Raw genomic sequence first — 144,179 nt, 5'->3', positions numbered from 1 at the left:
GATGAGGGTGAGGGGAATGACTATAAGTAATGTGTGTGTGTGTGTGTGTGCATGCTAAGCCGCTTCAGTTATGTTCAACTCTTTGTGACGCTATGGACTGTTGCCTGCCAAGCTCCTCTGTCCATGGGATTCTCCAGGCAAGAATACTGGAATGGGTTGCCATGCCCTCCTCCAGGAGATCTTTCTGACCTAGGGATCAAACCCAGATCTCTTACATATCCTGCACTGGGCGGTGGGTTCTTTACCACTAGTGCTACCTGGGAAGGTGGTTATTGTTAACATTAAGCTTTTGTTTTGCATGGTAGGTTCATGGATATTTACTACTTTATAAAATTATAATAATAAACAAGTAAACAATAAAAGCACAACCAATGATAAGAATGTGTCAGAAACAAAAAATTATCAACCCATTTCTACATACCTGAAGCCCAGTGGAAATAAAAACATACTAGCCCAGAATCCTGTTTAACTGATTATATAATAAATAGCACATTTACCCATATAATCAGCAATTACATGCAATAAATATTTATTAAACATATCCTCAGGAGGTAACACACTGTGCAAGTCCTATGGTTACGGTAATCAGAGAGACACAGCCCCAGGCTTGGGGGTGTTTAAGAATCACTTTTATCTTTATAATTCAGAATTAAATACAAATATATGGATCATTTAAAATGTCTTTAAAACATACACATAGCAATTCCCTTATGCATTCCATGACTAATAATCAAAAAAAAGGAACACAACAGTGAAATACATTAGGAAGAGTATATTGATTTTATCTTGATTGTTGGGACTATGAAAGCAGATTTGATGAGGAATATGGAGAGTTACAAGGATGTCCAAGTGGGCTCTGAAGAGATACAAGGGCCCTTCTGAGGATAGTAGTTGCTGACAATGCTGGCCCTGCCCTCTCCCATTGACATGTGTGTCCCTGAGAGCTGTTTTACGCTTATCAGTCAAGATTAGGGCCCCATTTAGCTGTAGTAAGTACATGTTAATACCATCAAAGTAACTAAGGTCTCTGAATTCTCACCAAAAAAGCAAATTTTCCCATTATTTCTTGATTCCACCTCTCCTTTACACGCATTCTTTTCCAGGGTTTCACTCTAGTTCTCTTGAGTTGTTATTTCTCATTCTAAAAAATCTCTGTGAGAGTCTTGAGTACAAATAGGCTTTAGCCCATAGAGATTCTGGTTTGACACTATATCCCACACACCTCACAGACCACACACACACCCTTAGTTTTGCACACCACACACACTCACCCACATGTACCTGACTGCTTCACAGCCAGCAGGACCCTGAAGTTCATTCCGAACATCAGGGCCAAGGCTTCACATGGGCGCCTTCAGAGAAGATGCACTAACTCTGCAGCCACACCTTTGCCAGGAAATGGGCCTGCAGACAGGTAGTATCTGGTTCCTGGTCCCCAAACACACAGCCTTGTCTGCCTGCCACCCAGAAGAACAAAGTTATAGGCAAGGTAGTTAGCACAAAGGCTGAGGAGGAAAAAAATCCTCATGATCTGAGTAACACTTCCGCAGCATTTACCTTTGCCAGCTCTGCTCTGCCGACAAAGGTCAATCTAGTCAAAGCTGTGGTTTTTCCACTAGTCATGTGTGGATGTGAGAGTTGGATCATAAACAAAGCTGAGTGATAAATTGATGCTTTTGAACTGTGGTGTTGAAGAAGACTCCTGAGAATCCCTTGAACTGCAAGGAGATCCAACCAGTCCATCCTAAAGGAAATCAGTCCTAAATATCCATTGAAAGGACTAATGCTGAAGCTGAAACTCCAATACTTTCGCCACCTGATGTGAAGAATTGACTCCCTTGAAAAGACCCTGATGCTGGGAAAGATTGAAGGCAGGAGGAAAAGGGGACGACAGAGGATAAGATGGTTGGATGGCATCACCAAATCAATGGACATGAGTTTGAGCAAGCTCTGGGAGTTTGTGATAGACAGGGAAGTCTGGCGTGCTGCTCAGACTCGACTGAGCAACTGAACTGCACTGAACTGAGGTCTAAATGCTTTAAGAATACTATTAATCTGTGAGGCAGATACTGCTATATGCATTAAAAGATGGAGGCCAGATAAATTAAATTATTTGTCTAAAGTCACACAGCTACAAAGAGACAGATTTGATCCAAGCAGGCTGCCTCCAGAATCTGTGCTGTTAATTATGACGCTGTGCGACCTCCTTCGAACTTCCCAGGTAGCATGGTGGTAAAGAGTCTGCCTGCCAATGCAGAAGTCACAGGAGACGGGGGTTTGATCCCTGGGTCAGGAAGATACCCTTGAGTAGGAAATGGCAACCTGTACTCCAGTATTCTTACCTGGAAAATTCCATGGACAGAAGAGCCTGGCAGACTATGACCCCACTCCCTGTGGTCATAAAGAGTTGGACACAACTGAGTATGCACGCACACATGTGCAGCCTCCTTCATCCTGAGCTAGGAAGCCTCCTCTCTGTCCAGTTCCTGGGATCACTAATGAGCTATTTTTTTCTATCAGAAGGAATAGTGTGTGTGTGGGAACTGCTCAGGATAAATCCAGAAGCTGCCTTCCCAGCCACCCAGAGGGTCAGAAGCTACAGTGTGGAGTCGGAAGGAGGGCTGGGGACTGGAGCTTTAGGCAATGAAAATCATGTTTCCCTGACCAGACATACATGGAATGGATAACACTGGTGGCCAAGGAAAGGAGAGGTGATGCCAGGGCTGGAGGCCACTTGTAAACAGAAAACAAATCAAAGTCTGTCTGAACTAAGAGGACACTCCGAATCTCTGTGGATGAAGCACACTGGAAAATAAAGCCAAACCATTCTCATCAGAGAAGCGTATGAATAGCATTCAGAGAATCTGGCTTCTGTGCCCACTCAACTCTGTGAGCACTCGAGAAAGTCCAGCTGAGAGGAAAACGTGACATGGGACAGAATGGAATACGGAACACGGCCCCGATTTTTCTCATCTCAGTGGAGTCTTGATTCTGGTCTCACTATGTGTGAGGGGGACCTCAGCCGCCCAGGGCACCTGAGAACATCTGACAGCAAGGTCTGCAGGGCTGAGAGCAGACGGGCTTCTCGGAAGCACCACCCGTTGGAGGGAAAATGAATAAATAAATGAGGGAAAAAACAGAAGAGCCGAGGTTAGTCAAGATAAAAGAGATCCACAATAGGAAGGTCAGCCACTCTAAGAATAACTGTCCTGCAAAAACAAAACCAGGCCAAATATAACGTCCCCTACCTCAGCCCAAATCATCTGCCTTTTGAAGTCAGTGTTATGCTGCTTTATTTTTTTTCTCCCTTATTCCCTATGGGCTCTTCTAAGGTAGGCCATTCTCTGTGAGAAGATATATGTGAGCAAGGTTTCATTTGACATCCGTTTTGAGCTATTAAATTTGCAGTGGTTATTTTTAGAACAAAAGATAGTTTAAGAAATAATTAGGTGCCCGTATGTGATACAGACCAGATAGCGGCAAATGTTTTTAGGATTATGTCCAAAAAAATTCAAACTGACTGAAGAGTAGGAAAAAATAATGTGGATTTGAAGTTTATTAAAATGATTAATTTTTTTAAATGTAGCAATATAACGTAGCCGTACCTCAATTTCCTCATTGGCATGCTTCATTGTTGTTTGCATAAAACAGCTGCCCTGACCCCTCCCAGCCCCCAATCTGTGAGGCCAGCGTGATCAGTTGGGTTTCCAGCAGTGGTGATGGATTTGCTGTGATCGACCCTCACCCTCTCCTGTTTCCGCCCATGATGAATGGACACCATTACAAGATGGCGTCTGGGGTTAGGAGTGCAGCCTAGGGGAGCGCACCCCCACAGAGGAATCAAACACCGGACCTTGGCCTCTTTTGTGTGATGCCTTAACCTACTGAACTAATCAGCCACAGAGAAATAAGGATGCTTATCACTGACTTGCCAAACAGAAGTGCTATGAGAAAATATCTTTTAAAAAAAAGAAAGGTGATCTTAGAAGCTTTGCTTCCACAGTAAAACATCTATTTAAATATTATCTTAAGTCAGGAACAAAGGCAGTGGCAACAAATGTGGTCTCTCAAGTCAACAACTGGCTAGCTACTACATGCATCTACAAAATCGGTTTCATAAGATCATGCTTATTTTAGAAACATCAATACTAAAACAACAGTAAGGGTTTTTCTCCTTAGTTTCAGCACTGCTTGGATATGCGTTATCTCCAGCCAAGCAATAACCAAACAAATTCCTCTCTTACATTTCCCCAAGTTCAAGTACAAGGCTTTGAGCACACCACAAGCTTTATAAAACAGCCCAGCTTTAAGTATGCAATAATCGCTCATTTCCTGGCCATTAATTCAGACATCATGCAATCACTCAAAGGCATCCATTTTCCTTGGCTGCTATTTTGGGGACTGCCGCCCTATTGTCATCCCTGCCTTAGACCCCTGACTTCACCGTCTTTTAATTAGAGCAGCAAGAACGACAGGCGGAGTCAGCCTGCTGAGGGTGATCCATCACAGGGCTCACTTTGCTCCCTGGCCCCTTGGATGACAGTTTATAAACAGGACATTTTGGATATCAAGATAGCTGCTTAAGGAAACAGAAAAACAAATGGTGACCATCTTGTAAGCTACTCACCGAAGACTATAAACTCTAGACTAGGGCTGTATTTACTGACATTGTGTTTTGATTAAATATCCAAATAGACTATACCAACGGTGATACTTTGGAAGATGTTTTGTCTGAGCCTGCCCTCAAATAAACTGATGTCATAGCCTAAGAGAGGCCCAAGGTGTGAACTCATATTCTTACAACTGAGGAATTGCACCTATTTTTAGTCGATCTGCTTTGTAGCTAAATATTCCATGAAAGATTTTAAAACCTCAATAAAAATTATTAAAATTCAATAGTTTAGGAGGTAATTAATCCATAATTTTTTCATTCTTCCTTGACCCATGCTCTACTCTGTTTTTTTAAAACAATGCAGACTTTACAAGTACTGTACAATAGAAAATAAATTTGATATTGAACAACTGATTGACTTCCTAGGCTATTTCCAGGCATTGATTTAAGTGCTGAAGATACAGCAGTGAACAAAACACACCCACTTCCACCTTTATGGAGTTTATATGCCAGCAGATGAGACAGAAAAACAAAACACAGAAATAAACATAAAGTATTTACAACAGAAGGTGATGGTACTCAAGAAAAAGCCCGAGAGGGACCCAAGTAGTACCTGACAAGATGGGGGAAGCGCATTTTTCTGAAGAGCCAAGGAATAATTCAGTAAGAAAAAGAAAAAGCAATGCAAAAAAGCAAAATGGCTGTCTGAGGAGGCTTTACAAATAGCTGTGAAAAGAAGAGAAGCAAAAAGCAAAGGAGAAAAGGAAAGATATACCCATTTGAATGCAGAGTTTCAAAGAACAGCAAGAAGAGATAAGAAAGCCTTCCTCAGCAATCAGTGCAAAGAAATAGAGGAAAAAAATAGAATAGGAAAGACTAGAGATCTCTTCAAGAAAACTAAAGATACCAAGGGAACATTTTATGCAAAGATGGGCTCAATAAAGGACAGAAATTGTATGGACCTAACAGAAGCAGAAGGTATTAAGAAGAGATGGCAAGAATACACAGAAGAACTATACAAAAAAGATCTTCATGACCCAGATAATAATGATGGGGTGATCACTCACCTAGAGCCAGACATCCTGGAATGTGAAGGCAAGTGGGCCTTAGGAAGCATCACTACAAAGAAAGCTAGTGGAGCTGATGGAATTACAGTTGAGCTATTTCAAATCCTAAAAGATGATGCTGTGAAAGTGCTGCACTTAATATGTAAGCAAATTTGGAAAACTCAGCAGTGGCCACAGGACTGGAAAAGGTCAGTTTTCATTCCAATCCCAAAGAAAGGCAATGCCAAAGAATGCTCAAACTACAGCACAATTGCACTCATCTCACACGCTAGTAAAGTAATGCTCAAAATTCTCCAAGCCAGGCTTCAGCAATACATGAACCATGAACTTCCAGGTGTTCAAGCTGGTTTTAGAACAGGCAGAGGAACCAGAGATCAAGTTGCCAACATTCACCGGATCATCGAAAAAGCAAGAGAGTTCCAGAAAAACATCTATTTCTGCTTTACTGATTATGTCAAAACCTTTGACTGTGTGGATCACAATAAACTGTGGAAAATTCTTCAAGAGATGGGAATACCAGACCACCTGACCTGCCTCTTGAGAAATCTGTATGCAGGTCAGGAAGCAACAGTTAGAACTGGACATGGAACAACAGACTGCTTCCAAATAGGAAAAGGAGTATGTCAAGGCTGTATATTGTCACCCTGCTTATTTAACTTATATGCAGAGTACATTATGAGAAACACTGGGCTGGATGAAGCACAAGCTGGAATCAAGATTGCCAGGAGAAATATCAATAACCTCCAATATGCAGATGACACCACCCTTATGGCAGAAAGTGAAGAAGAACTAAAGAGCCCCTTGATGCATGTGAAAGAGGAGAGTGAAAAAGTTGGCTTAAAGCTCAACATCAGAAAACTAAGATCATGGCATTCGGTCCCATCACTTCATGGCAAATAGATGGGGAAACAGTGGAAACAGTGGCTGACTTTATTTTGGAGGGGCTCCAAAATCACTGCAGATGGTGATTACAGCCATGAAATAAAAGACACTTACTCCTTGGAAGGAAAGTTATGACCAACCAAGACAGCATATTAAAAAGCAGAGACATTACTTTGTCAAAAAAGATCCATCTAGTCAGGGCTATGGTTTTTCCTGTGGTCATGTATGGATGTGAGAGTTGGACTATAAAGAAAGCTGAGCACAGAAGAATTAATGCTTCTGAACTGTGGTGTTGGAGAAGACTTGAGCATCCCTTGGACTACAAAGAGATCCAACCAGTCCATCCTAAAAGAGATCAGTTCTGGGTGTTCATTGGAAGGACTGATGTTGAAGCTGAAACTCCAATATTTTGGCCACCTAATACAAAGAACTGACTCATTTGAAAAGACCCTGATGTTGGGAAAGATTGAAGGCAGGCAGAGAAAGGGATGACAGAAGATGAGATGGTTAGATGGCATCATTGACTCAATGGACATGAGTTTGGGTAAACTCCAGGAGTTGGTGATGGACAGGGAGCCCTGGCGTGCTGCAGTTCATGGGGTCGCAAAGAGTCTGACATGACTGAGCGACTAAACTGAACTGAATTCAGTAAGAAGGTGATATTTGCCAAGAGATTGAAGGAAGAGAGGTGAGAAAGTGGTCCAGGCTGAGTGAACAAGAAACAGCATTAAGGTCCATTTGGCTGGAACCTGGTAGATGAAGGAGGACATGATAAAAGGTGTGTTCAGAAAAGTAGCAGGGATCAGATCTTGTCGGGCTTATTACACCTTCATAAGGACTTTGAGTTGAGTTGGTAGAAATGAGTTCTTAACAGATGCTTGCATTCACATTCTGAAAGTATCCACTTCTTTCTAAGGTCCTATACTCCATAACATTATTTGGTATGGATTCTCACTGATGCATTTTTATATACCTTCTTCCCATTCTAATCACTTAATTATAAGTCTGATTAGAATCATTCTTATCCAAATGGCTATCCATGAGTTTAACAGCTCTGTCCTTAAAAGCTCTGTCATTTTGTCAAGGATAGAGAAGTATAAAAGCTAAAAACAAAAAAGCAAGTAGAAGTCAATATTCTCCTGGACACAAAAATGAGTTTCCACAGAGATCAGAATTGGGACCATATAGATGTCCTGCAAGAGAGCACAAGAAAAAGCTCCTGGACTATAGATGATGTAAGATAGCCAACGTGTGATGGCCATAGAAACAAAATACCAGAAGAATCTCTCAAAACTCTGTGATTTCATATAGCATTGAGAGATGGGTATCAGCATTTAGAAGTCACAAAAATGTACCTATGAAACTGCAGGATTTGCGCTTTTGGTTTTGCCAAAGAGTTCAAGGGCTTTCTCTATAGACAAGGTCCCCTGCCATGGGGGCAAAGAAGTGAATAAATGTGGGATGGCATCAGAAAATGCAATAAACATTCTTTCAAATAGATATGTACTGAACACAGACTACACACATGCCAGGTATTATGCTTGCTGCTGGAAATACACAGTCTTGCAGCATGACAAACTGATGTAATATGATGAATTCTCTCCTAGATGGCAGCTCATGATGCTATATGGAAAAAGCAGCAGCCTAGATGGTTGGGGGCAAGGAAGATAGAAGAAGTGGTGAGAATTAGCTGGATACAGATGGGCTGAAAGGATTCAATGTCCCAGAAAGAAAAAAACTAAAGCAAAAGGCCCACAGGGAGCCTGGGAGGTGTTGATAAAGCTGTTCTGAATGACCTGAAGAGAGCTAAAGAGATGGGGTCTGGGAGTGATGAAGGCTGAGAGGTAAATACTTGTTCTGACCCTCCCAGTTACAATGGCACATTCATATCTGGAAAAATGCATGTGATTCTGGTCCTTGTACCTAACATTTACACATGGCCAGAAGCTTAGATGAAAGGCAAGCAAAATGGTCATGTGCATGAAGAAGTTTTCATAAAAAGGAAGACTTTAAAACATTTAGATTCCCTAATAAAACCTAAAGGGGCAAATGTACCAAAGTCTATGAAACCGAAATAAATAATGAGTAGGATAACATGCCGTACCCTTTGCTCATCAAATCCCACAGATCAAATTCTAGACAATCTCCAAGCAACCAGGGTACTTGATATATTAACCCTCTCTAAATCAATGTCTTCTAGACTTGCAGAATCTCCCGAAAAAGGCCTTGGAATTTATATTTTAACAAATGTTTCAGATGCTTCTTAGACTTAGGCAATCCACATACAGCTTAATGATTATGGTATGTAGGTACTTCAAAAACATACTTAGATTTCAATAGTTTGTAATAAATGAATATGTTCTAAGTAAGAGCTCAACTAACTAGAATCATAAATACAACTGTTTCACAGCCCAAATCCCAAACTCTGAAGGCCTGGAACAAGGAAAAGATCTTCATTAGTCTGAGTCAAATGCAGTCCGTTGTTTTTTGGTCATTTCACTGCTTGCTAACACCTTCAACAAATGGCAGAGGAAACATCACAAATCAATCAAAAACAGATGCTATCTAGCCAACAGGAATTTGCTGTATGGCTCAGGAAACTCAAACATGGGCTCTGTATCAACCTAGAGGTGTGGGATGGGAAGGGAGATGGGAGGGAGGTTCAGAAGGGAGGGGATATATGTATACGTATGGCTGATTCATGTTGAGGTTTGACAGAACACAACAAAATTCTGTAAAGCAATTATTCTTCAATTAAAAAATAAATTAATTAATTTTTTAAAATGTAAAAAAAAAAAAAAAGAAAGAAACAGATCCTGATTCTCTATACAGGGACACCTAAGTCTGAAAACTCTGGAAAGACTTTTTCTTGGATAATATCGAAGACCAAGAGAAGTTTCTTCTGGGCAAAATTCTCATAGGCTAGGAAAGTGCAACAACTGTATAAACTACCCTTACAACTTAATAAAGGTTAGCAGCCAAGATCAGGATCACCCCACTACAGCCAAGTAAATTCTTAAGAGAATTACGTGAATTTCTTATATAATAGGGAAAAGACAACACTGCCAAAAGGAGGTACTCCCATGCTCAACCTCTTGTTTTCTAATTGCCCTCAGGTGACAGTGTTGTAGGCCATTTGATAATAGTAACTCACCTTCAGATGCTTTCCCAGAACCCTGTCTCTTCTGTTTCTCCATATAATTAAAGACTGGCCACTGGTGATATGCACCCTTATTTGGAAAAGGGGATAGTTCTCTAAAAATGGTAGCCCTAGTCACAGGTATCTATCAACCATCTTTCATTATTCAACACTTTATGTTAATTTTGAGCCAATATATTAGTTCATCTGGTATATTTGTGGACCATAGACACACATCAATGTTATTTTCTTACTTCCCCTTCAATTCACTGGATGACAGCTCTTAGGGCTGAAATGCTTCTTTCAGTTAAGCTTGTAGTGGATCTAAAGATTCAGGATTATAAACTCATTACACTGGGGTAACACAGGAGAACAGTACCATCGCTGGTGTTCCTGCATATCCAGATGTAAAGAGGTGGGGGTTTCTTAAAACAAGTTTCAAACTGAATCTTTGTGTGAGTGGTTTCAATGCCTATGGAGACAGAATCAGACATCAAAACCCAATAAAAAGAACTCCAGACATGCAAACTGCACTTAACAAAAGTCAAGTAGCGAACTTGGACTAAGGGAAGAAGACTTTGTACCTATTGTGACCTGTTGGAGGTGAAATGGAAACATCCAGGCTCACATCGAGCCAGACAGCAGAAAGTGGCTGTGTGATTTAGCTCAGAGAGATTCTTAACTCCCTATGGACTGGGGGTGTTTTCATTCTCAGACATTGTACTTTACTATTTAATCATTCTAAAGGTTCTAAAACGCTGAATAGGTAAGTTGTACCAGGACTTCTGGACAGGGTTTACAGACAGATGTCTATATTAAAAAAAATAAAAATAAACCAAAATAAAAAATAAACCGAAACCCACATAGGTTTGGGCTTATTTTAGCCACACTTCCATGTTAAATTTCATAGATATATAAACATGAATATAGTAAGAAAGGTCTCTTGCCAAGAAGTCCAACAACCAGGGTTGCCAAATTTAGCAAAGAAAAATAAATTTGAATTTCAGAGAAACAATAAATATTTAGTGTTTAAATACGTCCCAATCAATACTTGGAACATACAAAAATATATACATTCTTAACCTGAAATTCAAATTTAACTAGGCATCATATATTTTATCTGGTAACTCTACCAGCTTACTGCCACTAAAGATCACACGAGTCTATTATAAGAAACTAAATTTGAACTAATTTGCCTGGCTCATTATTAGCTGAAGACCATGAGTGCTTAGGCCAAGAGCAGTAGATCTGATACAAAGGAAAACCTCAGTGATATTGTCCTTTCCTAAAGAAGAAGGACACTGCATACTATGATAATGCCTTAATTTTTGTTAAATTCCCTTGAATTGTTGTTGTTGTTGTCGTGTCCATCTCATTGTGGCCCCATGGACTGCAGCATGTCAGACTTCCCTGTGCTTCAATATTTCCAGGAGTTTGCTCAAACTTATGTCCATTGAGTCGATGATACCATTCAACCATCTCACCCTCTGTCGCCCCCTTCTCCTGCCTTCAATCTTCCTTAGCATCCGGGTCTTTTCCATTAAGTCAGCTCTTCACATCAGGTGGCCAAAGTATTGGAGCTTCAGCTCCCTTGAGTGAACATAATACAAAAATGTAAATCTTTGTATTTTATGGTAGCCTGTGTGAAAGCAGAGGAAGGTCGTCTCTACACAGTCTATGTGCATTTCTAATAAGACTATAATGACAAGGGACATGCAAATATATACCTCAATTATATTTAACATAGGGAAGGAAGGGGCTGTTGATATGGCCCTTATACTTACAAATGGGCAAATCTGGAGTGGGTTGACTTGTTTGAGGTTTAAGGTTTAAGGTGTACATATGTGCGTCTCAGGGTTCCCTCCTGCAATAGGATAAATCTCAGAAAAGCTCTGACTATTGCACTGATATAAAAAAAAATATGTAAGTCTGCAATAAAAATACAAAATTATAAATATTTTGGGTACTGCAGAGTATGTTTTTCTTTTCTTATAAATAGATAACTGTAAAGGGTACAAAGAGATGGGAATACCAGACTACATGACCTGCCTCTTGAGAAATCTGTATGTGGGTCAGGAAGCAACAGTTAGAAGTGGACATGGAACAACAGACTGGTTCCAAATCGGGAAAACAGTACGTCAAGGTTGTATATTGTCACCCTGCTTATTTAACTTCTATGCAGAGTACACCATGAGAAACGCTGGGCTGAATGAAGCATGAGCTGGAATCAAGATTGCCAGGAGAAATATCAATAACCTCAGATATGCAGATGACATAACCCTTATGGCAGAAAGCAAGGAAGAATTAAAGAGCCTCTTGATGAAAGTGAAACAGGAGAGTGAAAAAGTTGGCTTAAAATTCAACATTCAAAAAACTAAGATCATGGCATCCAGTCCCATCACTTCATGGCAAATAGACGGGGAAACAGTGGAAATTGTGACAGACTTTGTATTTTTGGGCTCCAAAATCACTGCAGATGGTGACTACAGCCATGAAGTTAAAAGACGCATGCTCTTTGGAAGAAAAGCTATGACCAACCTAGACAGCATATTAAAAAGCAAAGACATTACTTTGCCAACGAAGGTCTGTCTAGTCAAAGCTATGGTTTTTCCAGTAGTCATGTATGGATGTGAGAGTTGGACTGTAAAGAAAGCTGAGCACCGAAGAATTGATGCTTTCCAACTGTGGTGTTGGAGAAGACTCTTGAGAGTCCCTTGGACTACATGGAGATCCAACCAGTCGATCCTAAAGGAAATCAGTCCTGAGTATTCATTGGAAGGGCTGATGCTGAAACTGAAACTCCAATATTTGGCCACCTGATGTGAAGAACTGACTTATTTGAAAAGACCCTGATGCTGGGAAAGATTGAAGGCAGGAAAAGGGGACGACAAATGATGGGATGGCTGGATGGCATCACCGACTCAGTGGACATGGGTTTGAGTAGACTCCACGAGTTGGTGTTGGACAGGGAGGCCAGGCATACTGCAGTCCATGGGGTCACAAAAAGTCAGACATGACTGAGCGGCTGACCTGAACTGAAAGGGCACAAAATACCTCTAATTAAACATTTATTTGATTTAAGACATTAATTTGTAGTAAAAATACCAAGGTGACTCAAGATCAAAGATTATCATATATCATTCATTTCCAATTACATGGGATATCTTTAAGACTGAAGTAATCATCCAACTATCTACTATACTTCTTGGGTATTTGGGTTTTTTTCAGTATACATAGAATCCTGTTATTTCCCACTCTGCACCTAGAAATCAGAAAACTGATTTCAAAATACTGAAATTGAACTTCTTTATTACACACATTAGTTTCCCTCTTTTTATTCAGAAATCACTTAAGCAAAAGAATTTCACCTTAACTGTTTTTTATGTCCCTGCAACCTGGCAGTGTCTTACTCACCATAGGAGCTCAGTAATTTGTGTCAAATGACTGAATCAATGATTCTAGCAAGATTTGGAAAATCATTCAGATATTATATACAAGATTGAAAAGTGTCTAACTGAATCTGCCATTTAGCATAGATTTCATCAGTTAAGACTTGAAATGAGAGTTTTTTTAATTGATAGAGAGTCTAGAAACACTGAAGTCATGCTTGAGCTCTAAGCCAAAATGGTGTTTTGGCGTTCTCTTCATCTGAGAAGGATTCTGTCTGCATCTGTGGAGGAGAACAGCAGACATTCCTGGATCTGTTCACATCTTCAAGGAGATTCCCCGCGAAAGGAGGAGGCTTACCTACCACTTTCTTCTTTGCCAGCTCTTGTTTCAAATACCATTCTAGCAAAAAGACAACCATGTTCTGTTTTTCAATAACATTCTAACTCCAAACAAAATGAAATAAAAGTTAAATGTGAGTTTCTTCACCACCACAGTGATCATAAAGCCAAGATCATTGCTTTAATTCCTGGATGTGCCCACTGGCCTAACACAGAGAAAGAGCAGGGCATGAAAATAAACCCTAGCCTTCTTGAGTCACAGCTGATTAATGATGCCTTTATAAAAGACAAGAGAAAAAACTACTATACACCTAAGGTAAGCATTATATATTTTACCAGTGAAGACATTGACTTCCCAAGGTTATAACTAGGAAGCAGAGACGCTAAGATTTGAACCTGGATCTGATTGATTCCAAAAGCAGTGCTTTTGCTGAAGCAAAAGAATGCCCCCCATTACACCAAGGGCAGATGGCTTACAGTAGGCCATCTTTGCTAGTGGCTAGTTAATTCAGTACACACATCTGATTAAGACTAGATCAGTGGTGTCTTCTGTCTGGAAGGAATCTCTTTTATGGGATGAGAAATGCCAAAGTTAGGACAAATCAGCTCTTACTAAAAACTTCAAAGGGACACATAAAATCAGATTAGTACAAAAAGAATAAGATACATCGTTATCTCTTTCACTGTTATTTTTGGATTTGTGTTCTCAGTGTTTTTCATACTAACTTCCTGAAACATCAAGGTTAATGTCTCAGTCAGGTTCCAACTTCCCAAATGACCTTTATCCCAATTACCCTTTGATGCAACACCTGCTTCAAAAAAATTAACCTTCAAAATACTCTTGAAATGGAACTTTCTCTATAGATCTGTATCCCCTAAAAAATAAGCACCTCCCCCTCAATCTTCCACTCACTTTTGGAGTTAAACAAGTTGCTTATAAAGTTCATTTGAGAGAACAAACAAATAATAGCCTGGAAAACAAAGAGCAATGGTGAGGAAGCTGGTCCTACTGAGTAGAATATATACTATAAAGGCTCAAATATTAAAACAGTATCATTTTGGTGCACTGATAGGCAGAACAGTGAAACAATGAAAATCCAGAAGTAGATCCAGCTGCACATGGAAATTCAGTATATGATAAAGGCAGTATCTCAAATTGGTGGGGGAAATGGACTTTTTAATAAGTAGCATTGGGTGAACTTGAGAGCTATATATAAATTTTCCAAACCTGAGAATGATATAAATCCAGATTCCAGAAGTTCAATAAACCCCAATAAAAAAAATGTATACACACACACACACACACACACACACACACACACACACACACACCACAAACCACACCACGATATCAAAGTTCAGAAAACTAGGAAAAATTAGAAAATCTTAAATACAGACAGAGGAAAAGATATGGTACATACAGAGATGGGCTTCCCAGGTGGTTCAGTGGTAAAGAATCCTCCTGCTAGTGCAGGAGACATGGGTTTGATCCCTGTGTTGGGAATTTCCCCTAGAGAAGGGAACAGCAACCCACTCTAGCATTCTTACCTGGAAAATCCCATGGACAGAGGAACCTCAGTTGGACATGACTGAGCAACTGAGCAAGCACATACACAAAGAGGAACAAAAAAAGAATTATCACAGATTTCACACCCAAAAGAATATAACAAGAAGACAGTATCTTTAAAGAAATTATTGCCAACTTAAAATTCTATGCCTAAAAAATATCCTTCAAAATGAAGGCAAACAGACACTCTTAGAAACAAAAGCAGAGAGAATCTATCCCCAGGAGACATGCACTGCAGGGAAGGTTCTCAGACTAAAAGCACAAAAGAGAATGGAAAACAACTGGCAGTGGCAAATATGAGGATTCACGTGAAAGACTCTTTCACTCATTCGTTAATTTCATTAAGCGACAACTGACTAAGAGCAAAAATGATGACAAGATATTGTGGAGTTTATAACATATGTATTGATAAATGACAATAATAATCACAGGATAAGAGGGGGAAATGGAGGTATATCAACTGTAAAATCCTTACATTATACAGGAAATGGTACCTTATTATTTGGATCTAGACTGTAACAAGTTAAAGATGCTTATTCCAAAGCCTACAGCAACCTCTAAAAAAAAAAATTAATGAGAAAGAGGGAGCAATAAGAAGCCAATAGTAAAATTCAAATGGAAGACAAAAAAATATTCAATCTCAAATAAGGAAGGAGAAGAGGGAAAAAGAAGGAATGAAAAACAGACAGCATAAATATAAAACAAAGAGGACTATCGTAAACTTAAAGACAAATACATTGATGATTACATTAAACATTACTGAAATAAATACTCTAAAAGTCAGAGACTGTCACACTGGAGGTTTTTCAAAGTTCTGTCCAACTGTGTGCTGTCTAAACAATGTGCTTTATAAGCTAAAGAGTAAAGTGTGGGGAAAATACACCATGCAAACACTAATCATAAGAAAACAAAACAGCTACATTAACACCAGAGATAATAGATATCAAAACAAGGAACAAGAGGAATACTTTATAATGAAAAGAGAGTAAATGCATCAAGAAGATGTAACAATATTAAATGTGAATTCACTTAATAAAAAAGCTTCAAAGTAGAGAAAAGCAAGAACTACAGATTTGAATGGAGAATATACAATCCACGAGCATAAGTTGAAGACTTCAATATTTGTCTTCCAGTAACTGATAGAACAAGTATACATAAATTCAGTAAGAACACAAAGACAAACAACACTATAACCAGTTTGGTCAAATTGACGTTTACAGAACACTATAGGCAAAAACAACAAACAAAATTTTTTCAACTGCATATGGAACAGTCACCAAGATAGACCTTATGCTGGACCATAAAACATGTCTCAGTAAATGTAAAAGGACTGAAATCACATGGAGCACATTTTCTGACCATAACAGAATTACGTTCAGTTCAGTTCAGTTCATTTCAGTTCAGTCGCTCAGTTGTGTCCGACTCTTTGCGACCCCATGAACTGCAGCACGCCAGGCCTCCCTGTCCATCAACAACTCTGGGAGTTCACTCAGACTCACGTCCATCGAGTCAGTGATGCCATCCAGCCATCTCATCCTCTGTCGTCCCCTTCTCCTCCTGTCCCCAGTCCCTCCCAGCATCAGAGTCTTTTCCAATGAGTCAACTCTTTACGTGAGGTCCCCAAAGTACTGGAGTTTCAGCTTTAGCATCATTCCCTCCAAAGAAATCCCAGGGCTGATCTCCTTTAGAATGGACTGGCTGGATCTCCTTGTAGTCCAAGGGACTCTCAAGAGTCTTCTCCAACACCACAGTTCAAAAGCATCAATTCTTTGGCGCTAATTTCTAATTACAGTAGAAATCAATAATAAAAAGATAGTTGGAAAATCCTCATATATTTGTAAAAAACACGTATATGAATTGAAGAAGAAATCTCAAGAAAAATAATATGGTATCTTGAACTGAAGGGTTAGGGTTATGGAATATGGTATATTCAGGACAGAGATAGAAATTCATATTCTCTGAATATGCCATGGGTATTGTTTACATATATGAATATACTTATATTTCCTAGTTCTGTTCACTGAAAATGCCTAAAATAATGATCAGCCCCAATAGCAACAAACATCTAATCTGTGTTGTCTAAATACCATTAACCACCAAAAAGAGCCAGAATTTTTAAGAGATAGTTGATCCCCATGTCTGAGAAAGAAAATGTATAAATGGATCACAATAAAAACCAAAGGAAGCTACCGAATACTACCCCAGTCAAAAGCACTCAGATGTCAAACTGAAGAACCTACCACTGGCCTAAGATGGGACCATTTGAGCATCAGTGAGATGCTAAGTGTGTGGACTGAACAAATAAACTTTTAAAGATAGATTTGTCCATAATGATTCTAAAACAACAGCAACAAATCCACTCATTGGTCATTGAGGGATATTAGGGAACAAATTCATTTATTTGAAAACTGGTAAAAAAAAACAAATTGGGGGTGAGGAGGAGATGCCATCTGCAAATCCAGACTGCAGGAAAATATACACTAAACGCTTAGTTTTTTCCACAACTACATGCCAAGAAAAAATACAGATGAAGGAGTTCTCTATAGCTTAATCAAGAGTAAGTGATGCATCAACCTGACAGCAATGTGTGGACTTTATTTAGATCTTTATTCAAAGAAACATACTTTTCAAAATACCTTTGTGAGACAACCAAGGAATATGAACATTGACTGCATATTAGATGATAGTGAGAAGTCACTGTTAATTTTGCTGTGTTATAATGGTACTTATTAAGGTTTTAAGAGAGTCTTCATTATTTAGAAATATATACTATGTTTAAAGATGATATATATAATCTAGAATCTGATTCAGTAAAATAACACACAGAAACAATAGTCCATGAGTTCATTACTGTAGAAGCTGGGCAATGGGTACAGGGGTGTGATTACATTTAGTCTCTCTAGATTTTTGTATGTTTAAAATTTTTTGTAAGTTTTTTAAGTACCATATGTTAACAGTTGAAAGCAAAAGGGAAACCAGGAAATGGACTTGTGAGCTAAAAATAGATGTTACATACAAGAGAGATCAGAGTTGGTGAAAGTTATAATAAAATGTAAAGAATTGATTCCCAAATTCAATAAATGCAAAAAATTAACAATAAGATAATAGTTGATAAACAGCCTCTTGATAAGAGTGAAAGAGGAGAGGGAAAAAGCTGGCTTGAAACTCAACATTCAAAAAACTAAGACCATGGCATCTGGTCTTATCACTTCTTGGCAAATAGAAAGGGGGAAAGTGAAAACAGTGACAGATTTTATTTTCTTGGGCTCCAAAATCACTGTGGACAGTGACTACAGGCATGAAATTGCTTGTTCCTTGGAAGGAAAACTATGACAATCCGAGACAGAGTATTAAAAAGCTGAGACATAACTTTGCCAACAAAGGTCCGCATAGTCAAAGCTATGGTTTTTCCAGTAGTCATGCATGGATGTGAGAGGTGGACCATAGAGATGGCTAAGCACTGAAGAATTGATGCTTTTGAACTGTGGTGCTGCAGAAGACTCTTGAGAATCCCTTGGACCGTAAGAAGATCAAATCAGTTGATCCTAAAAGAAATCAACCCTGAATATTCATTGGAAGGACTGTTGCTGAAACTGAAATTCCAATACTTTGGCCACCTGATGTGAAGAGCTGACTCACTGGAAGAGACCCTGATTATGGCAAAGATTGAAGGCAAAAGGAGAAGAGGCAAAGGAGGAAGAGATGGTTAGACAGCATCACCAGTTCCATGGACATGAATGTGAGCAAACTCTGGGAGATAGTGGAAGACAGAGGAGCCTGGCATGTTGCAGTTCATGGGGTCGCGAAGACTTGGACACCACTTAGCAACTGAACAGCAGCAGCAAAAAAAACTGATAAGTCGTATTTGATCAATTAATTATGGCCATGAGGTGCCTGGTACAGGAAGAGATAAGCAACACATGGAAGAGATAAGAGGACACATGCACCCAACTAGAGAAGAGGCAGAAACGGAAGACCTCAGTCTGGAGGGAATAGTCAGCCAAAAGTAAGAACAGTCAGGATCCGAAACCAGCGACAAAACAGTGGGATGAAGATAATGGGATAAATTCTAGAGACTATTCACAAGAACAACCGACAGTAGTTAATATTGAAACAAGGAAAAGAGGGGAGCCAAAGCTGATTCAATTTGACTCAACAAGTATTTACCAAGCATCGGTGTTGGTAAATACTTGTTGAGACCTTTTGAGACCTTTCATGGTCTCAAAGACCTGACAGTTTTCTTGAAGAGTTAATAAACTATAACATACACAAATATTTTGTAACAGAAATTAGCGTGAAAGTAAAAGAAGAGAGATGAAGGAGCAACTGAACAAATGGAGATACTAAGCAAAGCGGGGAAAATATCGACAGAACAGTGGTTTAGAAAGGACTTTATTTTGTGAGGTGCTTATGGAACATTCTGTTGAATAGGTTTGATGGGAGATTAGACCAGTTCATATATCAGCATATAGGTAACAAATTCCAAAATAAATAGATGAGTTAAGTTTGTTGGAAAACATTGTCATCTTTAACACTTTGGTCCTATGAGTACAGTATTTGCTATTATCAGAATCTTCATCAAGTTTAATTAATTATTTATTTAAATCTTTTCTGAATGCTAAGTAAAGAATATTCTGATTTAATGTTACTATAAAAACTTCCTGAAATCATATAAATCTAATGTCAAATTCCCTGATGCGCCATTTAAATGCATCATTTAAGATAGATTAAAATAATTTATTTACAAATACTTGCCTCACTACACTTATCAGTACAGATACAAAATAGCATAGTGATAACAGGTAACTTCCTAAAAAAAATGTTATTTCAAAGATGGAAATGTAATAAATCTTTGTTTTAAAGATTATATAATGAAAAAAAGGCAGATGCAGCTCTCCTAAGATAACTGAATGGAAGTAACTTTTCCAAATAAAAAAGTCATATTTCTCTTTAGAAATTTTCATATTCAATTTCTGAATGCCCTGTCTTAGAATTTATAGTCTTTTGGAACCTGGGGGAAATTGAGAAACTGTCTCTAAAGTTCATTTATCAGTTAATTTATCCAAACATGTGCAATAGACCAATGACACAGGAGTATTTATAACATTTGCCGTGTATGTTTACACCAAAAAACATCGTTTTCAACATCATTTGGCATCAGGAACTTAATAAGCAAAAAGTGCCATATGGCATTAAGTTTGCAGGGTAGAAACAGGGACAACACAATCTCATTTTAATGATCATTTACAGTCAATTTCATGGGTTGAGTAAGAAATCCAGTAATACTATACATAAAGCTAAAGGTGGCTGTGAGATAGCATTGACTATTTGCATATTAACTTTTAAATTTATTAGAAAGCATAAGAAAAATCCTTATCATGGGTCATTTTCATCTTATCCACATCCTATACATCTTTATAGTAAGAAACAAAGTCAATACTCTAAAAAATCGCCTCACCAACTTGAAAAATGAAGTAAAGTTGACTAATGGTGTGGATGGAAAGGTTTATTTAACTACCGCCTCACTGAGAGATGGAATGGAAGACTGCCTCCAGATCCCCATCCCATAGAAAGCACATTTTTATTTTTATCTAAGCAGTGTGCACGATACAGTCCATGACTAAACACAGTCCAATTTGATTTGTGTTGCCGTGGTTCTCCAAAGAACAGATCTGTAAAATTACAACATGTGAAAGCTTAACACAGTGACATAAAACGGCAGTGGCACGGCTCATATCTTAAACTGACAGACTGATGGTGATTATTGCAAGGACAATGCCCTGCATATGTCAAACGATTTGCAAATAATTTATGTCACCTTCCCCTCCATTATTGTTTTTGCAGAGGACATAAACTGTGTCACCAATATTAAACTGTCTGCAAAAAGAGCCGAGCTCAGCTCTCCACTCTGAGAATGCAGAGCCATCTGCACCCAGACAAACATGCATATGGCCATCATTTGTCCAACATCTTACACAGTGTGAAGGTTTTTTACTTGAAATGCCAACCTGGGTGGCAGATGATGTATGTGTTTCCTCAGTCCTGTGATTACCGGGCCCGCGCCTCTGTGCCGCGCTCTCACCTCATCAGTTCCACAAGCTGCGCTCCAAGGTGGGTGAGGCATTTGCCGCAATATGGCTTCTGACACGCGCGCGCCGGAGGCGCTCTGGTGTGAATATCCGACTCCGGGTTTTGTTCTAATCAGGGTCAAAGTCTGACCCGCAGAAATTAGTGTGGGTAGGGATTTAGGACTCAAAAACGGCAATTTGAAAACTGGAATGAATGTATTTTGATAAAGGGAAAAGTAAAGGGCACTTTGCCATCCTCTGGTTAACTGCTGTGCCAAATGCCTGGGAAACGGCCTGTGTTTTGTTCCTTTGGAGGAGAACGCGGTGTAAGGCATACTTGAAATCACTAGTGGTTCCGAACCAGCTCCACCTACAGCCAGAAGGTGTTGTATTTGTCATTACTATAGACAGAAAGGAGAGGGAAGTATCATCCCTGCAAAATCACACACACACACATACACACACGCTCACGATAAGAATGAGGTCATAAAACATAATTTCTGAACTATTAAGATATCTTTTCTTTTAAGAGCTCTCCAGAATCCAGACACTCGATTCAAGGTAGAATACAGCATTTTCCTCTGCTTTTATCAGGGAGGAAGAGGGAGCCATAGAGAACTGAGAAGTTTAAAGATTGTCCCAAAGGGATCTGTTTGGACATCAAATAGCTTTTACAAAACCACACATTTTGATGAGTTAACTGTAAGTTCATCAGAAACACATGGGTTTATTTTCCTATAAAATTCACATGGACATGAAATATCTCCCCAACCTCCCTCTTTCAGTGAAGGGTGGGCAGCCGGGAGTGGGAGGGGTACTAAAAAAGAGGGAACATTTAATTCTCCTCCTTTACCATTTTTCAGGCTTGGACATAAACAAACAAAGTCTGTGAACATGGACTTTGAAAATTCAACCAAAATACCTTTTCATTTTAAAAAACAATCTCTCAAAATTAATTTATAAAACAAAAAAAAATCTATGTACTTGCCAAAATGAAACATCCCCCTTAAGACCAGCTATGCTTATGGGAGTTCATGAAAGCGAAGCCGTCAAGGCCATCTTCATAGTGACACAAATGATATGATTTCCAGAAACTGAATACTGTCTATTGAAAACAACAGGCAGTTAACAGAATTTCCATCAATATTTGCCACTTCTGATTACCTATAATTCTTTCAATTAATGACGAAAGGGAAGAAAATGGAAACATACATATGTTAATAATAAACAAGCATGATGGAGTTTGTGAATTTACATTTGGGGAGTTTTTAAGATGTGGCCAGCAGCTCCTCAGGTTATTCTGACAAGTTTAATTTGCATGTTTTAAAATGAGCATTGTCAAGGTTGGCAGAGCTAAATCATACCCAATTTACCCCTTCCCCAGCCCCAGGCTGTTTGTTCTCCTATACCCTAAAAATACCAAGGAAATAGTTATTAAATTTTTCTCTACATACAGAAGATTCTTCGAGAGATCCATTAAATTTGAATTGTAAAAACTAACATCTTTGTAAACTGCCAAGTGGACACTTTCGTCTGGATGTTCAGAGTAGCAGACCTAAACTGACCTCCAAACTGTCAACAACTCGTGAGACTGCTTTTCTAGAAACTATAACTTTTCTGCTATTGAAATGAAAAACCTTTGATGCTTTTTTTTTTCTCCACATCTGATTAGCTATCAGCCCTGTTAGCTTTTCCTTCTACATTTTTCCTCAGATCTGCCCTCTATTTCCTTTTACTTGGCGACCTTCCTAATCCAGGTCTCATTACCTCACTTTAAATTAATGAAACAGCCTTTCATTTTTGTCTCCTAGCTGCAGGAAGCATCTGACACCTCACTTCCTGATCAAACTTGCTCAACAGCCAATTTAATCATATTTTATTCTTCTCTCCAATAAAAATAACACTTCAGATTTGTGGAGTGCTTCATAACCCACAAAGCATTTTCACATTAATTAATTTGTTTGATCTTCATACCAAGGCTGGAGGTTGGCAGAAAAGGTATTCACATTTCCATTTTGTAAACCAGGAAACTAAAATTTGAAGAGGGAGTGACTTGCCTGAAACCATGTGCATAGCTACTACCCAGGGCCAAGAATCTAAATCAAGTCTTTTGATTCAAAGCCTGGAGCAATTTCCATTACATTCTGTGTAGGATCAGTGCCAGTTGTCTCAATGTTGAAATTTCTGAAGTGTACTCAAGACCTTTTATAATTTAATCTAAATTTACATTTATTACTTCATTTTTCCTGACTATCCGATAGAAATCTTCTGATCCAACCACGTTTATTTACCTATTGTCCAAGAACTTGCTGGGTACTTTTGACTAATACTGTGACCTTCTAATGAAAGTTTCCACTCATTCAAAGTTTAGCATAATTTAGTTGACTTTATCCATGAATATTTCTACAACCAATCCATTAAATGCCTATAACTTTTCACGTTTAAACTATGTCATTTTAAAAATACTTAACTATATACAACCATGTCCCTTCTTAAATTGCTGCTTTTTTGTACTCTTATTTAACTTTTCACACATCTTTGAGAGATCTACCCATATAGATTACAATCTTCTTGACAGCAGAAGCTATGTCTACCTTTGCATCTCCTTAAGAACTTAATAAATGCAATATTAAAATGTTCAACAAGTATGTCTAACTGAATTCATTTTGATTGAGTTTTGTTAGTAGATGGTTTTTAAATTTGGAATTTCCATTCTGGCATTAAAATAGGTCTCCATATTCAGATATCCTAACAACCCTCTCTTAAATGCTTTCTATTTGACATGTTCTTTTACATTTTATTTTAAATACTATATATATTATTAATCACCATTACATGAGGAGTTTAAAATAAAGTAACTTATTTCTTGGTCTCTTTTAGAAACCAAATTTTCTTGTGACGTTATGTTCTAATTAGGTTTTACAGAGATGGTGTTCACTGACTCCTGTTAGAAAACCACTTGAAACAACTTCTATAGGGGAAATGTGTCACTAATCAAAAGTAATTATTAAATATACTATAAAGTTTTGATGGTACACCAAATGAAGAGGACATAAGCCTACATTTTTATCTCTTTGTATATTTTTAATCACTTAACACTAGCATAAAGTTCAGCATTTCAATTTACTATTCAGGATAATTTTCCTCTCCTATTGTTTAAAAATACAAATAACAAATTTTTCAAGGCTTTCTCTACTTATTAAAATGCATCTTCTGAAAAGTTAATCATATTTATCCTGCTTATTTGCACCGATTCAGTCCTTAGCACCTTTTCAAAGCTCCGCTATCAATTGTCAACCTAAAATAACACTTATTTTACATAACATTCTCTCATCTACCTTCTTGTATATAGGGAGTATAGGGATTATGTTTATAATAACTATAACATCCTTGCGCACTAATACTGACATCTGTGTCATTTCTGGGTCTATTTCTACTAATATTTCTCACATTTCTTTGCATGCCTGGTAATTTTTTTTTCTTGCATGCCAGACATTGTGAATTTTACATTATTGGGTGGTGGAGATATTTATGTTCCTTTAATATTTTAAGGTTTTGTTCTGGGATGCAGTTATTTGAAATTTGGTTCTTTTGAGGCTTGAAGTTGTATTAGGCAGGTCCACACAGCTTGGTCTGACTTTTCCACCCTCATCTGGTGGGAACACAAACTCTTCCTAATCCTCCATGTGCTCCAAAGATTGCTCTGCTTGTTCTTTTCCATGTTTTTGTATTTTTTTTCTCCCTGAGTCTTGGTAGTTTCTTCATATACATGTGGTGATCAACACTCAATTGAACACGAGAAGTGGAACCATCTACAGCTCTCTAGAGTTCTCTTTCTGTGTGCAGTTGGTTTATCTCCAGCACTCTACTTTTGAATTCTAGCCACCTTGGCCTTCCTGAACTCTCAGCTCTTACCTTCTCAGTTCTGCTTGGCTCTGTTTAGATTCCTCTTTCCTTCATTGCAGCATGGAGATGTTTTCTAGGCAGACACTGAGGCAACTGAGGGTCTCACCTGTGTTTCCCTTCATTCAAGGATCACTGTCCTAAACTATTGTTTCATGTCTGAAAGCCATCGTTTCATCTATTTTGTCTGCTTTCTTTAGTTGTTTAAGGTGGGAGAATAAACCCAATCTCTCTTAGTCCCATTATGACTAGAAGCAATAGCTCGTTGGTGGCATTAATGAAAGTTAAAGATTGCTCTAGAAGTCAGAGTCCAGGTGAGTTTTTCTTCTCTGGAATATATATTTTTTAAAAGAAACCTAACCAATAGAGATGAAAATTTACTGTTTCTAAAATAAGCCCTTCAGAAATGGTATTTAGTTCAAAGTAGAAAAACTAAAATATGTCTCGTCTTCTACATATAAATTAAAAACCTTTAATTTATACATGTATGAGGAGATAATTCAACATTGAAAATGGAATTTACCTAACCCCTTTCAAAGTCACTTTAATTTCTTAAAGGTCACAAAAAATACTGCTGCAATAGCCAGAAATATTTTCTGATGTGCTAGTCAAATATAAAGTATTTGTCCATTTGTGTTATTTGGTAGCAAAAATAAACAAAAGATAATGTGATTGGCTACACAAGTCTGTTCATAGAAAAAAAAAGAGAGAGAGAGAGAGAATGGGGAAAGAACAAGAAAGGAATGAAATAAACAGACAAACTGGCCTGAGCAAGCTGGTATATTTTTTCTTACATGCCCCACTTTGTATTGGTAAGACCAGATAATGAGCAGTGCTTTTTCTTTGTAACAATTCATTAATCAGAGAAATGATCCTTGCTAGTGTTTAGATGTTTTACTTAATTTGGTACCTCTGGCCTGCTGCCCCACTAGTGCCAAAATTATTATTTCTCACCCAGCAGGTGATAAATAACAACTTCAGTCGTGATTAATACCATGAATCCTTCAACCTGACTAATGCAAAAAACTTGAGACCTACAGAACAAGTGGGTGATAATTGTTGTGAGAACTGTTGAAGCTCTGCTCAGCTTGTGAGGAAAGAAATCCATAGGAAATGATGCGTTTGCTAGCAGTCCAGCTGATCCTAAGAGGCTTCATTAAACCCATCTCAGCAACATTCGCCATTTGAATACCAGTGCTAGATTTTCTCCCACCCGACACTGAGTTTTAAGTATCTTCAGAGAAAAGAAGCGACTAACTCATTTTTGCATACATTTAAATATTTATTGAATAAATGGATAAATGAATAATAAATGAGAAAATAGAATTCTTGCCCGAGTACTCAACATAGTAATACAAGTCATTTGAGAGCTGCATATGGTTATCTCTTGTCATTTCTCTAATAATGCAATTGTGCCCAATGTAGTTTTGCTAAAACCCATAGCAAAATTAACATTCTCTGCTGGCAAAAGGAAAACTGTTAGTAATGGCCAGTAACTAAAGCCACATCGTGCCATCAACTTGATTATTATCATTTAGCACTGAATACCAAGGTAGTCTACTAGTCACCCTCAATTAAGCAGATAGTAAGGGGAATACGTATTGTTTGAAAAGCTTTCCAGGATATTCCTTGTCTCCAAATTGAGAAACTTCTTTAAATGAAACCATATATTTGGGCTTCCCTGGTGGCTCAGATGGTAAAGTGTCTGCCTGCAATGCAGGAGACATGGGTTCGATCCCCAGGTCGGGAAGATCCCCTGGAGAAGGAAATGGCAACCCACTCCAGTACTTTTGCCTGGAAAACTCCATGGATGGAGGAGCCTGGTAGGCTACAGTCCATGGGATCGCAAAGAGTCAGACACTACTGAGCAACTTCACTGGTTCACTGATATATCTTAAGTCACAAGTCAATGGATTCATAATGGTGTCGATCTGTTGAACGTGGTCTAAAAATATATTTGTTTGGCGGGCGTGTTGTTTTAATTTTTTATGTTATTTAAAGGCCTTGAGTAGAAGGATGCATTCTCCAGTTTGGCACAGCCCCCACCATTCCCTATTGTCTTAATATCCTGTCTCTCTTTATTCTAACTTCTGAATTGAGTTTGTGATCCCTAGCTAAATGGAGAGATATAAATAATAACCAGGAAAAAAAAAAACTAAGAAAATGACTTGGATGAAAATATGTGGCTAAATATATCCATAGAGTTTTCAAGAATCACAAATTATCTTAGCATCAATTTCTTCAGTTAAGAAATATTTTATCTCTGTCATATCTAAATAAGCAATGCCTGGCATGGTATCAAGATCTCTTGAAAACTGCACAGTATTACAAGTGATATGGAAACACAGAAGAAGGGAATGTAACCCACCCTAGATCTCAGGATAACTCTTAAGAACAGTTTTAGCCAAGATTTGAAATAAATAGAGAAAAACTGAATGAAACAAGAACCCTCTTCACTCAGTAACCAAATATCTCACAATTTTTAATAAAAAGTGAAGAAAAGTACCTGAAATTGAAATTCTAGACTATTGATTTACCACTGATTTGCTGTTTGAGAGAAAAATCTAAATAAATTAATGACAAAAAATGTAAGTTGAATTGGTAGTCAAAAATCTACTCCACTCCCAAGTCTAATAAACTTAAAGAATAACAATCACTATATCATGTAAGTTTCAGAGAACAGAGTGTTATCTAATCCACCGTTGTTGTTGTTTAGTCACTAAGTTGTGTCCAACTCTTGTGACCCCATGGACTGTAGCCCACCAGACTCTTCTGTCCATGGGACTTTCCCAGCAAGAATACTGGAGTAGGTTGTCATTTTCTTCTCCAGAGGATCCTCCTGACCCAGGGATCGAATCTGTGCCTCTTACATTGGCAGGCTGATTCTTTACCACTGAGCCACCAGGGAAGCCCCCATCTAATTCATTACTTTATATCAACTTTATCCAGGTATAATTTGCATAGGAAAAAAATACAGTTTGGTGAGGTTTGACAAATTCATACAATTTGTAAACAACATCACAATAAAGAATTTTTTCATCCCTCCCAGAAGTTCCCTTGTGCCCCTCTATATTCAGTAAAAAAGAAAAACAAATACCCCTCAAAACCAAATTATTTCACCCCAGGTAACCATTGATCTGTTGTCACTATAGGTTAACTTTTCATGTTCTAGAATTTCATACATCCATACATAGAGTATGTATTTTCACTTCTGGCCTCTTACCTTCAGCATAGGTAATGATACTGAGATTCATCAAGAGTGCTGCAAGTCATAGTAGCTTGTCTGTTTTATTCTGAGTTGTATTCCATTGTTTGAATAAACCATAATTTTTATCTATTCATCTGTAGATGGAATTTTGATATTTTTTTTTCAAATTCCATGCTATTATGAATTAAACTGCTGTGAACATTCACATACAAATCTTCAAATGGACATGGTTTCATTCCTCTAGGGCATACACTTAGAAGTGGATTTGCTTAGTCATATAGTAAATGTATAGTTAAGAAACTTAGTTTTCCAAAATGCTTGCACCAATTTATATTCCCAAGGCAACGCACTCCAGTATTCTTGCCTGGAGAATCCCCATGGATATAGGAGCCTGGAGGGCTACAGCCCACGGGTTGCAAAGAGTTGGACACGACTGAGCAACTGAGCACAGCACATCAGTGTATGAGAATTCCAATTGTTCCACATCTATTTATGTCTTTATTTTTAGCCACACTGTGGAGCAAGTGGGACCCTAGTTCCTTGGCCAGGAATCAAACCCATGCCCTCCACACTGGGAGGGCAGAGTCCCAACCACTGGACCACCAGCAAAGTGCCCTATTCCACCCACATCTTTGTCAACACTTGATAATGTAAAACTTTCCAATTTTAGCCATTTTAATAGGTGTATAGTGGTATCTCATGGATTAATTTACTTTTACCTGATAACTAATGACATTAAGCTTGTTTTATGTATTTATTAGCCATTTATATCCTCTCTTTTGTATAATGTCTGTGTATGTATTTTGTTCACTTTTTAATCTGGGTTGTCTTTCTATTAAATTCTAAGAGTTCTTTATCTGTTTTGGATATAAGACTTTTAATAGATACATTATTACAAAATGTTTTCTCCATCTGTTGCAAGCCTTTTCATTTTACAAAGTCTCTTTAGAAGAGCAGAATTTTAAATGAAGTTCAATTTTTCAATATTTTCTTTTTTCATAAGTGCTTTCTCTGTCTTATCTATAAAACTGTTGCCTACCCAAGGACACAAAGATCCCTTCCTTCTAGAAGTGTTTTCTTCCAGTTTTAAAATTTTACATTTAGATCTATAATACATTTTGGGTTAATTTTTATGAATGATCAAAGTAATACTGAGTTTTTTTTTCCATATGATACTGAGTTATTCCAGAATCATCTGTCTAAAACATTATCCATTCTCCCCTTTGGAAATGTCTAGGGTTTTACTGATTTTCTCCATTTCATCTGTTTTCTGGACTTACCTGGTAGCTCAGCTGGTAAAGAATCCACCTGCAATATAGGAGATCCTGGTTTGATTCCTGGGTCAGGAAGATCCCCTGCAGAAGGCATAGGCTTAGATGGTAAAGAAACTGCCTTATATGTGGGAAAATTGGGTTTGACCCCTGTGTTGGGAAGATCTCCTGGAGGAGGGCATGAATACCCATTCCAGTATTCGAACTGTCTATAGAGTTTTATGATTTTCTCTATTTTGCCTCTGCTTTCTATGTCATTTTGGGTTTATTTTCTCTATTGTTTGCCCACTTCCTATTTTATTGATTTTCATTGTTATTTCCTTCATTGTATTTATTGGGTGGGGGTTAAATGTTCTTTTTTTCTGGATTCTAAAGGTGGAAGCTTAGATAACTGACTGAAAACTTTTTCCTTTTCTAATGTGAGAATGTAAAACTATAGTTTTCCCTCTAGGCATTGCTTAAATTAAATGCCACAAGCTTGGGTATATTTGCATAATTCCTAAATTCAAAATATTTTGTAATATTCTTTGGATTTCTTCTTTGGCATGGATTATTTCAAAGTGCCCTGGTTAATTTCCAAGCATCAGGAGATCATCCATGACCTAAATTTACTCAGTTACCTATTTGCTGAGCACCTGCCATATATGCTCCACAAGTGAGTAAGTGTCGGGAGGCAACAGGACAGGAAAACAGCAGATCTCTATCTAGACTACTTAACCTTGCACAGTATCTGGCAAATTAAAGGTATCTACTGAATGAATGAATATAGCACTTTGGGGGATATGAAAATGAAATTTAATTAGAACTTAACTCTCAAGAGTTTTCAGTTCAGTTCAGCTCAGTTGCTCAGTCGTGTCCAACTCTTTGCGACCCCATGAATCACAGTCCGCCAGGCCTCCCTGTCCATCAACAACTGCCGGAGTTCACCCAAACTCATGTCCATCGAGTCGGTGATGCCATCCAGCCATCTCATCCTCTGTCATCCCCTTCTCCTCCTGCCCCCAATCTCTCCCAGCATCAGGGTCTTTTCCAATGAGTCAGCTCTTCACATGAGGTGGCCAAAGTATTGGAGTTTCAGCTTCAGCATCAGTCCTTCCAATGAACCCCCAGGACTGATCTTTAGGATGGACTGGCTGGATCTCCTTGCAGTTCAAGGGACTCTCAAGAGTCTTCTCCAACACCACAGTTCAAAATCATCAATTCTTTGGCGCTCAGCTTTCTTCACAGTCCAACTCTCACATCCATACATGACCACTGGAAAAACCATAGCCTTGACTAGATGGACCTTTGTTGGCAAAGTATTATCTCTACTTTTGAATATGCTAACTAGGTTGGTCATAATTTTCCTTCCATGGAGTAAGCGTCTTTTAATTTCATGGCTTCAATCACCATCTGCAGTGATTTTGGAGCCCACAAAGATAAAGTCTGACACTGTTTCCACTGTTTCCCCATCTATTTGCCATGAAGTGATGGGACCAGATGCCATGATCTTCGTTTTCTGAATGTTGAGCTTTAAGCCAACTTTTTCACTCTCCTCTTTCACTTTCATCAAGAGGCTTTTGAGTTCCTCTTCACTTTCTGCCTTAAGAGTGGTGTCATTTGCATATCTGAGGTTATTGCTATTTCTCCCAGCAATCTTGATTCCAGCTTGTGCTTCTTTCAGCCCAGCGTTTCTCATGATGTATTCTGCATATATGTTAAATAAGCAGGGTGACAATATACAGCCTTGACGTACTCCTTTTCCTATTTGGAACCAGTCTGTTGTTCCATGTCCAGTTCTAACTGTTGCTTCCTGACCTGCATACAGATTTCTCAAGAGGCAGGTCAGGTGGTCTGGTATTCCCATCTCTTGAAGAATTTTCCACAGTTTATTATGATCCACACAGTCAAAGGCTTTGGCATAGTCAATAAAGCAGAAATAGATGTTTTTCTGGAACTCTCTTGCTTTCTTGATGATCCAGTGGATGTTGGCAATTTAATCTCTGGTTCCTCTGCCTTTTCTAAAACCAGCTTCAACATCTGGAAGTTCACAGTTCGCATACTGCTGAAGCCTGGCTTGGAGAATTTTGAGCATTACTTTACTAGCATGTGAGATGAGTACAATTGTGTGGTAGTTTGAGGATTCTTTAGTCTAGTGATAAACAATATGATTGATACCAAGGGATAAAGACTAAAATAATGCTTCCTGTGCTGAGAAATTCAGCACTTCTAAATTCTCCAAAAGAACAGATAAAAGACACCTAATCTGTTATTGTCACCCTGCTTATTTAACTTATATGCAGAGTATGTCATGAGAAATGCTGGACTAGATGAAGCACAAGCTGGAATCAAGATTGCCGGGAGAAATATCAATAACCTCAGATATGCAGATGACACCACCCTTATGGCAGAAAGTGAAGAACTAAAGAGCCTCTTGATGAAAGTGAAAGAGGAGAGTGAAAAAGTTGGTTTAAAGCTCAACATTCAGAAAACTAAGATCATGGCATCCGGCCCCATCACTTCATGACAAATAGGTGAGGAAACAGGGGAAACAGTGGCTGACTGTATTTTGGGGGGCTCCAAAATCGCTGCAGATGGTGACTGCAACCATGAAATTAAAAGATGCTTACTCCTTGGAAGGAAAGTTATGACTAACCTAGACAGCATATTAGAAAGCAGAGACATTACTTTGCCAACAAAGGTCCATCTAGTCAAGGCTATGGTTTTTCCAGTAGTCATGTATGGATGTAAGAGTTGGACTATAATGAAAGCTGAGCACAGGAGAATTGATGCTTCTGAACTGTGGTGCTGGAGAAGACTCTTGAGAGTCCCTTGGACTGCAAGGAGATCCAACCAGTCCACCCTAGAGGAGATCAGTCCTGGGGGTTCATTGGAAGCACTGATGTTGAAGCTGAAACTCCAATACTTTGGCCACCTCATGTGAAGAGCTGACTCATTGGAAAAGACCCTGATGCTGGGAAAGATTGAGGGCAGGAGGAGAAGGGGATGACAGAGGATGAGATGGTTGGATGGCATCACCGACTCAATGGATATGAGTTTGGGTAAACTCCAGGAGTTGGTGATGGACAGGGAGGCCTGGCATGCTGCGGTTCATGGGGTTGCAAAGAGTTGGACACGACTAAGCAACTGAACTGAACTGAATCTGTTATTGTTTTTAGTTAGAAAAAGCTTGTAACATTACATAGTCAAATGACTGTCAATAAATAATACCGTGGATCTACCCAATATCGCTAGTGGGTTAAATTACTGTTTACATAATTTTAGGTTTATATGCAAGAACATATCATAGATTGTTAACTAATTTTCCAGTCTATTTAAAAAATCAACTATCATAATATACAACTAGCTAAAGAATTATCTTTCCTACTTTTTAAATAGACCCTTTAAAAATTCATTAATTTACTTAATTTCATTCATTAGCTTTGTCTTTTCAAAAAGACAAAAGAGTGTCTTTTGAAACTCCATATATGGTCAGTAATGAGACTGTCATATGTTTTTCCTCATGGCTCATTCTACTTCTCTTTCAGTTTCCCTGTTTGTGATAAAAATTCTCAGTAATATCCTTAAGTACATATCTTATTTAGTCCAACAGAAAAAAGTAAATACAACTGGGAATTCAAACTAAATATGTACAACAAAAAGCTAAAAATAGCAATATCTTTATTGTTTTTTCATTTCTCTCTGATTTTATAGGAATGAAACATTACATTGATGAAGTATATTGTATTAAACTCAGTGATCCAATGTTTCTGATTTAAAGGAAAAAAAATCACCATAAAAGTAATCATTTTTCTGATCTAAGCTATACTATAGTCTTTCATATATTAGCTTTAAAATAACTTTAGTTTTAAAACCTAGGCAATGAAAAACAAGGAGCTAAACCTGAAAAACAACTTTGTACCTATGAATGGTATCTCTTTTAAATGTATGATTAAACCAAAATTAAATAATTACATGTTCAAAATGAACAAAATGCACATGTTATGTGGAGGCAGAGAGATTTAAGTATGCTCTCCCCTCCAGAGTACAATTTCAACCCAGTAGTTATTGAAAGTGCATACATTACATATTTGCATGTGAAACCCACATACTGAATAACATCTAACGCATCAAACTTAAGACATTGATCAGATAATCAGCATAGATCAACATCACCTAAGATATTAGGTAATATGTTAATTTGACATACTTTGTAAAAATTTTAAAAATACCTAGTAAATAAAAGGGTTTGTTTTTTAACGTAAAGCCTTTTCTATCACTTATTAATGGGGGAAATTAGGAATCAAGAAGGAGAAACACTGTTTTTCAAATGAGAATCAATGTTTTATCCTCTTATATAATCTCATCAAGTAGGCAGGTGAGGATAAAATGAATACTATATACCTTTTGAGTTTAAATAGAATGTGAGCAAATCAAATAAGCCGTGTTTCAGAACTTCATAAAGATTAGTAATTATGATATAAACAAGTATATCTATCATTCAAGCAATAAATGTATCAATTGGCACTAAAATTCTTCATCCTAACTAATCTTAACAAAAACCACCTGAAGCATTACAATACCCTAAAATACTTTCTAATTCATTCTGAGTAATTAAAGTTATGTCTGATGCTATTTCACTATTAATTACAATCTACGGCATTTTAATTATTTGAAAGCTGAAAACATATCAGAATAATTTTAACTTACTTCTGGAAAAAATGAAAGTGAAAGTCGCTCAGCCATGTCCAACTCTTTGTGAACCCATGGACTGTAGCCTGTCAGGCTCCTCTGTCCATGGGAATTTCCAGGCAAGAATACTGGAGTGGATAGCTTATCCCTCCTCCAGGGGGTCTTCCCAACTCAGGGATCGAACCTAGGTCTCTCACATTGCAGGAAAAATGAAGTCAAAAGTGAATGGCAAGCTGAGGACAAAGATTCACAGTCCCTATGAACACAGTGGGTTAATTTATGCATGATACAAAGATCACATGTAAATCAATAAGGGAAAGAAACAATCCAATTGGCTACAAATAAAATCCAAGATTACAAATAACTAACAAAGATATGAAAATGTTTAATCTCACTTATATAAAGACACAAAGTCAAAAAGTAATGAAATGTTACTTTTCACTTAGATTGGCAAATATTTAAATGTTTCATGGTGAAACACAGTTTTGTGGGATGTAAACTGACTTAATTTAGCTATATAACCTTGAACAAATTTCTTAATTTCTCTGTAAGCCCTTAGTTTTCTCATCTCTAATATGGGGATAATATTACATCATAGAGTTATTGTGAAGAAGATATTTTTAATATCTGTAAAGAGCTTAGAATAATGTCTCAGAACTGCAAGTACTGTAAGTCTTTACTCAATAAATACACTATTAAAAAATTAAAATAATTTTTTAGAGCAGTTTTAGGTTCACAGCAAAACTGAAGAGAAAGTACAAAGACTTCTCATATACTCCCTGCCCCGACATGTGCATAGCTTCTCCCCCATTATCAACATCCCTCAACACAGTGTGGTACAATTGTTACAACTAATGAACCCGCAATGATACCTCATAGTCAAAGTCCACTGTTTGCAGTTCATTCTTGGTATTATATATTCTATGGGTTTGGACAAGTATACATTTTTTAGGGGGATAATTTGACAATATAAACTCTTAAAAGTTACCAAAAGCAAGAACAACAAATTTCCACCATTAAAAATTAACACTTAAGAAATATTTACATATTTAAAGATATATGTTCAAGAATGTTTATTATACTATAACATATACACTGTAAACCATCTAAATCCCTTATTAATGAGGGTGATAAGCATTTACTATACGCCTTGATATAATAAACATGTAACTAATAACCATATGTCCATAATATTCTACCCCAAAGACCATAAACTATCAGAATATATATGTATTTTAAAAGAATATATCTATAGCAACAGTGGAAAACACACACACACAAAAGGGCTACTAAGGGGCACAAATTCTGAAGAACTTCTGATTTAAAAAATTATGCATATGGCATAACATTTATACAGAAATAAGTTTGGAGGAAACCAAAGCTCCAAGTAGAAGCAGAAAGTTATCTCAGAAAAATGGCAGGAGTCTAAGGAAACTCCACTGGTAGGTGGCACCTTATACAAAGTGCAGGGAGGATTTTAGGTATTCAAGCGGTTAATTAGGAAAATGAATTCAGAGCAGTTGGGCTAGTGGGGCTCTCCTTCAACTCTGGCTAAGAAGCAAGTGCTCAACAGCAGTAGAGTATTTGCTCTCAGAATGATGTAGCGAGCACAGATCTGAGGTTAGAGAGACAGTGAGGCACACAGACAGCTAATCCCAAGGAGGAGAAACAACACACTCACAAACTGCCACCACACTCTATTTAGAAGCATATCGTGGAAATGAAAAGAACCAGATAAAGTAACGTAACGAGCATCCACAAAGAAATGTATAGCAATACTCAAAGGCAGATGAGCAGACGACCAAGAGCTGGCAAACACACAGAGAAAACCAATTCCATGGGAGAAAGACTCCAAGATTTCAACAGAAAACTGCATCCCAGAACAGTGCTCACAACTATTCACAGAAATAAATAACCCAGACCCTCAAAAGACAAAATTAACATTATCCAATGTCAAAAAGTTACCAGATATGCAAAGAAGCAGGAAAATACAACCTGTAGTAAGGGGGAAAATCAGTTTATATGCAGCAAGATATAAAACTTTTCAAAAGAAAATTATCAATGAATGGAGATATTTACCATGTTTTAAGAGCAGAAATAATATGTTTAAGCTTGTCAACTCCCATCTAATTAATTTACAAAAAAAAGGATATTCCATTTTTATTTAACATTAATGTAAGGTACAGGTTACCACAATCTGACAAGTAAAAAACAAAAGTTTGAAAGAAACACAACTCCCATTATCTAGGAATTATATTATCTACAGAAAACCAAAAAGGATCCTTAGAAAGACCATTAGAATAAAAACATTCAACAAGATGACTGGATAGATTACATGCAAAAATCATGATTTTTTTATATCAACAATTTGCATTTGTAATTATTTATAATGGCTAAAAATAGAAAGAGGGAGAACACAAACAAAATCAACAAAAGATTTTCAAAACCTCTATGAAGAAAAACCTTATTGAAGGACATTAAAGAGATATGTGGCAACATGACACATTCATGAATATAAAAATTGAATTTCGTGATTCTTCCCAAAATAATTCAGAGATTCAATGTAAATGCAATCAAAATTCCACTTTTTGTTTTTTACAGAATTTTAAAAATTGATTCTAAAACCTACACTGAAGTGCAAAGCTCCAATTTCAATTTATGAAGGTGAAGAAGAAAATGGGGGATTTGCCTTATCACATATCAAAATTTGACATAAAATACAGTAACTAAGAGAATTTGACTTTGTTGCCAAATAGGATAGCCATACATGGACTAGACCAATGTAACAGAACAACCAAGAAACAATCCTATGTGCAAACTGATAATACAATTGGGATTGTGGACCAGTAGGAAAAAGTCAAACCAGATAATAAAATCAGTAAGTGATGCTGGGAAAATTAGTTACCCATTTGAGACAAGAAAGAAATTAAACAGCCACCTCAAACAATTAAAAAAGAATATTCCAGATACATTAAGAAATTTAGTATGAGAGGCAAAACTTGTATAGGAATATGCTGGGGAGTTTTATAAACTCAAGGGTGATGAATACAGTGTGGATTGGTGTTCAACATTCATGGTATCACCCTTTCTTACAGAAGCTAGAAAGTTAAAACCTACATCTTCCAGAAGCTTTACAAGTAGGGTTTTGGATATTATTTAGAGTAAGGCAATCAGATGTATTTGTGAAAGATTTGAAAAGCAAAAGTGAGGTGAGAGGTACAGTTCTACTCTCTCCGGTAGCATTATCATCTAGGCTCTGTTTCTTTGGTAGTAGCATCAGCAGGGACTTCCCTTGTGGCTCAGCTGGGAAAGAATCCACCTGAAGTTCAGGAGACGTGGGTTCAATCCCTGGGTTGGGAAGATCCCCTGGAGATGGGAATGGCTACCTACTCGAGTATTCTGGCCTGGAGAATTCCATGGACTGTATAGCCCATGGGGTCACAGAGTCAGACACGACCGAGCATCAGTAGATGCCCTGGTATCTAGCCTCTAGCTTTGTGAAGTAAAGAGGAAGCGTGTTAAGAGGCATCTGTTTTTGCTAACGCTTTCTACAGCAAGCATTATCTGATTCTTGCTCAGAATGCTGCAACAGTGACCAAAGCATTCCAATCACGGTAGCTTCTTGGTCAGAACAGTGAGAAATGGCTGTGGAGCCCGTGGCTTCCTGATCATAGAAGAGGCAAGAGCTTCACTGATGACCCAGTCCTGTGGACTCATTACTGCAAGTACAGCCTAGTGTACAATAAATGCTCTCCTGCTTGAACACTCTAAAGTGAATTCTGTTGGGATTTTTGTTTTTTAATGTTTCAGATTTATTAATGGAGTCATCATAAATTATGCCGAAAAACTCTACAGAACACAGAAGCCAGGTAGGCAGAGTTTAGCTGGGCTTTTGTAGAACAGTTCTTCAAGCTAACCAATCCTTGAGGAACTTAACTGTTTTTTTTCAAGTTGTATATAGGAGTGCTATGCAGTTGAGATATACTTTCCTCAACATGTCTGCCGTCAGTTTCACATTGTCTTTCTCTACAAATTTTTACAAAAACTAAACTGAATGTGCTTAGGAATTTCACAAAGTGTTCTTTTGGTGTTACTTTCACATATTGTTTTCTAAGGTCTCCCCCTCTGTTGATATAAGTAGGCAAGAACTTACAAGAGGAACACTAAAGTAAGTTCACAGAAATATTTTGCTTAACATCAGACAATGGGTGGGTATAGTTTTCGGTTACCTGCTCCGTGACACTGAGATATACCATAACCACACTGGTTCCCAAGACTGTGTCCACTGGATTGATTAAAACACAGAAAACAAACCCAGCACAGGTACTTAGGAGTCACTTCCCATGGAAAGGAAATAAGGCCGTATTTTGGAGTCCCATGAATGACAGGACTGTAACACTGAAGCCTGACTCATATATAATGATTGGGAAGGATGTTCTGCATAAACACAGGACAAAAAGCTCAAATCATGAAGGTAAAGATTGATCATCACTGACTATATAAAAATTAAGAACTTCTGTACATTAAAATACATCATAAAGGGAGTGAAAAGACAACAAACTAGGAGATATCTGTAACATTTATAATCAAGTAGACATTAATATCAATGATACAAATAGGATTCTGATAAGTCTTAAGAGTAGCAAACAACCCAATAGAAAAAGTCTCCAAAACTTTGGCTCCCTGATGCAAAGAGCCAACTCACTGGAAAAGACCCTGATGCTGGGAAGGATGGAGAGCAGAAGAAGGGGATGACAGAGGATGAGCTGGTTGCATGGCATCACCGACTTGATGGGCATGAATCTGAGCAACCCTCAGAGAGATGGTGAAGGACAGGGAAGCCTGGCATGCTCCAGTCCATGGGGTCACAAAGAGTCAGACACGACTGGGTGGCTGAACAGCAAGTAGTCACTTCAAAAAAAAAAAAGAAGAAGAAAATGGCCAATAAACATAAATGTAGGGGCTTCACTGCTGGCTCAGGGGCAAAGAATCCACCTGCCAATGCAGGAGACACAGGTTCGTTCCCTGATCCAGGAAGATTCCACATGCCTTGGAACAACTAAGCCTGTGCACAACTACTGAGCCTGTGCTCTAAAGCCTGGGAGCGGCAACTACTGAGCCCACGTGCCAAAACGACTGCCGTCCGTGAGCCCTAGAGCCTGTGCTCCACAAAAGAGAAGCCACAGCAACAAGAAGCCCACACGCTGCAACTAGAGAGGAGCCCTCACGGCCAGGAAGACCCAGAACAGCTAAGAACAGATCAACAAACATAAACGTTTCAACTCATTGACGTCACCTGGAAAATACTAATTAAAAACCAATTAGCGAAAAAAACTAATCATTCCAAATGTTTGCAAAGTAGCTAAGTGTAAGAGTGTAAACTGGCACAAATATTTAGGAAGACCATCTGGAATTACCTAGAGAAGTTAAACAGACACATACCTGACAACCCAGTGATTATACGCCGAAGTATATACCCTGGAAAACTTCATACATATTTATATCAGGACATACGTACAGAATTGTTTATAAGCAGCATTTTTTATATCAGCAAATTTCTGTAACAACCAAAATGTCTGACAAGAGTACAGAGAAAAGAAGTGCTATGTTTGCATATAAAAGAATACTATGTAAAAAAGTTGGCTTAAAGCTCAACATTCAGAAAACTAGGATCATGGCATCCAGCCCCATCACTTCAAGGCAAATAGGTGGGGAAACAGTGGAAACAGTGGCTGACTTTATTTTTGGAGGCTCCAAAATCACTGCAGATCGTGATTGCAGCCATGAAATTAAAAGACACTCCTTGGAAGGAAAGTTACGACTAACCTAGAAAGCATATTAGAAAGCAGAGACATTACTTTGCCAACAAAGGTTTGTCTAGTCAAGGCTATGGTTTTTCCAGTGGTCATGTATGGATGTGAGAGTTGAACTATAAAGAAAGCTGAGCGCAGAAGAATGGATGCTTTTGAACTGTGGTGTTGGAGAAGACTCTTGAGAGTCCCTTGGACAGCAAGGAGATCCAACCAGTCCACCCTAAAGGAGATCAGCCCCGGGTGTTCTTTGGAAGGAATGATGCTAAAGCTGAAACTCCAGTACTTTGGCCACCTCATGAGAAGAGCTGACTCATCTGACAAGACCCTGATGCTGGGAAAGATTGAGGGCAGTAGGAGAAGGGGACAACAGAGGTTGAGATGGTTGGATGGCATCATCAACTCAATGGACATGGGTTTGGGTAGACTCCGGCAGTTGGTGATGGACAGGGAGGCCTGGTGTGCTGTGCTTCATGGGGTCACAGAGTCGGACATGACTGAGCAACTGAACTGAACTGAACTGAACCACTGCTAGGTACAACAAAATGAATGAAATTTTTAAATGTAATATTGTGTGAAAGAAACAAAACAGAAGATGCACAGATTGTGATTCCATTTATATAAACATCAAAAGCAAAAATGTAAATCATGGGAATGGTTAACACAAAATTCACTCTAATGGCAACTCCCAGTGGTAGAAAGGGACTGGGATTAGATGAAAATAGTGTGAAATAACAAGAAAATATTTTTAAGAATATGTTTCTATATTACATCTTCAAAAGCAGACTTATATGAACTTTTATGCAACATATATTATAAAGCATATTGAAAAAAGGGGGGGAGGGACAGACCTCCCTGAGTTGCTAACTGTTGAAATGAGGTAGGTTCATAGGTACATGGGAATTCTTTTTCTCTTCTTGTTTGAAATTTTTCATAAAGCCACTTTAAAAATTCAGCACTTTTAATTCTTAGTGAGCATTTCTTTACCTCAAGAATAAAAAGCAACCCAGATTCCCTGATTCCCCATTTCAGAATGTAAAGAAAAGCATTGCTCCCTATCTTGTAATAATGATAAACACCATACAAAATTCATTCTGGTTCTTGAAACCAGCTGAAAGCTGAGGTTGCAGGCCAAATCTAAGGAGAGAAGGGACATGAGCACCAGCTTACCTGAAAAAGATACTACTGGACAATAGTAAGAACTTAGCTAATACTTTAATGACTAAAGGTGGAGTGTGAGCTAACAAAAGACCATCAAAACCTTGGAGGCCACAAACCAAGAGGAATTCACATTTACTCACAGGATTTTCTCGAAGGACCTCACAGGAAGTTCACCAAAAAAAAGGAAAAAGAAAACAAAAAACAGGGGACATGGGAGGAAACTTAGAAACTGTCCCTTATGGTTCCTTGAAGAGAACAGCAGAATTTACAAGAATGTATTAATTTCCTTTAATAATGGTATTATTAAAAGAAAATAATCTTATTCAGTATTTAAAAAAATACAAAAATACAGAGCCAAAAAAACCTGTCATAAAAATTATACAAAAGCATACGTAAATTGGAATTTTTAAAAATAATACAAATTACAAAATTAGTTCAGGAAAGCTATAATAAATAATACTACAGTCAAAAGGAAGAACCCAATGTTTATGTGGGACTTGGGTTAAGGAGAACCTAATACATTCCTTAAAAAGTATAAATCTATCATCTTAAAAAAAATTATAGTGTTCTTTAAAAAAGCCAAACAGATGCCAAGACCGCCTGGGTTTGAATTCCAATTCTACCACTTACTAACTCCATGACTTTATTATTCTTTTTGTGTCTCTATTTCCTCTTGTGTGAACTGGGAATAATAACCTTCATGGTTTTTGTAAGGATTAAACGAGTTAATATGTCTGGTACATAAATAAACATAAAAGTACTACTATTCTAGACTATTTTAAGAAATTATTTTTACATCTGATTCTTACAGCATCCCTGGTTTTCCATAAAATATTCAAAAAACTGAAAGAAAGACAGCATATAATCCTAGTGTCTAGGTATAAATAAATACTTCTGTGAAAACTATCCTCAGAAAATAAAAGTGTAAACAAAGTGTTAGTCTCTCAGTTGCGTCCAATTCTTTCCAACCAGATGGACTGCAGCCACCGGGCCCCTCTGTTCATGGAATTCTCCAGACAAGAATACTGAAGTGGGTTGCCACTTCCCACTGCAGGGGATCTTCCCAACCCAGAGATCAAATCTGGGTCTCCCGCATTGCAGGCAGACTCTTTACCATCTAAGCCTACAGGGAAGCCTCAACTTCCCCACAAAAGGAATAAAACAGCAATATTCTATTCCAAAAGAAGTTTTAAAAAAGTTAAGTTCTTAAAACTATCTTTTTATCAATGTAAATTATAGCAGCTCTGATGAAATGTTTTTAAGTTCAATAAAGTTGAGATAAGAAAAATGCTCTTAAATCTGTTCCAGGTTTTAAATGCTTTGTAATTATTTGCATTTTCTAAGTACACTGTTAAGAATGTATTTCCCATGACCAGGTTCATCATGTATCTAGTAATCTTGGGAGTATGGGACACAAATTACTGCCTTAGAGAAAACACTGCCTATTACACGTATAAAGCTCAAAGAGCAGCTTTCAGAAAGATGGAAAGTATTAATAAATACACCAGCCATTTAGTTGTTTGAGCTTTATTTTTATATGCATACATGTGCCAAAAAAACAAAAATTTCAAAGATATGGGGTACAACATACCAAATGAAATCATTTAAAATTATTTTAACGTATACACAAGTAACAGTATAAAGTACATGTATATGATACATTATATAATTTGTTCTGAGGTTTTGAAAAGCAGTATTTTGAGCTTTGAATTCTGATACTATTATCTATTACATCATTTAAGTAACACATATTTCAAAAGTTTAAATTTTTTAATAATAACTAAATTAACACATAATTCTAAGACAATCTGATAGATGAGCTGCCTTTGCCAAAATAGTGTTGTTCAATTCTTCTGCAGAAAGCAAGGAGGTTGCTGTAGTTTTTCACCTTCTCAGAAAGTTCATCATTGGTCATTTGTGTAGTAAGAATGGTATATAGATGGCCAAATACCAGTGCATCTAGTTCAGTAGGCCTAAGACAAAAGCAGAAACGAGAGCAACATGAACAGCATTTAACTTACAAGGTAGACTAAACACAATTTAAAAAAAAAACACTTTATTATTCTATTTAAAAGAAAAAACTAACTTAAGACATAAATCCTACCCCAATCTGATAGAATTTATTCTATTTTACTGGAGTTTCTGTTAAAAAATATGAAAACTTTTGAACCATGATTTGCTAGTTATGTGACTTGCTTTCTTAAATAGTGTGTGTGCGTGCGTGTGTTAGTCGCTCAGTTGTGTCCAACTCTGCGATCCCATGGACTGTAGCCCACCAGACTCCTCTGTCCATGAAATTCTCCAGGCAAGAACACTGCAGTGGGTTGCCATTCCCTTCTCCAGGAGATCTTCCCAACCCAGTGATTGAACCCAGGTCTCCCATATTGTGGGAAGATTCTTTACCGTCTGAGCCACCAGGGAAGCCCAAAGTCACTCAGTCGTGTTCAACTCTTTACAACTCCATAGACTACACAATCCATGGAATTCTCTAGGCCAGAATACTGGAGTGGGTAGCCTTTTCCTTCTCCAGGGGATCTTCCCAACCGAAGGATCAAATCCAGGTCTCCCACACTGCAGGGGGTTCTTTACCAGCTGAGCCACAAGGGAAACCCAAGAATAATGGAGTGGGTAGCCTATCCCTTCTCCAGTGGATCTTCCTGACCCAGGAATCAAACTGGGGTCTCCCGCATTACAGGCAGATTCTTTACCAACCGAGCTATCAGGGAAGCCCTTCTTAAATAGTAGTATCATTTAAATGTGTTAAAATAATATTAGTGTAAATAATCACGTTCATTTTATTAAGTTATTTACTAAATATACAACAGGTCTCCAATGAGCCAGTAACTGTGCCAGATGCTAAAGATATAAAAGTAAGAAAGCAAGTTTACTTACCCTTTTTAAAGTAAACTTAGCTTTCTGAAGGATATACAAGAATGGCTTCAAGAAAAATTTTTGTAGAGTTTTTTTTTCCCCTTTAATTAAATATCACTAACAAAAAGATGAAATTTATCTACCTTGCTACCAATGGTCTATATATGGGATATCACAAATTTACATTATATTAAAATAATTACAATAGACCTGTGAACAACACTGGCTGGAATTGTTGTTAAGGTCCACTTATATGCCAAGTTTTTTTTCAATAAACAGATACTACATTACTACACAATCCATGGTTGATTTAATCTGTTTGTGGATGCAGAGCCACAGACACAAAGGTCTGACTAAAGTTATACATGGATTTTCAACTGTAGCTAAGGGTCAGCACCCTGAACCCTCTCATTATACTGCATTAGCACAATATTGGGCTTCCCTGGTGGCTCAGATGGTAAAGAATCTGCCTGCAATGGGGAAAACATGGGTACAATCCCTGGATCAGGAAGATTTCCTGGAGGAGGGCGTGGCAACCCACTCCAGTATTCTTGCCTGGAGAATCCCCATGGACAGAGGAGCCTGGAGGGCTACAGTCCATGGGGTTGCACAGAGTCGAACACAGCTGAGTGACTAAGCACAGCACAATATTACTAAAAGGAAAAAATACATCATTATATGCCATCAGTAATTACTGCTGTCAATCCTACAGTGGTAGTCCTAAATTATAGAGAAAACATCTTAATCCACCTGAAATGTAAAAATATGTTGCAGTAACCTGGTTTGGCAAAATAGACCTTTTCAGTTCAGTCGCTCAGTCATGTCCGACTCTTTGAGACCCAATGGACTGCAGCACACTGGCCCTCCCCGTCCACCACCAACTCCTAGAGTTTACTCAAACTCATGTCCATTGAGTTGGCGATCCCAACTCTGTCGTCACCTTCTATCTTTTCGATCTTTCCCAGCATTAGGGTCGTTTTAAATGAGTCAATTCTTCACATCAGGTGGCCAAAGTATTGGAGTTTCAACTTCAGTATTAGTCTTTCCAGTGAATATTCAGGACTGATCTCCTTTAGGATGGATTAGTTGGATCTCCTTGCTGTCCAAGGGACTCTCAAGAGTCTTCTCCAACACCACAGTTCAAAAGCATCAACTCTTCAGTGCTCAGCTTTCTTTCTAGTCCAACTCTCACATCCATACATGACCACAGGAAAAACCGTAGCTTTGACTAGACGGACCTTTGCTGGCAAAGTAACATCTCTGCTTTGTAATATGCTGTCTAGGTTGGTCATAACTTTTCTTCCAAGGAGCAAGCGTCTTTTAATTTCATGGCTGCAGTCACCATCTGTAGTGATTTTGGAGTCCAAAAAAATAAAGTCTGTCACTGTCTCCACTGTTTTCCCGTCTATTTACCATAAAGTGATGGCACCAGGTGCCATGATCTTCGTTTTCTGAATGTTGAGTTTTAAGCCAACTTCTTCACTCTCCTCTTTCACTTTCATCAAGAGGCTCTTTAGTTCTTCGCTTTCTGCCATAAGGGTTATGTCATCTGCATATCTGAGGTTATTGATATTTCTCCCGGCAATGGGGTTCTGTCAAATCCTAATTCTGCCACTAACTTACTAGCTATGTAGCCTTGATCGCCACTCATGAATGACCTCTTGTGGTTGCATGGCCTTATATGTCTTCATGTCACTAATTCCTAAGTATTTATCTCCAGCCTGAGTCTCTCCCCTGAAGTCCAGAATAATACGTTCAAATATCTCCACATGAATGTTCAATAAGGATCTCAAATCAGCTTGTCTCCTCATCTTCTCAAAATAAAAGTCTATATGCACCTATATGCACCACCTGTTCAAGCCAAAAATGTGAGTTCCGCTTGAGTCTTCTCTTATCCTCTCACATCTATTAGAAAGCCGGGTGAGACATAACCACCAAAATATGTCCTGAATACCACCACTTATCTGTTATTACCTCCTCATCTGAGCCACCATCATCTCACCAAGACCACTGTACTACCTTCCTACTGTATCTCCCTGCTTCTACTTAACTGCTCTGCTACTTTTTAAAAAATATCACCAGCTCACACCACGCCAAGCATAAAACATTCCAATGAATTTCCATTCTACTTACACTAACACGCAAACTCCTTACCCAAAGCATACAAGTCTCAGATGATCTGGCTCTGGCTTACCTCTTCAGCCGTACCGCCTACCATTTTCAACACACAACCATAGATGGCTTTGCTTCTTCCATCTGAACATAAACTAGCCAATCTTAGGGACTTGACCCAACTATTCCTGCTACCTGGAACACTCTTCCCTTGATTTCACATTGCTGGCTCCTCCTTGTCTTTCAGAATACAGCTTAAACGTCACATCTGAAAGTCTCCCCTGACCATGCCAACTAAAGTGGGCATATAGTTACTTATTGTGATGTGATCCTATTTTAATTCTCTATATGGCACTTTAAACTTTCTCATATTTATTTTTAATCGTCTGTCTCCTTCCACCAGGTCACTGTCTACTTGTTTCCTGTTATGTCCCCATTATCTAGAACAACACCTGGCCCAAAGTAAGTTCTCAATAAGTATGTGTTTAAATGAATCAATAAAAAGGTGAAGTACTTTTCATACCACATTATAACTATTTACTTAATGTTTCCCTCTTATACTCTAAGTTCTCTAAAGGTAACAAAGCATATATCTTTATATCCCCAGTTCTTAGCAAGGAATCTAAGGAACTGAATGGTTATATGTTGAATCAATAATGCAACAAAAAAGAAAGCATCCTAAGCTGTACAGGATATTTAATTTTTCAACAGTAGTTATTCACATTCTTCCAAAGCCTTCCCTCTTTTGACACATTCATGAACTATTAATCAAAGTCAAATGTGCAATTTATGGTCATGTTTAAGAAGGTAGTCAACAGGATAGTTTAAAAAAAAAAATCACAAGTGTCCTGGGACTTAATAGCACTATGATCCTAGCATCACAGATTAAGAATTAATAACAAATGAACACCTGGAAAAAACCAAAGATGCAGAAGGTAGATAAACGTAGAGCTGAGGCACTCTATGAGAAGTAATACGAACATCAATCCTTCCAGATCCCTAAACATATTTCTTAAAACGTGTATCTTATCAATTTAGGATTTATTTTTCTAATCTTTACTTAGGATTAACTACCCTCTGTTTCTTGTACTAGAGCCTAAAAGAGGTGAATATATTCTGTGATGCAACTTCTAGTAGCAGGGCATCTTTTGTCAACAAATGAAGGCTCTGAATGAGCTTGGGTATGAAGGCATGTTTAAACCAGAGTTGTGTAGTAGTACCCCTGAAGTGGTCAAAATGTTATCTGCTGCAAATGTCATCTATATAACTCAAAAGGTGCTGAATTATATACAGGTAACAAGCATATAAAAATCGATCTGATGTTTCCTAAAGACAGCAACTTCATGACCAATTACTTTTAGAACATCTAACAGGAAGTAGGATACACTATACTAAAGCAAAACACACACATAACTTCCAATGCATATTTTTTGCAATCCTTCCGCAACTGCTTACATTAGGTGACTCTGACATATAAGTTATCAATTCCCACAGTACTCTTTTTAAAAAGTATATTGTGTATGTGCTGTTACTCTTCTCTATTGTTTCTATTTCTCTTTCCTTTTATGACTGTATAATTGAAATATTGATATTGTTAAAAAATAAATAAAGAGTACACTGTGGTAGTGGGACACAACTATATACCACTGTTATAACTCACAAAACTGTATACACATAAAAGCGCCAATTTTACTTTTTGTAAATTATACCACAAACTTGACTTTTTTAAAAAAAGCAAGATACTCAGAAAAATGTTTGCAACTCCTATAAAGAGACCCAGTATTTTTATTGAATCATGTAATCAAGCCAAGATTTCATGTACCTCCAGCTTTAATTACCTTTTCTATATAATATGGAGAGAAAACCACCCTTCTGCCCACTAAGTAGTTTGCGGATTATAATTTAGATATAAATAGCAACTCCCCTCCTAAGACCTTTAACATCTTTCATAATGTTGCCTTCTCATCTTGCATTATCATTCTTTCTACTTTTCTGTTGGTTATCCACTATTCTTTTTTTTCCAGTTTTACTGAAAAATAATTAACATACATCGCTGTGTAAGTTTAAAGTTTACAGCATGATAGCTTGATTTACATATATTATAAAACTGCTATCAATAGGTTCAGCTAACATCCATCAGTTACCTACTAGTCTTTCATTTGCATATAAAAACAGTACCATAAAACATGAATGTTTTCCTAACCTTTCCCATTAAAAATTTTTGCACTCATCCTTTTCATTTTCAACTGTTATGGTTCCACATTTCTTTCTTTCTGATACCTTTCATAGCCTAGTTTCAAAAACATTAATTTTGTCTGAGTGTTCTCGAATTTTTCTTTCCAAAAACATTAATTTTGTCTGAGTATTCCCTTATTTTTCTTTCCTGTTATACTATTAATTTGTCATTTCTCATACTAACAGAAATAATTTACATATCCTTTCTTTATATCAACCACTGATCTTTAGGACTATCACTCAAATTTGTAAATCAAGCTTCTTGCCATTAACTTTGCTATATTTTGCCTTTGGGTATTTTGCCTGTGGGTATTTTTGAGCAATTTCTCCTTAATTTTCTTAACTGGTGATTTCTTAATTTAAAAAAGCTCAATGAAATTCTACTCCCCCCTGAAATTTTTCTTAAGGTTCCCAAGTATAATTTTTGCATTTCCAATCTGTATATGAAGGTATAATTTTCAAATTTTACCATTTACTTAAAGGTTAACAGCAGTATTTTTTCCTTTTTCAAATCTAACTCTTTTTCAATTTATCATTCAATTTAATCTAGTTTTAACCAACATCTACTGAGCTTCCTCTAACAGATTTTATTTGGAAACACTTAGACCTGCAAGGAGCTCATAAATGCTTTAGAGTAGTATAATTCTTACTATCCTGATTACATTTCTAAGAACTACTTTTTTTCTACTTCTTCCTCTTTATTAAAAAGTAACAGGAAAATATCACTTTAAGAAAACATTTAGGTTTTTATTTCAAATCCACTCACCAGGTGAAAGGGAACAAATGACTCAGTCTTTGTATAGGTGTCTTAACAAGTATCACATCAGCAAGGTTATGTGTACACAACAGATAGCACAGATTTTGACTTTCATTTTAGAAATATGAATTTCCCTGGTGGCTCAGATGGTAAAGAATCTGCCTGCAATGTAGGAGACCTGGGTTCGATCTCTGGGTTGGGAAGATCCCCTGGAGGAGGGCAAGGCAACCCATTCTAGTTTTCTTGCCTAGAGAATCGCCATGGACAAAGGGGCCTGCCGGGCTACAGTCCATGGGGTCCAAAGAGTCGGACACACCAACACTATGCATCATGAAGGATAAAAAGGCCAACAATCATTAGTATCTACTTTGTATTATTTCTCATTTGTTTTCAAGTTCACTTTCCTTTTTCCTTTCCACCACTGAGCTTCTTTGTCTCCTTTTTCCCAATTACTATTCTTGCTGCAGGGCTTCCCTGGTAGGTCCATGGTTAAGAATCCGTCTGCAATGCATGAGACGCAGGTTTAGTCCCTGGGTCAGGAAGATCCCCTGGAGAAGGAAATGGCAACCCAGTCCAGTATTCTTGCCTGGAGAATCCCATGAACCAGAGGAGCCTGACGGGCTACAGTCCATGGGGTCTCAAGAATCAGATACAACCTAGCACTAAACAGCAACAACAAATTCTCGCAAGAACTCCCTCAACCCTCTTTCTCTTTCTTCTCAGGAGTGACTAAGTTTCTTTCATGAGGCCTCTCAACATGTCTAGTAAGTAAGCTAGAAGAAAAGCTGATTCTAAGTTTAGAGGGTAAGCAGAGGATTCACAGGGAAATAAATTTTAATATTATTAAACAACTGCATAAAATTAAATTAAACCTATTCTATACTTCAAAAACAAAAATGTTTAAGTCTCATATAAGATAAAATTATTTCAAAAACCTACATCTTAATACCAGTTAAACAGTTTCTCAGTTACAAACCTCATTTTTACACCTATTCTAAACTTTGAATTTTCAATTACAAGTTTAAAAATAACTACACACAAGTAACGCTCAAAATTCTCCAAGCCAGGATTCAACATTACGTGAACTATGAACTTCCAGATGTTCAAGCTGGATTAATTAAATATACCCTTTTTGAGCTTTTCCGCTCCTATGAATTCCTATATCAGAAAGAAAAGGAACTACACAACAGAAACATTTTGATACATTTCTTTTGTATTAGAGACTAAACAACTAGCATCAGTATAGCAAACATCACTAAAAGTAAGAACATATAGCTATAGAAGCTTCACCTACCAGGATTTCATGGTTTGAACTCTATGACATTTTCTGCTTCAAAGATCAACAGACTCCAATTTTATTTGAATATCAACTGTATAGCACATACATTAATATAACTTACATATTTCCAAGCTATCATCATTGTCATTTTTGCTACAAATATTAATATCTCTACCAAAAGATGTTTGATATAGCTACAGATGAATGCCTCTGAAGATATAATAAATAATAGCAAATAAATCTTTTTAAAAATTATCAATCTAAAAGTCAAGGGATTTTTATTAAAGCTAAAAAAAGATTCGATTCCAAGCAAACCACTGAGGCTAAAATGCTTATTTAAACCCATCTTAAACTAGATCACAGGATAATTGATTCTGATATAGTAAAATAGTAACTTCAAAACAAAAAAAGGAAAAATTCATTCTTTGCCTACATTAGATATTATTTTCCAAATTACAAAAAATTCTATCTTAATGAAACATGAAATACTTAATTCACATATATACATACATATTTTGAATCTATATCCTTTACAATCATTTCTATGCTTTACAAATATTTTCATTAAATTTTAAAAAGAAAAGTTTCTAATAGTACTTGTCCATCCAACAATATTTTTTACTGTTTAGTTTTATTCACTTTTCTAGTCCTCAGGGAATTAGCCTATACAGACAATGGCTACACTTCATGTTTTAATAGTACTTTGCAAGCTCAGAATTTTAAGATGTCATAGTTCCATATAAAGCATCTTGACGTATTTCTAGTAGAACCTCTATATCATAGTATAATGATGGGTTTACATGTCTGCCTTCAGGAGAAAATTCTTAATGGCTACCACCAAATTTTAGAAATCTTAGTCTCCCAGAAGCTAGTGCTGTGCCTGATAACCAAGAAATTAAATGTTTAATGAATGCAAAAATAAATTTTAATGTAACTGTTTTCATAAATACTTCTTGATAAAACAATTCCTCTATGACAAAATGATATTATATACATGATAAAATAACAATATAGAAAAGAAACTAATTCACTAAAAAGAATAAAATCCTTACTGTTTATTGAAGAAATATGGTTGTGTTCCCAGTCTTTGAGAAAGAGCTTGACAGCACTGGTCTACATCTTCTAAGACCTAACACAAGCAACAGACCCCAAAGAAAAACATTTAAATTAGCAAGCAATACAATGTGTCTAAAACTTCATTTGTAACATAGCTTACAATAAATTTAGGTAACCTTTTAGAGTATATTTAAATCAGACAAGAGACCACAGAGACAGCATAAGTAATACTTTCTATATAAGAAATACGAAAATTTGAGAACAAATTTCCTTTAAACGCAAGTACATTTAAGTTACTCATAAGGATTCTGATCAAGAAAGTTTTTATCTCAATACTCTACTCCCTATAAAAGTTTTCCTGAATCCATATAATCAAATGATTGCACATATATTAAAAAATCCGCTTCATAAAGATGACACTACTGATCTACCATGAATAAGCAGCATTTGGATTGTTTTCCACTAGTGGAAACATTTTATTTACTCTGCTCCTTTCAATTACCCAATCCTCCTCGTGGCCAGTGGCACAAATCAATGGTTGGCTTGCTAGGACTAGGGGTATCCTGCTTAATGATACTCAAACTCATATTTTTATAATTTTTCTACTTCAGTAATGCAAGACCAAAGAAAAGTAGGAATTTTAAGCACTGCATTTAACAGGGTTTTGTTTTTTTTTAAAGCCCTGATGCTGCAGATCTATATTTACTGGCATAAAAAATGCCCACAATGTATTGTTGAATGGAAAAAATATTAGGTTAGAGAGTGGCAAGTATAATATGATTCCACTTTTTAAAAATATTAAGAGACATCTAGAAGAATGTTCTTCACATAGTTAACAGTGGCAATTTCTAGGTGGCAGGATCCAAGGCAATTTTTATTCCCTTTTTGAAGTTTTCTGTATTACATAATTTGTCTTATAATAAGCATGTGTGATTTTTATAAAACAATAAACTACTTCATGTCAGAGAAAATAAGAACAAATGTTTTGTTAATTTTTTTTATTATGTTGGGATTTTTTTTTTAAAGGACTATGAATTTTAAAAATTCTTTTTCTTTATGCATTAAAGTTGAGGGTTTTATCAACTTCAACCTGAACTGACCTGGTCCAGAGTCTTGTTACCCCATCCAATAGCTTTCATCTTACGTTTGACTTCCCACTGTTTCTGATAGGCCAAAATATGATTCAGAGGCCAAGGGTAGGGAGATCCATACCTAGCATGAGTGATCTAAAGCAAAAAGATTATGTTAAAATTGAGATCCTAAAAATAAAGTATTTTCACAAATAGATTTCTAAAGGAAATATATTTTCAGAGAAACAAAAACATAGTATGCAATCTTAAAATTAAAATTTTAAGTGATTCCCTTTATAAATATATAAACTTTTATGCACTTTGCAACCAGTTATATCAAACAACATATAGCTTCCCTAAAATGTATGTGCAAGCAAAATTAAAGTTAAGTGAAAAACTATATCACTAATGGTACAAACCACAATGTTTCATTTATGAGCAGGGACTTATGATTCTGAGCAAAAGTGTTTTTTCATTAAATTTTAATTAAGATAAATGCTGCAGAACCACTCACCTCTCCTACAGTAGCATCATCACACCACTGAAGATACAGCTAGGAAAAAAAAAAAACAATCACCAAAACTTCAGCATATCAAAGAGAAAATGGATAAAGTAAGTTATTTCTTGCCAGAGTAAGTTTTATAAACCAATATCATTGAAGTCACATATGTGAACATTTTTTCCCCCCTTGGCTAATGTTCCACACAGAATTATTAAGCTTAATGATGGTACCTAAAAAATACTTTTTATTCATAAAATTATCTCTAAATGCCATTAGAGTATTTTACGGATATTATTTAAGAAAACTTCACAAGACCAAAATAAAATGATCACTCCTGTTTACAAAAAGAAAAAACTAGAAATGAAAAAACAGGCAACTTATTCAAACATAATGATTAAATAATCTGGGTAACCATACTAGCCCTAGAGTTTACTTCACTATTTTCCTTTATTTCAGTAACTTTAAAATAAGCCATAAGAAAGATAATCTTTTATGAGAGAAAAAGCTTATTTTCAAGGCCTGTTATCTTCTGTTATACCTCTGCAGTCAACAGCATATTGTTGACTAATTCCATGTAGGCTTTCATTTCTGCTTTTTGGACTTCATCCAGCCCATCACTAAGAGAATGGCCCTAAAGGGAATTTAAAAAAATTTTAAAGAGCATCATATTAAACATACAAAAACTTTCAGTTATCTTACTACCAAGTAATACAACATCAATGTTTTACTGCAGATGTCCAAAGGATTAGTTTTCAAAATGTCCCTAAAACATAATTATTTTATGTGAAAATTATGAAAAAATAATACTTTGCTATGACTATAAAATATTAGTAAGAAGTATTTACTCGTCATTATAAAAATGTATCATTCAAGAGATAAAATTTATTATTTCACCAAAGAAGAACACAAGGATGGTCAGTAAACTGTGTTTTTTTAAGACACTAAACCTTAGTAATAAAATAAATTCCAAAAGATTGACATGTGTTACTTATAAAGTGGTCAAAGATTTTTTTGAAGTGTTATTAGTAAAGGATAGGGAAAAAGACACTAATTTTTAAATGCTAATACACTACAGTAATGAGTAGACTTATAAAATAGTATAAACTTTAGTTCAATCTGATGATCTGTTGTAAAATTTTTAAAATGTATACCCTATAACACTGTAATATCACTCTTAGGAATTTATGCTAAGGAGATAATTTAACAAGTGTATAAAGGTATACATAAAAGAATATTTATCTTAGCACTCAATAACAGCAAAAAGTTGCCAACAACTTATGTGTCCATCAATAAAGAATTAAGTAAAAAAATTCTAATACAAAAGATGCTTTTGAACTGTGGTGTTGGAGAAGACTCTTGAGAGTTCCTTGGATTGGAAGGAGATCCAAGCAGTCCATCCTAAAGGAAATCAGTCCTGAATATTCATTGGAAGGACTGATGCTGAAGCTGAAACTCCAATCCTTTGGCCACCTGATGCGAAGAAATGACTCACTGGAAAAGAACCTGATGCTGGGAAAGAATGAAGGCGGGAGAAAAAGGGGACAACAGATGGTGATATGGTTGCATGGCATCACCAACTCAATGGACATGGATTTGAGTAGACTCCGGGAGTTGGTGATGGACACGGAGGCCTGGTGTGCTGCGGTCTACGGGGTTGCAAAGAGTCAGACATGACTGAGGGACTGAACTGAACTGAATACATAAGAATACTATACAACAATCTAAAAGGATAATACATATCTATAGTCATTAACATGGAAGAATTTCTAAACATATTGATGACTTTAAAAGGCAGGTTTCAAAATAAGACTAATAGTATTACTTATATTTTTCTACATATGCAAAAAAATTCTGGATGGATGTCCCCCAAAATGTTAACGGAGGTTGTTCTTTGATAACTATTAAAATCTAAACTGAATAATGGGTAAAGGAGTACATTCAACCTGTAAACATTCTATAACTCCCTTCTCAAAAGTCAACCTGATATTTTACAACAACCTAATAGTTTTCATTTGTGACCAAAATTCTCATAAACATGAATGAGAAAATTATCTCTCATTTTGTAAAGATCAAAAGGCCTCTTTTGCCATTGATTTACATTATAAAAGGAAAAAAAAAACTCTTTAGACTATTTCTCCAGTAGTTTATATCAGCATTTTATAAAACTAGGTTAAAATCAATGTAAATGCTACGACACACTAAAGATGATGAATGACCTATTTAAGAGTAACTGTGATCAAATCCATTTAATATCTTCTTTATTACCTTGGCTTTAACGAATTGGACTATTGGACCAAGTTCTGATACTACTTGATTTCCTACATGAATAAAAGGTACTTTACCTGTGGAAGGGGAAAAACAATGTGAGAACATGACCAGTAAATTAAAATTTGTGCTAAAAAGGAAATCAACACAACACTTGGTTATATCTGATTAATACAGAGTTTTGTAACATTATGACTTTTTAGAATTACAGTTAAGCATGTATATTAAATTCTAATAATTTTCTAACATCAATTGCTAATTTTAAAATAAAAGAAAGAGACAAGATTCATTTCGAGAGCTCTCACTCACATATAATAACATAACGCTCCCTTTTCAGAGCTAACACTAACAAATCAGTATGCAGCAGTGAATACTAATTATTCAAATTGTATGAACGAAGCCTGGACATTGTTTCATGACTGACAGATTGTTAAAACTTTAACTATGCCTTCCCTTCAGATTACAATAGATCAACCCATATTTAAACAATATTTATAAAGACTTTTTTTTTTACATCTACTACTTTCATATCTCAGACAACCATTGAGGTCAATTGTTTAGCACATAATGGTACATTAATAAATGTATCTGACTCAAAAAATATCAGGAATTAAGTGAATAACAATCTTTGAAAGTATGCTAGCTTATGAATTATAATACAAAGTCTGCTCCCAACACATGTGGGGAAAAAAAGAAGAAATACTATGCTTATAAAAACTGGCTTCTCCACTGTTTACAATAGCCAGGACATGGAAGCAACCTAGATGTCCATTGGCAGACGAATGGATAAGAAAGCTGTGGTACATATACACAACGGAATATTATTCAGCTATTAAAAAGAATGCATTTGAATCAGTTCTAATGAGGTGGATGAAACTGGAGCCTATTATACAGAGTGAAGTAAGTCAGAAAGAAAAACACTAACACAGTATATTAACGCATATATATGGAATTTAGAAAGATGGTAACAATGACCATATATGCGAGACAGCAAAAGAGACACAGATGTAAAGAACAGACTTTTGGACTCTGTGGGAGAAGGCGAGGGTGGGATGATTTGGGAGAAGAGCACTGAAACATGTATATTATCATATGTGAAACAGATCGCCAGTCCAGGTTCGATGCTTGAGACAGGGTGCTCGGGGCTGGTGCACTGGGATGACCCAGAGGGATGGGATGGGGAGGGAGGTGGGAGGGGGGTTCAGGATGGGGAACACATGTACACCCATGGCTGATTCATGTCAATGTATGGCAAAAACCACCACAATATTGTAGAGTAATTAGCCTCCAATTAAAATAACTAATTTAACTTAAAGAAAAATTGGCATCTCTAAGTAAATATCACATTAAAAAGTAATATTTTAATTTTATAAATACTAATAACTGGTGAAATTATCAGAGATGACAATCTCCAAATAGTAATAAAGTCTACCTAAAATGCTAGAGGATGAAACTCTGTCAGACCTAGTTTAAACAGAGTTCGCACTAACAGCACGCTTCTTCATGGTCCTTTTCAATAGAGTCACTCCTCTCCAGCTCAGACAAGACTGAGGGTCATGGATGAGGTGCACTGCACCAACAAAAGCTTCATCTGCATCCATAGGATAATATCACAAAGGAAACGCAGGCCTTTTGGAATACAACTCAGCAAATGAATTTAGAAGACATTTCCATTTACCAGTATAAAAACACTGAATTCTGCATTCTTTTTTTCTACTGCTTTATAAATCTTGCAAAAGAGAAAAAAAAATCGTATCTGCACAAGCATTAGATCACACTCTTTTTTTAACTTGGGATAAAATCTTTACAACTACTATACTGCTAGAAATAGTGCAGGTCCTCTGAGATAATATGATTACAGAATGAAAACTACTTGTGAATGAATGTGCAGACTGAAGAGTATTTTGGGGGTGGCACATTTTGAGAGCAAAGTGTATTTCTCATTTCCAATATCCAGTTTGGAGTTCTTGGAACAAAGAGCTTATATATACCTCATCTTACTGCACTTTGCTTTATTGTGCTTTGCAAATATTGAGCGTTTTTACAAACTGAAGGTTTGTGGCAACACTGCATTGACTAAGTATGTTGGTGCCATTTTTCCAACAGCATTTGCTTACTTTATTGTCTCTGTATCATATTTTAGTAATTTTCACAATAATTCATTTTTACAATAACATTTTTATTATTATTCTGTTATAAAACCTTAAAGGATGAAGAGTTGCTGCTAATAGATGAGCAAAGAAAGTGGTTTCTTGAAATGGAATGTACTCTTAGTGAAGATGTTGTGAAGACTGTTGAAATGACAATAAAGGAGTGAGAATATTACATAAACTTAGTTTATAAAAGAACACCAGGATTTGAGAAGACTGACTCCAGTTCTGAAAGAAGCTCTACTGTGGGGTAAAATGCTATCAAATAGCACTACATGCTACAGAGAAATCATTTGTGAAAGGAAGAGTCAATCAATGAGGCAAACTTCAGTGTTATCTTACTTTAAGAAACGGACACAGCCACCCCAGCCTTTAGCAACCACCACCCTGATCAGCAGCCATCAACATGGAGGAAAGATCCTCTACCAGCAAAAAGGTTTTGACTCATGGAAGGCTCAGATAATGGTCAGCATTTTTTTCAGCAATGAAGTATTTCTAATTGAAATATGTATATTGTTTCTCTTAGCCACAATGCTATTATACGATTAACAGACTACAGTATAACGTAGGCATTTTTTAAAAATCTAGGTACAAACTGGACTATCACTGCAATTCTATCAATGCAGAGTATTAAAAGAGGGAAAAAAAAAAAACCACTTACCAGATGGAGACATATATTCTGCATTTGCCCTGTAGACCACTTTGATAGGCAGATTACACATTTGCAAAAAGGCCTGTCGATCAAAAGAAATCTATAGTAAGTCTAATGAAAGTATATGCATATTAGAACACAACATTTTATTTCTTTTCTAAATTTAAGTAAAGCTCAGGAAAAGGAAAAGAATAAATCAATTTAAAGTGAAAGATTCGTACTCTAAAACAAAAATAAAATGTCATTTCAATACTAAAAGATCAATACATATGACTCAGACTCAAGTAAATGTATGAAGCTTAAAGCATTTATATACTCAAATGTAAGTCATCTACATTTTACTACATTAGTTAAGTCAGCAATACTGTGTATTTCTTTACTTTTCTACAACAGATGACTAAAAGTCCAAACTTTATACGTTATTACTTAATTCCACTACTCTCTTAGGATTCTTACCTTCATCTTAGGCGGAAACTCTCAAACTGTTTTTTTTTACTACTTCAAATTTCTCTCCAACAATACTCAATATCCTAACATGCAGCTTTTTTGCTCACTAATTCACCTTTTAAAGACAGAGAATTGTTTATTTTTACTTTGTTTATAGCAACAAAAATTTTATAAGGGACTTTATTTTCTTGGGCTCCAAAATCACTGTGGATAGTGACTGCCACCATGAATGTAAAAGGTGCTTGCTCCTTGGAAGAAAAGTTATAACAAACCCAGACAGTGTTTTAAAAAGCAGAGACATCACTTTGCAGACAAAGGCCCATAAAGTCAAAGCTATGGTTTTTCCAGTAGTCATGTACGGATGTGAGAGCTGGATCATAAAGAAGGCTGAGCACCAAAGAATTGATGCCTTTGAACTGTCGTTCTGGAGAAGACTCTTGAGAGTCCCTTGGACTGCAAGGAGATCAAACCAGTCAATCCTAAGGGCAATCAAGCCTGAATACTCATTGCAAGGACTGATGCTGAAACTGACATCGATTCAGTGGACGTGAGTGTGAGCAAACTCCAGGAGACAGTGAAGGACAGGGAAGCCTGGCGTGCTGCAGTCCATGGGGTTGCAAGGAGCAGGAGACATGACTGAGCAACTGAACAACAAAAATAGCCACAAAACTTTATAAGCAACTTAACTGTCTAACAATAGGGAACGGGTAAATCATTTATGGTAAACACAAACTACATAATGCTATACAATTTTTTAAATCACTAATTATATTTTCACACAAGGCTGCGTGAAGTAACAACTTTATTTCCAAAGCTTCCTTACAACTGCGTGTGACCAGTGTCTAAATTCTGGCTCATGGGACTTAAAGTTTGGGCAACTGCTTGTGAAGTGTCTTTAAAAAGAAGAGATATGACCGCTCCTCTTTTTCCTTCGTGCTGACTAGAATGTGAAAGGGTTGATTATATAGCTACAGTAGCCAAACTGAATCACACCAGAAGCTGAGTGTTGAAGGTGGTAGAGCAACAATTAGAGTAAAGAAGCTTAAGTCTTTGAAAATCATGCAGTCACCAAACCTGGATTAGTTGTATTAAAAAAGAGAGAGAGAAAGAGAAAGAAAGAAAGAATCCTCTTTTTTAAGCCATTGCTATTTTGGGTTTTCCAAAACTAACAGCCAAACCTAATCCTACCTAATTGACCAACAATAACTGTTTACAGGTTTAAAGAACAACTCATCCAACCATAGACTCTCTATGTCTGTGTAAGTATACATTAACAGTCCTCTAAAAATTATAACCTACGCTCCCAATTTATAACAACAATAGTGAGTTTCTTGGTTAATCCACAAGTATGGACTGCAGGCAGTGGTTCTCAAGCTTCAGTGTGTATCAGAATCATGCGGAAGGCTTGTTAAAACACAGACTGCTAAGGAAAGAATTAAAATAAGTATAAAGAGATCTTTCGAGAAGACTGAGAAGAAAAGGGAGAAAGGAATTAAGAAGGATCAACTCTCTTCATTGCATATGTATCTGTACCCGATGATAAGAAAAAAGTTAAGCTCATTAAACCATATATAGCGGGAAAAAACAGTGGAAATAGGCTGAAATGACAAGAACCAGGTAATAACTGATATACAAGTAACAGAAGATAAAAAGTAATGAATTAAGAGCATAGGTGGAAGCATCTTTTTTTCCCCCTAGGAAACAGGACACTTTTTCAGTGTACTTGCAAGGGGTGGTCAGAATCAGTGATGATGACTATAAGCTGATAAGTGAGGACGGGAGAATGAGGGAGTGCCACATTCTGTGAAATGGGAGGAGAAACTGTCTGAGAATGAAGGACGTGGAGGGGTTTTAGGCTTCAGAAGAACAAAAAGAATTGGAAAGAACCGCTTGAAGTATCTTCTTGAAGATCATAATAAATATTCAGTTGTGACTTAAGTCATGAAAGGGAGACTTGCTCAGTCATGTCCGACTCCCTGCAACCCCATGGACTATACGGCCCATGGAGTTCTCCAGGCCAGAACACTGGAGTGGGTAGCCTTTCCCTTCTCCGGGGGATCTCCTCAACCCAGGCATCGAACCCAGGTCTCCCACACTGCAGGCAGATTCTTTACCAGCTGAGCCACAAGCCACAGTCATAATACTACATAAAATAGCAAATACAATATATTTTGCTAACCTCCATGTATTATATTGGTAACTATACTAATCATTATTCCAAAAAGCTCTGTTTCACTAAAGAAGGTTAAGCAAAATTTTAATGCTCTACAATCAAAGCCATGTTTTCAGCCTTATGAAATTTTTACTTCTTTACTAAAAAAAAAAAAAAAAACTGACTTAATTTTGACAAATTTAACAATATTCAACTTACCACAGACCTCAACTGATGCCACAATTCTACTTAGCCAAAGATTAATGTTATAGCATTCAGTGCAATTATTCTTCATCCCTGATTCAAAAGAAATTTTCTGAATTAATCTGAATTAATCATAAAGACATCTGAGGTCACAAACATAGTATTTTCATCCAAACATTAAAAATGCAAAACAAAACATTACCATGACTGTCTTTAAGAATATAAAAAGTCTAAATCCAAACCAGATTTTGATTCCACAGTATTTCTCCTTTCTCTTGTAGGCTAGGAGAAAAATCTCTGAGGTTTCAAAACAGTACTTTCACCTTTCACTTGCATTTTCAATCTCTTATCTGCATCTCAAATACTCCAAATAAAACAAGCATGATACACCAACCTAAAACACATTTTACTTTCAACTCTGAAATAGCAATCTGGATATTTTTATTCTTATGTAAATCCAAAGAAAAATGTAGTTCCAATAATACTAAGGAAAGTCAGGATAACTCAGTCAACTCCTATTCCTCTGTTGGATACATTATTCCAAACTAATTCAAGTGACTGACAACATAAAATAACTTAAATCAAAAAGTTAGCACATCCTATAAGAACAATGACTTATAACTGTGCTGTTTAATATGGAAGCCACTAGTCACCTGTGGCTATTTAACATAAATTTAAATTGACAAAAGTTGAAAAGTCTATTTCAGCTCCTCAACTGAACTAGCCATTTCATGTGCTCAACAGCCACATGTGGCTAGTGGCTATCACTATTTATTGAACAGTATAAATAACAGAACATTTCCATCATCACAGAAAGTTCTATTGGACAGCATGGGTCTTTTGCAATGGCAATCAGTGCATAAAAGACATCTAAGCAAAAGAGGCTGACATCATCTGAAAGAGATTAGGCTAAATATTATAAAAACAGCCTGCATAGTATTACAGTGTCCACAAATCCTGCAAGTGATCAATCACCTTTTGATGACAGTGACACATTAAATACCATAATATTTTCAATTTCAGAAAGACCTAGGATAGGGTTTACTCATTTGCTGAGCAATCCGAATTGACAAAATGGTCAGGTAAGTTTATTAAAAAGTGAAAACTAAGACTTTAGAATTAATAAATTAAATAAAACCACAGCTATTAAATGTATTAATTCTTTGAATATAAATTCACTGACTGTCTAAACACATGACATGGTAGGAATTTTTTAACACACACACACACAGAGAACATAATACCCAGCACCTAACTGCTGAGACCCTGAAATTTAATAAACTTGATGTAGTTTCAACATATTGAATGAATTAATTAAATTCATAGCACACAAAAAAATTCATTGAAGGGGTAGAGTGTTGGTATATTTTTTTTATTTCTGAAGAAAACTCAAAGGAAAAAGTAACATTATATCATCGACAACCAGTTAAATATGAAGGATTGAAGTTCTATATTTATCTCTGCAACCTTTCAAAAAAATCCAATGAAATAACAGTGAAGAAACAGAAAGCATATAAGCTCAGAAAAACACCAAGAATGGAAGAGGAGACCAAAGCAGACCAGAGGTGTCAGCCCATTTCTAAGAAGAAAAGCAGACTTCACAGGGCAGGGGAAGCTGAAACCTAAGAGCACAGAGAGGGGAAAAACAATCCATTTGCATCGCAGAAACTAGAAGACTCCAAAACTGGAGGCCAAGTACCACAGCAGGCAGAGGTGAGATAAAGCAGTGAAAACAGGAGAACTGCATGGAAGCCATCAGACAACCGGCCCATCCCCAACCTGGCAAAATTCACAGGTTCATCCTCCGGAAGAACCAAACCCGATGGCCCTGATGGAGAGTAACAATGAAAAGAAAGGGAAGGGAACGTATGTACGCTGAAGCGTCACTCTCTCTCTCAGCTCCCAAACACTGGCAGCCAAATTTAGTCCTTATAGACTCTCTTTCCATAGAAAACACCTGCCAATACTGATGGGTAGGTGGCCATTTAAGGTAATGGCCAAAAAAATAGTAGCGAACTGTGCAATCAGTCTATAGTGGAGCCCACATGTCAAAAATCCCCCATCAGCTTTTTAGTGCCTCAGTCTTAAATATAAATTGCTAGCAGAGATCAAGAGATATTTGAGAATAGCCTCAAACATACAGAGCCAAAACAAACCACAAAAAAAGGAGGGGAAAGGAAACAGAAAAGGCAGAAAGCAGAGAGCAACTTCAAATAAAATTAATAATGGTTAATATTTATTGAGCACTTACTATGTCCCAGGTACTTACATAAAAGCTCTACTCTATGGGGTAGATACAAAAAAAAAAAAAAATCCCTATTTTAAGATAAGAAAACAGGAGTACAGAGAGATGAACGAACCTACTCAAGGCATACAGGTAGAAAGGAAAGGAGGGAGGGAGGGAAGAAAGAAGAAAAAAGGAAAAGGAAAAAAGGAAACAAAGCAAAGGGGGGAAAAGAAAAAAAGCAAAGCATACAAGGGACTGAGATGACACTGAATATCTTAATAGCAATTCCAAATGCTAGAAGATGAAAAAAGGCCTTCCAAATTCTAAGAGAAAATCTTGCCAACCTAAAATTCTCCATGTGGCTAAGGTATCAATCGAGTGTGGATAGAATAAAAACAACACAATACAAGCAAGGTCATTAAAAAGCCAAAATAAAAATAAATCAAGAAAAAACGAGCACAGAATGCAGAAAATTAGGGGATCCAACGTTAAAAAAAAGGAAAAGAGAATTCCCTGAATGATAATGAATAGCAGTCATAGGAAAACATTTCTGAAGCCTACCAAGAAAGGAACCATTCCATTTAAAGTACAAAGGTAATATTTCCAAGAAAGAAATAAATAAAAGACATGATGTGTTTGACTACTGTGAGGGAAAGTTTTACAGTTCAGAGTATAGAAGAGAAAATTACCCAAATGAATTAGATAAAGCAATTATTTACTCAAAGGAAAAAAAAAATCATATAGAAAGAATATGTCCATTGTACACCAAGCCACTCAGCTAGGATCAATATTTACATTCTAATTATAATATAAACACTGAATATTAATTTAACCCCAAAGTTAGAGAACTATGGGGAAGATGGGAAAGAGCTGTAAAGGGGAAATTAAATTTCACAGTGAAATTCAATAGAAAAATTTTAATTAAAAAATGAAACAGGAACATCTCAGGGAATGTTTAACAGGAGGATTCCTAGGTGCTGTTTCTCATGAATCCTCTGTTCCTTACCAGTTTCTGTTGCCAGAAATGAGAGGAACAGCAAGCTGCTCCCAGGACTAAGGTCATAGGACGAGACAGGCTTGAATCTCCTTGAGTAAACATTCTCCTTACGACAAAGCTGCTGAGTCTCAATCCCCTTTCTTGAGATATGGACTGTCTCCTGACCTTGTGACCATTATTAATCCCTTGTTCCCTTAGTAACGGCTGCTATACCTTTGGTTTTCTGATCTTTATCATTGTCGAAAGAAATTTCTTGTACAACAGCCTATATATACTCACAGAAACATCATTAGAGCACCTTTGCTCCATCAGAGCTTGGGTCCCCGTGTCTTTCTTTCTTTCTCTCTCTCTCTCCCCCTCTCTCTCTTTCACTTTCTTATCGTCGACTCCAGACCACCAGGTTCCGATCCATTAAAGGACCCCAAGAAGTGGCGCCCGAACAGGGACAGATAAAAACCATTTAAAAAGGGACTGCCCGAAGAAGGCTAATAAAAAACATACAAAAATCTGCCCTTGCTGCCAGAGAGGAATGCACTGGGCCAAAGACTGTAAATTTAAATTTGATATTGAAAGAAAACCTATTCCAGGAAACTCCAAGCAGGGGGCCCCCCAAGTCTGCTTCAACAAAAACCGGGGGCAAATTCTATCTTTTCCCTCAAACCCTCAACATCCAGCAGTGCTGCTGTCAATATACCAGCCCTAAATGATTTTTTCCTTTACCCTCAAGCAGTCCCCTCTAAAATACCTACTGGACTTTTTGGTCCCCTGCCCCCACAAACCTTCAGTCTTTTACTTGGCCAATCTAGTTTGACTTCTAAAGGAATTACTCTTCACCCTGGAATAATTGATTCAAATTGTAAAGGAGAGATTCAAATTATGATGTCATCTCAGATTCTATAACAATTCAAAAAGGGGGACCAAATTGCTCAATTACTGCTTTTACTTCTTATTAACTCCTTTAATAATGTATGGACAGGTGGACTCAGCAGTACAGATCAAAAACAATTCTTATGGACATCATTGGTATCTGAATATGCCCAGTTCAGTTCAGTCGCTCAGTCGTGTCTGACTCTTTGCGACCCCAAGAATCGCAGCACACCAGGCCTCCCTGTCCATCACCATCTCCAGGAGTTCACTCAGATTCACGTCCATCGAGTCAGTGATGCCATCCAGCCATCTCATCCTCGGTCGTCCCCTTCTCCTCCTGCCCTCAATCCCTCCCAGCATCAGAGTCTTTTCCAATGAGTCAACTCTTCACTTGAGGTGGCCAAAGTACTGGAACTTCAGCTTTAGCATCATTCCTTCCAAAGAAATCCCAGGGTTGATCTCCTTCAGAATGGACTGGTTGGATCTCCTTGCAGTTCAAGGGACTCTCAAGAGTCTCCTCCAACACCACAGTTCAAAAGCATCAATTCTTCAGCGCTCAGCCTTCTTCACAGTCCAACTCTCACATCCATACATGACCACAGGAAAAACCATAGCCTTGACTAGACGGACCTTAGTCAGCAAAGTAATGTCTCTGCTTTTGAATATACTATCTAGATTGGTCATAAGTTTTCTTCCAAGGACTAAGCGTCTTTTAATTTCATGGCTGCAGTCATCATCTGCAGCGATTTTGGAGCCCCCCAAAATAAAGTCTGACACTGTTTCTACTGTTTCCCCATCTATTTCCCATGAAGTGATGGGACCAGATGCCATGATCTTCATTTTCTGAATGTTGAGCTTTAAGCCAACTTTTTCACTCTCCTCTTTCACTTTCATCAAGAGGCTTTTTAGCTCCTCTTCACTTTCTGTCATAAGGCTGGTATCATCTGCATATCTGAGGTTATTGATATTTCTCCTGGCAATCTTGATTCCAGCTTGTGTTTCTTCCAGTCCAGCGTTTCTCATGATGTACTCCGCATATAAGCTATATAAGCAGGGTGACAATATACAGCCTTGATGTACTCCTTTTCCTGTTTGGAACTAGTCTGTTGTTCCATGTCCAGTTCTAACTGTTGCTTCCTGACCTGCATATAGGCTTCTCAAGAGGCAGGTCAGGTGGTCTGGTATTCCCATCTCTTGAAGAATTTTCCACAGTTTATTGTGATCCACACAGTCAAAGGCTTTGGCATAGTCAATAAAGCAGAAATAGATGTTTTTCTGGAACTCTCTTGCTTTTTCCATGATCCAGCGGATGTTGGCAATTTGATCTCTAGTTCCTCTGCTTTTTCTAAAACCAGCTTGAACATCAAGGAGTTCACGGTTCACGTATTGCTGAAGCCTGGCTTGGAGAATTTTGAGCATTACTTTACTAGCATGTCAGATGAGTGCAACTGTGTGGTAGTTTGAGCATTCTTTGGCATTGCCTTCCTTTGCAATTGGAATGAAAACTGACCTTTTCCAGTCCTGTAGCCACTGCTGAGTTTTCCAAATTTGCTGGCATACTGAGTGCAGCACTTTCACAGCATCATCTTTCAGGATTTGAAACAGCTCAACTGGAATTCCATCACCTCCAGTAGCTTTCTTTGTAGTGATGCTTTCTAAGGCCCACTTGACTTCACCTTCCAAGATGTCTGGCTCTAGATTAGTGATCACATCATCATGATTATCTGGGTCGTGAAGATCTTTTTTGTACAGTTCTTCTGTGTATTCTTGCCACCTCTTCTTAAATATAAATATCAAAATTAATGGTAAAAGATTTGCTGGTCTCCTCAACACTGGATCTAGTCTTAATATTACTATTATTTCCAAACACTTATGGCCCAAATCCTGGCCTATACAAAAAAGTCTCTTGCCAAATTGCAGGAATTTCTCAAACCAAAGTACAAGAAATTAATCAAAATGTTCAAATCTACCCATGTGAAGGGACCAAAAGGCAAGCCTGCAACATTAAGACCTTATGTGATAGATGCACCCCTTAATCTAATAGGAAAGGACTTACTTATGCAACGGCAAACTCAGATATACATTTCACATTTTTCCTGAGGGCCACTGCTCATTTAACAAACAAAGCAATTATTAAAATAACTTTGAAGAATGACGAGCCTATTTGGACAGAGCAATGACCCCTTACGAAAGAAAATTATAGGCTACTAAAGAACTTACAGACACACAATTAGAATTAAAACATATTGAGGAAACTTGCTCTCCTTGAAACTCTATTTTTGTTATAAAAAAGAAATCTAACAAATGGCATCTCTTAACAGACCTTAGAAAAGTTAATGCAACTATGAAACCTATGGGTGCATTACAGCCAGGGATCCCATCACCTACTACTATTCCTCAAAATTGGCACATTATTATTACTTATTTACAAGATTGCTTTTTTAAATATACCTTTACACCCTTTAGACCAGGAGAGATTCACTTTCTCTCTCCCTTATTCTAATCATATCAGGCCTCATAAAAGATTTCAATAGACTGTGTTACTCAAGGTATGCTTAACAGTCCTATTTGTCACAATTTTGTAGCCAAGGCTTTACATTTAATGTGACAGCAATTCCCGCATGCATATATCATTAATAATATACTGTAACTGCAAAAAAGAGGAATGATATTTTTGACACTGAATGGCCATGATATTCTTTAGACTCCAGAGAAAACTGATTAAAATAAAATCTTTCTTGAAATTGCAAAACTAGATCTTCTTACACGTGCAGTTAGGAAAAGGTTAACTTGTTAAAATACTTTTTTGGCGCTCCAATTCTGCCTGGGAAACAAAAACAGGCCTAAGAAAAAAACCTAAAGTTAACTCTTATCATGTGCTTGGGATACACAGCCCACTCTATCTGGGACTCCAGCCATACAGAAATTGGTGGAACTCAGAAAAAAAAAATCTGTGTGTGTGTGTGTGTATATATATATATATATACACACACACACACATATAAAAGATATTTTAAATTTCAAGCAGAAACCTGTATCTGTCTGCCTAAAATTATCTATGTCTCAATGTATGTCTTTGTTTTTGGATAATATGAAGTCAATGAGCTCTACTGATAAATTCAAGTTCACATGCACTGAAAAATATTCAATATTAAACATGTTTATTTAAACATGAATAGAATTTAAATATAATTGTTTGCTAATCTAATTAACTCATGTCTTAAATCATTAACATTATATAATACTTTTATTGTACCTCAGTTCAGTTCAGTTCAGTCGCTCAGTCATGTCCGACTCTTTGCAACCCCATGAATCGCAGCATGCCAGGCCTCCCTGTCCATCACCAACTCCCAGAGTTGACTCAAACTCATGTCCATCGAGTCGGTGATGCCATCCAGCTATCTCATCCTCTGTCATCCCCTTCTCCTCCTGCCCCCAATCCCTCCTAGTATCAGAGTCTTTTCCAATGAGTCAACTCTTTGCATGAGGTGGCCAAAGTACTGGAGTTTCAGCTTTAGCATCATTCCTTCCAAAGAAATCCCAGGGCTGATCTCCTTCAGAATGGACTGGTTGGATCTCCCTGCATTAGCCTAACTTGAATTTCTAGAATTGTACTAAACTAAATGATAAAAGTTTATTAAATAGCTAGGTCATTTCCAAATAAACTAAGATTTTAAAACATTAATTACTGAATACTAACTTCATCTTACAAAAAGTTTTTCTTACAGAAAAACTAAAGAGATGTTAGACTATTAATAAATATATATATAATAAAACATATATAATATATAATGTAATATAATAAATATATTCACCCATCTATAAAATGCTAATATACAAGACACTTCATAGTTGCTAAAGAAAAGATATATGTTTTCAATAAAAAGATATAAGAAATAGCAAATAAAATGATGAATGCTATGCTAAGTCGCTTCAGTCATGTACGACTCTGTACGACCCCATAGACGGCAGCCCACCAGGCTCCCCCGTCCCTGGGATTCTCCAGGCAACAACACTGGAGTGGGTTGCCATTTCCTTCCCCAATGCATGAAAGTAAATGATGAATACAAAAATATAAAAAAGGTTTATGACAAATGAAAGAGAATTTTATGGCAAATTGATGTAACTCATTGCCCTGAACTTTCTTCCTCTTCCTTCTTATATGTCTCGATAGATAAAAATTCCTCTTTTATATGGGCCACACCTCTCCGAGGTAAAACTACACAATGTGTTATAACCCACCTGTTAGCTTACTTTACAATAATGAGAACACCTAATTCTATAAAAACAGACAATGGCCCTGCCTATATTTCTAAGCACTTCCAACAATTTTTACATTCATTCTCTATTAAACAGATTAAAGACATTCCTTACAATCCACAGACACAAGACATAACTAAACAAACACATTACACAGTGAAACTACAAATAAAAAATTAAGTAAGGGAGAATACACAGGAACACTTCTATCTTCCTTATCCAGAGCAGACTTCACTAGATTCCAACGCAATATATTCTTTAAGCCTATAACTATTGTCAATATAGCTTCATTTGTTTTAAATTTTTTAAACTTACTGCAAGGAGATATTTTGACAAAAGCAGAAAAACATTTCGAGACATTGAAGGACACCTCCCTTCCTTTGCCTATTTGGTATCAAGACAGGTTAACTAATCAATGGAAATCTAGGAAACTAATCTTACAGGGAAAGGGGTATGCTTGTATTTCTCCAGATGGATCCAACGAACTCACATGGCTTCCTCTCCGGAAGATTCAACCTAAGGGGGCCCCCAGCATTCAAACTAGAGACGAAACAACGAAAACCCCAAGAGGAAGAAATTCCAATACAAGCCATGGCGGCTTTAAGAATTTCCAAAAAACACCGCACTCGACGTCATAGACCTTATGATCTCCCTACTTGGGGACAGATAAAAACCCTTACTAATCAAGCTGAAAATCTGATTTCTCAACAAGGAATGCCTCAGAATCCTGAAAATATTTTTTCGCTATGCTTGCTTTGCTTGCCTTTGCTTCCCCCACTCAGGCTGACTTGACTGATCACACTTACTAGGCTTATATACCTCACCCCTACCCCCTTTTATTGTAGGTTATAGAATGGACAGATATAGGACCAATCATATCCACTAATGACTCAACACATGTGCCCCCTCCTTGGAGCCTGGAGGGGCCCTCTCATTCTGAGGAAGAAAGAAGACTAATTAACATTTCTCTAGGCTATGAAATCCTTCCTTTATGCATGGGCCCAACAAAATTATGTATTAATGTTAGTCGACAAACATGGGCTTTCATCCTGCCTCCAAAAAGGAACTTCCACACATTGCTTGGACTGTTTACTGCCCTGTCCTTTTATAAAAACCATGTCAATACTACCAACACTCTAGGCAAACGACAAAAGGTAAAGTGTAAGAGGTTTACTTAAGAAAAATTTAAATATACCCCTGTTTATTGGGATAAATGTCAAGCTAAATCAAGGAAATTAATGTTTATGGCCAATTACACCATTGTTGATTGGGGACCCATGGTATGTGGGTATCTAACTGCTCAGATGATATTAACAACACTATGTGTGACTATGCTACTCAAGCAGCATCAGTTAAGTTCAGTCACTCAGTCGTATCCGAGTCTTTGTGACCCCATGAATCACAGCATGCCAGGCCTCCCTGTCCATCACCAATTCCCAGAGTTTACTCAAACTCATGTCCATAGAGTCGGTGATGCCATCCAGCCATCTCATCCTCTGTCATCCCCTTCTCCTCCTGCCCCCATACCCTCCCAGCATCAGAGTCTTTTCCAATGAGTCAACTCTTTGCATGAGGTGGCCAAAGTACTGGAGTTTCAGCTTTAGTATCAGTCCTTCCAATGAACACCCAGGACCGATTTCCTTTAGAATGGACTGGTTGGATCTCCTTGCAGTCCAAGGGACTCTCAAGAGTCTTCTCCAACACCACAGTTCAAAAGCATCAACTCTTTGGCACTCAGCTTTCTTCACAGTCCAAGTCTCGCATCCATACATGGAAAAATCATAGCCTTGACTAGATGGACGTTTGTTGGCAAAGTAATATCTCTGCTTTTCAGTATGCTATCTAGATTGGTCATAACTTTTCTTCCAAGGACTAAGCGTCTTTTAATTTCATGGCTGCAGTCACCATCTGCAGTGATTTTGGAGCCCAAAAAGATAAAGTCTGACACTGTTTCCACTGTTTCCCCATCGATTTCCCATGAAGTGATGGGATCAGATGCCATGATCTTCGTTTTCTGAATGTTGAGCTTTAAGCCAACTTTTCCACTCTCCTCTTTTACTTTCATCAAGAGGCTCTTTAGCTCCTCTTCACTTTCTGCCATAAGGGTGGTGTCATCTGCATATCTGAGGTTATTGATATTTCCCCCGGCAATCTTGATTCCAGCTTGTGCTTCCTCCAGCCCAGCGTTTCTCATGATGTACTCTGCATATCAGTTAAATAAGCACGGTGACAATATACAGCCTTGATGTACTCCTTTTCCTATTTGGAATCAGTCTGTTGTTCCACGTCCAGTTCTGTTGCTTCCTGACCTGTATATAGGTTTCTCAAGAGAAAGGTCAAGTAGCTTAGAAGGTTACTAACACTACACAGACTGGTTCCAAAGAAACAGTGGAAACAGTGTCAGACTTTATCTTTTTGGGCTCCAAAATCACTGCAGATGGTGACTGCAGCCATGAAATTAAAAGATGCTTACTCCTTGGAAGAAAAGTTATGACCAACCTAGATAGCATACTGAAAAGCAGAGACATTACTTTGCCAACAAAGGTCCGTCTAGTCAAGGCTATGGTTTTTCCTGTGGTCATGTATGGATGTGAGAGTTGGACTGTGAAGAAAGCTGAGCGCCGAAGAATTGATGCTTTTGAACTGTGGTGTTGGAGAAGACTCTTGAGAGTCCCTTGGACTGCAAGGAGATCCAACCAGTCCATTCTGAAGGAGATCAGCCCTGGGATTTCTTTGGAGGAAAAGATGCTAAAGCTGAAGCTCCAGTACTTTGGCCACCTCATGCGAAGAGTTGACTCATTGGAAAAGACTCTGATGCTGGGAGGGTATGGGGGCAGGATGAGAAGGGGACGACAGAGGATGAGATGGCTGGATGGTATCACTGACTCAATGGACATGAGTCTGAATGAACTCTGGGAGTTGGTGATGGACAGGGAGGCCTGGAGTGCTGCGATTCATGGGGTTGCAAACAGTCGGACAGGACTGAGCGACTGAACTGAACTGAACTGAACACTACAATGGAGCGTTACCATGACAAAGGGCTTCTTGGGTGGCTTGATGTTGGGTGGCTTCTTGGGTGGCCCTGTCCTGGAATCACCCTTGATAAAAAGATTGGGCCTGAACAATGGGACATCTGGAAACTTGCTGGGAGCACCAAAGAACTTGGGACTTGGACTGGAGATTTCACAGGGACCAATCATAGTCATAGAAACTATTTTGTTCATTATGGAAAGAAACTATTTCTTTCTTTTGTTATAATCAATCATATTTCATACAAGCTTGTGTTCCCCTTCCTTTTGTTCTAGCTATAGGAAGTTTACAATTCAATAAGACTTTACTTTCTGTAACTTGTATATATTGCAAATTATATACTTGTCTAAACTCTTGTTTCCTTAAGAAATGAATCCCTTTTGATTCTTTGATCTTGACATAGTCTGTGATTACCAATAAATCTCCAGCGGCCCTGGAAAGAAGGTCCCATGGCTGGACTTGCTTCCCAGTTACTTACTAAATTCCTCCGGCGATCTAAACGATTCATTGGATGGGTGATTTTTGGCATTCTGGGATTAATAGCTATTTGCACCACTGATGCTGTCACTGGTGTTGCTTTTCAAACCTCAATTCAAACAGAATTTTATCCAAAATTGGACTAAAGATGCTCTTACTATGTGGGCCACTAAGGCTCAGATAGATGAGGATATTCAAGATGAAATACAGGAACTAAAGACAGCCATCAAATGGGCTGGAGATTAATTAATAGATGTACAAAAACAGGTGATGCTAAAATGTGATTGGAATTCTACTCAATTTTGTTACTCCTGTTCAATTCAGTAATAGCGCCTACAACTGGGAACAAATCAAATTTCATTTACAAAACATACATGATAATGACTCATTATCACAGAAAGAAATCTTTGAAACCTCTTCTAGAAATCTGTCCTCTTCCACTAAGTTGAAAACTTTAGCTGAACAACTAGGTGATTAATCTTCTGGGCTAGACCCAGTCAGATGGTTTCAAAGCATTACTCACAGCATCGGGTCTGGAACTCTAATTTTGGTGATTGTCTTGACAATTATATTTGTCGTTTACTATTGTCTTCATGCAAAAATTGTTAAAAGTAAACAAACTCAAAAGGTGAGAACCCTTTTTACAAATATTATAAATAAATAAGGGGGAATTGTCAGGGAATGTTTAACAGGAGGATTCCTATGTGCTGTTTCTCATAAATCCTCTGTTCCTTATTTGTTTCTGTTGCCAGAAACCAGTGGAACGGCAAGCCGCTCCCAGGACTGAGGTCATAGGATGAGACAGGCTTGAATCTCCTTCAGTAAACATTCTCCTTACCACATAACTGCTTAGTCTCTTTCTTGAGATATGGATTGTCTCCTGACCTTGTGACCATTATTAATCCCTTGTTCCCTTGGTAACAGCTGCTGTACGTTTGGTTTTCTCATCTTTATCATTGTCAAAAGAAATTTCTTGTACAACAGCCTATATATACTCACAGAAACATCATTAAAACACCTATGCTCCATCAGAGCTTGGGTCCCCATGTCTGTCTTTCTTTCCCTCGCTCTCTCTCTCTCCCTCTGGCTCTTTTACTTTCTTATTGTCGACTCCAGACCACCAGGTTCTGGTCCATTAAAGGACCCCAACAGGAACACAAACATCTTACTTTGAAATTATAGCAGTAAATAACCAAGGGAAAAAATGCAGCTAAAAGAACTAAAAGATATTGTCTCTGGGTATCAGGATTTGGGGTAAGGTGGGACAGTATACATTTTTTGTGTGATAGGCCTCCCATACATTGCTGGTGGGAGTATAAATGAGTCACTTTGATCTGTTTAGTAATACTGACTACCAAGCAGAAGCCTACTCTGCTGCTGCTAAGTCACTTCAGTCATGTCCGACTCTGTGCGACCCCATAGACAGCAGCCCACCAGGATCCCCCGTCCCTGGGATTCTCCAGGTAAGAGCACTGGAGTGGGTTATGCCTACTCTATCAGCCAACAATCCCCCTTTTCAGAAATATACCAAAAATGAAGGAGGCATAGAGCCAGTAACATACAAGGATGCTCCTAGCAACTTCATCCATGTAATCAAATCACAGGAACTCAAATACCCACTAACATGAGCAGCAACTCCAAAATTTCTAATTCCAAGCTAAAAAGGATATATGTCACCAACTGCTATTACAAAAAAGGGAAAAGTAAAGATAAAAAGGTTATACATTTTTCTTAACTCTAAAATTTTTTAGAAATAGCATTCATGGGGAACTTAAGAGAAATTCTTGAAACAGTTCCAGAAGATGACACCTATGATATTCAACGAAGATTTTAAACTCTATTTCTTCAATAATTACTTCTGAATCATATCTTTTGGGAACTACAGCTCAGATACTTTATAAAAAAAAATAACTCTGAGGAATAAAATACATTTCATTTACATACAATTAAAATTAAGGCCAAGAGTCTAAGGAAATAAGGACAGTCTGTTACCAATCAATTTGACCTTTACAAATATCTTAAATCCTATATTCAAAAGTTGCTATTGTAGATAACAATGAAACTACTTTGATTAGATTATAAAACTAGCAGCTCACATGTTGGGGAAAAACCTAACACACGCTGCAGATAAAAGAATGGCAATAGAGGACAGATTGGAGAAGGCAATGGCACCCCACTCCAGTACTCTTGCCTGGAAAATCCCATGGACGGAGGACCCTGGTAGGCTGCAGTCCATGGGGTCTCAAAGAGTCGGACACAACTGAGCGACTTCACTTTCACTTTTCACTTTCATGCACTGGAGAAGGAAATACAACCCACTCCAGTGTTCCTGCCTGGAGAATCCCAGGGACAGGGGAGCCTGGTGGGCTACCGTCTACGGGGTTGCACAGAGTTGGACACGACTGAAGCAACTTAGCAGCAGCAGCAGAGGACAGATTTGTGGTTGACAACGGGTTGGAGGCAAGGAGTGGAGTATCGATTAGGAGTTTGGGATTAACAGATGTAACTATTATATACAGAATGGATAAACAATAAGGTCAAACAATAAGGTCCTACTCTATAGCATAGGGAACTATATTCAATATCCTGTGATAAACCATAATGGAAAAAGAAAAAGAATATATACATATATACACATAACTGAATCACTCTGCTGTACAATAGAAATGAACACATTGTAAATCAACTATGCCATGCCTTCATGCTTAGTTGTGTCTGATTCTCTGCAACCCTTTGGACTGTAGCCCGTCAGGCTCCTCTGGCTGTGGGGTTTTTCAGGCAAGAATACTGGAGCAGGTTGCCATTTCCTTCTCCAGGGGATCTTCCCGACCCAGGGATCAAACCTGTGTCTCCTGTACTGCAGGAAGACTCTTTACCCACTGAGCCACTGGGGAAGCCCACAAATCAACCACACTTCAATAAATAAATTTATTTATTTTATTTATTTTTTTATTTTTAATTTTTATTTTTACTTTATTTTACTTTACAATACTGTATTGGTTTTGCCATACATTGACAAGCATCAGGAATACAGACGGATTCTATAACAGCAATCCTTCAGTAACATGGTGGCAAGGCATCTGGTAAGATAGTTAAAAATACTCAGTTTATGAAATGGTGAAAAGGGCTCAACCCTGGTCGAATGGAAACACAGCCAGCCAACAACAGGCCCACCCTTGTTGCTGCATCTGCACAGGGAAGATGCTCGCTCATTGAGATGCTGTCCTTATCATCATTTAAAGTACTCTGACTTGCTGTTGCTGACTCATAAGCCATAGCACTCTTATAACCGGGCTACTATCAGCACACTCCCACTCCTGTCACTGGTTAAGTGCCCCAGCAGAACCTAATGGATCCTAACAGAGTAGAGATTTAAGAAGCAAGCTGTTTAAGTGGAAGACTAGAGTGTCTTAAAACAATGGAAACCTCTGCATTAGTCTTTTCAGAGTCTATACAGAACAATAAGAGGTAACAGAGCAGAAGCCTCCCAGTGAGCCATCTCAGAGTAGAATCTTGACACCTGTGTTAGTCTGAGAAAGTTTCTTTACCTCATAAGCTTCCCCATTTCTAAAAGGAAGACAATTTATTAGGCAGATGAACTGAGGGGTTGGATGTGAAACACTTTACACACCAGCTGGCACACAGGATTTTAATAAATATATTATTATTAAAATTAGTAGTAATAATATTAGTAAAATAAATTCTCATAGATCTATCTGTGGGAAAAAAAGACTTTTTAACCTTGGTGATTTCAAAAGAAAACTTTACCTATTAACATCTCCTTAAGAGAAGAGGGTAAATAAATAATAATTATATACAGTAACTATTTATAATCAAAATAGAAAAACTGTATACTAAGATAAAAACCTCTAAGTAGATATAAACAGAATATAACCAAAAGCCTATACAATACACACTCGATTCAACAAAGCAAAAATAAGAATGAAGATATTTTAATACTGACATAAACTTCTACTTTACAAATAACTTTTCAAAGTCACACATGCTGATGAAACTGATAAAAGGCCTCCCCCTCCAGAACATTAGCTCCATTAGTGCAAACTGACCATGCCTACCCTGTTCACTACTTTAACCTCAGCACACCATAGATTCTCAACAAACATTTGCTTACTAAACAAGACACAGATATCCATAAAAATAAACCCAAGTTCACAGAAAACTAGTAAGCTACAACACAGATTAGCATTTCATGATTTTATGGTACCAAAGCTCACTGCATTAAAAAGATCAATGTGATTCCTATTAAATTCAGAGGTATTTAAACAAGTAATGTTTTAGAAAAACAGTAACAGGAATTCAACTTTTTAAAAAATTAGCTATCCAGAAATCATCAGAAACTACAATTCAATACACACAAAAACTTTTAAACAGAGAAACTTTGTTACCAAAAACAAGAAATGCTACTGGGAGCACATATGAGACAGATCACATAAAAGAGGACCTTCCTAATTAACACAACTCTCACCTGAATACCACTCTTGGAGTATCTGACTCAAGTTTAGATACATCTGTACCTGACAGCTGTAGGAAAAAATCAAGTTCCGAAAGAAAGCAACAAAAAGACGACCATAACAGGAAAAGGTATAAACTTTCCCTGTCAGAACTAAATATAAGTAAACGTAAATTGTCGAGTCAAAATTTAAGTAAAAGAGTTATAAAGTAGTTAAAGACCCAGAAGCAACTCCTGGAACCCAAGAACCTAATACAATACCACTCACATAACTGGCATTCAGCAAACAATCTGGGCCTAATGACAAGAAACTACTTTTTTCTAAGCTCCTATGGATGTTGTGAAGTTCCGTGATTCACAGATAAAATAAATATTCCAACTGAGAGAAATAACAATAACAACAACAACAACAAACCCACCAAATTTAAAATTCTTAGGATAAACTAAGTGGTAGATGGCAGCAATATAAAATGTATTCATTTCATTTTTTAACCTAATGATAAATTCAATAATGAATCATTTACCAATGAACAACACAATTAATTTCCTTCCTCTTCTTTAGCCCCAAAACAGAAGGAATATTTGTCTTATAAATTAAATACAAAACAATATTCTTTAATTGCACTTAAGCAAAAAATCAACATTGCTTGCCAATAAAAACATTAAAATAACTCAAAATTTTAAAGAATTGTCTTTAATAAGTTTTTAAAACTTATTACACTGCTTTACACTGCTTAACACTGTGGAATTTAAGGGATTATAAACATAGTTTCTAAATGTACATAAATTTAAAATTTAGAAAATTATCCAAATTCTAAACAGAGAAAATCCATTTTCAGTTCATCCGTTACCAGTTATCCACAGACAGCAGACCTCAGGTTTTCCTCTTTAGGACAAAGCTTCTATTCATTTCACAATTAAATTTGAAATATTTTAGGTAAGAACTCACCAAGGACTCTTCTAAATCATGCAATGCCATTTTCAGGGCACAAAATTAAAATGATTCCAAATTTTAATTCATATCTTGTTTCACCAGGACATAAAGGAAAATCTATGACAACAACTGAAGAATTATTTTCCACCTTACTAAGAGACATGTTTTAAAATTAAGAACGAATTTTAAAATAATTCATTTTTTACATCAAACAGCTGTAGACCCTATAATTGAAATAATGTATCTAAAGGTTACAAATGAAAAGTGTTAGGTATCATTCTTAAAGTGACAGATTAAGTTCCTAATCCAGTTAAAGCAATAGTCACATTTGTAGTTTAACATAAATTAAGACCTTAATTATATTTGTGACTATTTTAGATAAAATAACAAATTCCTTTGTACCTGGGAATGTAATTTATAGCAAAGCCAGGTTCATTTTCCAAACCAATCTATTTCACACTGCAGAAATACTCTGGTATAATGGTATAATGTAATTCTTGTAGAATGTTGAAAGAGTAGATTCACTAAAAGCACAGAAGAGGTTTGAAGATAAATGAAGATGCTATTCATTCAAGGGTAATTTCATCTTAGAACTATATGAAAGATGTTTCACTCACATGGGGTAGTGTATGACCTCAAATTTAAGTGTATTTTCAGCTCAAATATAATGCTGCTAGATTGATTATGTTGATACTGTATATCTAATAATGAAGAATTCTAGCCTTTTTCTGTTTAAGAAAATAGACTGTCATTTTTTTCATCTTACTGCTATGTCTTTATTGTTCTGTTTAACAGCAACAAATTTTAAAATTCTGCTTGCTGTTTACTTCTTAAACAGAAAAAGTCTATGGTTGATATTCTAATTTGTAATCTCTCAAAACTACAGGAATGTAAATTTTTTGCTAAGTTAGGTAGATACTGATATTAGCAAACTATTACTCTATGTAACCATTTTACATTATTTCACTAATTACTAATAATGACAACCCTAATACCCATCTAATTCTGTTTTGAATATACTTCATTTTCACAAATTTCGTAAGACCAATTTAAATGTTTTACATATACCACACTATTTATGTGTTGAGGGATTAATACTGAGAGTTTTCTTAATCTGCTAAATTCTATGTGCAATATAAGCTCACAGTTATCTTTTTTAAAGGTCACATTTTGTACATTTAAATCATTACAGGTGCTAAAAGCATATATCACCAAAATACTTTGTAATACTTCTGAGATTAAAAAGGTAACCTAATGTAACATTCAATCTGAAGAATTTAAATCAAGGAAACATCTGCAGCCTGCATTTTGCTCATTTTAGAATACTGAAAAGGATGCACTGAATTCTCTCCACCCCTTAGCTTTCCTTCTCCTCATCCTGAAAGGGAACACAGGAGCCTCATTTTGCGGAAAATGATCAAAGTGGAAAGGATAAACATACCTTAGGAAACTAAAACTAATTTCCTTTATGAAATTTTAAGAAAGTTACATCAATTTTAAAATGTTTTACATAAAATAATATTCTATTACTTCTCTATTAAAATAATTGCACTGGTGAATTCCTACCTGTTATATTTATATCAGGTTTAAACTGACACTTAGAAACTGCATACAACCAGCAAACCAAAAAATGTATTAAACCAAACTGAAAATTCAAAATAATTTCCTCTAAAATTCTGCAGGTAAGTTGTCCACTGTGACCATCTGAATGATACAACAAGTTTACAGGGCTGTAAGTTCTTAACCACAGTTGTTTCCCCACACAACTGACCTGCAGTCTCAAAGAAAAGAGATACTCCTCTCTTCTGCTCTCCCCCAATCACAACATCAGGATATTACCATTTAACCTCAAATTAATATGTCCACCTAAAAGGCATCATTTGCAAAAAAGGAAAAAGCAAGTGTCCGCTATTTATCAGCATATCTAACACATTAGTGTCTGTGGTCCAGTATTAATGCAGCCTATAAAAATGCTGACTTTTTAAATGACTAAAACACATTCAACAGAAAAAATACAGTGTTTTTCTGTTGTGTTCCCTTTCATTTTTAGAGATTAAGTATTTATTCACAAAGGATAGGAAAAAATAAGAATATTAAGTAAAATAGGGACATTTCCCTTAACCTGAGCTTAAATGTTATTCTTACTGGAAATAAGTAAAAACTGCACAAGTAAAAAGTAAGGCTACTTTTTCATGCAGCATTCTAATAATCAATTTGAGACAGGTGTCTAAAAAATAAATTCAATAATTAAACTTTTACACTATTCAGATTAAGCCATACAAAAAAGAGAAACAGCTTTCTTTTTAAATTGGCTTCATATATACTAAACAAAATCCTTTCTACAGTAGAATTTTGTAATCCTATTCTTTCTAATAAACTTACTAGAAATAAATTATACAGACATTCACAAAATATGCACAATCCTTGAAAAATAGGCACTAATTCAGCATTCAACATCATCTTGTAATTATACTGCTTTCACCTCTTTCAAAAGAATTTCCCATTTATTACCTAATTTGAACTTCCTAATAACCCATAATATAGGTAAGACTACCTTCATCACATTTTAGAAATCCAAAAGCTGCAATATAGCTTTCATGTCTTAATGTAATTCATAAATTGTTATATATAATCTGCTAGGAAATGTCAGAAATGATTTTTGAATTAAGTTCAGTTCATCTAGATAAAACTCAAAAGATCTGTATCACACACTTAACTGGTATGCAGCGAAGTGTTAACAAGCATAGACTTGACCCAGACTCCCTGAGTTTGCACTCCAGCTCTGTTGAGTACTAATTATATAAGTTTGGGCCAACTGCTTAACTTTTCTGCCTCTACTTCCTAATCTGTAAAATGATAATAATAATGCTTCTTACCTCATATGGTGGCTGCATATGAGGATTATCTATGATACCTAAAGTATATATAATAAGACCTGGCACATGGAGTAAGTACGGTGTAAATTTTAGCTACAGTTATTATTGTTGTTCTATCAGTATTATCTGCAGAAGGGGGATTTTTAACAGCACTAACTTCATACACTTATTATAAGGATTAAGTGAGTTCCTAAGAATTAAATGCTTAGCACAGTGATTAGCATGTAGCAGGCACTCAGCCAATGCTGCTGGTATCTTTTTACCTCCACAATTTATGGGCTCTATGACCTTAGCCAGACTTTTCCTGCACTTCGGTTTCCACATATTTAAAAATGAGCTTACAGATTTTGGATCGCAGCCATTCTGACTGGTGTGAAGTGGTACCTCATTGTGGTTTTGATTTGCATTTCTCTAATAATGAGTGATGTTGAGCATCTTTTCATGTGTTTGTTAGCCATCCGTATGTCTTCTTTGGAGAAATGTCTATTTAGTTCTTTGGCCCATTTTTTGATTGGGTCGTTTATTTTTCTGGAATTGAGCTGCAGAAGTTGCTTGTATATTTTTGAGATTAGTTGTTTGTCAGTTGTTTCATTTGCTATTATTTTCTCCCATTCAGAAGGCTGTCTTTTCACCTTGCTTATATTTTCCTTTGTTGTACAGAAGCTTTTAATTTTAATTAGATCCCATTTGTTTATTTTTGCTTTTATTTCCAGAATTCTGGGAGGTGGATCATAGAGGATCCTGCTGTGATTTATGTCTGAGAGTGTTTTGCCTATGTTCTCCTCTAGGAGTTTTATAGTTTCTGATCTTACATTTAGATCTTTAATCCATTTTGAGTTTATTTTTGTGTGCGGTGTTAGAAAGTGATCTAGTTTCATTCTTTTACAAGTGGTTGACCAGTTTTCCCAGCACCACTTGTTAAAGAGATTGTCTTTACTCCATTGTATATTCTTGCCTCCTTTGTCAAAGATAAGGTGTCCATAAGTGTGTGGATTTATCTCTGGGCTTTCTATTTTGTTCCATTGATCTATATGTCTGTCTTTGTGCGATCCAAAAATCTGCAAGCAATAAATGCTGGAGAGGGTGTGGAGAAAAGGGAACCCTCCTACACTGTTGGTGGGAATGCAAACTAGTACAGCCACTATGGAGAACAGTGTGGAGATTCCTTAAAAAATTGCAAATAGAACTACCTTATGACCCAGCAATCCCACTTCTGGGCATACACACGGAGGAAACCAGAATTGAAAGAGACACATGTACCCCAATGTTCATCGCAGCACTGTTTATAATAGCCAGGACATGGAAACAACCTAGATGTCCATCAGCAGATGAATGGATAAGAAAGCTGTGGTACATATACACAATGGAGTATTACTCAGCCGTTAAAAAGAATTCATTTGAATCAGTTCTGATGAGATGGATGAAACTGGAGCCAATTATACAGAGTGAAGTAAGCCAGAAAGAAAAACACCAATACAGTATACTAACACATATATATGGAATTTAGGAAGATGGCAATGACGACCCTGTATGCAAGACAGGAAAAAAGACACAGATGTGTATAACGGACTTTTGGACTCAGAGGGAGAGGGAGAGGGTGGGATGATTTGGGAGAATGGGAATTCTAACTTGTATACTGTCATGTAAGAATTGAATCGCCAGTCCATGTCTGACGTAGGGTGCAGCTTGCTTGGGGCAGGTGCATGGGGATGACCCAGAGAGATGTTGTGGGGAGGGAGGTGGGAGGGGGGTTCATGTTTGGGAACGCATGTAAGAATTAAAGATTTTAAAATTTAAAAAAAATAAAAAAATTAAAAAAAAAAATAAATAAAAATGAGCTTAATAACAAGTACCATACACTTGGGTCATGGTAATGATTGAATAAGATGTCTCTCAGAAAAGCTCTTTAAAAAGAGTGCCTTCAACAACAAAAGCATTCAATACTTAATTCTAAAACAGGCCTTATTTAGTAAATACTATTAAAATAATATTTTGTTTGAATTAAAGCAATCTACACTAACAAATTTTAGGCATACAATGAAAGAATGATTAGAAAATTATTAATGTTCATACAGATTTAAATGCATCCAAAAATAATTCTTACACCTAACATTTGCTTTAATCACTTTAGGTATTACAAAGCCTCCAAGCTTTCATTCCTGCTGCTGACACTGATAATGTGTACTTCTGTCAAAGAACCAGGAAAGAAGGAAATAACCAATATTCACCACCATATGTCTGTAATATCCCAGGTGCTTTTCTAAGTGCTTTAATGTTTATACACATTTCATATATTTTTTAACACATTCAACCTTCATGACATCCAGTAGGACAGCTTCTATTATATCTGCATTTTAAAGATAAGGAAACTTAAAACAAACAGTAATGTTTGAGGTATCCGGAACAGAGATTATTTACTCATTTCACTCGTGGAATCTGCTAAAAAAGACGTGATACTGAATTTGTAAAGACATAAATTTCTTGAGGAAAAATCAAATCAAGTATTTTCTGCAGAAAACTTTGAAGTTCATATATATTTGGTTATACAGTATTTCTAGACATGTGCTGTCCAATACAAGAGCTGTCAGCTACATACGGCTATTGAGTACTTGAAATGTGGCTGGCACAAATTGAGATGTGTAAAATACACATCAGATTTTGACCTTAACATTAAAAAAAAGGAAAAAATCCCATTAATAAATTTTGTATTGATTATGTTAAAATAATATTTGACAATATTAAATAAAATATATTTATTAAAATTGATTTCACATTTCTTTTTACTTCTTTTAGTGTGGCTACTATAAAATTTTAAACTATTATACATATGTGAGTGGGCTTCCCTGGTGGCTTAGTGGTAAAGAATCCACTTGTAAAGCAGAAGACCACCTGCAACGCAAGAGAAGCTGGTTCAATCCCTGGGTCAGGAAGATCCCTTGGAGAGGGAAATAGCAACCCACTCCAATATTCTTGCCTGTCCATTCTTGCATGGACAGAGAAGCCTAGCAGGCTACAGTCCATGGGGTCACAAGAGTCAGACATGACTTAGTGACTAAACAACGGCCACCACCTTACATATAAGTAGGCAACATTATATACATTATGTATCGATCGGGCAGTTGGTTTAGGGGATAGAGAATAGTAACAGAGAATTGTATCAAAGTTCTTTTCCAATCAATACAAGCTTCAAAGTGGAAATAATACTATGAAATGGAAGATTTCTCTCCCTAATGTTTGTGTATGTATAACACTGTATGTCGGAGAAGGCAATGGCACCCCATTCCAATGCTCTTCCCTGGAAAATCCCATGGACGGAGGAGCCTGGTAGGCTGCAGTCCATGGGGTCGCTAAGAGTCGGACACGACTGAGCGAATTCACTCTCACTTTTCACTTTCATGCATTGGAGAAGGAAATGGCAACCCACTCCAGTGTTCTTGCCTGGAGAATCCCAGGGACAGGGGAGCCTGGTGGGCTGCCGTCTATGGGGTCACGCAGAGTCGGACACGACTGAAGCGACTTAGCAGCAGCAGCAACACTGTATGTACGCCCTGCCATATATATGTATGTGTACACACACACACACACACATAGTACTGCTTGTGAGAACCAGAGGGACACATTACTCTAATATTTCATAATATTCAACATACAAGATTATTTTATGACTAGGCAAACACTTCAGGTAACAACAATACTTCGTGGATGAAAGAAGGAAAGCAAATCTAAGACAAAAATAACAGCCATAGGGGAAATTTTTTTTAATTTGCTTTTAAACTGAAATCTTTTGAATCAGTTCTGATGAGATGGATGAAACTGGAGCCGATTATACAGAGTGAAGTAAGCCAGAAAGAAAAACACCAATACAGTATACTAACACATATATATGGAATTTAGGAAGATGGCAATGACGACCCTGTATGCAAGACAGGGAAAGAGACACAGATGTGTATAATGGACTTTTGGACTCAGAGGGAGAGGGAGAGGGTAGGATGATTTGGGAGAATGACATTCTAACATGTATACTATCATGTAAGAATTGAATCGCCAGTCTATGTCTGATGCAGGATACAGCATGCTTGGAGCTGGTGCAAGGGGATGACCCAGAGAGATGTTATGGGGAGGGAGGTGGGAGGGGGGTTCATGTTTGTGAACGCATGTAAGAATTAAAGATTTTAAAATTTAAAAAATAGAAAAAAAATTTTAAAAAAAAGAAATCATAAAGAGGTTTCTTTAATCAAAAAAAAAAAAAAAGTCTAACCATTTAGTTCCAGGAACATAATAAATGCAAAGCCTATGTGGTATGTAAAATTTAAATTTCCTGATGGCTTAGGTGGTTAACTACTAAAGTATCTAATGCTTAATATCTGGTATTTTCTAGGAAATATCCAGCTTATGGATACCTGTCACACTGTTAGATCAATTTTATACATTTAACTGATTCTTCCAAATGGATACTCATCCACTATATAGAAGAAAATTACTCCATAAAGTTTACATCAGATATCTGGAAAAGTCACATTTATAGTCATGGCTACTATCAGCTGTCAAGTCAAAGAATATTGAAGAAAACCAAGAATTTTTAATATATGCTGGTTAATTCATCATCTAAGTGACATGTGTAGGATAACAAAAAATTAAAACAGTTATGCAAAATTCTGCATTTCAAAAGATTCTTATTTTCTGGTTTTAGCTTTAATTGCAACTAAGATTTGAGATGAATGTTGAGAAAACAAATCAATAAGAACCATAAAAACAGAATTACTAAAGAAGGTACACACTAAGATTTCTTTTTTCTTGCCTTCTCCAGATTATTTAAAATGTTAAATTTTTTTAACGGCAGTATACTGATATCTTGGTTTATGCCAAAAACTAGTTAAGCCATCTATTCTAGGGTTTCTTAACACATTCACATTTAGGGTGGGATAATTCTTTCTGGGGCGGGACTGTCTCGTGCACTGTTTCACAGAATCCCTGGCATCTACTCAACAGATGCCAAAAACAGTCTCCCCAACAGCTGTGACCATCAGAAATGTCTAAACGCTGTCAGACGTTCTCTGGGGGTCTGAAACCCTCCCTCAGCTAAGAACCACTAGTCTACTCTTACCCAAAATAACATTCCTACTGGTGAAAATTACTGCAGTACTTCCTAAACTAATATTCTTTAGTTTTAGTGGCTTTTCATAAAGGATACCCAGAGAGCTTCAGCTGGGAGATCAATAAACCTCCTGATACCATATGCAGAATTGCCCAGGTATGTCTGTATCTATGTGTGTGTTGCAATGTTTTCTGGAAAAATATCCCATAGCTTCACGAGACTGAAAGAATTATCCCCAAAATGGCGACTAAAACAGGGTTAAGAATTAGCGCTTCAACTAAAATAGTCACTGTGCCCTGAAGCTATCTTTTCAAAAATATAAAGACTGAAGACACTATTTCATACATAACAAATAATTTACTTGTGTTATCAGTTATCAAGCAAGACTGCTTCTACCCCACTTGTAAACCATTCATTCAACAAATATTTACTGAGCATACTTTATATGCTAGGCACTATTATTAGTATTTGAAAACTAAACAAACTCCAACTTCCTTATGCCCCTGCCAAAAAGGAAGTATAAAATAGTCATTTATCAAATATAACCAACCGAGAATTTCTGCTTCTCAAAGATTAACATAAGAAAATACACTAGTTATAGTACTGGTGCCTAAAGACAAACGTAAGTAAATAAAATTTACATTCTTCGTAAAAATATACAAATCTTCTAAAAGAAGTAAAAAAACTTGAAAGAAACTTTAAAATACTCATTCTCATACAAATATTGTTCAAACACATTGCCTTCTATCTTTTCCTTCTTTCTCCGACTTAAAAGTAAAATGTACTGAATGACATACTGATCAATCATTAAGTCCAGAAGATACCAAGTTGTGTTTAAAAAAAAGAAAACACAAGACGACCAAGTGCCTAGCATCATACCTAGAATGCAGCACAAGCAGTCCCTCTTTCTTTTCTTCCTGTCCTCAAGCTCACAATCTCATTTCCAACAAATGGCTTGGCTTAAATTCCTAAATTATCTTTTAGTTGCTACACGTTAAAACACTCTTTGTGATTCAAACTATGCAGGCTAACCAAACAAAGAGCAGCTAAATATGTAAAATGTTTCAATATTTGTAATTCCATAATCTACATAAACATTTCTCTTTTCTTTAAAAGCAAACAATCCCCAAGTATCCTGTTCTTCCTATAGTGCAGTTTAAAGTTTACAGGGCCACAAATCTTGTGGATTACACAACTGTGATATAAAACTCGAAGAGCTATTATATCCAATAAGTGGTCTGGGGATAATAGGCACTAATGTAATCAATAAATATATAAGGCGTCGCTGAAGAAAAATATGTCTGCTTCATAACCACCAAATGGATTAAGGCTAGAATGAGTACAATGAGAGAGTGACACTTAAATACGTAGTGAATAAATCTTTACAAGTAAGTTAGAAAATAGGTTTGTGCCTATAAATGAAGAAATCACCCCAAATAATCAATACTAGCATATTTGGCCAAAACCAAAAAGTAAAAAAATACTGCATTATTTACATATTTACCTGCACAGCAAGAGAAGCTGCATTGTCAGAAAGCAAAATTTGCTCCCCTGTAGAAATACAACGAAAGGTCTGAGTCAAAAGCATAACTATTAAACAAGTAAAATACACTTATAAATGCTTTTTACTTTAAAAAACTATTCTTATTTCTAAAAAGAAAGCGTAATCATGAAGTTCTATATCAATGTTACAAGATTATAATTTGGATTAAAGTATCATGATATGTAAATAACAATGAAGACTATTTCCTCTAAATCTATTTGATCACTTATTAAATTTTATCAGCAATATGTACATAAAACTGCTCACTTAAAAACTAAAGCTTTCTTCAAGTTTTTAAGAAATAATCCCTTTCATTAAAATTAAGTAAAATAGTATCTCTGTCAAACCTCTCTACTTAAAAGTAAAAGCATTCAAACTCGTATAAAACCAGCTTACAGTTAATATTGCACAGTGTGTCTAGATCTGTCACACAAAAGAAAGATGACAAGTTCACTGCAATAAAAATTCCATGCTTAGAAGACGAGGGCTGCTGCCTATTAGTCTTCATTACTTTGCAGTCTTCTGACAACTGTAGCAGGCTGCTGAGCCCCAAATGGGGTCCATAATGTGATCTGATGATATATGAAGAGCTGCTAAAGGGAGCCTGAACCATCCTAGCCTATACATTTTAACAGTTCCTTTTTACTGAGAGCCCACTTTACCACAGGACTTCAAAAATCTGCTGTGTCAGCTCTTGGCGCAGTAAATCTGCCAACTACTCCTGCAACCACATCATATTACACTGTCTACAGCAGCCAATATAATGAGTCAATAATAAACTAAGCACCTTACAGACCATGAATAGTTGGTTTACACTGGCACATACAAGTTTAGGTAAAATCTAGACAAATTATACAAGGGAATTCCTTCTTTATGTTTCATGTTCTCTTTGCATTAAATTGCATTATCAATGGGTCTTTTTTGTAGTAAATATATTTTGATATATTTGATATGTACTTAATATATCTGGGCTTCCCAGGTGGTTCAGTGGTAAAGAATCCACCTGTCAATGCAGAAGTCACAGGAGATGCAGGTTTGATTCCTGAGTGGAGAAGATTCCCTGAAGGAGGAAATTAGCAACCCACTCCAATATTCTTGCCTGAAGAATCCCATGGACAGAGGAGCCTTGGGCTACAGTCCATGGGGTCACAAAGAGTCAGGCATGACTGAACACACATAGTTTGATATGAAGCCATTTTTAATAGAGAATAAGCACCTACCTTTCAGTTGCTGATACAATGTAGCATTTTCAGGCCAAGGTTCTGCAGCTGTGGAAACAGGTACATAGGGCAAAAATATATCAATAACCAACCAAATTAATAAACACATACATTTGCCTAGAGCATTTAATGTCAAGCATAAATTGCCAAGGATTAAATTACCAAAGATACCTTAAATATGGCAACTAGTCACATTACTGTAGATTCTATGAGAACCTATACAAGCAAGTTAGATAATTCCATTTAAATGAATGTTTGGTGGCAGTTTAATTTTTCATGGGGAGGACATGGAAGACATTTTGCCCAATCAAAAGTGAAAATTAAAAAAATAAAACTGTCTACTCCTTTAGCCTCCTTCAAACACAGACATATTTAAAATTATACTCATACATATAGAAAGACACTGAATTTCAGCTCACTATCAAAAAGAAAAATAGTGAAACAATATTTATATTTTACTGTAAACTTTTAACAAAGTAAATTTTCAGAAGACACTTTATGAAAGAATCAAATCTATGCATATCAGGCTGTGCATCTTTCCTTATGAGCTGGTAGTATTTAAACAGGGGAATCCTGTTGTCTACGTTTAATTGCCTTGAACCCAACAACATCATCTCACAAAAGCAGAAAATACAATGAAGCAGTAAGTACCTATCAAAACAATGTGAAATAAAGTTGGTGAAGCTCATTTTAGGCCTAAAGTCAGGCTTGACCTTGACTCTTAACCTCTCATCTAGCAAAGACTCCAGCTACAAAGAGTATTAGCAACCTACCAGTGCTTGGAAAAAGCCCAAGATTTGAATTTGTCTAATCAACTGCACATAAGAAGCAATGCTTCCACAGACAGAATATTCAGGATATTATTTGCTGAATTCTTCGTAAAATCCATAAAACATCAAAATCACCAATTCTAACACACTAACTATATTTGCTGTCAGCAAGAAAGTCAGTCAAATATATGAATTTGATTAACTTTTCTTATGGTGTTTAAACTAAGCAGTCTCTGTGACATAGCAACAAATTATTTTTTAATATATACTTCTAGCTGGTTTTTTAAAAAAGAAATTTATACACATGAATCATTTTTTCTTTTAAGAATGATCATTTAAGATGTATTCACTTAAACAGTCTTAGGAGAGGGTGGGAGGTGGACACCTTAATTTGCTTTTACTTCCACTTTAGAATGAAAAGAAAAAGTTGTAGTAATTATTATAAACTGTAAAATTTGGTTTGGTCTGGGCTACACAAAATCAAACTTATACTTAGGGACACCATGAAATCACCAAGCAAATAAATCACAGTTTTGTACAGTTATGCACAATATTACAGACCTTCCTCAACTTACCGTGGAGTTACAAACTGTAACTTGAAAATGCATTTAATATACCGCACCTACCAAACATTATAGGCTAGCCTCGCCTACCTTAAATGTGCTCAGAACACTTACATTAGCTTACAGATGGGCGAAATCACCTAACACAAAGCCTGTTTTATAATAAAGTATTGATAATATCTCATGTCATTTATGGAATACTGTACTGAAAGTGAAAACAGAAAGATTTTATGGGTATAAAATTATTTTAAGTGCCCAGTTGTTCACCCTTGCAATTTCTAGCTGACTGGAACTGTGGTTCCCTGCAGCTGCCCAGCATCAAGATAGAGTATCTCACTACACATCACTAGCCCAGGCAAAGATCAAAATTCACAATTTGAAGTACAGTGTCTACTGAATGCATATCACTTTTGCACTATTGTAAAGTCAGAAAATTCTAAGTCAAACCATTGTTAAGTTGGAGACTATCTTACTACGTTACTATAAACCTTTTAACAAAGTAAAATTTCAATAAGAATCCAATTAACCAGTGTTAACAGTTTTAAAAATAAAAGGCAGGGAAACAAAAACAAGAGGACATCTGCAAACTACTCAAAAATAACCTTTTAGGATAAACTGTATGGTCAGCATACCTATACAGTTTACATTCATATGCGAACAATACTGTGAGGTTCATTTGTTATAAGAAACTACATCATCAAACATTCAATTATATGTATTTATTAATCTTATTAAAGCAATAAAGCAAAGGAATAAAATTTACAAAAGTTCCAAAGACACTGAAATTAAGTTCCTTGAGGGAGGGCAAAAATGTGCCACATGCATTGTGTATGCCACACTGTGCCAAGTTTTACATACAGTGGTGTTCATTAATAGTGCATGGAAAGAAAACGGATATTAAGCTTATCACTCAAGTCCCTAAACATTCTGGCTAATCAAAGTTTTACTGATCAATATGTTAAAGTACTGCTGCTGCTGCTAAGTCACTTCAGTTGTGTCCGACTCTGTGCAACCCCGGAGACAGGAGCCCACCAGGCTCCCCCGACCCTGGGATTCTCCAGCAAGAACACTGGATTGGGTTGCCATTTCCCTCTCCAATGCATGAAAGTGAAAAGTGAAAGGGAAGTCGCTCAGTCATGTCCAACCCTTAGCGACCCCATGGACTGCAGCCTACCAGGCTCCTCCGCCCATGGGATTTTCCAGGCAAGAGTACTGGAGTGGGTTGCCATTGCCTTCTCCAGTTAAAGTACTGCTGCTGCTGCTGCTAAGTCACTTCAGTCGTGTCCGATTCTGTGCGACCCATAGACAGCAGCCCACCAGGCTCCCTCGTCCCTGGGATTCTCCAGGCAAGAACACTGGAGTGGAATGCCATTTCCTTCTTCCAATGCATGAAAGTGAAAAGAGAAAGTGAAGTCACTCAGTCGTGTCCAACCCTTAGCGACCCCATGGACTGCAGCCTACCAGGCTTCTCTGTCCATGGGGGTTTCCAGGCAAGAGTACTGGATTGGGTTGCCATTGCCTTCTCCAGTTAAAGTACTAGGGTGCTCTAATTAAATATTCTGATAATTTTAATTTTTGATTAGCTATTTTGTGTATATACGATACCATGGATTACAAATTTTCAAAATAGAGTAACATACATTTAGCATTAAATATATGCTGAATATAAATGTTCTTTAATAAATCAGAAGCTAAAGTCACTACTCTGCAATATCAGAGGTCTCATAAGAACAGGAACTTATATGTTTAGCAAGTTCAGTTAAAAAATCATTTATCATCACCAGCCCCACTCCCATTCTCCTGATCTAATACAACCGGCATATTTAAAAGAAATCTTGAAAAAAAAAAAAAAGACAAAAAATAAAATAAAAGAAATCTTGCAACATATTCAGTTCAGTTCAGTTGCTCAGTTGTGCCCGACTCTGCGACCCCATGAATTGCAGCACGCCAGGCCTCCCTGTCCATCACCAACTCCCAGAGTTCACCCAGACTCATGTGTGTCGAGTTGGTGATGCCATCCAGCCATCTCATCCTCTGTCATCCCCTTCTCTTCCTGCCCTCAATCCTTCCCAGCATCAGGGTTTTTTCCAATGAGTCAACTCTTTGCATGAGGTGGCCAAGGTATCTACTCAACCACAAATAAGAACAAAGGAGTTGAACTGGGCTTCCCTGGTAGCTCAGGGGTAAAGAATCTGCCTGCCAATGCAGGAGACATGGGTTCAATCCCTGGTTCGGGAAGATTCCACATACCACAGAGCAACTAAGTGCATATGCCACAACTACTCAGCCCAGGAACCACCACTACTCAGCCTATGCAGCACAACCACTGAAGCCAGCGTGCTACAGAGTTTCATGCTCCACAAAATGAGAAGCCACCGCAAGGAGAAACCTGTGCACCACGACAAAGGGTATCCCCCACTCACTGTAAGCAGGGAAAAGCCCACGCAGCAATGAAGACCCAACAAATCTAAAGACAGAGAAAGAAAGGAAGAAAAGAAAATAATTTTTTAAAGTTGTTATTAAGAACCTAAAGCTGAAAATGGGGTTGGCAGAGTATATTTTCCTTTATCCAATTTCTGCTCTAACTCAGAGACTATTACTGAAAAGAAATTCGCAGAAAGTAACTCTGCCAAAACATTTAATGTTGTCTTCACAAACAGAAAAAAGAAAGAAGAGAAAGTGAAGTTGCTCAGTGGTGTCTGACTCTTTGCAACCCCGTGGACTGTAGCCTACCAGGCTCCTCCGTCCATGGGATTCTCCTGGCAAGAATACTGGAGTGGGTCACAAACAGAACATTTCATTTAAAAAGGGAAGGCAAGCTGATATAAACTATATAACCATGCTATTTCAACAGCTTGGAATTCCAGTACACCCACAGACCAGAAGGCAAGAAATGGCAGAGTATGCAGGGAATGATCTCACCCATGAGCAGTTCAGAAAATACAAACATCATCGATTTAAGTGCATCACCTATGTGAATCAGCTCACATTTTAAGCATGACATGGGAGAAGAAACGGCTGGTGTGTTATTCAGCAGAGAGACAAGAGCGAAAATCCTAAATTGTGTGGCATGGCATTGGATCTACAAACCAACCATGTAGCTATCTTTCTAGGAAATAAGCCTTCATAATAAGCAAGTCTAGGAATCATAAACATTATACACACATAACAAAGTACAAAGCCTATTTCTTGGTTTGGGTAACATTATATAAAGCCTTTTCATTGAGAATGCCTATTCTGGCGGCTCAGACGGTAAAGTGTCTGTCCACAGTGCAGGAGACCTGGGTTCGATCCCTGGGTCAGGAAGATCCCCTAGAGAAGGAAATGGCAATCCACTCCAGTACTATTGCCTGGAAAATCCCATGGACAGAGGAGGCTGGTAGGGTACAGTCCATGGGGTCGCAAAGAGTCGGACACGACTGAGCAACTTCATTTCATTTCATTATGTGAAAGACAAAGTCCAAAAATACGATTATTCCCCACTCCTCTTTCCAAAGGTCAGGCAGGTCAATATCCACCCTTGCCCTTGATCATGTATAAAAGAGAGGGAGATGAAGAATTCAAAATCATAGTGCTGATAAAAGCCTATCTCAGCATTTAAAAACAAAAATCTTTTTAAAACAATATTAAAACATTTTCATCTCTTACTAGTTTTACCTCAGTCAACCTAAAATGTTTTAGACCACACTAATCCAACAGTGAATAAAACTTCATGACTCATCCTACTTTCAAGTTCTACCACCAAAAGCCCTCCCTGATATGAAGAGCCTTTTTAGACTTGCCTTAAGGAAGGACCAGCCTTAGAATAAATATAGAAGGTTAGACTAAAAGTTTCTGGAAAGGAGACTGATTAAAAAACAGGGACTGAGAGAGAACATTGTCCAAGGCTGTCAAGATACAAGATACTGGTATAATTAGCATATCAAAAGTAGACTTTATGCTTAATACACCTCAGTAGTCCTGTGGCTTTGGGAATAAAGATCAGCTCGAGCTTACACATCGCTCTCTCTATCTCTCTGGCCTCATCCTTCTTTTCCAACCACTCTGCACATCAGCCACACTGGCCTTCACCCAGTTTCTGAACGCATCATGTTTTTTCCTGCACTTGAAATTCATTTAAGCTGTTTCCTTTGTTGTTGTTGTTGTTGTTGTGCAGTTGCTCAGTCGTGTCCAACTCTTTGCGGCCCCATGGACTGCAGCACGCTAGACCTCCCTGTCCTTCACCATCTCCTGGAGTTTGCCCAAGTTCATGTTCATTGCATTGGTGATGCTGTCCAGCCACCTCATCCTCCAAAGCCCTCTACTCTTTCTGCCCTCAATCTTTCCCAGCATCAGGGACTTTTCTAATGAGTCGTCTGTTCACATCAGATGACCAAAATACTGGAGCTTCAGCTTTATCATCAGTCCTTCCAGTGAATATTCAAGGTTGATCTCCCTTAAGATTGACTGGTTTGATCTCCTTGCTGCCCACAGGACTTTCAGGAGTCTTCTCCAGCACCACAGTTCAAAAGCATAAATTCTTTGGCTTTCTGCTTTTTTTATGGTACAGCTCTCACAACCACACATGACCACTAGGAAGACCATAGCCTCGACTATGTGAACCTTTGTCGGCAGAGTAATGTCTCTGCTTTTCAACACTGTCTACGTTTGTGATGGCTTTCCTGCCAAGAAGCAATCATCTTCTCATTTCATGGCTGCAGTCACCATCCACAGTGATTTTGGAGCCCAAGAAGAGGAAATCTGTTACTACTTCCACCTTTTCCCTTTCTATTTGCCATGCAGTAATGGGGCCAGGTGCCCTGACCTTAGTTTTTTTTTAATATTTAGTCTTTAGCCAGCTCTTTCACTCTCCTCCTTCACCCTCATCAAGAGGCTCTTTCTGCCATTAGAGTATTTCCTTTACCCTGGAGCAATCTTCCCCTCCCACCGTGTCCTTACATCTCAGCAAAAACATCACTTCCTTACGTTGGTCCAGCTTCATGGACATCCAACCTGAGCAGCTGCACAGGGCTGGTACTTGAAGGGTTCTGTTCTCAGTTTAACAGTCTACTATGGCAGTCCGAGAATTCTTTTAAACAAGGGGGCTCCACATTTTCATCTTGCACTGGGCCCTACAAATTATGTAGCCGGTCCTATCCTCAGGGACGACTTCAGTGACCTCTAGAATAGTTCAAAGCCTCTCTTTTCCAAGCTTAAATAGCATGTATACTCCTTTGCACCACTTACCAAAGTCAACATTTTCACAGGGATTTGAGGACTATTTGTTTATCTCCTCCACTTTAGAATGTAAGCCCCATGAATTCAGTGTTCAGGTCTGATTTTTGCTTACCACTTCGTTCCTAGAGGGCTTTCCTGGTGGCTCAGAGGGTAAAGCATCTGCCTGCGATGTGGGAGACCAGGGTTCGATCCCTGGGTCGGGAAGATCCCCTGGAGAAGGAAATGGCAACCCACTCCAATATTCTTGCCTGGGAAATCCCACGGAGGGAGGAGCCTGGTGGCCTACAGTCCACGGGATAGCTAAGAGTTGGACACGACTGAGCGACCTCACTTTCACGTTCATTCCTAGAACCCAGTGCCAAATAGGCGATCAGTAAATGTCAGTTGAATAAATGTTTGTTTTTACTATTACTGCTATCATTATTGTTAATGATTCTGTACTGTTTAGCTAAAAATGCAGCAGAGAAGACAAGAAAACTATACAAAATGGCCAAAAAAGGTAAATTTTTATCCCTGATGGCTCAGATGGTAAAGAATCTGCCTACAACGCAAGAGATCCAGATTTGATCCCTGGGTCAGGAAGATCCTCTAGAGGAGGTCGCAAAGAGTCAGATATGACTAAGAGACTAACACACACATTGGGGTCCTCTGGATGAAGTGAACGTGAAAGTCGCTCTTATCTGACTCTACGATTGTAGACTGTAGGCTGTAGTTCTACAGTCCCCCATAGACTGTAGTTCACCAGGCTTCTCTGTCCATGGAATTCTTCAGGTAAGAATACTGGAATGGGTTGCCATTTCCTTCTCTAGAAGATCTCCCTGACCTGGGTCTCCTGAATTGCAGGCAGATTCTTTACCAACTGAGCCCCCAAGGAAGCCCCAGAGAACTCCAACTCTACAGCCAATAACACAACTATAAAAATATTAAACAGCTCCCTGAAATAGATGGCAGAATCTAATCCTGTAAACTTACCCTAAAACTGGAAATCTGTTTCTGTTTTATATCAAATACATAATGTCCATTGGATATTCCTGTTGCAAGACTCCTGAGACCATCACCAATGCCCTCAACCATCTGACAAGTCATCTCACTATTCCCCTGTCCATATTCTTTACCTCTAACCTAGGGATTACCACTTTTTTAAATCTCTTGTCCCCATCAATAAACTATTTGAGTATGCAGACCCAAATAGATTTGGAAATCAGAGCTGGTATTCCTAGTGAATCACACACATTATAAAACACTAAAAAAGAAAACAGTTAAAAAGTTGAAACCTAAATTCCAATATTTCTTTCCCATACTTGAAAGGATTATCTAGCACAAAACCCCTGTATATACACCTAACCCCACTTTAGAAAACATGGTTCAAATTAAATAACTACTTATTTGAAATTTCGTCGGGGAACTCAGCCATTCACATACCCTTGATCAAAGACAAGTCCTCTTCTATTCTAGTGAAATCATCTTTTTGACCACAAAAAAAGCTTGGAAAGAACACACACAAATTAATGTCAGGTGGGGGGGAAATACCTGACTACCCAACCATCTAAGAATAGGACCCTTGCATCCAACCAGAGTATTTAAAATTTCCCCCGTATACTTTATACTTTCTCACCTTAGTGACTTTGCTAAAACTGTTACCCTCTACCCAGAATATTTCTTCCCACTGCATGCCCAAATCCCACACCTTTTTCAAGACCAAGCTTAAAATGCTACCTCCAGCAAGAAGGCTTCTGTAACTAAACCAATCTAATTTCTCCTTTATCTATACTTCTCATAGCAGTTTGCACTTGTCTTATATCATATATTGCTTTCTACTCTATTCTATTATTATGTCAATATCTTATCTTCCTTTCTAGGCAGTAAGTTCCTAGAATGTGAAAATTCCCATGATCCTGAGAGTATTTATTAAAGACTCAGCTTCTCAACTGCCCCAAACTGAATACAATATTAATAACAAAATATACAATATATGGAAAAATATGAAATTCAAATTAAGCAATATTTAAATTATTTTGGTCTAAGTATCATTTTAAAACTAATCTTTATCACAGGAGTTCCAAAGTAAAATTACCCACCTTTCAGAAATTAATTCTTTTACAATCAGAAACTACTATCTCATTTTCATATCAAAGAAATAACTTACACTAAGACATTCTTAGTGACCTATATTAATTCATTTTTAAAAGTTACAATGATGTCCCATTCCCTAGCAAAAGATCCATGAAAATGTTTATTTTTATAAAGAAGAAATATACTATTTTATAGGTATAAATTTAAAATATCTAGAAATAAAGCAAATATTGGAGCACCTCAACACTTCTTATTCAAATAACACTATTATAAGTCTTTTAACCCCTTTGTCCTTTACTGTTTTTCCAATTTTATCTAGGTAAAATTGTCTTGAGAATTTTACACTAATGTCTCTTTCACTAGGAGCAAAGGTGATTCCTCTTAAAGTTGCAACCTTTAGTGAGATAGAGGGCTTTTTTATGCAAATAAATTTCAAAGCTTTTCAAAGATAATTTCTATCTCCTATAAGTATTTAGGCTGGAGGAGAAGAAAGTTTAGAAAGAGAGAATACATACTCTTGGACTTGTGAAAACCCTAACATAAAATAAATGACGTCTAAACAAACAAATGTATGCTAGAAATGCATACATGGTAAAATAATTCTCATAGCCCCCCAAAATACATATTTGATTCTCATTTAATTCTCTTTAAGGTACCTACTACTTCTAAGTTTTATCAACCAATACAACAAAAACACCAACATTCTTTACTATTAATCCATTACAACTTTTAAAGAAATGACTACTGCCAACAAATTAACATATGTATATACCTAAGAGTCTTAAATACGCCATTTTACCTGCAGTAGTCTCTTAAGGATCAAGTTGGGTGATAAGCATTTCTGGTGCCAGAAGATCTGTCTATTCCACTCAATTTGGGGCATTCCACTCACTTCACAGCATGAAAGTGCTATGACCTAATAAACAAGTCTAGTTCCAAAGTCCACCTCTTGATGATCTAATCTAAAAGGACAAGAGAAGGGCAGTGAAAAGAGATGCCCTCTGTTGTTGATTTTTTTTTTTAAAGTTCTGCATTCTTAATGTACAACATGACTCCTCTGGCATATGAATATAGGTGAAGACATAATTTGCAGGATAATAGGCACTAATAATACATGCTGCTTCAGTACTGTCATATTTCCAATCCATCAAATTGATTAATGCTATAATAACTCTATACAAACCTATCATTTGTGCACTAATGAAGTCAAACCCAGTTTATCCTTAGGCAACTACACTCCAAAAGCTCATAGATGTCATCTCTTCAGCTTCCAAAGACTATTTAGACAGTGTAACACAAAAGGAGTAAGAAACACATGTAACCTGTCTCCAAATTTGGATGTCTTTCTGCCAAAGGTGTAAATGCAAACACTACTAACATAACAAAGTGCTCAAAGAACATTTAGCAGCTCTTAAACATGGACAATTTGCTGCAAGACACACAGAGAAAAGGAAATAAATTTACTAGTTTGACATAAATACTATACTGATGATCTCAGTGATATCAACATAGCCACTAAGTTCAAAACCTGGTAAGTTTTAGGAAGTTATGATATGAAGCCTTCATTTAAAACAGATTTGCAAGATATTTAGACTTAAAATATAGTGACATGTAACCTTATCAAAACTAGAATTTTAAGAACTATTAAACCTGCAATTCAATTTTCAAATTATAGTACAATTCAAAGATAACACTGTATCCCAGATGATACTGATCATGAAATGATTAAATGACAATGTCCCTGAGGCACTGTCTCTTAGGGGCTGTTTAATGATACTGCAGAGGATGTGTAAGCAGGAAGTGACTCTTCACGTTAACAGGAATTTAAAACCATTCTCCCATCACCTCAACAGTCAGAGATCAATGTTCAACATGTGGGAAAGTGGTCCATGTATTTTACAACTCCGGGAATAGAGCCAATACTTTATAATAATTATTAGTGGGGTACAACCTTTAAACATTGTGAATCACTATGTTGTACACCTGTAACTTATACAGTATTGTACATCAACTATGCTTCATTTTCAAGGAAATTTAAAAAAGAAAGTGGCTCCTGTTAGCAAGTGGAGAGATGCAGTGTCACGCTGTCACTTCCGTAACCTGAAGTACCGACAGGTAGTGTCTGTAACACAGTGGGAAGGTTACTCTTAGTCCATGTGGGCTACTATAACAAAATACCACAGACTGAGTGGCTCACAGCAACAGAAATTTATTTCTCACAGTTCTGGAAGCTCAAAGTCCAAAATCAGGGTGCCGGCACGGCTGGGTTCAGGTAAGAGACTTCCTCCAGGTCACTGACTACTGACTTCCTGCCAGGTCCTCACATGGTGGAAGGGGCGAGGGAGCTCTCTGGGATCTCTTTTATAATGGCACTAATTCCTAATCACCTCCCAATGGCCCCCATATTCTAAAAACATCACCTTGGAGATTAGGATTTCAACACATGAGTAGGGGGAAGGAGGACACATTCATAGGAGCCACTTAAAAAATAAACTGCAAGAAAGCACAGATAAAAGATTAAAGACTACCTTAGACTGAAATAAGGGCCCTGAAGCAAGCAGCAGACATTCTAAGACAGACTGGAGAAGTGTAAGATAAATACAGAGGTACTGCTGCTGCTGCTGCTGCTAAGTCGCTTCAGTCGTGTCCGACTCTGTGCAACCCCATAGACGGCAGCCCACCAGGCTCCCCCGTCCCTGGGATTCTCCAGGCAAGAACACTGGAGTGGGTTGCCATTTCCAGCTCCAATGCATGAAAGTGAAAAGTGAAAGTGAAGTCGCTCAGTCGTGTCTGACTCTTAGCGACCCCATGGACTGCAGCCTACTAGGCTCCTCCGTCCATGGGACTTTTAAGGCAAGAGTACTGGAGTGGGTGCCATTGCCTTCTCCAACAAAGGGACTGCCAAACTCTAAAAGATCCACACTAGAACCACTTCCTTGGCTTGATCCATCAGTCCTTAAGGAGAAAAAACTTGTTGACTGACATCAAAATTCACTGAATATTCTTTATTGCTTGTCGTATACATGTAGTAAACTGTATGTAGCTTTTTAGCCACATTCTACAAATCTGTTTTATCAGTCATTCAACATATATTCACAGAACACACACACATATTTTATATATATACTTATATACATAAAAAATATCCCCCCCCCAAATATAATGTACCAGGCACCAGTCTAAGCACTTAAGGATAAAATTACAAAGAAAACCAAGTACCTGCCTTTAAGATACTTAGACTTTAGTGGTACCATATGGCCCATCTCCATATTTTTTATAATACTCAAGCCCATCTGAAGATAACAATAAGGATTACCTGATACGGCTCAGTGGTAAAGAATACACCTGCTAATGCAGGAGTTGCAAGAGACACAGGTTCGATCCCTGGGTTGGAAAGATTCCAACCTGAAGGAGGAAATGGCAACCCACTCCAGTATTCTTGCCAGGATAATCCCATGGACAGAGGAGCCTGGCAGACTACAGTCCATGGGGTCACAGAGTCGAACACAACTGAGCAACCGAGCACGCATGCACACACGATATACTCGTAACAAGTCTTAATTCTATCAACATGTTACAGACAACTAAAAACTACATACAACAGTGCACAATCTCCAGAGTGCCAAAGGAATGCCAATTTACTGAGCCCTCAGCAGATAAATCATCAGTCTCACCAACCCATGTCAATATCTCCAACCACCTACTCATTTGTAACAAAGTGGCAAACAAAAGACTAAAAACACTCAAAGTGAGGATACATGCCGGAGTGATACATTAGATAAATGGGTTCTAATACCCTGCCATGCAGGAAGCAAAGGAAGAAAAGCAAAACTGATTAAAAATTCAGGGAAACTAGTAAGGGCAGAACTTCCTCCTTACAACCAAAGTGTGGGCCCAAATGAAACTAGAGAATAAAAATCTCCTTCTGGTCAAAATCTACCTAGAAAGAGAACAAGACGGCAGAGGAGTAGGTGGACATGGAGCACATCTCTCTCCACAGATATATGAGGAAGATGCCTTCAGACACAGAAGTGCATGCAGAACACCAGCTGAGAGCGGACAGGAGTACCTGACCAGTAGAAAAGAATATATGGAACCACGAAAAACTCGGTAGGACTAAGGAACTAGGGGGAAAAACAGGAGAGTCAGTAAGACTGGACCTGCCCTCAGCCAGTGGGGGAACTGAGGCAGGGGTCCAATCCCCACATCGGGGCAATTGTCTAAGTCAGAGGAGAAACATTTGAGGCTGAAACAGCTGATCTGTGGCAGCCTAAATGGAATGAGAATCAGACAGTCCTTGCTGCAGCCATACATACCCTGGACAGGGACACAAGTCCTCTAGAAAGCACAGCAGCTGGGAGCTGGAGTTTAGGAACTGTGGAGCAATCCCAGGGTGAGGGCTGCTGTTGGCTGCGAAGAGATGTGATCGAGGGGATATGAGGGAGGAGATTATGGTGGGAAATGCCTGTGGAGGAAAGCCAGGCAGCCACAGAAGCAAGACAATACTGCTGAGTCACGTGTAGGGGTTAAGCCATCACCATAGCCTCTCTCACCCCACACACCAGCATCAGCACCTGAACAATAGAGAGGCTGGCCCATCAAATGCCTGACACACTGAACTACAGTAGGGGAGGACCCCGCCCAGGATGCCCCTTTAAGTGCCTGACACACCCATCTACAGAGTAGGACCCCAACCAGGGGGGCCCTTCTATGAGCCCAATGCACCAAACAACAGAGAAGGACCCCAGGCAAGGGAGCCCTCTAAGTACCTGAACAGGAAGAGCTACAGAGAAAGACTGACCAAAGAGGCCTTCGGATCGCCAGCTACAAGAGGCTCAAAAAAAGATTCTGGTAGGGCCATAATTCCTGCAGCGGAGGCAGTCCGTGTCCCTGCACACTTGGCACCGCCAGGGTCCCTGCAAGCCAAGAGCTGTGCCACCTTCACACTCAACTCTCACTGGGGAAGAGCTGCCAGAGGCAAAAAAAAAAGTCTTGCATCTGTGCGCACAGGGTCGCTTCGGTAGTATCCGACTCTTCGCAACCCTGTAGACTGTGGCCTGCCAGGCTTCTCTGTCAGGGATCGGGGTTCTCCAGCCAAGAATACTGGAACATGTGGGCCAATACTGGTTGCCATTCCCTTCGAGAGCACTGTATTTCCCTCTGCTCTAGCCACCAATTCCCCTGAGTACCTGGTGCTGTCAGAACCCCTGCAACCCAAGCAGCTGCACCACCTCAACTGGCCCTCACAGGGGCAAACCCAAGTCCTCCAGGGCAGCCCCAGTGGACAACCCACATGCAGAGGTGGAAATAAAACCACAATTGAAACCCAGGGGCAGTGTGGCTAAGGAAGAAGAACCAAAACCTTCCCACCAGCTGGACAAGCTGCAGATTAAATCCACACGATCAACTAGGCAGACCCTGTGTCTACGGAATATATAAAAGGTCATTGAGAGCTCCCACAAAAGAGAACACACTAGTTCTGATAGCTGTGGACACTGGAGGCAAGAACAAATTGGAGTAGGTCCGGAGATAAGCATCCTAGGAGGGCATCCTAGGGAGGTGAGGTGGACTGTGACTTCCAGCGAAGGAAAGGACTCTGACAGCAGTGACTCAAGAAAAACATTTATTGTTCTTATGTTTTGATTTGTTCTCTAGATTCTTTTGGATTTTTTTCCTTTTTTTCGCCCACTTTGTTGTAGTTGTCAATTTTATTGGCATTATGAAATCTAATTAAGCTTTTGCGCTTTTTTTTTTCCTGTCAATATTTTTATAGTTGTTATAAACCTTTGCCTCTCTGTTAAGCTTTTGCAGTTCTGCAGAGTTTTCCTTTTTTTTCCTCTTTTCTCTTTTTTTAATTTTTAAAACCTATTATGTTTTCTATATTTATTCCTTTGTTTGCTTTTCCTACTGTCCTTTTCCCCTTGCAGTTAATCTTTAATGTATATAAATCTTCTTTATCTATCTATATTTAACTTTGCATATCTATTCTTTCTTTCTTCAACATATTTGTTAGTTTTATTTTTATTGCTTTATTCCCCAATTGGCACCTTGCTTTAGTTTTGTTTTCCAGTCTGTGCTTTAGTTAGTTTTGTTCTGGTAGATATAATTTTGGGTTTCCTTTGTTCGCCAGGTAAATCTATTGCACTTTATTTTTGTTGGACTGTGTTCATTTTGCTTATGAGTGCATATGTATATGCGAATATTCAGTCACACCTTTTATTGTTGTTATAAACCTTTGCCTCTAACCTGGCCTTTTGCAGTTCTGTGGAGTTTTCCTTTTTCTCCCTTTTTTCTTTCTTCTTCCATTTTCTTTTTATTTTCTCTTTTTTATAATTTTAATTATTAATTTTTTAAACCTATTATATATTTTTTTACATTTATTCCCTTCTTTGCCTTTCCTACTGTTCTTTTCTCCTAGCAGTTAATCTTTAATGTATATAAACCTTTTTCATCTACCTCTATTTAACTTTGCATATCTGTTCTTTCTTAGAAAACTTCAATCTTCCAAGACTGAACCAAGTTCAGTTCAGTTTAGTCACTCAGTCGTATCTGACTCTTTGAGACCCCATGAACTGCAGCATGCCTCCCTGTCCATCACCAACTCCCAGAATCCACCCAAACCCATGCCCATTGAGTCAGTGACACCATCCAACTATCTCATCCTCTGTCATCCCCTTCTCCTCCTGCCCTCAATCTTTCCCAGCATCAGAGTCTTTTCAAATGAGTCAGCTCTTCGCATCAGGTGGCCAAAGTATTGGAGTTTCAGCTTCAACATCAGTCCCTCCAATGAACACCCAGGACTGATCTCCTTTAGGATGGGGATCTCCTTACAGTCCAAGGGACTCTCAAGAGCCTTCTCCAACACCACAGTTCAAAAGCTTCAATTCTTCTGTGCTCAGCTTTCCCAAGCAGAAATAGAAATTATGAACACTCCAATTACAAGCACTGAAATTGAAGCTGTGATCAAAAATCTCCCAAAAAAACAAAAGCCCAGAACCAGATGGCTTCACAGGAGAATTCTATTAAACATTTAAAGAGCTAATGCCTATCCTTCTAAAACTTTTTTAAAAATTACAGAGGAAGTAACACTTCCAAATTCATTCTACAAGGCCACTGTCACCCTGATACCAAAACCAAACAAAAAAAGAAAACTACAGGTCAATATCACTGATGAACATAGATACAAAAACCCTCAACGAAACTTTAGCAAACAGAGTTCAGCAACATATCAAAAAGCTCATACACCATGATCAAGTTGGGTGTATTCCAGGGGTGCAAGGATTCTTCAATATATGCAAATCAATCAATGTGATACACCATATTAACAAATTGAAAGACAAAAACCATATGATAATCTCAATAGATGCAGAAAAAGCCTTTGACAAAATTCAGCACCCATTTACGATTAAAACTCTTTAAAAAATGGGCATAGAAGGAACCTCTCAACATAGTAAAGGCCATATACGATATAGAGAAGGCAATGGCACCCCCTCCAGTACTCTTGCCTGGAAAATCCCATGGACGGAGGGGCCTGGTAGGCTGCAGTCCGTGGGGCAAAGAGTCAGACACGACTGAGCGACTTCACTTTGACTTTTCACTTTCATGCACTGGAGAAGGAAATGGCAACCCACTCCAATGTTCTTGCCTGGAGAATCCCAGGGACGGGGGAGCCTGGTGGGCTGCCGTCTATGGGGCTGCACAGAGTCGGACATGACTGAAGTGACTTAGCAGCTTAGCAGCATATATGATAAGCCTACAGCAAACATTATTCTCAATGGTGAAAAACTGAAAGCATTCCCCCTAAGGTCAGGAACAAGACAAGGGTGTCCGTTTTCACCACTATTATTCAACATAGTTCTGGAAGTCCTAGCTATAGCAATCAGAGAAGAAAAAGAAATAAAAAGGAATCCAGATCAGAAAAGAAGACGTAAAGCTCTCACTGTTTGCAAATGACATGATACTGTACATAGAAAACCCTAAAGACAGTATCAGAAAATTACTAGGGCTAATCAGTGAATTTAGCAAGGTTGGAGGATACAAAATCAACACACAGAAATCACTTGCATTTCTATACACTAACAATGAAAAATCAGAAAGAGAAATTAAGGAATCAATCCCATCCACCACTGCAACAAAAGGAATTAAATATCTAGGAATAAACTTACCTAAGGAGACAAAAGAACTGTACACAGAAAATTATAACATACTAATGGAAGAAATCAAAGACGACATAAACAGATGGAGAGATATTCCATGTTCCTGGGTAGGAAGAACCAATATTGTGAAAATGAGTATATTGCCAAACTCAATCAACAGATTTAATGTGATCCTTATCAAATTACCAATGGCATTTTTCACAGAACTACTAGAACAAAAGATTTCACAATTCATATGGAAACACAAAAGACCCCAAATAGCCAAAGAAGTCTTGAGAAAGAAGAATGGAGAAGGAGGAATCAACCTTCTGGACTTCAGATTATGCTACAAAGCTACAGTCATCACGACAGTACGGTACTAACACAGGAACAGAAATACAGACCAATGGAACAAGCTAGAAAACCCAGAAATAAACCCATGCACCTATGGGTACCTTATTTTTGACAAAAGGAGACAAGAATATGCAATGGGGCAAAGACAGGCTCTTCAATAAATGGTGCTGGGAAAACTGGACAGCTACATGTAAAAGAATGAAATTAGAATACTTCCTAACACCATACACAAAGATAAACTCAAAATGGATTAAAGACCAGAAACTATAAAACTCTTAGAGGAAAACATAGGCAGAACACTCGATGACATAAATTAAAGCAAGATCCTCTACGACTCACCTCCTAGAGTAACGGAAATAAAAACCAAAGTAAACAAGTGGGACCTGATTAAACTTAAAAGGTTTTGCACAGCAAAGGAAACTATAAGCAATGTGAAAAGACAACCCTCAGAATCAGAGAAAACAACAGCAAACGAAACAACTGACAAAGGATTAATTTCCAAAATATACAAGCAGCCATACAACTCAATGCCAGAAAATCAAACAACCCAATCAAAAAGTGGGAAAAAGACCTAACAGACATTTCTCCAAAGAAGACAACCAGACGACTAACAAACACATGAAAAGATACTCAGAATCACTCATTATTAGAGAAATGCAAATCAAAACTACAATGAGATATCACCTTACACCAGTCAGAATGGCCATCATCAAAAAGTCTACAAACAATAAATGCTGGGGAGGGTGTGGAGAAAAGGGAACACTCTTGCACTGCTGGTGGGAATGTAAATGGATACAGCCACTATGGAAGACGGTATGGAGATTCCTTAAAAAACTAGGAATAAAATCACTGTATGACCCAGCAATCTCACTCCTAAGCAAATACCCTAAGGAAACCAAAACAAAAACACACATGTATCCCATTGTTCAGTGCAGCACTATTTACAGTAGCTAGAACATGGAAGCAACCTAGATGTCCATCAACAGATGAATGGATAAAGAAGTTGTAGTATATACACACAGTGGAATATTAATCAGCCATAAAAAGGAATGCATTTGAGTCAGTTCTAATGAGGTGGATGAACCTAGAATCTATTATACAGAGTGAAATGAGTCAGAAAGAGAAAGATAAATATTGTATTCTAACACATATATACAGGATCTAGAATAGCTGGAGAAGGCAATGGCACCCCACTCCAGTACTCGTGCCTAGAAAATCCCATGGACGGAGGAGCCTGGTAGACTGCAGCCCATTGGGTCGCTAAGAGTTGGGCACGACTGAGCGACTTCACTTTCACTTTTCACGTTCAAAAATTGGAGAAGGAAATGGCAACCCACTCCAGTGTTCTTGCCTGGAGAATCCCAGGGACAGGGGAGCCTGGTGGGCTGCCGTCTCTGGGGTCACACAGAGTTGGACACAACTGAAGTGACTTAGCAGCAGCAGCAGCAGGAGAATGGTACTGAACTTATTTATAAGGCAGCAATAGAGAAACAGACACAGAGACAGACTTAGGAACATGGGGAGAGGGGAGGAGAGGGTGAGAGGTATGGAAAGAGTAACAAAGAAACTTACATTACCATATGTAAAATAGACAGCCAACAGGAACTTGCTCTATGGCTCAGGAAACTCAGACAGGGGCTCTGTTTCAACCTAGAGGGGTGGAATGGGAGGGAGATAGGAGGGAAATTCAAAGGAAGGGGATATATGTATACCTATGGCTAATTCATGTTGAGGTTTGACAGAAAACAACAAAATTCTGTAAAGCAATTATCCTTCAATAAAAAAATAAATTAAAAAAAAATTAGACTTCTGCTTTCACAGATGATGATGGCAGTGGTGGTGGCGGTGATGGTGACAGCAGTTAAGATTCCTCAAGAATTTTACCGCTAATATCTAGCACATAGTTTAAAATGCTTACAACTCAGTAATAAAGATGACAACTCAGTCTTTTCAATGAGCATAGGATATGAATAGATATTTCTCTATGAATGGCCAACAAGCACATGAAAAAATACTCAATATCATGAGTCACTAGGGAGACACAATTCAAAACCACAAGGAGATGCCACTTCAGAGCCACTAAAATGACTATAATTAACAAGACAGACAGTAACAAATATTTAAAGGCTATGGAGCATTTGGAATTCTCACACACTGCTGGTGGGGATATAAAATGATTAGTGGTTTCTGGAAATTACCATTATGACTCAGCAATTCCACTCTTAGGATTTCACCCATGTGAAATGGGAAAACATGTTCACACACAGATTTGTACAAGAAAGTTCACAGCAGCATTATTCATAATAATCAAATGGTGGAAACAACCCAAATGACCATCAGCTGATGAGTAAACAAAATGTGGTATATCCATTCCATAGAACACTATTTGGCAATAAAAAAGAATCAAGTAGAATATCTGATGCAACATAGATGAATTTCAAAAGCATTATTCCCAGTGAAAAAAGCCAACCACTAAAGAATACACACTGTATGATTCCATTTATACAAGATATTCAGAAAAGGCAAATCTACAGACAGAAAGTAGGTTAGTGGTAGACTAGGCAGGCCTGGGAATAGAAATGATTGTATATAGGCAAGAAATTTCTTTTGGGGGTGAAGAAAATGTTTGTCCTACAACTGGATTATGGTAATAATCACATCTCTACAAATATACTATTTTTTTTAACTTTACACTTAAAAAGGTATATAAACTATAGATCATAAATAGATCTTAAAACACTTCTTGCATTTATTGTGCACTTAAGTGCTTGACATAGTAACTGTTTCACAACAACTTTATGAGGTGCATGTGTGCTCAGTTGCTTCAGTCATGCCTCACTCTTCGCGACCCTATGGACTACAGCCCACCAGGCTCCTTGATCCATGGGTTTCTCCAGGCGAGAATACTGCAGTGGGTTGCCGTGCTCTCCTCCAGGGGGTCTTCCCGACGCAAGGACTGAGCCCATGTCTCTCATGTTTCCTGCACTGGCAGCAGACTCTTCAGCACTGACGCCCCCGGGAGGCCCTTAACGAGGCAGACACTACTGTTATTATCCCGATTTTACAGTAAGAAAACTAAGGCACATCCATAAATAATTTTCCAAAGTCACAGTGCTAATCAGTGACAAGGGCTAGGGTTTGTCAGGTTGTGACTCCAGCGTCCATGAACACACAACTGTGTTAGCTAACCTCTTACAGAACCCACAAATAAACATACTTGGGTAATAATTATTATAACTAATTATAATTATAGCAATTATCATCATTCTACAACAATGGTTCTCAACCCTTAATATACAAGAATCCCCTAAAAAACTTCATAAAACTGTGTATTTCCATCAAACCCTAAACTCAGAGATTCTGATACTGTAGAAATGAAGGCCAAGAATCCAAACTTGCCACAGGCATGCCCAGTAAATCTGATGAAGATGGTCAGTGACCACAAAAAAAATAAATAAAAAAAAGACTGTCCAGAGGGCATGGAGTACACCTGAAGTAAGAATAAGTTCTTTTCACCCCTTTCATTCATTTGCCTCATGAAAGAATGTGGCAGTAAGGATCTGTGTAGATTAATTTTATTCAGGAAGATTTTTGCCCATCTTATTCTACTTAAGTATTTGTGGATATGGCTTAAAGCCATGTTTTAAAACATACTTTAGTTAACATGTTGCAATTTCACAGTGTTCCAAAATAAGCTTTTAAGATTAATGAACTGAGGCCGCACTTGTTCTGGAAACAGAAAGTGGTTAAATGATAGTTTTTCCATTAAATGTAATCAATAAGGAAAGTAAAATTAAGTTAGTAGTTATGAGATTTGAACGTGAGCCATTTGAACCTATCTATTTGAAACTAGAGATCAATTTCAAAAAGTTACTCAAGGATCAATTTCAGAAAACAGACAAATTTCTGGAGGTTAACAAGGGTGAAGAAAACAAATTCATAGCATCATCAAGCCAATACCCAGACTACACTGAATACAAGCTAAAAACTGAAAACGTTCCATTCTTATCCAGTAAGGATTCATATGTCATCCTCTCAAAGGGTTATGTTTAGACTCTGTCTCATTATAAAAATGATCCATCATTTTTCATTAATTTCCAATAAAAAGCTGGCCAACTCCAAGTGACTATGAATAGATATGAACCTTGTAGCTAGGGCTCAAAATGCGAATTTCGTTTTTAGAAATGGTAATCTGGAATTCATAAAAGAGGAAACACTGACACCATGTCTGAGCTTTTCTCAGAAACAAAGATGAATATGTGATCAATAGCAGAGCTATACAAAAACAGCTGGTTTAGATTAAAAGTCCAATATCTGGCCAAAAAACTGAGAAAAGACGAACAGTCCCACACAAATATCAGACCTCAACACTGCTAACAATGTTAACCTTCAAGATTTAATGGTTTTCTAAATCTAATCCTGGTAAATGGAAAATAAATGTCCCTTCAGCTAAGAAACAATCCTCCCCACCACTCTAAACTCATTACAATCATTGTAATAATAGAATCTGTTATTTTAAATATCTACTATGTTCTAATACTAGACATAGAGTCACTCACTCCTATCACGCTAGGTAACCAGAGAACTCTCTGTTCCTCCTGCCTCACTCCTCTCTGGTAGCCATGAGACAAATGATTCCCTACAGAGGATTTGATCTGTTGTTATATCTCCAGAAATCCTGGCAGAATTGCAAGATTCCCCAAGAACAACAACAAAAACAAAAAGACAAAATAAACAGGAAACAAGATAATACAGCCTAACCATCACAGAATCCCTTCATGAACAAGGAACACAGGGAGAGAAAATCCTCAGAGAGGCAGACAAAAAGTATATTAAAGCCTGTAACTGAACTACCACAGGTTATTAAACTTGCAAAATGTACCAAGGACGATGATAAATAGACAAAGATTAATATAAAACTGCCACTGCTCTCTAGGATCTAATTTTGTTGAGTAGGTGGGGGGCACAGAATAGGGGGAGTGAGAAGAGGTGACTGAGATACACATAACCATTTAGAATACAATAAACCATTACAGGTGGGGCAGGGGGAAGACACAGGTCTCGAAGTGAGACATGGCTGGGTTCCCCTCCCCATTCTACAACTTACTGCCTAAGTGACCTAGGCCAAGTTGTGTAATCCTTCTTGCCTCATTTACTTCATCTGTAGAAAGCAGAAAATGACCCACCTTGTAAGGCTGTTGGAAGAATAAAACTAGATAAATTGTGTGAGTGCCATATACAATCTCTAAGCTCACAGAATGTATTCAATAACATCAATATAAGCATCAGACCAGAAGTCTATATAAAGCAATAGAGGAATCTTCTTGAAGAAATAACAACCTGCTTGAGGAAGACAGGAAAGAATTCACAAGAGGAGATGAAATCTGAGCTGAGCAAAAACACAAATAATAATAATCACAAGTGCACCAGACAGAGGGTGAGGGTGCAGGGAGAGCAGTTCAGATGCTCACTAATTATCTAACACCCCTAATTCAGTTTGAGAGGAGAGAGGTAAAGGCTCAGTAAAGACTTCCTAAATTAGCATCTGTATTATAGGATATACCACTTTGTATTCAAATTATCTGTTTTGATGGATGTGTCCTATACAAGGATGTTAAGTTCATCAAAAGCAACGATTGTTACCCAGTTTTGTACCCCAGCACCTAGCAGAGCACCCAGCACAAATTAGATACTCTAAAAATATATTAGATACCCTAAAAATATATTCTATGGAAAATACAAGCACCTCTTTTGCTCTCTAAAGCCTAAAAGATAACTGACAGCAAAAACCTGCTCTAAGTCTGGAAATAAAACCATCTAACCAAATTAACATCTCAGGTTAAGTCATGAAGTAACTTCTTTGGCTTATAAAATTTCTTAGAGATAAAAATATATAATCAGCACAAAAACAGAGCTAAGTGTATAAGCATAATGAAATGCTTTTTATGGTTTCTATTTTGCTAAAGCAGTTACAGTTAATGGGAATTGCCATGAAAAAATGATTGTTTTTATGAAAAGAACCTTCTTTATTACTAACCAATCAAATTTCATTTTTATTACTGATGTAGAAAAGTTCAAAACCATGATTCATTTATAAAGCGTACAAAAATAAGAAAAGTGTTCAAGAACAGAGTACAGGATCATTTACAAAGCAATAAAAAATTAAACATGCATTTCTCTTACTGCCAAGGCAGATACTTCTACACATAAATGTCTGTAGCTGGATTTGCTGAATATAACTTCTGTCTTTGAACAAAAAATGAGAAGCCTGAATTTAATATCTCATTTCCAGTTGACATCTTCAGTCCATCTGATAACTGCTTATCAAGAAATATCAAAAACGTTTGAAAAATGTTAAGAAGTTTGATGATGTTTTCTTTCCATTTTCACTCAAATATGAAAGGCTTGAGCTAACATTAATAACTCAGAAGTTCTCACAGAAGAGAGACTGACAAATTTTATGGGGCACCAAAATCTTTTAAGCTAAAAATGAAAAGTCAAGTAATTTAAGAGTATAGATTGTTAATAAAGCATACAAAATTCATGTTATGCTTAATATGGACTATTACAACATCAAAAACAAGTCTCTAATGTGGTCTTCACAGCATACCAAAGTTTCCTAAAATGAAACAAATTATTGGCTCTAAGAATCTAGTTTCCAACCTATTCATGAATACAAACATGATAAAAGAAAATAGATCACACTGATGTCAATAAATTGTGTTTTGCCTCTAATCTGAAGTATAACCTATTTTGTCTTTGTTTTTGTATCTGCCCCTTCAATATTTACTTCACAGGTGCCAAGGTGATAAGCACTACAGCATGAGACTATTCCTACAATGAACACAAATGAAAAAGAGCCTCTGAAATGTGATGGCCAATTCAATAACTTCTTATTAATCCTTCAGTGCCTTCCTCAATACTGGAAAAGCCTCCAAATGCAGATTACAAATAACTAACAAACCTTTATTTTCAATAACAAAGAAATTTAATGTATTTTTTCAAATATCTGTTGCAATGATTATTAGATATTCGATATACAGATATAAGAGCCCTGACTATCATTTCTTTATTCTCAATAAACCTGTGACCAACAGCATCACTTCTATTATACAAAGGACTTTTGACCCATAGTTTCCACTTCACTGAGCCTCTAGAATCCTCCTGAAATGCTCTAAGTCCAGATTTCCCAGTATTCATGTGAAAGAAAGATGGACTAAAAAAGCTTATTACTAATATAAAAACAAAATTTTTAAACATGTCTGTACTTATTACACTTAACTTCACGTTTACACAAGGATGCCACTGAACGCTGTAAAACTACTTTCCGAGATGATACCATAAAGTAATGCTACTGCTAGAAGGAAATTATTAATACATTTAAATAATTAAACACCTGCATACCCACAATGAGATAAATGAAATATCCCAAGTCTTCTTTTTCATCCTTTATGTAGTTTACAGAGCTTCTAAATAAAGAACAGAACAGACATTGCCCTGATTTCAAAAGATTATTAACTGTGCTATGATGAAATTGACTAATATGTTTAAAATATATCAACACATTAGTGAAGTAATATTCACTAACTCAGAAAAGATGGTATAGTTAATAAAAATAAAGACACTTCGGATATTTTGGTGTCCAAAATATTACGAGGATATTACAATGGTAACATCCTCAAAGGCACCAGGAAAACAAAGTATAACAGAAACTGCCATGTACTAAACATACCACGTACCACCCTAAATGAGGTGCCTTCCATACTTTATAAAATATACTGTCCCCCTTTCACAAATAAGGAAACTGGCCTACTAACGTCTGCCCAAGATTATTAACAAAAGGCAGAATTGAGCTTAGAACTCAGTTCTATCTTACTCCAGTAGCCTTGTTTTTATACAAGTTTCAATTTCCTTATCCATAAAACAAAAACAACACCTAAAAGGATCAAATTGTTAAATATCAGCAGCTACGTATTATCTAGCACAGTGGGTCAAAAATGGACACTTACTCTTATCATCAACCAGATACACAGCAATTAATTTTTTAAGGCTAAAACTTTTCAGCAAAACCTCATAAATAAACCACCACTGAAAAAGCCTCAGAGTATTTACATCTATTACCTATACTGAAGATTCAATTATACAGTGAAGATAAATACAGCTGAAACTTATCAAAGGTATAATCTTGAAACAAATAGAATAATTTGTTATAGGAGTAACTTTAATAAATGTAATAACTGTTTACAGATATTTTATATTATTGATATAAATTATGTATTCTATCTAAAAGCAATTTTACAAGTTTTACCAAACTTGTATTGTTACACAAGAGGACAGAGGCAAAGTCCAGTGACAGAGAGAAAGTGATAGGTAAATGAGCCAAAAATAACATTAATGAACACTTATTGAGCACTTACTATGTGCCAGACACAATGCCAAACATTTTCTATCTTTTCTTATCTACTCCTTAAATAATCTACGATTATCTTTACCAATTTGCAAATAAGAAACCTGAATCTTAAAAAGGCAAGTGACTTGCCTAAGGTCACACATTTAGCAAGTAGCTGAATAAGAACTCAGGTCTGACTCTCACTTCTAAGTCCACAGAAAAAAGCAAGGCGAAGGAAGTGATCAGCACTGTAGAAGATTCCTACAGTTTAAATTCAGTATTTCTCTAGCTTTTTGCATGTATCTGATGAGTGTGGAACCCTAAAAGCTGGAGACACTTCTGGTACAGAGATAGGCAAGTGAGTCAGCCCTTTCTTGTCACAGTATTCCATCCCTTTGACTACTACAGTGACCATGCCAAATGTGGTCACACAACCCAAATGCGAATACTGAATCATTCCCCAGGATATGTTCATACCCAACTATCTGTAAAAAATAATTTTTTAACCTGAAACTCAAGAAATGTATTGAAAATCTTGCCAGTTTAAAAAAAAAGCAAGTGAAAATTTAAAATACACAGGCTGTTATAAAAGATTCTGAAAACCATTCAATATCCAGACTATTTATCCTTTCACAGTTCTTAATCTAGCCATGTCGTTATCTAGAGACCATTCCTTTCCACGTCACTTAGTTAAAAGAAAAATTCAAAATTCTCTCCTTAAAAAATTTATCCAAATAAGCTATTCAGTTAGATACACAAATATGTATTTCCAAGTACCATTTATACCAGCAAATTCATATACACCTGTAATGGCGCTGAAGTCCATTAAACTGGTGAGACTAAACCACCTTTGCCAGAATACCCTTTCTACTGTGTCTTATCAGGGTGAGCTACAAGGGACATCCTCCAGCAGGTGTTGGGAACACAGAGGGAAGACAGCCACTTTGTAGCAAACACCTCCCAGTTATTCAAATACTACTCTAGGCGAAGGAATTTTGCTGACATAATTAAAGCAAGCCCCAGTGAACTGACTTTATGTTAATCAAAAGGGAGATTATCCTGGGTGGGCCTAACTTACTAACAAACAAAGCTCAGGCTCTGCAAGCAGCTGCACATGCTCTCTCCTCCTGGAGCCCTTTCATGGCTATCTACCTTGTGGCCTTAGCGTCTGGTTGGCCAACCTCCACAAGAACATAAGCGTCTGTGTGTGTCTATGTCTGTCTGTGTGTGTGTGTGTGTATGTGGATCTCCCTATCCACAGTGATCGCTATCCATTATCAGGCTTCCCTGTCCATCACCAAATCCCAGAGTTTACCCAAACTCATGTCCATTGAGTCGGTGATACCATTCAACCAAGTTATCCTCTGTTGTCCCCTTCTCTTCCTGTCTTCAATCTTTCCAAGCATCAGGGTCCTTGCAAATGAGTCAGTTCTTCGCATCAGGTGGCCAAAGGATTGGAGTTTCAGCTTCAGCATCAGTCCTTCCAATGAATATTCAGGACTGATTTCCTTTAGGATGGACTGATTGGATCTCCTTGCTGTCCAAGGGACTCTCAAGGGTCTTCTCCAACACCACAGTTCAAAAGCATCAATTCTTCGGTGCTCAGCTTCCTTTCTGGTCCAAATCTCACATCCATACATGACCACTGGAAAAACTGGAGCCTTGACTAGACGGACCTTTGTTGGCAAAGAAATGTCTCTACTTTTTAATATACTGTCTAGGTTGGTCATAACTTTCCTTCCAAGAAGTGAGCGTCTTTTAATTTCATGGCTGCAGTCACCACCTGCAGTGATTTTTGGAGCCCCAAAAAATAAAGTCAGACACTGTTTCCCCATCTATTTCCCATGGAATGATGGGATCGGATGCCGTGATCTTAGTTTTCTGAATGTTGAGCTTTAAGCCAACTTTTTCACTCTCCTCTCTCACTTTCATCAAGAGGCTCTTTAGTTCTTCATTTTCTGCCATAAGGCTGGTGTCATCTGCTTATCTGAGGTTACTGATATTTCTCCCGGCAATCTTGATTCCAGCTTGTGCTTCATCCAGCCCAGCATTTCTCATGAGGTACTCTGCATATCAGTTAAATAAGCAGGGTGACAATATACAGCCTTGACATACTCCTTTTCCTATTTGGAACCAGTCTATTGTTCCATGTCCAGTTCTAACCATTGCTTCTTGACCTGCATACAGATTTCTCAAGAGGCAGGTCAGGTGGTCTGGTATTCCCATCTCTTGAAGAATTTTCCACAGTTTATTGTGATCCATACAGTCAAAGGCTTTGGCATAGTCAATAAAGCAGAAATAGATGTTTTTCTGGGACTCTCTTGCTTTTTCCATGATCCAGCAGATGTTGGCAACTTGGATCTCTGGTTCCTCTGCCTTTTCTAAAACCAGCTTGAACATCTGGAAGTTCACGGTTCACATGAACTATTGTTGAAGCCTGGCTTGGAGAATTTTGAGCATTACTTTACTAGTATGTCAGATGAGAGCAATTGTACGGTAGTTTGAGCATTCTTTGGCATTGCCTTTCTTTGGGATTGGAATGAAAACTGACCTTTTCCAGTCCTGTGGCCACTGCTGAGTTTTCCAAATTTGCTGGCATATTGAGTACAGCATTTTCACAGCATCATCTTTTAGGATTTGAAATAGCCCAACTGGAATTCCATCACCTCCACTAGCTTTCTCGTAGTGATGCTTCCTAAGCGCCACTTGACTTCGCATTCCAGGATGACTGGCTCTAGGTGAATGATCAAATCATCATGATTATCTGGGTCGTGAAGATCTTTTTTGTATAGTTCTTCTGTGTATTCTTGCCATCTCTTCTTAATATCTTCTGCTTCTGTTAGGTCCATACCATTTCTGTCCTTTATTGACCCCATCTTTGCATGACATGTTCCCTTAGTATCTCTAATTTTCTTGAAAAGATCTCTAGTCTTTCCCATTCTGTTGTTTTCCTCTATTTCTTTGCACTGATCACTGAGGAAGGCTTTCTTATCTCTCCTTGCTATTCTTTGAAACTCTGCATTCAAATGGGTATATCTTTCCTTTTCTCCTTTGCTTTTCACTTCTCTTTTCACAGCTATTTGTGAAAATTTGGCCATGGAGTACAGAATGAATGAAGCAGGGCAAAGGCTAATAGAGTTCTGCCAAGAGAACGCACTGGTCATAGCAAACACCATCTTACAACAACACAAAGGAAGACTGTACACATGGACATCACCAGATGGCCAACACCGAAATCAGACTGATTATATTCTTTGCAGCCAAAGATGGAGAAGCTCTATAAAGTCAGCAAAAACAAGACCAGGAGCTGACTGTGGCTCAGATCATGAACTCCTTATTGCCAAATTCAGACTTAAATTGAAGAAAGTAGGGAAAACCACTACACCATTCAGGTATGATCTAAATCAATCCCTTATGATTATACAGTGTGAGAAATAGATTTAAGGGACTAGATCTGATAGACAAGAGTGCCTGATGAACTATGGACGAAGGTTCGTGACACTGTACAGGAGACAGGGATCAAGACCACCCCCAAGAAAAAGAAATGCAAAAAAAGCAAAATGGCTGTCTGACGAGGCCTTACAAATAGCTGTGACAAGAAGCAGAATACTGTGCATAGTTGCTGAATTTGAGTCACACTTAATAGTCAAATACAAGGTTTCATATAAATTATGTTAGCCATCATTTTTTTTGCTGTTGCCAAAATATAATTTTCCAAATTTTTATAATTATAAGCATTTACATTTAAAAGTAAAATATTCTCACTTCACCAACACACTATCCTTATTACTCTGAAATTACCAGTTAAAATTGAATGTTCTCCTACATTTTTTTTGCTTACATATACCTGTTTACACAGGATTCATTTATTCAAATAGTTCATACTATATATATGTAATTCTATAACTTGTTTTTATTAATATTTAAGATAATCAGAGTCTTCAAGCCAATATGCTTAACAGCTATGTTGCTACTGTTGTTTAGTCACTAAGTCGTGTCTGACTGCAGCCCATCAGGTTCCTCCATCCATGGGATTTCCCAGTCAAGAATACTGGAGTGGGTTGCCATTTCCTTCTCCAGGGGATTTTCCTAACCCAGGGATTGAATCCATGTCCCCAGAATTGGCAGGTGGATTCTTTACCAATGAGCCACCAGGAAAGTTTAACAGCTATACCTCTACATTTTTAGTACCTGTAATAATGTGGGCATGCCATAACTATACCCTCCCAGGTGGTGCAGTGATAAAGACTCTGCCTGCCAATTAGGGGACACAAGAGAGGCAGGTTAGATCCCTGGATGAGGGAATTCCCCTGGAGTAGGAAATGGCAACCCACTCCAATATTCCTGCCTGGAAAAGCTCATGAACAGACGAGTCTGGCAGGCTACAGTCCATGAGGTCACAAAGAGTCAGACACAACTGACCACGCATGCTGTAACTTAACATATATTTAGGATGTCTCTGGGTTTTTGCTATTACAGATAATACTACAATTACTACAGTTGTATAAATACTGGCCCTTATATTTCTATCAGATAAATCCCACGAAGAATTTCTGAGTCAATTCAGTTCAGTTCAGTCGCTCGGTCGTGTCCGACTCTTTGTGACCCCATGAATCGCAGCACGCCAGGCCTCCCTGTCCATCACCAACTCCCGGAGTTTACCCAAACTCACGTCCATAGAGTCGGTGATGCCATCCAGCCATCTTATCCTCTGTCGTCCCCTTCTCCTCCTGCCCTCAATCCCTCCCAACATCAGGGTCTTTTCCAACAAGTCAACTCTTCGCATGAAGTGGCCAAAGTACTGGAGTTTCACCTTTAGCGTCAGTCCTTTCGATGAACACCCAGGACTGATCTCCTTGCAGTCCAAGGAACTCTCAAAAGTCTTCTCTAACACCACAGTTCAAAAGCATCAATTCTTCAGCGCTCAGCTTTCTTCACAGTCCAACTCTCACATCCATACATGACCACTGGAAAAACCATAGCCTTGACTAGACGGACCTTTGTTGGCAAAGTAATGTCTCTGCTTTTTAATATGCTATCTAGGTTGGTCATAACTTTCCTTCCAAGGAGTGAGCGTCTTTTAATTTCATGGCTGCAATCACCATCTGCAGTTGCATTTAAATAAATATTGCTATGTTAAGTAACCCAAAAGCAGCTGTTTCTTACAGACTCCCCAATACTTTGAGGACAACTGTTTTCCCCATGCCAGAGTCAGCACTAAAATTTATCATATTCATTTCTGCCCATCTGATTGGGTGGAAATTAGTGATGGAGGGCATCTTTTCCTATGTTCCCTGTTGATTTGCATTTCCCCTTTAGTAAACTGCCTGTTCTTATCCTTTATCTTTGATTCTGTTGGTCTGCCTTTTTTTTTATTAATTTGTAGAAACTTATGTGCCTCATCATACAAAGCTTTTAAAATGTATCTGCAAAAATTCTGTTAATTTTTTCTTCCATGCACTCTGAACTCTGTGTCTTCCTTAGGCATCCTACACTGCTGCTGCTGCTGCTGCTAAATTGCTTCAGTCGTGTCCGACTCTGTGCAACCCCATAGATGGCAGCCCACCAGGCTCCCCTGTCCCTGGGATTCTCCAGGCAAGAACACTGGAGTGGGTTGCCATTTCCTTCTCCAATGCATGAAAGTGAAAAGTGAAAGTGAAGTCGCTCAGTCGTGTCCGACTCTTTGCGACCCGATGGACTGCAGCCTACCAAGCTCCTCCATCCATGGGATTTTTCAGGCAAGAGTACTGGAGTGGGGTGCCATTGCCTTCTCCTCATCCTACACTATATCACCTATATTTTTCCTAATTATTTTATTGCAATTTGGTTTTTGTTCTTATTTTACACTTAAATTTTTAATCCATCTAGAATTTATTCTTGCAGTGTCATAACTTAGTAGCTGTCCCAACACCACTTATTGAATTATCCATCTATAAATGCCTCCTCCTAGAGTGATCACCCCAAATAGCTAAGATGGCCGCTGCTGCTGCTGCTGCTGCTGCTGCTGCTGCTGCTGCTGCTGCTAAGTCGCTTCAGTCGTGTCTGACCCTGTGCGACCCCATCGACGGCAGCCCACCAGGCTCCCCCGTCCCTGGGATTCTCCAGGCAAGAACACTGGAGCGGCGGCGTGTCTGACTCTTCGCGATCCCATGGACTACAGCCTACCAGGCTCCTCCATCCATGGGATTCTCCAGGCAAGAACACTGGAGCGGCGTGCCATTTCCTACTCCAATGCATGAAAGTGAAAAATGAAAGTGAAGTCACTCAGTCGTGTCTGACTCTTCGCGATCCCATGGACTACAGCCTACCAGGCTCCTCCATCCATGGGATTTTCCAGGCTAAGATGGCAGACTGATCAAATTCATAGAAACTCCTAAATTTCAGTAACTGAAGTAAAGTTCCAAATTGATTACAAGATATTCATTTTTTCCTTAAGAAAGCACACATTAGGGAACATGCACACTGTATACCAGTATCAGCATAGGTTGTGAAATATTTTAATATAGTATTAATATATTAAATATTATATATTCATTATATTAAATATTAAATATATGAAATATTTTAATATAGTAATCTACATTCATGATCTAACTTTTTAAAAAACATGAACAGTAAAAACAAATAATCATTGCTTGAAATCTCAAGATTATTCATTGATTCAGGTCACGAATACTTCTTGAGCACCGACAGGTCCTCAAGATACTAGAAACAATGTTAAGTATCATTTCTGCCTTCAAGAAGCTTGCAATCTAGTGGGAGCTTCCCTCACTTTTAGAAGACAATGTTTTTGAGTGAGAAAAAGAAAAAGGAAATGAATTTTAACAAAAATGTAATGAAAAACATTTTGGCAAATTCCATGACATTCAATACTTTCCATTTCAAAAATACTACCTTATTGCAAAGGTACCTAAGTATCCTGGGTAACTAAATATTTACTGTACTCAACGAAAATACTTCTAGGACGTTTAAGACTAACTCCATTTAAAGATTAACCCATCAACCTATACCTACAATAATCTCTCACTTTCTCAACAATATTTACTATCTTTCACTACAGTAAATAAGAACCTCGATAACAGAAATATATTCAATAACAGAAATTTTCAAAATATACTGTAACTCTATTTACAACAGTCATGTTCAGTCCGTCAAGTCAAAGGTGTTTCAAAAAATTCATGCAGCCTTAAAAATGTGTCAGTGAATGCTGGAGACCTAGCAAATGGCAATACTGTGCTGCTCGGAGATGAAACTTCATTGGCCTCTCAAATGACAATGGCGACTCATTAGTGACATGCACCTTAAACTTCAGGTCCCACACCGAGGCTGCCCCCACACTTAACTCTGAAGCTCTCGGATATGGCCACGCCCCCCACCTTAATTCCAGCCCACAGCGTTCTCCACTTATGCCAACACCTCCAGACCCAATGGGTAGCTGGACAAAGCACTGCCCAGGAAAAACGCATGGGATTTCCACTCCTCCAGGCTGACCTTAGCCACGTTTCTCCCCGTTTTCTCATCCAGGAGATGGTAGTCAGTGCCCGCCTCTATCCCGAAGCTTGGGTTCAGCGTCTAATGCTGCAAGGCTGGAGGAAAGTTGCAGTGCTTAAAGCCGCACTGCTCCCTACGACGACCCCACGCCGGCCCCCGCCTCCGTCCGGGTCCGCGGCCACACACGCTACCTGCGATCTGGGAGACTAAGGCTTCCGCAACTAGAGACATGTCGGCTGGGCGGCCCTGCGCCCGCAGTTCCTGCTCCCCGAGATCCTCAGCGAACTCCCGCGCAACCCCGGAGGCTCCGGGCACCTAACAGGCCTGGCTCCGGCTGACGCTCGGACTCCCAAAGCCCACCCCCGCGGCGACGGCGGCGGCAGCACCACCGGCTGAGACTCCAAGGTTACCGCCAGGCCTGGCCAGGAACTTCCGGCGCAGCTGACAGCGGCGCGCGAGCGCTTCCGCCGGCCCCGCCTCCGCCTTCTTTGGCATTTCCTGTCCCGGGGCTCCCGGCCGCTGGGGGCCACCCCAGGAAGGGAGAGGGAGAAGGGAAGAGTATTTGATTCCCGACTCTGGCGTACAGCGTGGGCGGGTGTACCCCAGAAGTTTTCAGTTTCCTTTCCAAGCGAAACTTTTGTAAGCAAATAAGTTTGTTTGTTTGTTTTTTTAAGTGATTTCAAACAAGAGGCAGCTCATGATTCTATGTGCTCAATCACTTAGTCGTGTCCGACTCTTTGCAACCCCATTAGCTGTAGCCCGCCAGGCTCCTTTGTCCATGGAATTTTCCAGACAAGAATACTGGAGTGGGTTGCCATTTCCTTTAAATTTTATGTTTATACAATTTTTAAAGGTTAAACTCCATTTACATTACAAAATATTAGCTATATCCCTGTGTCCTACTTATCCCCTGTAGCTTATCTTACATGCAGTAGTTTGTACCTCCCACACTCCCACTCGTGTATTGCCCCTTCCTCCTCCTCACTTGTAACCATTAATTTGTTTTCTCTATTTGTCTTTTTGTTGTTATTGTTGTTATATTCACTACTTTGTTGTATTTTTTAGATTCCACGTATTACTGTAGCGTTCCTAAGCGTCCACTGAATACCAGACTTAAAATATATATACAGTATTCTATTTCATTTCATCCTCTAAACAACCCGGTGAGATCTTATTGCCCTTTTACAGGTAAAGAAACAGGCTTAGGAAGGTTAAACTGCCTTCCCAGGGAGTCCACTCAAGCCCAGATTTCAAATCCACATTAATTTCCTTTTTTCAGCTACTGTTGATTGGTCCATGGACAGACATTGTTTAATTATTTCTTTACTCAACCATGCTTGCCAGAGAGAAAGTAGCTGAAGCAAATAAGAAAGTGAAAGTCACTCAGTCTTGTTGGACTCTTTGCGACCTGGTGGACTATACAGTCCATGGAATTCTCCAGCCCAGAATGCTGGAGAATGGCTCCAGCCATTCTCTTCTCCAAGGGATCTTCCCAACCCAGGGATCGAACCCAGGCCTCCAGCGTTGCAGGCGGATTCTTCACCAGCTGAGCCACCAGGGAAGCCTGAGGCTTAAAAACATAAGTGGTTTGCCCAAGGTCACAATATATAGGTACACTATATATACATCCATACAAAGAGATATTATTCAGCCATAGAAAATAATGAAATACTGCCATTGCAACAACATAGATGGACCTTGAGGGCATTATCCTAACAAATAGGTCAGAGAAAGACAAATACCATGTGATCTCACTTATACATGAAAAAAAAAAACAGAAGAAATAAAAGCTTATAGTTACAAAGAACAGATTGGTGGGTGACAGAGGCAGGGTGTAAGAAATAAAAAGGTACAAACTTCTCTAGTTATAAAATAAGTCAAGAGTATATAATGTACAGCATAGCAACTATAGGTAATAATGTGCTGCATATTTAAAAGTTGCTAAGAGAATAAATCCTACAAGTTTAGATCACAAGAAATACTTCTGTAACTATGTGAAGTGAAGTCGCTCAGTCGTGTCCAACTCTTTGGAGACCCCATGGACTGTAGCCTACAAGGCTTCTCTGTCCATGGAATTTTCCAGGCAAGAGTACTGGAGTAGGTTGCCATTTCCTTCTTCAGGGGATCTCCCCCCCACCCCCACCCCCGCCCCGGGGATCGAACCCAGGTCTCCCACATTGCAGGCAGATGCTTTACCGTCTGAGCCACCAGGGAAACCCACTGTAACTATGCAGAATAACAAATGTTAACTAGATGCATTGTGGTGATCATTTCACAATACATACAAATTTTGAATATGCTGTACATCTGAAACTAATATAATGTTGTATGTCAATCATAGAGCTTGCTACGTAGCTAGGACGGTAAAGAATCTGCTTGCAATTCAGGAGACCAGGGTTTGCCCCTTGGGTTGGGAAGATGCTGTGGAGAAAGGAATGGCAACCCACTTCAGTATTCTTACCTGGAGAATCCCATGGACAGAGAAGCCTGGTGGGCTATAGTCCACGGGGTTGCAAAGAGTCAGACACAACTGATCAACTAACACTACTACTATGTCAATCATACCTCAATAAAAATAATCACGGTAAATTTAAAAGTCAGATAGCTTACTAAGTTTCTGCAAAGAAACATGGTGTTCTGAGAATTACTGTCCATGACATTTAGAAAGCAATGTCTTCTTTCTTTATGCTTCTATAGCCCTATTACAGTTTTTGGTCCATAGTTCTGCTTCTTTAACTAGTATATTAGTTTCATAACATATAACCATAAATTGAGTGGCTAAAAACAATAGAAATTTATTCTCTCAAATATGTGGAGGCTAGAAGTCTGAAATCAGGGTGTCGTCAGAACCATGCTTTCTTTCCAGGCTGCCAGGAAGAATTCTTCCCTGCTTCTTTGTAGCTTTTGGGGGTTATCAGCTATCCTTGGCCTTCTCTGGCTTGTAGACATATCACTCAAATCTCTGCCCCCCCATCATCATATGCATTTTTGCTGTGTGTCTCAGTTCAGTTCAGTAACACAGTCATGTCCGACTCTGTGACCCCATGGACTACAGCACACCAGGCTTCCCCGTCCATCACCAACTCCCAAAGCTTGCTCAAACTCATGTCCAACAAGTCAGTGATGCCATGCAACCACCTCATCCTCTGTCATCCCCTTCTCCTTCTGCCTTCAATATTTCCCAGCATCAGGGTCTTTTCAAATGAGTCAGTTCTTCCCATCAGGTGGCCAAAGGATTGGAGTTTCAGCTTCAGCATCAGTCCTTCCAATGAACATTTAGGACTGATTTCCTTTAGGATGGACTGGTTGGATCTCCTTGATGTCCAAGGGACTCTCAAGAGTCTTTTCCAACACCACAGTTCAAAAGCATCAATTCTTCTGCTCTAAGCTTTCTTTATAGTCCAACTCTCACATCCATACATGACTACTGGAAAAACCATAGCTTTGGCTAGACGGAATTTGTTGGCAAAGTAATGTCTCTGGTTTTTAATATGCTGTCTAGGTTTGTCATAGCTTTTCTTCCAAGGAGAAAGCGTCTTAATTTCCTGGCTGCAGTCACCATCTGCAATGATTTTGGAGCCCAAGAAAACAAAGTGTGTCACTGTTTCCATTGTTCCCCCATCTATTTGTCATGAAGTGGTGGCACTGGATGCCATGATCTTAGTTTTCTGAATGTTGAGTTTTAAGCCAGCTTTTTCACTCTCCTCTTTCACTTTCGTCAATAGACAAGAGGCTGTGTGTCTATGTGGGCATATTTCCCTCTTCTTATAAGGGCACCAGTCATTGGATTAGGGCCCACCTCATTTAAGATGACCTCATCTTAAGTTGATTTCATCTGCAAAGACCATATTTCCAAATAAGATCACAGGTACCAGGGATCAGAAATTTGTACCTATCTTACTATGGGAGAGAAGAGACATAATAGGGCCCACCTCATTTAAGATGACCTCATCTTAAGTTGATTTCATCTGCAAAGACCGTATTTCCAAATAAGATCACCGGTACCAGGGATCAGAAATTTGTACCTATCTTATTGTGGGAGAGAAGAGACACAATTCTACTCACTACAGTAGATGATTTTCTTAAGGATAAAGCAACATTTGTGGGCTTTCCCCATGGCTCAGTGGTAAAGAATCCACCTGCAATGTAGGAGACGTAGGAGATGAAGGTTCAATCCCTGGGTCAGGAAGATCCCCTGGAGGAAGGCATGAGAACCTCTCAAGTATCCTTGCCTGTTGCCTGAAGAATCCCATGGACAGAGGAGCCTGGTGGCTTACAGTCCATAGCATCACAAAGAATCGAACATGACTGAAGCAACTGAGCGCACACATACACACACATCAATATCACCCTCTGCAACCAAGAAACTTGCTAAACTGAACTTCAACTTACCAAAAACTCACGTGGACATAAACATAGCAGTGTTTAAGAAGCAACAGCATCTTGCTGGCTGAGATTCAGAATTGCCAAGAAGTAGAGATAATAGGTTTATCTCTTGGGCTTCCTGCATAGCTCAGTCGCTAAAGCATCTGCCCACAGTGAGCAAGACCTGGGTTCAATTCCTGGGTTGGGAAGATCCCTTGGAAAAGGAAATGGCAACCCACTCCAGTATTCTTGCCTGGAGAATCCTGTGGACAGAGGAGCCTGGCGGGCTACAGTTTGTGGGATCATAAGAGTCGGACAGGACTTGGCACTATCTTTCTCTTTCTTTCTTTCTTTCTTTCTTTCTTTCTTTCTCTTGTGCTGAGGGTGTTAACACTGATAATAAAGTGTATGCTATGCCCAGTTTCCTCCTCCTCATCCCATGAGTGACACTGACCAAGAGAAATGAACTGTTCCAGGTACTTAAGTGTCAACTGAAAGAAAATCTTTCGGTTCCTGTCTGTTCTCTGTACAGCAGAGAATTATATATAACTTTTAAAAGTGAAGAATATCCATCATCTATTCAAGTTCTATTACCAGGTTTAGTTTGTCACTTTAAAGCTGAAGATAGAATGTTTTGACTGCTTTTTGACACAATGATTTTTTTTTTAAAGATTTCTCCATATTATAGACCTTGTTTAAGAACCTGAAACAAAGCCCTGAGAAAGCACTAAGAATTTGGATGGGCAAAAATGAATCCACAAGGCAGAAGTGAGCCCCAAAATGAAAGAGCATGGTGAGAGCCAGGGGCTGGGCATGCATATAAGAGAAACAGAAATATTAGAGGAAGGATAACTCGCCCTTCAAATTTCAGTTAGGTGTCTGTGACTAGATGCATGGTACATGGATGAGCTGGGCTAGCTAAAAGGCTTTGGATTGGGACCGACACCAATCTTGTTTTAGCAAGCTTTTGAGAAAAAAAAAAGATCTGCTGGGGGAAACTGTCTATACTCAACTCTTTCTTCGCTGTAGCCAGAGAAACTGAATCATTGGTGCCATATGGATTCACTTTTTCTGCCTGACTGATGGTTCCTTGCTTCCCACACAGGCTAATTTGGGCTGGAAAGAATCTATAATGTGGGAGGTCTTTATTACTGAAAATTAAATCCAATAAAATGCAGATGTCCTGACAGTGCCCACAAACAAGTTGTCTTTGTAATAAATAGCCAACTGGATAAAATATATTTATGCATCTGTATTAGAATAACTAGCAGATTTAAAACTGAAGATCTGTTTAAGATCACCATGATTAAGAAAAATACAAGAAAACAAGCCACTGGAATTTTTAAGAATGAGGTTTAAAAAAAGTGCTAAGGAATTCATATGTTACTAAAAGGTTAATCACATAATTATTTAAAATAAAATATTAATGCATGACACTAACAGCCTTATTGTTTGCTCTAATAAAATCACTTTTCTTGCAAAACTGTTGTCATGTAATTTTCATGTCTCTAATCTGAATTTTATATTACCATGTTAAATAAAAAATATATGGTAATTGTAGTGAATACATGCTTTATTAAGATTAAAATACTAAAGCATTTATCCTCATTTTTATGTAATAGAATGTTAATATTTTAAATGTAAACATTTTCTTTTGTCAAAAATTCCTGCAAGAGAAAATTTGGGGCTGAGATTTCTTCAGAATTATACTATTTACAATGATTTCATAAATTCAGGCCTTTTTCATCAAGTTAGTTCCCCCCAATCCCATCAACAGAATTAACTATGATTAATCAATCAATTAACCTTAATACAGTTTTAAAAAACACTAAGGTAACCATGTTACGCCCCAGAGCTTTTCTATTCATCTGTTAACAAATTCATTCTTTAAAAACAATGGAACTGTAGCCCACTATAAGCAATCTGATATATTACAGAGACATTTTTTAAAGGGTACAGAAATGTGACAGCCGTTGGTTTTTATCGTTCTCAACCCCTCTTTCCCCCACTTTGTTTAATTCCTAAGAAATTCAGTACTGTTAAATTCTTAACTGTTTCTCACTTTCTGATCCCACCCTTTTACATTTTAAGTTAGCACACTCTCATATGAACTGCAAGTGTGTCAAACTACACTTCAGGAAATAACTACATTATTAACTCTAATGGGCCTGGATTCTACAAACTAACTGATTATCAAAAGAAATTAAAATGTTTAATTTCCAAAATATTCTGCAGAATATGTACGTTTCCTCACTTTCACGTGATCTGTCTTGTTGGACCCTTTTGGACCCAACAGACTGTAGCCCGCCAGGCTCCTCTGTCCATGGGACTTCACAGTCATGAATACTGGAGTTGGTTGCCATTTCCTCTTCCACAGGAACTTCCCAACCCAGGAATCGAACTCTTGTCTCGCTTCCTGCATTAGCAGGCAGATTCTTTACCACTGAGCCACCTGGGAAGCTCCTACCTCACTTTCATAGCTTTTCGTTATTATTGGGAGCTGAGTCTTTTAATCATATCTACTGAAGGTACTCTTATGGTGGATAAATGTCTTACCTATGGTTACAGAAACTGAGTTAGGACTTTTCTGGTTCTGAGTTATATAAACACAATTAAACCTAACGTAAGAAAGATAAAACATTTTGCTTCATAGTGGCAAAAAAGACACAAGGGTAATTCCCATAACTGGATGAAGAGCTGTAGGAGCCAGGAACTTAGTGTTTCAGCTTTCTGTCTCACCACCTCTCATCTATGTTCAGCTTAATTTTTTTAATTGAAGACACACCTCACAGATGGCAGGAAAAATGGCTGCCAGCAGCACTAACATGACATCTTCCTGGCTTGGCAGCTCCAACCTCCATACGTTAATCCCAGGAAAGAATGATAATTGTGTGTATGTTCTCTGGTAGCTCAGTTGGTAAAGAATCTGCCTGGAATGCCAGAGACCCCGGTTCGATTCCTGGGTTGGGAAGGTCTGCTGAAGAAGGGATAGGCTACCCACTGCAGTGTTCGTGGGCTCCCCTGGTGGCTCAGCTGGTAAAGAATTCGCCTGCAATGTGGGAGACCTGGGTTTGATCCCTGGGTTGAGAAGCTCCCCTGGAAAAGGGAAAGGCTACTCGCTCCAGTATTCTGGCTTGGAGAATTTCATGGACTCTATAGTCCATGGGGTCGCAGAGTCAGACACAATTAAACGACTTGCACCTGCACTTTCTTTCTCATCTCTGGATTAAATGTTTTGTCCAGGTGAATGGGTTCAATGACCAACCAGGCCAGGGAGAAATGGGACCTGTTACAAGAAGGAAAAACGGAAGAGAAGATGCCAGGAGCCAAAATCATAGCACCACAGGCTACAGTAGGACCCAAGAGTCCTGTGCTGCGGCTGCCACTGCTAGTGTTAAAACTAGAAAAGTCATTTAAGCTCTTCGGTAATTTTTATTTCCGCAAAGGGGATAATAAAATGTAATGATGCCTTAACTACAGCCTCTGAGGTGAGGGAAGGGGAGAGAAATTCAGATGATTGTGTTAACTAAAGGGAAGAGCTGAGGAAACTGTCAACAATTTATATTTATTATTTATATAATTTATCATGACATTATTATATTTATGTGAAAGTAGTGATTACTTTCACATAAATGTAATAAGCTGACTCCGTCCTAAATCACTGTAACTGTAGACTTTACTCACTTGCTCGCAAAGTCGCCTCAGTCCTGTCCAACTCTGTGTGCTTCTGTGGAATGCAGCCCGCCCGGCTCCTCTGTCCATGGGATTCTCCAGGCAAGAATACTCGAGTGGGTTGCGTTTCCTTCTCTAGGGGATTTTCCCCACCCAGGGATAGAACCCAGTTCTCCCACATTGCAGGCAGGTTTACACTCTGAGCCACCAGGGAAGCCACTTTTCATGAATACTGCTATGTGAGAGAGGAGAGTGAAAAAGCTGGCTTAAAGCTCAACATTCAGAAAACGAAGATCATGGCAACTGGTCCCATCACTTCATGGGAAATAGATGGGGAAACAGTGGAAACAGTGTCAGACTTTATTTTGGGGGGCTCCAAAATCACTGCAAATGGTGACTGCAGCCATGAAATTAAAAGATGCTTACTCCTTGGAAGGAAAGTTATCACTAACCTAGATAGCATATTGAAAAGCAGAGACATTCCTTTGCCAACAAAGGTCCGTCTAGTCAAGGCTATGGTTTTTCCAGTGGTCATGTATGCGTGCGAGAGTTGGAGTGTGAAGAAAGCTGAGTGCCGAAGAATTGATGCTTTTGAACTGTGGTGTTGGAGAAGACTCTTGAGAGTCCCTTGGACTGCAAGGAGATCCAACCAGTCCATTCTAAAGGAGATCAGTCCCGGATGTTCTTTGGAAGGACTGATGCTAAAGCTGAAACTCCTGTACTTTGGCCACCTCATGCGAAGAGTTGACTCATTGGAAAAGACTCTGATGCTGGGAGGGATTGAGGGCAGGAGGAGAAGGGGACGACAGAGGATGAGATGGCTGGATGGCATCACCAACTTGATGGATGTGAGTTTGAGTGAACTCCGGGAGTTGGTGATGGACAGGGAGGCCTGGCCCCAATTCATGGGGTCGCAAAGAGTTGGACACAACTGAGCAACTGAACTGAACTATGTAAAAATATGTACAAAAAAAAAAAACTGGCTGGGATTTCTTAAATGTAATAAAGCTGTCATAACAAAAGATCGGATTTTGATTTTTTTTCTATACTTTTATGCCACTTTTACCACTTAGAAAAATAAGTACTTTATCACACTGAGTAGAACTTTTTTAAAGGTGGCTAATATAGCAAGCCCTCTGACCTGTCTACATCCAGGCCTCGCATGGCATAGGTCTCCACAGCCTTAATTATACTGTTGAGAACCTGCCTTGAACCAGCTCCTTTTTCCATAGCAGAGACTCACTCCTATGGTAATGAGAGAAGAACACATGCAGACAGAATAACGGCCAAAATACATTATTGTTTGATTGTATGTCCTTAGTCAATGCTGTATACACCTGGGCAAGACATATCTCAATGTGTGACTCCTGTTGTCAAATACTGATTTATGTGTTGAACAGAGAAAAACTAGCAAACTTTGTAGACCAATTATAGACACTCTTGCTTTTGATGATGGTTTGACATTGATTTTAAACTTTATCTGAGTTATCATATTTTACCTTATAATCCTTAAACAAAGCTGAAGAGTTGATGATGGTGATTAAGGAGACTGAAGCCAGTGTGTCTACAACACGTGTGTCACCAACAACTGGTAAAGAGAGGGGCCTAAGACAGCAGACAGTTAAAAGGACCCCTGAACAGTTGGAGACACTTTGGAAAAAAGGTTTCCAAGGTGGAAAAATAGGTCATTTCTGATACATATTCGGCATCTATAAGATTATGTCAATCAACACAGCCACCGCTCTTCTCCTTTGCCTTTTGGTCAAATCAGAATCTCTGTTACAGAGTGAGACTTAGTCACTCATTCATGAGATTTAGTCACTCATCGGGTATTTACTGGACCTTATTTTGTAATGTTGGGCCCCATGGAGATACCATGGTGAACAAGATTCAGAGTCTGCTCTGAATTACAGCCTAACTGAGATGGACCCAGCTGAGACAATGAACAAAGAAACAAGCCATTTCAACACAGTGTAATAAGCATTATAAGTGTCCAAACCCATTCAAAGTCATAGGCAAGAAATGTTATCTAAGAAATGTTTTAACTCACTGTGTTGCCATAGCTACCGCAACTCTTCAGGGTAAGTGAAATGATGCCCTTACCAGGATACCGAATGTCTTTCTGAAATTAGATGTCTAAAAAAAAAATAACTGCCCAGGCTGGTATAAAGTGCACCTTCAGTAATCTTAAAGCTTATCAAATAGCTTTTGCAGGGGTAATGAACCATCTTTATTTTGGCATATGCTTGAACTTCACAGTCTTAGGGGCACAACATGCTTCTCTTCATGGAAATTCATTATATTTTTCCTTTCTAGATAAAGTGAAAACATTTCAAAATTAAAAGCAACCATGTTAAGCTGTTGGTTAGTTCAAATTTCAGCACAAAATATTTGGCATCTTACCAGCTTCCCCTTTTTAAAAACAGTATTCCAGAAATAAAACACAGGAACTCAAAAGGAATAAAAGCAACTGATATTGGAAAGCAGCACTTCTCACCAATCATGGCAGTGCTTCCCATTTTCTCTCTGCAAAGTTTTTTTGAATATTTCTCTCTTTGCCACTGAGCCCAGTCGTTCACATGAACCCACATGAACTTTGCTGAAATCTTCTATTTAGTTTTGTCTATACTTTTTGCATTGCCTTCCTCCAGGGGATCTTCTTGACCCAGGGACTGAACCCGCATCTCTTACGTCTCCTGCAGGCAGGTTCAGGGGGGTTTGTTACCGCTAGCACCATCTGGGACTTTATTCATTTCTATTATTAATTTAGTTCTAATGTTAATATCTTATGGTAAAAGATAATTTTGTATTTTATGTATATGCAAAATTATATTTGCAAATGTTATATATTTGCAAAATGTATGTGCATTTGTAAATGTAAAATAAAACATCATAAAATTACTCAAACCAAGAAATTAACACAGTGATGTGATACCATTAGTTAATCTACAGATCTATACTAATTTCTCCAATTTTCCTACTAACCTCCTTTTTCTGGTCCAGGATCTCACGCTCATTTAGTTGTCATATCTCTAGCCTCCTCCAGTGTGTGACCTCTTCTCTGATTTCTTTGTCTCCCATGCCATTGACACTTTTGAAAAATACTCATCAGTTATCTTGTAGAATGTCTCTCAATTTGAGTTTCTCTGATATTTCCATGATAAACTGAGGTTATGTGTTTTTGGCAAGAGTCGCCCAGAACTGATGCTGTGTCTTTTTCAGTACATCATATCAGGGGTACATCTTATTACTGGTCATCTTCAGTTTGATCACTTGGTTAAGACGCTATCCGTGAGTTTTCTCCACTATACAGTCATATTTTTTGTAATTAATAAGTACATTGTGGAAGATACTTTGAGACTCTACAAAATTCTGTCTCAAATTTTGATATCTATTGATTGTTCTTGCCTGCAACAATTATTACTTTGATCTTTGCCTAGTAATGATTTGCTACTTTTATTTTTCCTCCCACATTTATAAATAGAATCCTACTTCAAGAAAGAGCTGTGGTAAGTCAGAAAGAGAAAGATAAATATTGTATTCTAACGCATATATAAGGGCTTCCCTTGTAGCTCACTCGGTAAAGAATCTGCCTGCAGTGCAGGAGACCTGGATTCGATCCCTGGGTTGGGAAGATCCCCTGGAGAAGGAAATGGCAACCCACTCCAGTATCATTGCCTGGAAAATCTCATGGACAGAGGAGCCTGGTGAGCTGCAGTCCATGGGGTTGCAAAGAGTCGGGCACGACTGAGCGACTAACACTAACACTTATGCATATATACGGGATCTAGAAAAATGGTATTGAAGAATTTACTTACAAGGCAGCAATGGAGAAACAGACATAGACTTGTGGACATGGGGAGCGGGGAGAAGAGGGTGAGATGTACGGAGAGAGTAACAAGAAACTTACATTACTAAATATAAAATAGATAGTCAACGGGAACTTGCTGTATGGCTAAGAAACTCAAACAGGGACTCTGTATCAACCAAAAGGGGTGGGATGGAGAGGGTGATGGGAGGGAGGTTCAAAAGGGAAGGAATATATGTATACCGGCAATGGCACCCACTCCAGTACTCCTGCCTGGAAAATCCCATGGACGGAGGAGCCTGGAAGGCTGCAGTCCATGGGGTCGCTAGGAGTCAGACACGACTGAGCAACTTCACTTTCACTTTTCACTTTCATGTATTGGAGAAGGAAATGGCAATATTCTTGCCTGGAGAATCCCAGGGATGGGGGAGCCTGGTGGGCTGCTGTCCATGGGGTTGCACAGAGTGGGACACGACTGAAGCGACTTAGCAGCAGCAGCAGCAGCATGGTTGATTCAGGTTGAGGTTTGACAGAAAACAACAGAATTCTGTAAAGCAATTATCTTTCAATTAAAAACAAATTTTTTTTAAGGAAAGTGAATAAACATTTTCATTTTCTAGAAAAAAAAAGTAAGCTGTGCTTTCTCTCCTTTTACTTATTTAATTTTTCATCTTTATCAGTATAGATTTGTGATATTAATTTTATTCTAAAATTAAAGCTATCATTGTTTTTTGTTGCTCAGATTTCCCCAGATTTGGCTGTTGGTAGATCTTTCAAGTTGATTCCTGTGTCTTTTTTCAAAATGTCTCTATCAATTTTTTCCCTTGTGACTTAGCTGGTAAAAAATCGACCTACAGTGTGGGAGATCTAGGTTCTATCCCTGGGTTGGGAAGATCTCCTGGAGAAGGGAAAGGCTACCCATTCCAGTATTCTGACCTGGAGAATTCCCTGACTGTATACTCCATGGGGTTGCATAGAGTCGGACACAACTGAGTGACTTTCACTTTCACTTACTATCAATGTTTGAACATTTCTTTATTTTCAAGAGCTAGAAGATGTTCCAGGCTCATTTTGCATTTTTCCTGCTCCAGTCATAGAATCAATAATTTCCCCAAGAAAACCTGATTCCTTTTAGTGGAGTGGTAATTAGAAACCAACATCTGGTTGCTACGTATGCCCAATACTACTGAGCCATTATTGCTTTCAGACCCATTAGGTGGACAGAGGCAGGAAATAATTATGTGTATAGTAATACACACACCTATATTTGTTTCTAAAACTATTCATTCATATATATATATAGACTATACTTACTCACTCAGTCGTGTCTGACTCTTTGCTACCCCATGGACTGTAGCCTGCCAGGCTCCTCTGTCCATGGGACTCTCCAGATAAGCATACTGGGCATGGAGTGGTTTTCATGCCCTCCTCCAGTGGATCTTCCCAACCCAGGGATAGAGCCCAGGTCTCCTGCATTGCAGGTGGACTCTACCATCTGAGCCACCAGGGAAGCCCAAATGTAGTCTATCTATATATATCTAGTCAAAGCTATGGTTTTTCCAGTGGTCATGTATGGATGTGAGAGTTGGACCATAAAGAAGGCTGAGCGCTGAAGAATTGATGCTTTCAAACTGTGGTGTTGGAGAAGACTCTCGAGAGTCCCTTGGACTGCAAGGAGATCCAACCAGTCCATCCTAAAGGAGATCAGTCCTGGGTGTTCATTGGAAGGACTGATGCTGAAGCTGAAGCTGCAATACTTTCACCTGACTGGAAGAACTGACTCATTAGAAAACACTCTGATTCTGAGAAAGATTGAAGGCAGGAAGAGAAGGGGATGACAAAGGAAGAGATGGTTGGATGGCATCACCAACTCAATGGACATGAGTTTGAGCATGGAGATGGTGAAAGACAGGGAAGCCCAGCATGCTGCAGTCCATAGGGTCGCAAAGAGTAGGACATGACTGAGCGACAGAATAACAAAAGCAAATATATATATTCTACCCTTAAAACAAAAGGGTTAGTGATTTAGCCAGCAAAGTCAAGTTTATCAAGGAACAGCGGAGGAACTGCATTCAGAACATGCAAACCATGGAGAACCATAGGCGAGTCTGGAGAACACAGTAGAGGTCATCTTCTTTTACAGTGAAAAGGGGGAGGTTAGGAGAGGTTGTCTGTCACACAGGTTTATTGGAGGAGAGCGGAAGTTCAGGGCGGTGGTAGCTTCTTCTTGGCTGGGGAAGAGAAAACTCTTTCCACCTTCTGCTGAGGTGTAAAGCAAGCTTCTTCTTGCTGGCGTCTTTCAAGGAATGGCAAATGGTAGTGTGTGAGAGCTCCCTCACACCATTTAAAATAAGGTTTCCTTCATTTTCACAATGCATATGTATATATATTAAATATATATATTATATATATATAAAACCATGAGTTCATACAGATGTGTTCAAGTTTAATCCAAATTTCATTTTAGCCTGTCACTCTTTCCTTATTTATTTATTTGGCCGAGCTCCACAATATGTGGGCTCTTAGGTCTCCAACCAGGGATCAAATCCACACTCTCTGCGCTGGAAGTGCAGAGTCTTAACCGCGAAGAGCACCAGGAAGTTTCCCCCAACCCCCACCCCATTCCCTGCTTTCCTTATTTGTAACATCCTTATCTGATATCGAAAAGTCTGGCTCTCATTATCTACAATATATTTTCTTGTTTGTTCAATCATAGTGTATATATCCCTGGAGATGAGACTGGCAACCCACTCCAGTATTCTTGCCTGGAGAATTCCATGGACAGAAGAGCCTGGCTGGCTACAGTCCATGGGGTCTCAAATAGTCGGACACAACTAGTAACTAACATACACACATACACAGTGTCCATATAAAGTACTTTCAGAATTGCAAACCCATATCCCCATGGGAAATAAATTTACTAAGTTGAGTACAACATTGCTGCGCAGGACTTTTGGCTTAAGCATTATAGTTTATAGCCAAAAACTATTTTTCCAAGATTAGTTAGGTTAGTTCTTTACTTCGCCACACATTTCAGTGTGACTATGTTATTCATTAATACACTTAGTTTCATTTATTGCTCTTAGTGTTCTATTTGAGGTTATCCCCAAGTCTTGGCTTATTTCAATTATTTGTTTTGGGAAGGGATGAGCTTGTGAAACATTACCATGGTTATAAGAATCCAAGAAATATAAAAGGAAGTCACGGAGAAAGGTCAGCTCCGCTCATTCACAGTGCGCATGGTTTCCACTCACTTTCATCCTCTCCTCGTATCTCATTATTTCTGATTTATCCTTCCTATGTTTCTTTTGTACAAGTTAGCAGATAAATGTTTATTTTCTTAAAATCGCCTTCCTTTTTACACAAAGTAGTTCATCTTCATCAATGTCTTTCTTTTCTCATAAATTTGGAATCTTACCCTGCACATTCTTTCATGTTTATTTTTCCACATGAACTTCAGTATCAACTTATATTGCTTCATTTAAAAAAAGCTTGTTGGTATTTTTACTGGAATTGCATTAAATCTATAAATTGATTTAAGGAGAGCTGACATCTTTATAATGTTGAGTCATCCTATCCAGGAACAGAGAATGTCTTTCCATTTGTTCAAGTCTACATTTTTGGCTTTCAGGTGTGTTTAAAATTTTTCACATCTAGGTTTTGCACATTTCTTATTATGTTTATTCTTGAGTATTTAATCTTATTTATTGCTATTAAAAATGGGATTTTTCTCTAAATTTATAGTCTGTAACTGGTTATTATTTGTGTATATACACAGAAAGGGACTTGTATTATAGGAAGAGAAGTGGAGAAACATGTTGAATTTCAGGTGGTAGAACAATATTCAAGGGAAATATTCGGGAGGCATTTTGAGGTACAGGACTCAGGCTAAGAGAAATAATTAGGGACTGATATTTTTATCTATATGTGGGTGATGATTGTAATATAAGGAAATGTTTATAATGTAATATAAATGTAATATGTTTAAATATAAATATAAAATGTAAATATAAATATATAATGCAATAATAATTACATAATAAATATAATTGCCTAATAAATAGAAAATGTAAATATAAATAAATATAAAATAAGTACACAATAAATATAAATATAATATAAATATAAAATGTATATGTAATGTTTTAAATGTAATATAAGGAAATTACAGAGGAAATGTAATAAAAGAAGAAGAGAGTTATTTAAAAGGAAAGGGTTGGGGAGAAGAAGAAAAAGAACTGAGAGCTGAAGCCTGAACCATGAAGAATATCCAGGCTTAGGACACAGAGTGGAGGTAGAAGGAACATCAGAATAACGGGAGTCGCAGAGGCCAAGAAAGAACAGTCCAGAGTAAAAGTGGGCCTCTCTGCAAAAGCTGTAAAGTTAATGAGACCTAAGCAAATGCCATTAGATGCAGGTAATTCTAATGTTTTCCAAAGCTGGGTTCCCAGCATTCTAGTTCCTTCAGGATAGGTATTATTCAAAAAATGTTATGGAGATCAAAACATTTTGAAAAACATTGGATTAATGAAAATCAAATAGGACTTCTCAGAGCTGTTAGCATGCTGCCACGGATTATGAATTCCCATGAGAGAGAGCAGTATGCAGATTTCTACACTTTTTTTTCTAGCCAACTAAAGGTTAACGAAGTTATAGCCACGGTGGAAGCCAGATAACAAAGAGCTGGATGGGTTTACCATAAATCTATTCATTGAGAAGTAGCATTCATTTCAACAGAACTGATACTATGTGCAAAAAGAAATATTTTGCATAATGTTTTATAGCAAATTAACCTAATCATGCCTTAACACATTTTTTTCCAAAGAAGATTCTCAGGACAATATATATCTTGGAATACACTTAGGAAATTTTAGACCACGCCATAAATCAGTTCTCTTCAGCCTGCTGTCTGCCTTCAAAGTCAAAAACAGAATCTAGGAATTTTATTTTTATTTTACAGGAAACAGAACTTTCCTACCCTGGAAGATTGCCACTGAGTACTCCCAGTGTTGACACACCGCAGCCCCAGCTGAACAGCATGCTGAGAATTACTCTGAAGCAGGCACCTGAGAGCTGGGGGGAACAGGAGGGTGCTTTGAGGAAGAGAGGGGCTCTGTGAGATCAGAAAGAACACCAAATCAATGGAATCAAAAGGCCCAGGAGTATTTGGAAACTCACATGCAATCTGGTAGCACAGTTCCCAAGAGGTTTGATGCCAGAGAGCCAGAAAGACTTTGGTTCTCAGAAGCAGACCCTTGGTGCTGGGAGTCTGGCAGCTCCAGGCTTTCTCCAGAAGGGAGCAGTTCCTGACACAGCCTGTCCAGGTGGAGCCTGTGGATGGGCACCAACACGGGAGGCAGTTAGGGTGGGGACAGGGCTGACTGGAATTTCCCCTTGCAAATAAAATATTCTAAACTCACTCATTTAAAATGTTATTTTAAATTTTCTAAAACAAAAAATCACTCCTGAAAAGATACTTTATCATCAAAGGAAAAAACATTTCTCTAGTAAACACCAAAAGAGAAGTTCTAGAGACAGTGGAAGCCAGATAACAAAGAGTTGGATGAATTTATGATAAATCTGTTCATCAAGATGTTCCTTGTTGCTTAGTCACTAAGCCGTGTCCAACTTCTTTGCGACTCCATGGACCGTAGCCCTCTAACCCCGGGATTTCCTGTAGCCTGTAGCCAGGCTCTGTCCATGGACTTTCTCAGGCAAGAATACTAGAATTCACTTAAACAGAGACTATATTGTGTGCAAAAGGAATATTTGTATATTTTTAGAATATTAAAGAGGAAGACAATTGCTTTCTTACCCAATGCTAATGTAAGAATCGTCATTTTTTTAAATCCTAAGGACATTGGATAAGTGGGTATGGGATAAGGGCAAGAAATAAGAGAGTATATAAATACAATCAGACGTATTCGTGCCTGTCTCATGGAATTTCATTCAGTTTTAGGTCCTAAATTTGCTTAAGTTCTCATCAAGTCTTAACCAAGCCTGGCAGCATATTGGAAACCTCATTCCCATCAGTGTGTGGGGTCTGGAATTAGTCTTGCTGATCGAAGTCTGGTAGCCTGGGCACCAGTAGCCCAAATCCTGAATGTGTCGTGTCTCCCCTACCCCCTGTCTAGTTTGTGCACATCTACCCTGCATGACAGGACTTCTTTTCCAATTTGTTTCGTAACTCATTCCTCTCCTAGGATACACATCTACCCTAAACTCAAGCCCTCTTGACTAGCGTCTTGACAGTCACCCTCGTGTCCGCAGGTTGACACGCTCAGTCCTCTGCCGCTCACTCTAATCACTTAACCGCCGCCATCACCACCACCACTGTTCCTGTGCTCTGTCTGATGACTGGGGTCTGGCTCCCAGCTGCATAGAAATCCCACACCACTATTCATTATTCGACTAAAATTAGCACTGCTTCATGGAGATCCCTACCACTAAGCCTCAGCCAAAATGTCTCACATGTTAAATATCAGTGTGAAATAAATAGGATGGAACCTCACACCAGGACTTATGAAACAGACTCTTAACTGATTTTACCATTTCCAGTCTCCCTCAATTGCAAATCATGCCACAGATAATCACCAGATTAATCCTCCTAAAAAGCTGCTCTTGTAGAGACATGCTTCTTACTTATCTCTCATACTTCCTTACACAACTTAGATATTTACTCACTAACCACTCTGTACTCCTGGTTAATTCTTGCTTTTGTTCATAATTTTATTCTCATCTAGAATGTCCTTCTTCCTTCTCTATTCCTTTTCAACTCCTGCCCATTTTTAAAGTTTCTGTTTAAACCTTTCATCTTGAAAAGTTCTCTCATCTACCCTGTGGAAATATCTTGCCCTTTTGAGCATTCCATTAATGTTTAGCAGCTGAAATACTCACTCATCATTTGTCACATATAATACAGAGAATCTCCAATTTACAAATAAGTTTGGAAAAGGTATCTTTATGAAGTGGTTGCTTAACAGTATTTTTTGAGTGGGTCTACTTTGTTGGTCATTGTTGAATAAAATTGAACATTTAGGTAACTTTTGGTAATGGGAAGGCAAAAATTAGATACTCTATTACTGCATGTTATTATGCAGCTTAAAAAATGCTCAGTAATATTTGGTTGATTTTTGCATTATTGTGATTTAATTAAATACTAAAAAATAATAAAATGACTCTGAATACAATCTCCCTCAGAAGTCAGATTATAAATGATAGTTAGATTGCTTTTTACATTCTATTTTACTGTGGAGTATAGTTGATGAACAATATTCTGTTAGTTTCAGGTGTATAGCAAAGCGATTCAGTTATACATATATATGTATCTATTGTTTTTCAAATTCTATTCCCATTTAGGTTGTTGCATAATATTGAGCAGAGTTCCCCGTGCGTTGCCAAGGACCTTGTTACTTATGCATTTTAGATATAGCAGTGCATACGTGTCCATCCCAAACTCCCTAGCTATTCCTCCCCTCCTCAACCCATCTTCTGCCTCCCCGCCTCAACCCATCTTCCGCCTCCCCCAGTAACCATAAGTTTGTCCACTAAGTCTGTGAATCTGTTTCTGTTTTGTAAATAAGTTCATTTGTATCTGGTTAGATTCTGAAGCTAGCTCACAGAAATCTAAGGCCTTTAAGGAAACTGAACTCAAGTGCTCAGTACCAGTCCAAGAATCTGTGGGTCGAAATGTTATGCTGTCCAGAAAAAGCAAAAGTATAAATATTAACAACTCTTTCCGTTTGACAAAGCAATAATTTCTGCTCTTGGGCAACTTTCTACTTAATTTAACAAATATTTATGAGACAATTACTAAGTGACAAGTACTGTAGAAACACAGTGATTAAGACAAACATATCCTTTGGCCTCATAATGGATACTTTCCCTACCCCCTTTCTGTATGCCGTGCTCCTTCATCTCATCAACCATTCTTCCACAGGCCAAAATTTCAGACCTAGTGACTGTGTTATTGGAAGCAGTGCCATTCACCAAGGTGGGACTTGCCAGAGAAAAGGTGAGTTTGGATGTATTTGGTTTGGAGTTTTTTGGTGGTTGTTTTTTTTATGATAGCATCAAACCTTGCTTCTATCACCAGTTCCAACCACAACTGGGTGTTGTTTTTGCTTTTGTGTTTTACGTAGAAGAAATGGAGTAGCCATCATAGTCAACAAAAGAATCCGATATGCAGTACTTGGAGGCACTCTCAAAAACGACAGAATGATCTCTGTTTGTTTCCAAGGCAAACCATTCAACATCTGAACATCCAATCCCAAACCATTCAAACACCTGAAGTAACAGGCAAATTTGGCCTTGGAGTACAGAATGAAGGAGGGCAAAAGCTAATAGAGTTCTGCCAAGAGAATGCACTGGTCATAGCAAACACCCTCTTCCAACAACACAAGAGAAGACTCTACACATGGACATCACCAGATGGTCAACACCGAAGTCAGACTGATTATGTTTTTTGCAGCCAAAGATGGAGAAGCTCTATACAGTCAGCAAAAACAAGACCAGGAGCTGACTGTGGCTCAGATCATCAACTCTTTATTGCCAGATTCAGACTGAAATTGAAGAAAGTGGGGAAAACCACTAAATCATTCAGGTATGACCTAAATCAAATCCCTTATGATTATACAGTGGAAGTGAGAAATATTTAAGGGACTAGATCTGATAGACAGGGTGCCTGATGAACTGTGGACAAAGGTTTGTAACATTGTACAGGAGACAGGAATCAGGACCATCCCCAGGAAAAAGAAATGCAAAAAAGCAAAATGGCTGTCTGAGGAAGTCTTACAAATAGCTGTGAAAAGAAAAGAAGTGAAAAGCAAAGGAGAAAAGGAAAGATGTACACATTTGAATGCAGAGTTTCAAAGAATAGCAAGGAGAGATAAGAAAGCCTTCCTCAGTGATCAATGCAAAGAAATAGAGGAAAAGAACAGAATGGGAAAGACTAGAGATCTCTTCAAGAAAACTAGAGATACCAAGGGAACATTTCATTCAAAGATGGGCTCGATAAAGGACAGAAATGGTATGGACCTAACAGAAGCAGAAGATATTAAGAAGAGGTGGCAAGAATACACTGAAGAACTGTACAAAAAAGATCTTCACGACCCAGATAATCACAATGGTGTGATCACTCACCTAGAGCCAGACATCCTGGAATGCGAAGTCAAGTGGCCCTTAGGAAGTAGAGGTGATGGAATTCCAGTTGAGCTATTTTAAATCCTAAAAGATGATGCTGTGAAAGTGCTGTACTCAATATGCCAGCAAATTTGGAAAACTCAGCAGTGGCCATGGGACTGGAAAAGGTCGGTTTTCATTCCAATCCCAAAGAAAGGCAATGCCAAAGAATGCTCAAACTACCATACAATTGCACTCATCTGACATGCTAGAAAAGTAATGCTCAAAATTCTCCAAGCCAGGCTTCAGCAATATGTGAACCATGAACTTCCAGATGTTCAAGCTGGTTTTAGAACAGGCAGACCAGAGATCAAATTGTCAACATCTGCTGGACCACAGAGAAAGCAAGAGAGTTCCAGAAAAACATCGATTTCTCCTTTATTGACTATGCCAAAGTCTTTGACTGTGTGGATCACAATAAACTGTGGAAAATTCTGAAAGAGATGGGAATACCAGACCACCTGACCTCCCTCCTGTGCAACCTGTATGCAGGTCAGGAAGCAACAGTTAGAACTGGACATGGAACAACAGACTGGTTCCAAATAGGAAAAGGAGTACGTCAAGGCTGTATATTGTCACCCTGCTTATTTAACTTATATGCAGAGTACATCATGAGAAACGCTGGACTGGAAGAAGCGCAAGCTGGAATCAAGACTGCCGGGAGAAATATCAATAACCTCAGATATGCAGATGACACCACCCTTATGGCAGAAAGTGAAGAGGAACTCAAAAGCCTCTTGATGAAAGTGAAAGAGAAGAGTGAAAAAGTTGGCTTAAAGCTCAAGATTCAGAAAACTAAGATCATGGCATCCGGTCGCATCACTTCATGGCAAATCGATGGGAAAACAGTGGAAACAGTGTCAGACTTTATTTTGGGGGGCTCCAAAATCACTGCATATGGTGATTGCAGCGATGAAATTGAAAGACACTTACTCCCTGGAGGGAAAGTTATGACCAACCTAGACAGCATGGAAATCCAACCAGTCCATCCTAAAGGAGATCATTCCTGGATGTTCATTGGAAGGTCTGATGTTGAAGCTGAAACTCCAATACTTTGGCCACCTGATTCGAAGAGCTGACTCATTTGAAAAGACCCTGATGCTGGGAAAGATTGAGGGCAGGAGGAGAAGGGGACAACAGAGGTGAGATGGTTGGATGGCATCACTGACTCAATGGACATGGGTTTGGGTAGACTCCAGGAGTTGGAGATGGACAGGGAGGCCTGGCATGCTGCGGTTCATGAGGTCACAGAGTCGGACACGACTGAGCGACTGAACTGAACTGAACTTTTTATGATAGCAGAGGCCATGGAATTGGTTTCTGTTT

General features: G+C 38.0%; 1 protein-coding gene across 3 annotated transcripts; it reads right to left on the bottom strand.

Moving 5' to 3' along the window:
* Window positions 42,599-122,305, bottom strand: MTX2 (metaxin 2). Of its 3 annotated transcripts, XM_018065040.1 has the most exons (11): window positions 122,020-122,277; window positions 121,829-121,923; window positions 88,837-88,884; window positions 87,578-87,624; window positions 58,046-58,118; window positions 55,235-55,311; window positions 53,508-53,600; window positions 52,982-53,020; window positions 52,498-52,623; window positions 51,394-51,470; window positions 42,601-43,060 (listed from the first exon to the last, which is right to left on the bottom strand). In XM_018065040.1, exons 5-11 carry the CDS (start codon window positions 58,104-58,106, stop codon window positions 42,886-42,888), a joined length of 648 nt encoding a protein of 215 aa, XP_017920529.1. In that variant the 5' UTR covers window positions 58,107-58,118; window positions 87,578-87,624; window positions 88,837-88,884; window positions 121,829-121,923; window positions 122,020-122,277; the 3' UTR covers window positions 42,601-42,885. The 3 variants fall into 3 exon arrangements, with proteins under 3 accessions (XP_005675985.2, XP_017920529.1, XP_017920535.1); XM_005675928.3 differs by lacking the exon at window positions 121,829-121,923 and having other exon boundaries at window positions 42,599-43,060; window positions 122,020-122,305; XM_018065046.1 differs by lacking the exons at window positions 121,829-121,923; window positions 122,020-122,277 and adding an exon at window positions 98,259-98,279.

Source organism: Capra hircus, chromosome 2 (genome assembly GCF_001704415.2).
Source record: "Capra hircus breed San Clemente chromosome 2, ASM170441v1, whole genome shotgun sequence".
Lineage (NCBI taxonomy): Eukaryota > Metazoa > Chordata > Mammalia > Artiodactyla > Bovidae > Capra > Capra hircus.
This window is presented reverse-complemented; position numbering and strand designations above follow the sequence as displayed.

What these genes read in the sequence shown, in the direction of transcription:
- MTX2 (XM_005675928.3), bottom strand. Translation starts at nt 122,059, where the DNA reads ATGTCTCTAGTTGCGGAAGCCTTAGTCTCCCAGATCGCAG. An exon ending in TCCAATTCGTTAAAGCCAAG is followed by an intron (nt 53,601 to 55,234) that starts GTAATAAAGAAG and finishes AATTCCCTTTAG; the next exon opens with GGCCATTCTCTTAGTGATGG. An exon ending in ATATGCTGTTGACTGCAGAG is followed by an intron (nt 53,021 to 53,507) that starts GTATAACAGAAG and finishes TTTTTTTCCTAG; the next exon opens with CTGTATCTTCAGTGGTGTGA.